Source organism: Homo sapiens, chromosome 1 (genome assembly GCF_000001405.40).
Source record: "Homo sapiens chromosome 1, GRCh38.p14 Primary Assembly".
Taxonomy (NCBI): Eukaryota; Metazoa; Chordata; class Mammalia; order Primates; family Hominidae; genus Homo; species Homo sapiens.
This window is the reverse complement of record NC_000001.11, coordinates 53,058,781-53,162,841: the sequence shown is the minus strand read 5'-3', so window position 1 is coordinate 53,162,841 and position 104,061 is coordinate 53,058,781. Positions and strand designations below refer to the sequence as shown.

Genomic DNA, 104,061 nt, shown 5'->3' with positions numbered 1-104,061 from the left:
ACAAACTTACCAACAGAATGTGTTGGGATTTTGCCAGTCTGTGAGGTGAAAAGTTGTAGCCTAGTGTACTTTGTTTTGTTTTGTTTTTGAGACAGGGTCTCGCTTTGTCACCAAGGCTGGAGTGCAGTGGTATGATCACTGCTCACTGCAGACTCGACTTTCCAGGCTCAAGAGATCCTTTCACCTTAGTCTCCCGAGTAGCTGGGACTACGAGCACAAATCACCGTGCCCAGTTAATTTTTTATTTTTTTGTGGAGATGAAGTCTCTCTATGTTACCCAGGCTGGTCTTGAACTGCTGGGTTAAAGCAATCCTAGCACTTTGGCATCCCAAAGTGCTGGGATTACAGGTGTGAGACACCTTGCCCAGCCACCTAGTGTAGTTTTAATCTATATTTATTGAATGAAGTTGCCCACCTTTGCATATGTTTAAAGCCATCTGTATTTCTTTGACCGTAAACTACCTTTTTGTGTCTTCTGCTCTTTTTTCTGTGAGATTGAGGTATTAGTTCATTCTCATGCTGCTAATAAAGACATACCTGAGACTGGGTAATTTATAAAGGAAAGAGGTTTAATTGACTCATAGTTCAGCATGGCTGGGGAAGCCTCAGGAAACTTACAATCGTGGCAGAAGAGGAAGCAAACATGTCCTTCTTCACAAGGTGGTAACAAGGAGAAGTGCCGAGCAAAAGGGGGAAAAGCCCCTTATAAAACCATCAGATCTCATGAGAACTCACTCACTGTCATGAGAATAGCATGACGTTGACCACCCCCATGATTAAATTACCTCCCACAATACATGGGGATTATGGGAACTATAATACAATTCAAGATGAGATTTGCGTGGGGACACAGCAAAACCACATCAATTAATAATCTTGTATTTCTTTATTTCTAGAAGCTTTTTATATATTAAGGGAATTAATCCTTGGTGATATGAGCTGCAAATAATTTTTCCCAGTTTGTCTCTTGTTTTTTGACTTATGCTTAAGTAGTTTTTGTTTTGTTTTTTGAGACGGAGTCTCACTCTGTTGCCCAGGCTGGAGTGCAGTGGCATGATCTTGGCTCACTGCAACCTCTGTCTCTCAGGTTCAAGCAATTCTCCTACCTGAGCCTCCCAAGTAGCTGAGATTACAGTAGCACGCCACCACACCCAGCTAATTTTTGTATTTTTAGTAGAGACGGGGTTTCACCATATTGGTCAGGCTGGTCTCAAACTCCTGACCTCGTGATCCACCCACCTTGGCCTCCCAAAGTGCCAGGATTACAGGCATGAGCCACCGTGCCTGGTCACTTAAGTAGTTTTTTAAATTTTGGTTTGACTTTTAATTTTTAATATTGTTTTCTACCTAAAATTTAGTTCTTGAAAATCAGAATTTAGTAACTCATTCAAAATTTATTACAGGGCTGATCAGGGCCTATCAGAAGCAAATGACCAGGCCCCTTCCCTCAAGGAAAAGGCACCCCTTTTTCCTTTCCCCTCCACTCCTCTCTGGGTGGGTACCTGCAACCAGGATGCCATGGTTCCCTGTGGACCAGCCACAGGGAATGGAAATAGTCAGGTGGCTGGGGGAGCACCAGGCTCTCCCCATACTGGCTTTGTGGCCTCAGCTATGTGACCCCTGCCCTGTGGAATCCGAGTGAGCATGTACACAACCCCACTGTGGGAACAGGGAGGGGCCTAGGGCTAGGGGCCTTCTTGCCTTCATAGGACAATACTCTGTGGCCCTGGACCTTTGGCCCAGGCCAGGCTTCCCACACCCCATGTGACTGGCAGCCACGATGCCTGGGCCCCTGCCCTGCTCAGAAGTCATTCAGATGTTCTCATTCTGGTTCAGGGTCCAGCAGACCTCTTTGGCCTCATCTCCAATCTCTGGCCTGAGCTCTCCTCTTGGACTTGAGGGAGGGAACCAGCTTCTCTGCCTGTGGCCCTCAACCACCTTTTCTTCCTATAATCCACCTTATGCATCAACTTTGAAAATTAAAGAAGGTAACAGATACCAAAAGAAAGTTAGTTTTATCTATAATATTTGTATACATATATTTATGTAGTATCCACTCTGTGTCAGGCACAAAGAAAGTAGTATTTTTTTTTGAGCTACATGTTTTCTCCTATGATTTTTCAATATAAATATTAATATATATCACTATACAGGTGGTTCCCAACATAGGTTGGCTTGACTTAACCATTCTTTGACTTCATGATGGATTTTCTGAGCCACAACCCCATCATAAGTAGCTGTAAATAATTATGTATAAAGGAAGAAATGTTTTTTCCATCAATGGGGCCAAGAATCCAATATACAGAAGAGTGTATAACTTTTTAATCCCCCAAAAGAATAAATTATTCTAATAACTAAACATGGATTTACAAGTGAAATTCTGGAAGGCAGGCCCATTTGCAGATTTGTAAGTAGGTTGATGGTACATTTTCTATCTGCTGCTCAACGCTAAGCTCTGAGAAGGCAGAGGCCAAGTCCCCACAGTGTTCACAAATTACTCCTGGGAACAACTTACTAATGAAGGAATCATGGAGAAGGTGACCTAATCAAACACTTTTTTTTTTTTGGAGACGGAGTCTCGCTCTGTCGCCCAGGTTGGAGTGCAGTGGCGCGATCTTGGCTCGCTGCAAGCACCACCTCCCGAGTTCACGCCATTCTCCCGCCTCAGCCTCCCGAGTAGCTGGGATTACAGGTGCCTGCCACCATGCTCGGCTAATTTTGTTTTTGTATTTTTAGTAGAGACGGGGTTTCACCGTGTTAGCCAGGATGGTCTCAAACTTCTAACCTCAGGTGATCCGCCCACCTCGGCCTCCCAAAGTGCTGGGATTACAGGCGTGAGCCACTGTGCCCGGCCTCAGAATGGTAGATTTTAACATGTTTCAATCAATTGATAGATCAAGTAGACCAAAAAAAAAAAAAAATGAGCACAGATACAGGAGATTTGAACGAATGGATTCTCAAGTTTAATCTAATGGATATGCATATAACACTGGACTCATCTGCAAAATACACAGTCTTTCCAAGCACATGTGGAGCATTTATGAAAACTGAGTATCATAAAGCACGTCTATTCAAAGGATTACTATCATATATTCTCATTTTCTGACCACAATAGGGTTATCAGAAATCAACAAGGTGTATTAGTCCATTTTGTGCTGCTATAAAGGAATACCTTAGACTAGGCAATTTATAAAGAAAAAAGGTTTAATTGGCTCATGGATCTGCAGGCTATAAAAGCATGGCTCCAGCATCCACCCAGCTTCTGATGAAGCCTCAGGCAGCTGTTACTCCAGGCAGAAGGTGAGGGGGAGCAGGTGTGTCACATGGCAAGAAAGAGCACAAAAGAATGAGAAAGAAGGGAGGCACCAGACTCTTTCAAAAACCAACCAGCTCTTGAGTGAACTAACAGAGCAAAAACTCACTCTACTGCGAGGATGGCACCAAGCCATTCATGAGCGGCCCATCCCCATGATCCAGACTGCTCCCACTAGGCCCACCTCTAACACTCAGGATCACATTTCAAACATGAGATTTGGAGGGGACAACTATCCAAACCATAACACAAGGTTTTCCAATAATGGTGCTGGAACAATTGGTTATCCTCATAAAAAAGATGAGCTGATTGATTGATTGCTTGAGATGAGGTTTCACTCTGTCACCCACGCTGGAATGCAAGCATGATCATAGCTCACTATGACCTTGAACTCTTGAACTCTCCTGCTTCAGCCTCCTGAGTAGTTAGGACTGCCAGCATGCACAACCACACCAGGCTAAATTTTGAAAATTTTTTTGTAGAGATGGGGGTCTTACTATGTTGGCCAGGCTGGTCTCAAACTCCTGACTTCAAACCATCTTCCTGCCTCAACTCCCAAAGTGCTAGGATTATAGGTGTGAGCCATCACACCCAACCACAAAGGTGAATTTGGATCCTTAACTTATACAACACACAAAAATTAATTCAAAATGGATTGTAGACCTAAACTTAAGTGATAAAACTATAAAGCTTTTAGAAGAAAGCATAGGAGAAACTCTTCGTGATCTCCAGTTAAGCAGAGTTCTCAGATACAACATTAAAAGCATAACTCATAAATGAAAAAAATCAATAAATTGGAGTTAATAAAAATTACACACTTTTATACTTTCAAAGTCACTATTAAGTAAATGAGAAAGATAAGCGACAGGCTGGGAGTAAATATTTGCAAATCATAATTCTGATAAAGGTTTTTTATTTTATTTTAGTTTAGTTTTTTGAGACGGAATCTTGCTCTGTTGCCCAGGCTGAAGTGCAGTGGCATGGTCTTCGCTCACTGCAGCTTCTGCCTCCCAGGTTCAAGTGATTCTCCTGCCCCAGCGTCCTGAGTAGCTGGGATTAGATGCGCCTGCCACCACACCTGGCTAATTTTTGCATTTTCAGTACAGACGGGGTTTCACCATGTTGGCCAGGCTGGTCTCAAACTTCTAACCTCAGGTGATCCGCTGGTCTCGGCCTGCCAAAGTGTGGGATTACAGATGTGAACCACTGCGCCTGGCCACTGATAAAGATTTTAGCCAAGCATGGTGGCATGCACCTGTAGTCCCAGTTACTTGGAAGGCTGAGGCAGGAGGATTGCTTGAGCCCAGGAACTAATTTGAGGCCTCAGTGAACTATGATCATATGACTGGCATTCCAGCCTGCGTGACAGAGTGAGACTCTGTCTCCAAAAAACAAAAACACAAAACAAACAACAACAAAAAGGCTTTCATATCCAGAATATATGGAACTCTTACAACGCAGTAAGAAGAAGACAACCCAATTTTTTTTTTTTTGAGATGGAGTCTCGCTCTATCACCCAGGCTGGAGTGCAGTGGCGCGATCCCGACTCACTGCAACCTCTGCCTCCCGGGTTCAAGCGATTCTCCTGCCTCAGCCTCCTGAGTAGCTGGGACTACAGCTGCGTGCCTCCATGCCCAGCTAATTTTTTGTATTTTTATTAAAAATGGGGTTTCACCATGTTAGCCAGGATGGTCTCGATCTCCTGACCTCGTGATCCACCCACCTCGGCCTCCCAAAATGTTGGGATTACAAGGCATGAGCCACCACGCCCAGCCCCTAATTTTTAAAATAGGGAAGAGATTTGAGTAAACACTTCACTGAAGAAGATATATAAATGATTAATAAGCACATGAAAAGATGCTCAACATTATTAGTCATTAGTAATATGCAAATTAAAACCAAAATGAGATACCACTTCATGGCCATTAGGACAGCTGTAATGAAGAACACAGACAATAATACCTGTGGGCAACACTGTGGAGACATCAGAATCCTCATACATTGGTGGCAGGAAGGTAAAATGGTGCGGAAACTTTGGAAAACAGCTTGGCAGTTTCTTAAAAAGGTAAACATAAATGTATCCAGCAACCTAGCAATGGGACTCATAGGTAGCTACTCAAGATAAATGAAACATGTCTACAGAAAAGCTTTTGCATGAAGGTTCATAGCAGCATTATTCATAAAAGCCAAAATGTGAGTACAAATGTCCATCAATCAGTGAGTAGAAAAAAAAATGGGGTACATCCATACAATGTAGTACCTACCATTCAATGGTAAGAGGGAGTAACTACTGATCCATGCTGCAAACATGGATGAGCCTAGAACATATGCAGAGTAAAATGAGAAAAAAAAGAACCCAGATTGTATGACTGCATTTTTATAAAATGTCCAGAAGAGGCAAATCTATGGAGATGGAAAGCATATTAGTGATTGCCTGGTGTTGGAGATGGGAATGGGGATTGGCTAAAAGTGGGCATGAGGGGCTCTTGGGGATGTGGAAGTGTTCTAAAATGGGACTGTCATGATGATTGCACAACTCAGTAAACCTACTAAAAACGATTGAAGTGTGCACTTTGGGTAAATTATACAGTATGTAAATCATACCTCAATAAAGCTTGTTTATAAAAGGAACAAAAAGATAATTAGGAAAGCCTATGTTGGGAAGTTACGAAACATACATAGTTATACATAATGCATAAAAATAAAAAATTGAGCGGTGGCAAGCAGACAACTACATGTACTGGGTTTCCTGGTGGCCCAGAGTTGTGGCTTACAGAAGAGATGAACTATGGTCTGAGGATAATATGAATTGGAAAGACTTCTAGGAGAATGAGAGCCTCCTCGATGTCCCCCCAGAGATGGCTACCGTATTAGCTGTTCTCTCACTGCTATGAAGAAATACCTGAGACTGGGTAATTTACAAGGAAAAGATGTTTAATTGGCTCACAGTTCTGCAGGCTGTACAGGGAGCATGGCAGCATCTGCTTCTGGGGAGGCCTCAGGATCCACCTGCCTCGGCCTCCCAAAGTGCTGGGATTACAGGTGTGAGCCACCGTGCCGGGCCTATTTTTTCTTTTGTTACTAGAGGTGGGCTCTCTAAAATATCTTAGTTGCAATTTTTTTCCCACATGTAGACCCTCCTAATCCATGTTCATCTTTTTTTCTTTCTAAAATTATTAGTGACGGCGAATCTGTACAGGTCTGTAGCAACCTCAATTCTTGCGTCCTCAGAGGAAAGAATTTGACCGAGGGGCACGAGGCAGAGGGAGAGACTGAGGCAAGTTTTAGAGCAGGAGTGAAGGTTTATTAAAAAGCTTTAGGGCAGGAATGAAAGGAAGTAAAGTACACTTGGGAAAGAGCCACCTGGGCAACTTGAGTGATCAAGTGTGCCATTTCACCTTTGACTTGGGGTTGTACATGTTGGCATGCCTTGCGTCCCTTCTCCCCTGATTCTTCCCTTGGGCTGTCCGTGTGCACAGTGACCTGCCAGCCCTTGGGAGGGGAGTGTGCACAGTGTGTTCACTGGAGTTGTATGCATGCTCACTTGAGGCATTCTTCCCTTACCAGCCGAATGTCCCTGGAAAGTCATGTATCAGTTAAACTCACCATTTTGCCTCTTAGTGAGCATGCTTGAGCCCAGTTGCCCAACTCCTGAGATTAAGCAGCTGACCACCTGTTTCAGGTGTTTCTATCTACTGGGAGACGGCCTTTCCCTGGCACCAGCTGCAACCAATTATTATTTTAAACAGACAGTTAACAACCACCTGACCATCACCTGATGGTTGCCTGACATTTGTGGTGAGGTATAGGGAGCCCTCTCCTGCCCTGCTCATGCTTGACTAGCTACCTACTGTACCAAAATGATGGGCCAATTAACTTTTCAAGCTTTGAGAATGCAGCCTTGGAGAGCAGCTTTCTGTACTTATGTTCTGTAGTCTTCCACAGTATGTAATCATTTGCTTGTTACAGGAGTGTAATTTACAGGTTAGAGATCATTCCACTTAAACATTTGTAGTCTTTGCATCTCATAGTGTTACGGGATCTTTGGGGTGTCACTTTTCTGGCCAGAAACTTCTGTGGGCAGTGGTGCCTTTGCCCGAGTTCTTGTCCTGCATCCAGGAAGAATAAGGTACTCAGACAATGAAGGGCGAGCAAGACGAAGAGAAGCTTTGTTGAGTGTTAGGACAGTTCAGAGGAGACCCTCAGCGGGCAGCTCCTCTCTGTAGGCAGGTTGTCTCATCCAGCGTTCAGCTCTCAGCAGACAGGAGGCCCTGGAGAGGGTGGCTGCTCTCTGAAGGCAGGTCCCGGTTGGCTTCCCAGCTTTCAGCAGGAGCTTTCAGCTCCTCTCTGCAGCTGATCATCCAGTCGCCAGTCATCTCTCTGTCCTCTCCATCCTCTGCCCTTCTCTGGCTGATCCCAGGGCTTTTATGGACCTCAGAGGGGAGGAAGTACATGCCAAATGGTCTATGGGCGGCCATGGGCAGACTGGAAGAGGCACCACAAGTCCCCACTCTGGTCTGCAGGACTGTCAGCCAGGCTTCCAGGCTTCAGGCCCTCCCTGTTAGAATTCACAGCAGTGATTCTCAAGACTTGCATGCTTTTTCTTAGACTTTGTAACTTTTAATAAGTTAAAGGGTACTATCCCAATAAGCTGAATACTCTAGCATCTTAGAGAATATTTGCTTTGAGAAAAATTCTCATTCAATGGTAAAATAGAGCACTTAAATCTCTGAAAGTCACCTCGGAATAAAATTTTTCTTTCCAAGTAAATGAACTCAATGTCTGCTATTAAAATAATCCTAATAATTCCTGACTCTCACCAATGTGTGAGTCTTAAACAATATTATTTACAAGACTAATGAAAGGGGGCAACTTGAGGGATATTTTAAAGTTGAGATTTCTCAAAAATTGCTCGGAAACAAGAGCTAGACTCAGTCTCAAAAAAAAAAAATAAAAAAAGGAAAAGGAAGAAAGGAAGCGAGGAGGCCAAAGCACTCCCTTCACAAGTGAGCCATCCAAATCATGGGTTAGTTAAGAATCTACCTGGGATGGTTAGGATATTGCACTCATTTCCTGGTCCCTTCCAGCAGCCCACTGACATTGAGCCAAAATACGCAATTTTGTGGCATTAGTTAACTAGTGAGAAAACCTTAAAAATCCTGTTTCTTATTACTACCCAATTTCTTTATCCTCCCATTTTCTTTCCATTTCTACTCTCTTCTCACTGGAATTCTGGCATTATTTTTAGTGGCCTCTACTGATAATATCAAAAAGAGCTTCCCCAGGTATATATAAATTATATTAAAAGTGAAAATATGCCACGTTGAGTAGTTGGGTTAAAAAGAAAAAAAAAAAGTGTAAATAGGCCAGGCAGAGTGGCTCACACCTGTAATCCCAGCACTGTGGGAAGCCAAGGCATGAGGATTGCTTGGGGCCAGGAGTTGGAGACCAGCCTGGGCAACATAGTGAGATTCAGCCTCTACCAAAAAAAAAAAAAAATTAGCTGGGCATGGTGGCATGTGCCTGTAGTCCTAGCTACTCTGAAGGCTGAGATGGGAGGATCGCTTCAGCCCAGGAATTTGATGTTGCAATGAGCTATGATCGTGCCACTGCACTTCAGCCTAGGCAGCAGAAGCAAGATCTCATCTCGAAAAAAAAAAGTGAAAATAGCAGTATGCATAATTTTAATTGGATCCTATAATGATGCTCAAAATATCTGCTATGTCATTCCACAAATTTAAAACATAATTGAGGATAATTAGTTTTTAACATTTCCTAAATGAGACCATCTTTAATTGTTCTATTTGCCATTTAGATGTTATACTTATCTAATTTTTTAAAAACATAAGTCAAACTAAACCCTACATATCAACTCTGGTATTCTTTTTTTTTTTTTTTTTTTTTTTAAGATGGAATCTCGCTATGTTGCCCAGGCTGGAGTGCAATGGCGTGATTTCGGCTCACTGCAAACTCTGCCTCTTGGGTTCAAGCAATTCTCTGCCTCAGCTTCCTGAGTAGCTGGGATTATTTGTTACCCATTTTAGCTATCTAAGAAAGTACTAATCTTATTTTTCCTCTTTCCCGCCTCAATGTTGTCCTCTTCCTTAAATATTCTAGTCCCAGGATTCCATTCCTTTAGTCAAGATGTCACAAGTTTAAAAATAAAATCCGAGAAACTACCAAAGGCAAAGAACTTGTTCACTTTGTTGAAATTCATTAAATTAGAGAAGTCTTACTAACAGATGCACTTAAATGTAGGTTCAGCAGATAATTTCTTCTTCTCCACTTCCCCCAAATTACATTCAACATTGAAAGCTGTTTATAGCTTGCTATCAGCTTTGTTCTGGTAGGCTAGTCAGTATTGAAATCTGTTTGAGATTTTTTTTAAAGCCTTTTAAAGTCTAATTTTAGGAGGGATGAATTCAGACGCATGCCAGAGTGTGTATTTTACGGAATGTTCTTGATTAAGGAGATTTGTTTGTTAATTTTTCATTGTTTTTTAGTATGCCCAATTGATGAAATAAAATTTTCATTGTCTTACCATAAAGCTTTGATGATTAAGTAGAGGAATGCAGATATTGTAAAGCTTTTTGTGAGTTTTAAAAGTGCAATATAAAGCAACCACGTTTAAATAAAAATAATGATAACAATAAGAAGAAGAAATCATGGCCAAGTTGTGTTTATTTCTGTTATACAAGATTGTTACAATGTTTCACAGTTATTTAATATAATTCACCACATTAATAAATTAAAAGAGAAAAATAATTTGACAAAAATTTAACATCTGGCAGGGCACGGTAGCTCATGCCTATAATCCCAGCACGTGAGGAGGCTGAGGTGGGTGGATCACTTGAGGCCAGGAGTGTGAGAGCAGCCTGGGCAACATAGTGAAACTCGTCTCTACAAAAATTAGCCAGGTGTGGTGGCGCATGCCTGTAGTCCCAGCTACTTGGGAGGGTGAGGTGGGAGGATAGTTGAGCTCAGGAGGTGGAGATTGCTGTGAGCTATGATCATGCCATTGTACTCCAGCCTGGGTGACAGAGCGAGACCCTGTCTCAAAAAATAAAAATAAATAAAATAAAATTCAACATCAAAAAACCAAAAAGCAAAACCCCTTTTTAACAAACTAGGAATAAAAGAGAACGTTCTTAATCTGATAAAGGGCATGGGCAAAAACCCCCTATAGCAATGGCAATACTAATGGTAAAATGTTGAAAGCATTCCTCTTAAGATCAAGACCAAGACCTGAGTGCCTCACATCATGATTTTTATTCAGTTTTGTGCTAGAGGGCTCAGCCAGGGCTGTAAGGTGAACAAACAAACAAGCAAGCAAGCAACAAATAAAAAATACATAACATATATACATATATAATATACATATATAAAATATGGTGTAAGGATTGAAATGGAAGAAGCAAAGCTATTATTGTTTGCTGATGATATGCTTATCTACATAGAAAACCCCAAAGATTAAGAGAATATAGTCAGTCAACAGAATACAAAATCAAGGTGCAGGCCAGGTGCGGTTGCTCACGCCTGTAATCTCAGCACTTTGGGAGGCCAAGGCAGGCAGATCCCAAGGTCAGGAGTTCAAGACCAGCCTGGCCAATATGGTGAAACCCCATCTCTACTAATAATACAAAAATTAGCAGGGCATGGTGGCGCATGCCTATAGTCCCAGCTACTCGGGAGGCTGAGGCAGAAGAATCCCTTGAACCCAGGAGGCGGAGTTTGCAGTGAGCCAAGATAGAGCCACTGCACTTCAGCCTGAGTAAAAGAGCAAGACTCTGTCTCAAAAAAAAAAAAGAAAAGAAAAGAAAAAAATCAAGGTGCAATAATCAATTTTATGTCTATAGCAAAAAACAGAAAATGCAATAAAACAGAACGCTATTTACAGTAGCATAAAAATAAGATATATGAGAATAGATCTTTAAAAAGTTATTCAACACTTTTATGGAGCAAAATAAAACTATAGAAACAAGATCTAAATAAATTGAAAGATATGTTCACAAATTGGAAGAGTTAATATCATAAAGATGTTCATTCTCTCAAATTGATTTAAAAGTTCCCATGCAATTACAATAAAAATCTCAATTTTTTTCTGGAACTTGACAAGTTTTCCTTTAAAACGTTTTATTGAAGACTAATACATTCCTTTTTTTTTTTTTTTTTTTGAGGCAGAGTTTTGCTCTTGTTGCCCAGGCTGGAGTGCAGTGCAGTGGCGCCATCTCGGCTCATTGCAACCTCCGCCTCCCAGGTTCAAGTGATTCTCCAGCCTCAGCCTTCCAAGTAGCTGGGATTACAGGCATGCGCCACCATGCCCTGCTAATTTTTGTATTTTTAGTAGAGACGGGGTTTCACCATGTTTGTCAGGCTGGTCTTGAATTCCTGACCCCAGGCAATCCACCCACCTCGGCCTCCCAAAGTGCTGGGATTACAGGTGTGAACCACCATGCCCAGTGAAAACTAATACATTCCTGAAGAAGACAAAGATAGGACTTGCCTTGCAAAGTATCAAAAATTATCATTAACTTATAGTGATCCAGACAAGAGTGGTATTGACAAAGATATAGACAAACCAACCAATGGGAACCCAGAAACAGACCCAGACATATACAGAACTTGATTTTATTTCAGAGCAGCCATTTTAGTTTCAGGTGGAAGGATAGATTTTTCAATATGTGATACTAGGACAATTAGTAGATCTTAAAGAAAACGGGATATTAGACTCTTACATCAGTCTTTAACCAGGTTAGTTAATTACCTGTATGAGAAAAGGAAAAGTAAACTACTCTTAGAAATTTACACAGAAGAATAACTTTACTGGAGTGGGAGGTTTTTAAAATAAGACAGAGACAAGTCATAACAAAAAAGAATGATAGATTCAGTTACATTAAAAGTTAGAACTTCTGTTTATCTAAAGACAGATAAGTCATAAACAGGAAAACACATATAAACAATAAAGAGTTAATATCCAGATTATATAAAGAATATTTATAATGTATGTGAAAAGACAAACAACCCAATTAAAAATAGGCAAATGAACAGCAATTTCACCAAAGAGGAGGCATGGATGACTCACAAACATAGGACAATATATTCAGTCTCACTAATCAGGGAAATGCAAATTTAAACCACTATGGAACACCATTTCACACCTACCAGATTGGCAAGAGTTAAAAATTAATCAATATCAAATGTCAGTAACCATGCGGAACAATGGGAACTTACAGACATTGTGGGTGAACATATTAGTTGGTAAAACTAATTTGGAAACAGTTATTACCTACTAACGTTGACCATCTGCATAATCTGTGACCTAGCAATTCTATTGCTACGTATATATCCTAGAGAAACTCTTGTACATGTACATTAGTATTCAAGAATGTTTCTAGCAGCGTTGTTAAAATGATGGTCAAAAACTGGAAAAAAAAACCACAAACGTTCATAAACAGTATCTTATATATAATATTCCATTCATATCATGGAATGCTATATCACAGAGAAGAAAATTAACATTTTTTCAACAACATTGATGAATCAACAACTCAACAACATTGGTGAATCCTGTGCACTCTGTGGGTGAGGCCCCAGGTGCCTGCTGCCATAAAGGGCCGAGGCAGACATCAGAGAAGAAGACAAGCAACAAGGAACCTCGAGCCACTGACCCTAAGTTCTAGAGCAGCCTCACTGGATATAAGATGTTAGGCATTTTACACAAGAAAGAACAGAAAACCAAGGTTTTACTAAGCAAGCCATGCCAAGAGCTGAGTGCCTGGGACAATGTACTAGATATTTTGCTGTGTCTGCCTCATGTATCCACTTTTCTAACTGCTACTACACACATCTACAGAGTTACCATAGAAGCAGCAACTGTAAATAATGTGACCCTGCTCCCTGCCCCTACTGGCTGCAGGAGATTGGTCTAAACTGGGCCAGTCAGAACCTTCCCTGAGAACTGTGGCACTGGAGTGAAACAGAGCTGCTGGTGGCCATGCTTCCTCCCTGTGGACCACAGTAGTAGTGGAGATGGGTTCATTAGAGAAAGAATAATGTAACATAAATGTCATCACCAAATGTAGGCTCTATAAAAGCAGGGATTGTTGTCTATTTCGGTTTATTACAGTATTCCAAGTGTCCGGAATATGTCTGGCACATAGTAATAATAGTAACATAGATATAGATAGATAGATAGATAGTGCTTACTATGATCAGACAACTGTCTTAAGCTTCATACATGTAATTCATTTGCTCCTTATAACAACCCTATAAGGTAGAATATTATTATCCCTACACTCAATATGAGAAAACTAAAACTGGAACACAGAGTAACTTGCCTACAGTTCCAAAAAGAGTAGGTGAAGGAGCTAAGATTCAAACACAAGTCATTTGGTTCCTGAGTTTGTGCTCTTAATCAATACCTTATGCCACCTCTCAACATATATATGTTGAATGAAGAATGAATGGACAAATCAGACATGTAGAAAGGAGAGCTGGTGTGAGAGATAATTCCATTAACAATCAAGTACCTGGTTCAGAGGGTCTTTGCAGTTCAGTTCTGCTCTTGTCCTTGGGTTCTGCAAAACCCATGCTCACCTGGTCTTATAAATGGGACCGGTTTCCTGGTTCTATGATCTGCGCAGTAGCACAGGGCCCCATGCTCAGAAGGGCCCCTGTGCTTGGTTTAATGCTCTGTTGTCACTGTCACTAAATTCTTAATAATTTTATCTTTGAACTTGTGTCTTATAAGCAAAGTCTGATGGGACAATAGAGTATACACACAAACAGAAAAAACACGTCCAATATACATGCCGCCACTGGTAGTTGCCACTCCATCCTCATACAGCGTGTGTAATGTCCCATGAGCACAGAGTTCTGGTAAACTGGCAACGCATGGGAGTTCAGCAAGACTCAAATAGGTGTCAGGTAAGTGTGTTATGTCCACAGCTAAGTAAGCAGAGGCACCAAGACTCACGAGAAGCCTCACTTTCCTCAAACCAGAACTTGTTTCGAACATAGGAAGAACAAAAAATTGCATTCTAAAAATGCAAACGACCAAGGAATTTTATCATATCCTTTCTTACTAGTGTTACTCACCTGCATTAGCCAACTACTTAAACACTGAAAGTGATAACATCAACAGCAAGGGAATGAGAGGACCACCAGAGTTCCTTTTCTTTCCAGTTCTTCCTTACTCATCAGTGAGTCAAAGGTAGAGAGGACAGATGGAATGGATATGCATTGAGAAGTGAAATAAAAACAGTTGGATTAGTTTTGTGCAGCATTTCCACCATCTGGCAAAAAATGAAATACACACGCATGTATGAGCTACTAAATACAAACTGTATAACTTTGGTGATTCTGCATGTGAGTTAAATGCTCTTATATTTGCATTTAAAACTGGCATTGCACAGTGAGTGTGAAGATGAAGGGCCGGACACGGTGGCTCATGCTTGTAATCACAGCACTTTGGGAGGCCAAGGTGGGCGGATCACTTGAGGTCAGGAGTTCGAGACCAGCCTGACCAACATGGTGAAACCCCATCTCTACTAAAAATACAAAAATTAGCCGGGCGTGGTGGTGTGCGCCTGTAATCCCAGCTACTCAGGAGTCTGAGGCAGGAGATTCTCTTTAACCCAGGAGGCAGAGGTTGCAGTGAGCTGAGATCAAGCCACAGAACTCCAGCCTGGGTGACAGAGTAAGACTCCAGCTCAAAAAAAAAAAAAAAAAAAAAAGGTGAATGATAAAGTTAATGCTACTAATTTAAAATTGTTATTTTTATTTACTTAAGAATGACAAAATCACAAATAAAAAACATCATGATAAGTTGAGAGAGAGAAACTGTGGAAGAAATAAAGCTATATATTTTAGTACCTTTGATGCACTTTTTTCCTGCTTTTGGAAAGAAGAGCCCCACGTGCTCATTTTGCAGTGGGCCTCACAAATTACACAGTCAGCCCTGCTTATAAATTCCCTTTTAACCAAAGCCAGCTTGATTTAGTTTCCTAGTATTTATTAACAAAAATCCTAACTAATTTGGAAACCTAATCTAAACTGGCTGGAGGGTTTAACTTTATACTTTGTCCTAACTTTTATATGCAAATGAGAGGAAGTATGATGCAATGGAAAGTGCATGGGCTTTTATAGGCACAGAAAAGAGGCTCTGAGAGGTTCGCTAACTTCGGCAAAGTCGCACACCTTCCAAGCCAAAGGCTGAGCTTTGAATTTGGTTCAGGGTGACTGTAGAGAGTTCAGTAGAACTTTCTGTGATCATGGAAACGTTCTCTAACTGTGCTGTCCAACATGGTAGCTACTGGCCACATACAGCTATTGAGCCCTTGAAATGTGGCTAGTGCAACGGAGGGACTGAATTCTAAACTATATAAATTTTTTTTTGAGACAGGATCCTACACTGTTGCCCAGCATAGAGTGCAGTTCCATCACGGCTCACTGCAACTTCAAATTCCCAGGCTTCAAATGATCCTTTCACTTCAGCCTGCGAAGTACCTGAGACCACAGGCACACACGACCATGCCCAGTGAATTTTTAAAATTATTTGTATAAGCAGGGTCTCCCCATGTTGCCCAGGCTGGTCTGAAACTCCCGGGCTCAAGCCATCTTCCCACCTCAGCCTCCCAAAGTGCTGGGATTACAGGCATGAACCTCTGGGCCTGGTCCTATTTAATTTTGATTAATTTCAATTTAAGTAGTGTAATGGATGCTATGTAATTGTACTGCACAGACTTAGAGCCCCCAGGCTTGACTGACCCAGTGAATGTGGAGGGGTCCCTGGCTCCCCCTGGTCAGGGCCCTTCTAGGTGAAGGTGTCAGAGTACCCAGCCAGAGCCTGGTACACAGTCGGTGCTCAACACAGAGCGGCTCAGGGGCTTATGGGCGCCCAGGCCTCATTTCCATTAAGTGACAGATTTAGACGGGGGACTGGAAGGGAAAAAGGAAGGCGTGTGTCTGAGTTGCCACCACAGAGTCACTTTCTCCCATCCTCTGAGGCAAATGTGGGAAAGGACTAGCCCTCAGCGAGGTCAGGACAGCCCCTCGGTGACTAAAGCTCGCAGGAATCCACACCCAGCTGGATCAGCTGCATTTGTTGCCCACAGAAAACCTTCCCGGAAGGGCCCAGCTTCCAGCGAGCTGGGAAGACGTGTCAGGGAGATTAAGGCGCCTCTGGTATGTCTCTGGAAAGCAGCCAACATACCCCGAGCTGTCGTCACGACAGACCCAGATGGGAGCTCACCCGGCCAGACCTAAACTCATTTTGACACATGGTGGAAGGTGTAAGGCCCCAGCCCCGATGGCCACTGCAGCCCACCGATGCACTGCTAGCCCTGGGAGGCCCTGCTGTCACGCCTCCGGCCTAAATCAGACTGTCGTCTCCCCTCTCCCTTGACCAGCACCCCCTTCCCTGGCTTATTGAGGCCTCTGCCTAAACCACGTCTCCTCTGGGAAGCCTTCCTATCCCCGCCTTCCCAGGCTGGGTTGGCCCTGCCTGTAGCCCTGGCGAATCATTAATCATTAATCATTAGCAAATAAGTCAACCCCTGCTGCTCTCCCCACAGCATAACCCAAGCAGAGGGCCCGGTGAAGAACAGCTCAACTGCACACCTGCTTCTGCAGGGTGAGGCAGCTGCACCTGTGACTTGGCGTTCATTTTCGCCAACACCATGTCTCTTCTTTGCCATAGCATCTCAGTCTGTCCAGCTCAAGCCTCCCCAGAAGCATCTCTGAGGCCGCCTGCTGCCCATTATACAACACCTTGCTCCTCAGGCTATCCCTAGCACCCCGCTGCCCCTGCCAATATACCCTCCAACTTTGAGGATTCTCCATTGAGGTGATTTCAAATGACATGGTAACAAACAGAGATTTGATTTTATTTTCATAGATTCTTATTTCCTTGTCAGAGCCACTTAAAAGGGAGCTAGGTGAATCCCCAGCTGGTGACTGTGAAGGGCCTGAGTTAGAGTGAGAAAAAGAGAAGGTATTGTATCTAGGGTAATCAGGGAAGGCTTCGAAGAAGAGGGGGATTTAACCTGTAACTTTCGTGACAAGGAAGGACATTCTAGGCCAAGGAAATAGCACAGGCAAAGGTGCAGAAGCCTGAGACAGGATGCAGCGTTCCAGGACCCTGCAGTGGTTTGGTGTCATAGGAGCTGGAGGGGTGACGGAAGGAGTAGGAGGTAATGCTGAAAGGGTGAGGAAAAGGGTGAAAGTGCCTTGCAGGGGAGCATAGACTCGATGCTGCAGACCGGGGTTTCCCAGGCGTGTTCTCCAAACACCAGGCCCAGGGAGTTCTCTGCTCCAGAGGAGGGGTGGGATTCTCTATTCTCCACTTGGTGACTTCCTCCGACACAGCCGCTACTGTAAAGACTTTCATAGTAACTACCTGGGGCTATCTGCAAGGCACTGGGCCACGCTCTAACCATGGCGCATGCAGCACTGTATGACCCACATCAAAACCCTATGATCTAGGTACTGTTGCATTATCCCCATTTTACAGGGAAGTTAAGAAATGTTCCCAAGGTCACACAGCTGGTTGAAGGTAGAGCTGAGGTTTTAACTCTAGCAGTCTGACTTTGAGCTGTCTCAGAGGAAATAACGTGCTTAACTTTTTGTTTCGTCCAGCATTTCCCAAACTTCCTTTTGATGTAATTATGGAAAAATTGTCTTGCACATCTAGTGACATTGTAAAAGGCAGTTGATTCTTTGTCAATGGTGAACTATTATAGGGTTCTGACCCAGGAGACTTGATTTGATTTGCAAATATTCTTAGTAAACTCATTATCAGTCACTTACACTTTAGTGTGAATTAGTCCGTTCTTGGGGTCTCTCCACTTTCTTATAAGCTTCCTGAAGGCAGGGCAGGTACTGTCTGATTCACTGTTGTGTTTCTAGTACCCAGGGGGTGTGGCACACTAAATGGTGCTATAAGAACATTTGCTAGAGTGAGTTGAAATTCTCCTGTTGAAGACCGTAGGAACAGTGGAAAGAATGGCTGTAGTCTGGTAGGCAGGTAGTGGTAGGCTCAGCCTGTGGGAGAGAGGAGTCAGTGGTGGCTATAGGGCACGTCCTGGGAATGGGAGTCATGGAGCTGTGGTAGAAAGCAAGACTCACCTATATCATGGCACAGCTAAAGGCCAGGTCTGGGCTGGGTGTGGTGGCTCATGCCTGCAGTCCCAACACGTTAGGAGGCCAAGATGGGAGGATTGTTTGAGCCCAGGAGTTGATCAAAACCCAAATCCAAATACCTACTTAGCATATTTTCTCTTCTGGGAAGTAACTAACCACCTGATTATTTGGAAAATGAGGCATTTGTTGGAGTTGAAGGTGTAGCAAGAAACTTTTGGTTTTAAGAGTCAAAGTCAGAGGAAAAAAAACTCTCAGACTTGTATTCACCCCCACCCCCCACCCCAAGCTACTGCAAAGAGCAGGGGCTTTGGAAGATTGGTTTGTTGAAATGAAGTTCCTTTGACAAAGGTACCTGGGCCCATTTCTCTCATTCTAAAAAGGACAAGACTGATACCCAGAGACGGCAAGGTCACAGAGCTGATTAAATTGGGATCAGAATCTTCTCAGTCAGGAGCTCTGTCCATGGCTTCAGAGCCTGTGCCCCAGTCCCCTCTCCCCACCTCTCCCCTATGCCCCACTTGGCCCGTCCTCTTCATCCTCTGCCCCTGTCTCCTATGTCAGGAGGAGGAAGCCCCTGTGTGCACCCCACCCTTTACCTCCCACCCTCACTGCAGACTGCACTTCCCATTCCCTGCTGCCTGCTGCCTGACTGCTCCTAATGAGATTACAGATCTCTGGTGAAATAGACGAGGGTTAATTCCCCCAGGCTTTACAGGGCAGGGCAGGCCAGGCCACAAGAAATAGCAAAAAGACACCTATTCTCCAAAGCACTAAGTGTGATAATGACCCTAAGAGTCCGTTCCCCTGTTCAGCACACCAGGGTTCACACTGCGTTTCCAAATACCCTCTGGGTGGAATTTTGTACCAGCCCTAACAAAGTAGATGCTGTTATCATCTCTATTTTACAGATGGAGAAACTGAGGCACAGTGAGATGAAATGCTTGTCTGAGGTCACACAGCTAGTAAGTGGCAGAGCTGGGACCCGAATGTGGGTCTCTTGGGCTCTGTCATCTTTAAAAAATAATAGGCCCAGAGAGCCTGCAGGGTGCCCAGCACCAGGCTTGAAACAGCCCTGAAGCATCTACGTCCCATTTCCCGGTGAGTGGCACAGCCCACCTTTGAACTCAGGTCCCCTGGACTCGAATCTACATTCCCCACAATACTGCCAAGCACCCTTGAACCTATCTGCCTGTTCATGTGGTGGAAACAGACTGGCCTAGCCCTGACTTCTGACCTCTGTGACCATGGCCAAGGGACTGGCTTCTGGGGTCTCAGCCTCCCTTTCTGAAAAATGAAGGTGGGAACCCTGGGATCTTTGGGACAATTCCCTATGATTGGCATAGCTAAGGCAGCCAGCACAGGCCTGGCCCGCAGCACATGCACCCACCCACCTCAGTTTCTTTATCTGTAAAATGGTGATATTAATAGTACTTATTTCTTGGGATTGGTGTTAGGATTAAATATGCCAGTACATGTAACACTCTTCTAGAATGGCACCTGGTGCATAGTAAATGCTTAATTAATGTTGAGGGAAACTGATATCTTACTGTCTTGTTTTTGATTCTTTCTGGAAGGAAGCAGGGGTAAAGATCAAACCAACCAAGCAAATGTTCCTCTTGTTCCTTCCAGTACCTGGTCCACTCAACTGTTTAAGAGGAACGCTTGGCTTTGAGGCCTGAACTCCTAGACCACGTGGTCTGCTCTAATTTCCCAGGCCCTAATCTGCTCCCAGCTCCTAATGATGCAGCTGGTAATAGGATTGTGGCTTCCCTCTAAGGCGGCCACACGGGCATGGCCGTGGGGCTGGCGACTGGTGTTTAGCAACTCCGACCACCTGCCTGCTGAGGGGCTAGAGCCCTCAGCCCAGACCCTGTGCCCCCGGCCGGGCTCTCATGCGTGGAATGGTGCTGTGCCCCTTGCCAGCAGGCCAGGCTCACCATGGTGCCGCATGCCATCTTGGCACGGGGGAGGGACGTGTGCAGGCGGAATGGACTCCTCATCCTGTCTGTGCTGTCTGTCATCGTGGGCTGCCTCCTCGGCTTCTTCTTGAGGACCCGGCGCCTCTCACCACAGGTCAGCCACCCAGAGCATCTCGGGACCCCTGTCCAGGAGGGGCGTGTGGGCCTGAGGGATCTGGGGTCCCGTTCTAGCATCACAGCTCCCTGGTGCCATGACAGTGTGTGAATCCCTCTGCCTCTCTGGGTCCTGGTTTTCTCATCTGTAACATGGGTGTGATAAACACTTTGCAGGACTAGAGGGAAGAACCAGTGATGTGGCTGGGGAGTGATTACAAACCCAGCACCATCAGGTGAGGAGAGGCGAGGGTGCCTCATGATGACAAACACAGGGCCAAGAGCTGTGGCGGGGAAAGAGGGGGGTCTTGTGTGAGTTCAAACAGGCACCAGAGAACACCTCCTAAAGGCTGCTCAAATGACAAGAGATCCAGGAAGCGTGCTCTAGGCAGAGGTGACAGCAGATGCCAGGTGCAGCGGCCGGAGCGCAGAGGCCAGCAGGCCCATAGGTCCCATCGCCACACGTGGGCTTGCGGCAACCATGAGATGCTTTTGGGCAGAAGAGCGACAGGCCAGTTTGGAGCTTGGGAGACCCCTCAGGTGCTGAGTGGAGAGGGGGTGATTCTGGGGCAGGCAGGGGGCCGAGAAGGGGCAGCCTGGGGGAGATGCGGCAGTGCAGACAAAAGGGACAGACGTGAGAACTGTTTTCAAAAGGGGGAGCTTCAGGATGTGGGGGCCGATTGGATGTGGGCTGGGGGACAGGAAGGGGAGCCAGGCCCCGGGTTTCCAGCCTGTGTAACTGCCATGAAGAAGCTGCGTTTCCTGGGAAAGAGCCCCTTTCCCTGTCAGCCCCCATCTCCTACAGGAGAGGGAGGGACATTCCCATGGTGTTAAGGACAAAATCATTCTGCCACTAGTTAAACTGGTAAGGAAGGCTCTATTCAGGACTATTGTGGTAGGGGGGTAGTTATCAAGACCTCCTGGGGAGAGAGATGGGACCCAACCACAAATACAACAAAGATGGCTGGAGATTTATAGCCAGCGAGCAGAGGGAGGGGGTCGGGGACAGAAAATGACTACAGGAGACATCAGGGTAGGGGGATTCTTGTTGAAGGCAGGCCAGGGTGATCAGACATTGATCTGGGATGAGGAATTTGATCCAGTATCAGGATGCTGGAGGGTGAGGGATCCTCACTAAACTGACTTGGCAGGACTTTTGCTACAGCTGGACTATGCAGGCTGAAGACAAGGCCCAAGGACAAAGCCCAGTGGAAAAGAGGGCTCAGAGGAGCCTGTCTAAAGTGTGGTCAAGGAGAGAGGCTTTGTCAATGGGCTCCTGGAAGAGTCCCTATTCCCAGAAAGTCCTCTTCCCGCAGCTCACTAATGTCTAATGCCATCTCTACAACTGGGGTCAGGCATTAGACTTTGTCTTCCATTAAAAGGAAAACACCCACTCCTGGAGAACTGAGCCACGACTATAGTGACCCTGTTAAGCCTCGAGCAGTTATTTAGGAAGAAGCATGGACTCTGGAGGCAGAGAAACCCTGAACTTTGACTCTGCTAGCAAATGGCTAGGCAATATCCTCTCTCCTCCCTGGGCCTCAGTTTCCTTGTCTGTAAAATGGGATGTGGGGCAGTATATGTCTACTAGAATTATTATGAGGAATAAACCAAGGATTCATCAATGCCCAGCATACAGTAGGTGCTTACTACGTGTTACTTCCCCCTCCCTCCCTTATGTACCTGTTAAAGTCCTATCTACATCAGGAACCATCTCATCATCCATAGCTGATGAAAGTAACTGTAACCCCGCTGCTGGCTGCCTGGCTTCAGAGCTGGTTATATGGGTGTCTCTTTCTCCCACCAAGCTGCATATTGCTGAACAACATATGGGTTTGTTTTTTTTTTTAACCAAAACGTGAGCCTAGCCCTGTGTCAGGCACAGAGAGAACGCTCAACTATCTGCTGCATTAAACTGGCAATGGAACAAAAAAATCTGCAATCTGTTCTCTTTAATTTTCCTCAGCAACAAAAATATATCTCCTGCAGGAAGATTATTTTGTGAAAACAAATTGGAATGCCTATTATTAAAAGCCAAACTCATCTGGGGCCTACTTTGCCAAAGCTGCCTTTCCCATCTGTTTGGAAATGCAAATGTATTCCAGTCTGGATTAACCTGCCAGATAAATTGAAGGAAGGATGTAGAGGCTTAGAACAATTATTTGGCAGAAACTGGCTTTCTCAGCATCTTACTTTGAAATCTGGGATTTCTCTGTTTGATCTCTTTGCCTGTGACTCAGAAACTAAACACTTCTTGTTTTGTAAGCTTATGCAACAGGCAAAAATCATAAACAATATGGAAAATGGTAGAATGTTCTATTTGTGAAAAAGAACTTTTATCCTTGATAAAATCACAGGATTTTATCTTGGTGTATGAGTGTCTCATTTAAAAATACTGAGCATTTTGAGACTTCCAGTTAAACCATGGTGAATCACAGGTGTATCCATTTTTTTCCCTCCTTCCTAGAATTCCACTAACATTTTAGTAATGGGATTTTTAAAAGGTAAAACCACCAAGAATAAAGAGAATATAAAAGGAGACAGTTGAGAAAAAGAAATAGAGAGGCTACAACAAATTAGATAATATGGAGGTGGGTGGAGCTGATGACCTCATTCACAGAAAGCTGGAATCTTAGTCTGTGGAAGTTGATACCAAGTCAGTTTGTCTTGCAGACTCCAGAACGTAACAGAGCAAGATGCTGCACTAGGCAGGGTGAGGCTGGGGTTGAAAGCCTGGGCATGGTTTGGAGTTTTGTAACCAGAGCAGTTAGACCCCTAGGGACCTTCCAATTCAGTTGGGGGACTCATCCACCCATCTCCACCCACTGCCTGCCCCAAGGAACCAGAGAAGCTGGACTTGAGGGTATTGGGCCACCCCTGTGTGTGTTGGGGAGAGGGCCATGCTGAGGCACCTACTTCAAACTAATTAACAGACATCCTTGTCTGAGTGGGGTCCCCAGCACGGTTTCAGATCGCTGTCAGCTGAGCTTAGGCACCATGTCATTCCTCAGCCAAAGGCAGGAAGAGACTTCTCTCACTGAGGCCTCAGAGAAAAGATCTCTAAATTCTGCTATAAAGGAGACTCCTCTACCATCCCACCCAGCCCCAGTGAAAAAGCCAGATCAGCACCTGTCACCCTGCCCTGAGGGCCGTCAGTTGACAAACCCTACTCATACATGCAGAAGTTTAGCGCTTCAAACTTACATACGAGCAGAAAGCCACGCCACCAGAAATGTGAGGAGGCTCCTAATGTGAAACAGAGTAAACGAAGAGAAAAGGGGGTCTCTAATGAGAGAAACAAAGAGAAAAGTGGGTCTCTAGTGAAGCAGAGACAAGGCGGGGAGGAGAAGGAAGCTTTGTAAATCTCCTCTTAAGCTTTCTGGAGCTGCGAGTGAAGATATAGTTACCGTACAACAGAGGGGATGTGAAAAGAAGGAACAATCAGAGAACAAGAAAGAATCTGGGGAAATTAAAAATAGAAGAACTAAGATAAAAATGTGAGTAGCTGCCCAACACATAGAAAGGATAAATACTCGAAGTGTTGGAGACCCTGAATACCCTGATTTGAACATTACACAGTGTATTTAACAATATACCAACTGTATCCCATAAATATGTACAAATATTATATATTAATATAAAAACTTTGGCTAGGCCTGGTGGCTCATGCCTGTAATCCTAGCACTTTGGGAGGCCAAGGCGGGTGGATTGCCTGACCCCAGGCATTCAGGGCCAGCCTGGGCAACATGGTGTGAGACCCCATCTCCAAAAAAAAAAAAAAAATTAATGTCAATAACTGGGATAAAGTTGTAGAAATCTCCCAGAAACTAGAACAAAAATAAATGAAAATAGAAAAAGAAAATATAAGAAAATTAGAATGTTCAATGTCCAGCTACCTAATGACACTTTTAGAGACAGCTAACAGAAGAAAAATAGAGGAGAAACAGTTTGCAGAGAATCTAAGCAGTTTCTCAGAAGTGAAAGGCAAGCATAGCACTGTCAATTTTGTTTACAAAAGAAAGAAAACCCCATACTATGGCCCATCACCATGAAATTACCAAAAAGTGGAGATAAACTGATGATCTTTGGATGGTTCTGGTGGAATAAAACCAACCTCATCTAAGGAACAGGAAATCAGAATGGCTTTGAACATCTTAAGCAAACTGGAAGCTAGAAGACAAGGGAGAAACACCTTCTAAACCTGAGGGGAAATTATTTCCAACGAAGTATCTCACACATGGCCAGGCTAATATCAGAGGTAAAGGTAGAATAAAGGCATTTTTACTCATGTAAGGACTCAGAAAAGTTTATCTCCCATCCACTCTTTCTCAGAAAGCTACCAAAGGAGATGTTTCAGCAAAACAAGGAAGTAAACCAAGAGGACAAAGGATCCCAGAAACAGGGGGCCCTCTAAAGGACAAGTCCCAGAATGACAACCAAGAAGGAAACCATGACAAGCACTGGGCCTAGAGAGCAGTCAGTCCAAACTGGAGCAGGAAGGTGGAAAGCTCACAGACCAAGGCCCCAGGCAGGATAAAAGAGAACTGATGTGCTTGAGAGAGCAGAAAATACTATTGTTAGGTAGTTTAGTAGACATGTTAAAATGTTTGGAAGAAATTAGTGGGTGATTCCCAGAAAACAAGACAAATAAAAATCAGTCAATTAACTTTAGGCTACAAGCAAGGAGACATGGTTGTAGTACATTACTTGGCTCAATGGTAAACACTGTTTGGCGATCAAAACATTGTAAATCTTGATTTACTAAAAAATTGATATAAATATAATGCTGAAATAGGTGGAGAGAAAGGGAGTAAGAACTAACTCCTCATCAATCATGGCAGGGAAATTGATAGATGTCAAAATGATGAATCAAGAAATAGCATTATGACCATATTATCTAGAAATAGTGATACTATGGGAAACAGCTAGAAGAACTGAGCATGTTCACTACTGGGAAGTTGCAAGATAGGGATAGAGAGAGGTGAGGCAAGAGCTGCCTTTTTATCAGTAGAGCACTTTTTTTTTTTTGGAGATAGCGTCTCCCTCTGTTGCCCAGGCTGGAGTGCAGTGGTGCGATCTTAGCTCACTGCAATCCCCGCCTCCTGGGTTCAAGCGAATCTTGTGCTTCAGCCTCCTGAGTAGCTGGGACTACAGGCATGCACCACCATGCCCAGCTAATTTTTGTATTTTTAGTAGAGATGGGGTTTTGCCATGTTGGCTGGGCTGGTCTCGAACTCTTAACCTCAAGTGATCCACCTACCTTGGCCTCCCAAAGTGCTGGGATTACAGGCATAAGCCACTGAGCCTGGCTATTAGAGCACTTTTAACTTAAAGAATATATACATGTGGGTGCCAGTGCAGTGGCTCACACCTATAATCCCAGCACTTTGGGAGGCCTAGCTGGGAGGACTGTTTGAGTCCAGGAGTTTGAGACTAGTCTGGGCAACATAGTGAGACACTGTCTCTACAAAAAATACAAAAATTAGCTGGGCTTGGTGGCATACATCTGTGGTCTCAGCTACTCGGGAGCCTGAGGTGTGAAGATTACTTGAGCCCAGGAGGTGGAGGTTGCAGTGAGCTGAAATCATGCCACTGCCCTCCTGCCTGGGTAACAGAATGAGACCTTGTCTCAAAAAAAAAAAAAAAAAATATATATATATATAATATATATATGTTTTTATATATTATATATGTTTATATATATTATATATGTTTATATATTATATATGTTTATATATTATATATGTTTATATATATGTTTATATATATTATATATATGTTTATATAAATATATGGACTAAAGTTAATTAAAAATATATTGTTGGCAGGGCATGGTGGCTCACGCCTGTAATCCAAGCACTTTGGGAGGCCGAGGCGGGCGGATCAACAAGGTCAGGAGATTAAGACCATCCTGGCAAACATGGTGAAACCCCATCTCTACTAAAATACACAAATTTAGCCGGGCATAGTGGCGCGCACCTGTAGTCCCAGCTACTTGGGAGGGTGAGGCAGGGGGATTGGTTGAACCTGGGAGGCGGAGGTTGCAGTGAGCCGAGATGGCACCACTGCACTGCACTCCAGCCTGGTGACAGAGCAAGACTCTGTCTAAAAAATATATATATATAATATATAATTATATATATTATTTTATATATATATATATAGAGAGAGAGAGAGTCATGATGGGCATATTTCTTTAAAAAGCAGATTTTCTGGTGCATTGGAAATGTTAGCAGTCCTGGTCCTGTGCTGCGGTTAACATTGGGTGGGTCTGTCACCTCCCTTTTGCGGTTCAGCTTCCTCATCTATCACATGAGTGGGCTGGGCTAGAAGATCTCAAGAGTCCCCTCATAGCACCAACATTTGATGATTTGGAGATTTTTAAAGCATCAGATCATCAACCGAGTATGTTTGGCTTTGGTTAAAAAAAAATAGTTGCAAGTACAACAATTCAACTTGGATGATGTTTGAAAGTCCATTTGCCTGCCTCGCCCACAACCTCACCCTCTGAAGAAAGTGGCCCCATGCCAGGGTTGCCAGAAGTAGCAGAACTGAATTAAGTTAAAAAATTTTATAAACAGCACACCCAGTTAAACTGGAGTTTCAGATAAACAGCATTTTTTTTTTTTAGTATAAGAATGAACTATATGTTGTTATCTGAAAGTCTGATTTAACTGGGCTTAGCAGCCCTTCTGCTTCAGTTGTCAGGTCCTGGTCACGTGACTGTTACTTGCGAGACAGCTTATTGGGCAAGGAGTTGGCGCCTTAGTCAGAGATCCGTGGACAGGCTGGAGCCAGCGGCCTAGGAAGGGGTCAGGCGTAAGAACTCTGCCAAAGGGGGCTGTTTCTACCGCGTGGTGTTGCACCCATTCAATCTGATCCTCTCTCTCTCAGCATTTTCGAGGAGAAGCACTAGAGAATGGACCCAAAACAGATGGAGAAACTGACTCGCAAGGCGGCCATGGTCTGCTTAGGAGTGGGTCTCCTCACCAGCTAGGCTGGGAACTTCTCAGGACAGGAACCCTGCCTAGTTCATGTTGGGGTACCCACTGTGATGCGTGGCACGATGCGGGTTGAATGAATGCATGAACAGTACTCGGCTCTGTCCTCTGGTCACCTGCCATCTGCTACACGAGAGAGATTTTATTCCATGGCTAGGCAGATGCGTGGTGCAGATGGAGGAGAGCTGTTATTTTCAGGATTACCAAACATTGGCTGTCATCCAGGCGCTGTGCTAAGTGCTTGCGTGCATTCTCCCGTTTAAGCCCCCCAATGACCCTGTGAGGCAGAGCAGTCCCCCCTTATCCGCCATTTCGCTTTCTGTGATTTCAGTTACCGATGGTCTGAAAAATGGGTGAGAACAGTACTGGAAGATATTTTAAGAGAGACCACATTCACATAACTTTTATTACAGTATATTCTAATCGCTCCATTTGATTATTAGTTACTGTTAATCTCTTACTGTGTCTAATTTATGAATTACATTTTATCGTAGGTATGTACATATAGGAAAAAAACAACGTCCACAGGGTTCAGTCTCTGTGGTTTCAGGCATCCACTGGCGGTCTCGGAACCTGTCCGCTGAGAATAAGTAGGGACTACTGTAGTTATTACCCTCATGTTACAGATGAGAAAAATACAAAACTCAGAGTGGTCACAGAAGATGCTTAAGGCCACACAGCTTGTGGGGGATTGGTGGAGGCGGGGTGTTTACCAGGATTGGAACCCAGTTCTGTGGCTCCAAAGCCAGTTCTTTCTCCATGGTCTCTGCTGCCATGTGCTAGACAGGGGAGTCAGATGGGATAGTGCTTCAAAGACTGTGAAGAACGGAACCACTGTGCAGTCTGCATCTCTTGCTATAACCCCAGTTCTTACTGTGTTTTCAGGAAATTAGTTACTTCCAGTTCCCTGGAGAGCTCCTGATGAGGATGCTGAAGATGATGATCCTGCCACTGGTGGTCTCCAGGTGAGAGCGGGGGTTTGACCAGGTGGTCCGGAACCAGGAGGGTAGAGGATGGCTTCTGTTGCTGCCCTGCTCCTGCTGTGGGTGGCTGGAGAGCAACCACAGGCCCTGGGATGAGTGTGACCGTGGGGCCTTTATGGGCAGTGCCGTGGGCTGCCGGCTTCTGAGTCATTCAGTGGCCCCAGTTGTTGGTTCCATCCAGTAGAATTTTTAGTGGATAGAACAGGTGATTTGGAATCAACGGATATGACCCGACTCCAAGATAGCTCAAGGCCAGGGAGTTGAGGGTTGGCTTCCCAGAGGAGGGGCTGTTCATGGTAATGCAGCAAGGCCTGGGGAAAAGAGAACTAACTCTGAGGATACTCCAGTGATCACAGCCTGGCTTGGCTGTGTAACCTTGGACATATTACCTCACCTCTCTACGCCTCAGTTTCCTCATCTGTAAAATGGGAATAACAACACCTACTTCGAAGGGTTGTCATGAAGACTATATGTTGTGTATGCTGAGCACTCAGGAGGTTGGGACTTGGGGACAAGGGCGGGATGGTGCGAGATGAATTTGGACGGTGAGCTCTTGCCCAATCATGAACGACCTTGAACACCAGGCTGAAGAATTCAGACCTTACCCAGTAGGGTGCGGGCCATGGAAATCATGGGAGATCACTTGGTCCCTTTCACTGATGTGCTAGGTGAACTTGAGCAACCCTATCCCTGTCCAGGTCTTGAGTATTCCAGATGTATAATGAGTGGCTGCTCCAGGTGGTGTCTAAGAGCCTTTTGCTCTGAGGCCATGAGAAATCTTCATCTTCCAGGACTCCTCTGCAGAGAGGAAAGAGGATGAGCCTCTGCATGCGTTCTGCCTCCCAGCCTCCCTGCTGCTGAGCAGTGAGCCAGCTCCTTGGACCTCCCCCCTTTGTGAAGTGGAGATAATCCCCAGGCCAAGGGCGCTTTGTATTTTCTGCACAGAGGCCTTTGCAAGCAGCATTTAAATTTCTCAGGACTCAGCCTTCAAGGCTCTGCTGAAATGCTACCTCCCTCAGGAAGCCTTCCCTGACTCCTCAACTCACTCTAGTGACTGTCTCCTCTTTCTGCATCTTTGGAGTCATTCACTGAGCCTGTGAATCTGTCAGGGTCAGCAGTCCTCTGTGTTGCTGAATCTGTACGACACGTCCAGTTCTTCCACACGGCCTCTCCACAGCCATGGGTGCAGCTGATTACTCTTGCCCTCATGAAATGCCCTTCCCTATGGACTCACACTCTTCTAACTTTTTGCCTGCTTTCTGCCCCTCCATCTTGGTCTCTCTCCTTCTACTCAACCTCCAAATGTTCAGCTTCTCCAGCCTTTTCTCATCTAATTTCATAGCTTTAACATACCACCTACAAGCCCAATGCCCCCAGATGGAGATCTCCCCAGACCTCTCCTGTGAGCTCCATACTTCATTAACCAACTGCCTATTTGACATCTCCACTTGGATGTTTCACAAACGTTTCAAGTTTTGTTTTGTTTGAGATAGGATCTTGCCCTGTCGCCCAGGCTAGAGTGCAGTGGCACAATCTCAGCTCACTGCAGCCTCGGCTTCCTGGGTTCAAGTGATCCTCCTACCTCAGCCCCCCAAGTAGCTGGGACCACAGGCACACACCACCACACCTAATTATTTTTTGTATTTTTTGTAGAGGCGGGGTCTCACCATGTTGCCCAGGCTGGTCTCAAACTCCTGAGCTCCAGCAATCCACCTGCCTCAGCCTCCCAAAGTGCGGGAATTATAGGCATGAGCCACCGTGCCCAGCCACACTTCAAGTTTAATGTCACCAACTTGAAGTTCCACCCAGAAAACTGCCTCCTTTTCCTGTTTTCTTCTTGTCTGCAAATGGCAGCTCCATCACCCAGGTCTTCCATCGGGCCTGTCATTGGCTATCCTCTTTCTCTCAACCCCACAGCCCCATCCACAGTTCCAGTGGATTCTGCCTACTCAGTCGAAGAATGGAGCTTCCTCCCAACCCTACAGGCCCGGGCACTCTCTTCTCACGTCCAGACTCCACCGCCACCTCACTGGTCTCCTCGCCTCACTTCTTGTCCCCGTCCCATCTATTCCACCCAGTGGCCAGAAGGATCTTGAGAAAAGCAGATTGGGCCCTGCCCCTCATTTACCTTCAACAGCTTCCATGACATGTAGAATCAACCTGCAGACCATTAACCTGGTCTAGGAGGCCCTGCATGATCTGCCTCGCCCACCCCACCTCATCCCATGTCACATACTCCAGTCCCACCAGCCTCAAGTTCCCTAAGCAGACCAAGCCCTTACCATCTCAGGGCCTCCACACGTGCTGTTCCTTCCTCTGGAACATGCTTCCCCAACATCTTACATCTCTTCTTCTTCCTCTTTTTTTCCATCTCAACTTGCACATCATCTTCTTAGGAAGGCCCTCCCCACCAACCCCTTCATGCCACCCTGGCTCTCCCTTACTGTACCCTGTTCCCTCCCGGCCACAGCACATATCATATGTTGTCATTCTATATGCATTCACTTGTTAACTGGTTTCTTTATCCACTGGGCTGTAAGCTTTGCAAAGTTAACGAGGCTACTCTGCCTAGATTCAACTCTGTGTTGTCAGCACCTAGCCAAGTGCCAGGCACATAGTAGGTGCTCATTAATACTGGTCAAGTGAATTAATTAATGGATCCTGCAATCATGCATTGTGCTTTCTGGACACTTGGCCCTGTGCTGGGTGCTGCAGACACAGAGATGATGGAGAGACTGTCCTGTGGTGTTCACAGACTGCTGGGGAGACTGACAGGAAAATAGACAATCACAGAACAGCTAAATAAGTGCACTGGTGGAGGAAGCCAGGACCCTTGGCAGGCAGTTCTGTCTGCCCTTTCCTGCTGACTGTCCTAACTGCCTGGGCATTGCCCCTCTCTCAGAACAGAGGCACCTTAGAGGCCATTGTATGGACCCTGGTGTCACACAGCCTGGCCTTGCTATGTATTAGCTGTGTGGCCTTGGACAAGTCACTCAAAACAAAAAAATCCTGTTCAGAAGTCAGAGGCCAGGGTCCTCGACCTGCCTCCACCACAAGCGATCATGTGATCTGAGGTGAGGCCCCCAACCCTGGGCTTCTTTACCCAGCAACGAAGGCCCGTCCAGCTCTCCACCTTCTGGCTCTCAAATGCCTGGTCTCCCTCCACCAGACTCAGTGTTCTCTTGGCTGGAAATGCATGTGATATTAAGTTGAGAAAAGCCAGGACGTGTTCATACATTTCATTTGTTTATTATAGAGTTTGGACTGGTGCAGAGCAACCGTGTCACTAAGAAATGGAACCGCTTTAACATTTTCCTATGAAGGGAAAATTAAACCTTCAGGGGGGAGATATGACGCATTTCTGAGTCCTAAAACCCCTCGTTCCTGAACTCTCCCTCCTTTGGCCTCAAACTGGCCTATTATCCATCCTGGCCAGGAGTCCATCCACACTGTCCCCTGAGCTCTTGCTCCTGGCCAGCCCAGGGCTGGGTGTCCCTGCCTTTGAGGAACAGCCACTCTGGTGTGAGGTTGTTACTCAGGGCAGAGCAAAATCACCAGAGCTGCTTTGAAAAATTCAGATGTCAGGCCTGACCCTGAGCTGACTGAGCTAGAACCCCAAAGGGTCCAAGCAGAGGTTTGCTTTCAGAGCTCCGAAAGTATTCTGAGGATTTTAAATCTCTTGATTGTCCTGGGGTCAGACCTTCTGGCTCCACAGCTTAGGAGCCCAGCAGGAGGCTGTGGTGCTCCCATCCCCAGGGGCTCCAAGCTGTGACCCAGGAAGGCAAGGGTTTTCTGCAGTGTGTCCTGGCTACAGGGCAGTAGCGGGGGAGTGGGGGGATGGGGGCAGGGGGTTACATTTGGGCTCACCAGCTTCCAGTTCCAACCATCTGCAGGTCTGGGCCTCGAAGCCTGGCTCCCATGACATCTGTTCCCACCTCCTCTCCAGGACAAACAGCCACCCTTTCCCCATGCCAAGCCCTGGAACCAGGCTGGTCACCCACTAGTCCCACAGCATGCCACAAGGGTCTATCTCCACACTCCTGCTCCTGCCCAGCCCCTGCCATGCACGCCCTCTTTTAATTCTTTTAATTTAAAGTCTCACTCTGTATTCAAGACCTAGCTCAAGGTTCTGTGTGGGAAGTCCTTCCACCTCCCCATTTGTTGGTAAAATGGATGATGATCTGTCTCCAATGCTGACGCTGTGTGTGACCTGCATGAGCTGAGTGTCGTTAGCTCAGTGACCTCACGGTCGCAGCTGGCATGCCACACAATGGGGGACAGGCATCTTTTAGTCCAGTAGTGACATCTATGTGAGCAAACCAACTAGTATCCCTATTCGGAAGAGCCACTCATCTCACTGAACAAGAAAGCCACTGTCAAGGGGTCGGGCCAGCGGCATGGCCCCCTCCGTGGGCAGGGTCGTGTGCATCTTTGTTTTTTTCTGAGATCCCAGGAGGGGATCAGGTCATTGACCCCCTTGTCTTTCACACTGACCTCTGCCTGGTACTCAGCGTGACAGATTCGTTCAGAAGTTGGAGATCTAAACAACAAGCAAAGGGAGGTGGTGAGGTGTAAAGAAGTGTGGGTGACTGCAAGGGTGGACGTGAGGGCTGAAAGGCCCCTGGGCTGCCATGGAGGGGTCACAGGCACACCTTGCTCTGGAGAAAGGAGGCCCAGTGGGAGGGCAGTGGGGCCAGCGGGGTTGGAGCTGAGTTCAGTCACTCTTCCCATAATCTGGCATCTTCCAGCTGTGGGCTCTTTTTTTTCTAGAATTTCTCCAACCCAGCCCCTGGCCCAAGTCCCTCCTCAGACATGTGTGCTTCAGTCCAACTGAGTGCAGCCCACGCTTGACCAGTGGTGGCTTCATCTGTCACAATGTGGCGGGGGAGCAGGAAGCATGGGCGGGGGTGGTTGAAATCTGCAAAGGCTACAGGGCAGGAACAGGGCTTTGGAGTCACCCTCTAGATGTGCAAATGTAAACAAGCCTTTTAGCATCTGAGCCTCAGTGTCCTTATCTATAAAGTGGGAAGAATACCTCCTTCACGAGGTTATTACGAAAAGTAAGTAAGAGAATGTACGTGAAGACCCAGCATGGCTCCTGGTACGTTATGGATGTCCCATGTTTTTCTTTTTTCTTTTTTTTTTTCTTTTTTGAGACATAGTCTCACTCTGTCACCCAGGCTGGAGTGCAGTGGCATGATCTCAGCTCACTGCAATCTCCACCTCCCGGGTTCAAGCAATTCTCCTGCCTCAGCCTCCCAAGTAGCTGGGATTACAGGCACCCGCCACCATGACCAGCAAATTTTTGAATTCTTAGTAGAGACGGGGTTTCACCATGTTGGCCAGGCTGGTCTCGAACTCCTGACCTCAGGTGATCCGCCCACCTTGGCCTCCCAAAGTGCTAGGATTACATGCGTGAGCCACCATGCCTGGCAGATGTCCCATGTTTTTCTAACTTATTAAAGCATCACCAGGCTCCTCAGATGTGTCATGAATGCTCCCCCAGCCCGTGGCCACCTCTGTCACTGCTCTCAGCAGGAAGCCCCTTGGATGGCTTCTTCCATCTTCATGGTTCTAATTAGCACCTGCAGCTCACCTGTCCCCTGCCCTGGAAAGCCACCCTTGACTGAGGCACACCCGGGTGCTCCCTCAACACTGGTACAGACCATGCAGCATGCCCTGCTTCACCTGAGTCGTGCACACCTGCACATCCACAGGGCCTCCGCAGGGGCCCTGGCCAGGTCCTGCCCACTTCTCCATGATGCACTCACCTGGCACCCAGAGCCATTCCTTGCGCCATGACAGTCAGAGCCTCCTTATCTGTCATGAATTCCTATTCTTTTTTGTTTTTAATTGAGACAGGGTCTTACTCTGTCCCTCAGGCTGGAGTGCAGTGGCATGACCACAGCTCACTGTAACTTTCAACTCCAGGGCTCAATCGATCCTCCCGACTTAGCCTCCCAATTAGCTGGGACTACAGGCACACGCCACCATGCCCAGCTAATTTTTTAAATTTTGGGTAGACATGGGGCTCTCACTATGTTGCCAAGGCTGGCCTTGAATTCCTGGGCTCGAGGCATCCTCCTGCCTTGGCCTCTCAAAGTGCTGGGATTACAGGTGTGAGTCACCGCACCCTGCCCAATTCCTATTCTTACTGCCTCTTGCTTTTCTATGCCCTTCACTCCTACAACCAAGCAGCCTTCATCAGCTTCCCATTCACACCAGCATTCCTTGCTTCAAGTAGTGCCTTCAGTTATCTCCTGGTTCTCTGTGTGTGTGTCTGTGTGTATTCGTTATCATTGCCGTGTAACAAATTATCACAAACTTAGTGACATAAACACACTTCATGGTTGCCTCAGTCCCTGGGCCAGCAGTCTGGGCGGGCTTGGCTGAGTCCTCTGCTCAGAGTCTTAGGCTGCAATCCAGGTGTCCGCTGGGCTCTGTTCTCATCCGGAGGCCCAACCAGGGAGAATCCGCCTCCATGCTCCCTCAGGCATGGACAGAAGTGATTCCCCATGGCTGCTGCCTGAGGGCCCAGCATTGACAGCTGTGCAGTGGAGCCACTCAGGTTCTAGAGGCTGCCTGCAGCTCCCCACCCAGCTGTCTCCACAGGCAGCTCACAGCATAGCACTGTAGGTCATCAAGGCCAGCAGGAAGCCCGGTCCTCACCAGTCTTCTGAGTCAAAGTCTTCTACCACATAACCACAGGGAGACATCCCACCACCTTGTTGTGTTCTCATAGAAGTCACAGGCACTGCCACACTGCGGGAGGAGGATATACCAGGGCTTGGGTCATCGGGGTGGCCTGAGGGCCTGTCCACCTCCTTCTCTCTCCTGGAACCTTCCTTCTCTCTTCCTCTGTCCCCAGAGCAGCTGGATGTCTTTCAGAAGTCACTTCTGCTCACCTCTCTCCCTGGAGCCGGCTTGGGTTGAGTGGAGCCACTGCTCAGCTTCTGTCCAAGTAGTTCATCAAGAACTTTCTTCTGAATAAGGACTGCTCCCTTACTGTAAAAATAATTCTGAAGAATATAACTCTCCCCCTTTCATCTGATTTCTCACTGCCCCATACAGGGCCTGCTACTGCCTGTGCCTGATCAATACATTTTCAATGAATAAGAAGCAGCAGAGGGCAGCGGCAGCAGAGTTCAGGGAAAGTCTCACCATCAGCATTTGTATGGGCCCTGGAGGACAGTTAGGAGCTGAACTTTAAAGATGTTTTCATATTTTAAAAAATTAGATAAAGCCCTGGCAACATAGTGAGACCCCATCTCTACAAAAAAAAAAAAAAAAAAACTTTTAAAATTAGCCAGGCATGATGGTGGGCACCTGTAGTCCTGGCTACTTGGGAGGCTGAGGTGGGAGGATCGCTTGAGCCCAGAAGGTTGAGCCTGCAGTGAGCCATGTTCATGCCATTGCACTCCAGCCTGGGCAACAAAGCAAGACCTTATCTCATAAAAAAAAAAAATTAGATAAGCAAATTACAAACATTTTGGATAACAGAGAAGAAACCATCCTCTCACTCCACATTGCTAATTCTGCCACTGTGATTTCTTCTCTACAAGGTTTGTTCTTATTCTTACTGGTGAATTCACCAGATGTGAGGTGAGGTCCTTGGCTGATGGGATCAGAAGCCCAACTGTCTGGGCCCCAGAGCTGGTTGGGCCTGTCCCCCGATGCTAGCAAGGGGCAATCAAATATGCCACATACTGATTTATTCATTCCCAGAGATCAAGACACTTGCCAGCAAGGACAGTCATATGCAGGCTCTGGCCAGAGCCTCTCTGTGGGCTTACCATGCAGGGAACCCACTGGTGAAATCTGCTTGCTGGTGGGTACATTTAGTTATTTAACTGTATAACCCGGCGTAACTCCAGGTTTGCGGTTTTCAGTTTATTTCAGCCCTCCCACCACCCCCGCCTTATAGTGGAGTCCCATCATATGTGCATTTAACTTAAGTGAATTCAATTACATGTGCTCTGAAAAAGGGAGAAAATCATTTAAATGAGACAGGAGACTCCTCCTTCCAAGGGCTCTTCCCCAGGTGAGGGCCACGAGAGAGGAGGGCCTGAATTGCCTCCACCAGCCGCTGTGCCCAGGCACCTCCTGAACAGTGAGCACCTCCCTGAAGCCAGAGAGTTTCTAGGGCCTGCAGAGGGGTGGGTGTTTTAGATCACGGCCTCTGAGTGTATGCTGATGCTCTCATCTGGTGTTTGCTTAAAGAAACAGCAACCCACTCCAAGGCTGGAAGGGAAACTGTCTTGAATGAACTTACACAAAACTATACCTCCTGGACTCTATGGGCAACTTAAGAGATTTTCAAAGGCAAAATTAATTACACTTTGTTTTTGCTTTACTGACTTGAAACTGAATACACTGAATATGGTCCTACTCCCCTGTACTAGCAGGAAGCCCAGTGTGTCCCTCTGGAGGCCTCCACCCCGTGGCCACAGTCAGCTTATTTCATTCAGTGGAAGCTTCTGGTGTAAACAGAGCTGGAACATGGGGTCCTGCCACCAGCCCTGCTGCTCTGGTTCCCTCCACGGGGTGGCCCTGTGGAACGCAGGTCCCGCACGCTCTGGTGGAAGTCTGCACACTGCCCCTTGCAGGTGCACAACGCTGCTCAGGCCACAGGGATGCCTCCAGACCCCTAGGTCCCCCCGAAGTGCTCAATAATTGTTCCTAAAGCAGCCTCAGTCATGTCCTGAGATCAGCTCCCCGGGAGTTGAGCCCCAATTCCCTTTTCCCTCCTACTGGGTTCATTTTGGAGGCCTTGAATGCCAGGCCATCTCGGCTGGGGGACTCTAGCGTACCCTGGTGCTAACTTCAAATCACAGGGAACTGGGGCTCAGGTCTTAGTCTTTTTCCTCTCAGAAGGCCCTGATCCTCTGGTGCAAATGGGCACAGTTTTCCATAACTCTGCAGATCTCAAGTTCTCAAGGAGGAGGCATTCATCAAGCCACAACAGCTCCTCCCTTCCCCTGACAGTGCTGCCTTCTCATCCGACATTTGCTGCTCAAAAGATTCTTTGCAAAATAAAATTGCCTGCAGGGGAACTTGCTCTGTCCACCCAGGAACAGAGACGCCTTGGACAAAAATTAGAAAATTCTGCCTCACATTACATTAGTATAGGAACGAATCATCTGGACGGGACCTGCATTGGGGCCCCCCTCCCATGGTTTTGCCCTCCTCAGCCGTCTTCCGTGTGCTGCCACAGTTCACTAACGCCATGCCAATTATATCTTTATTTAGAAAAGTCAAGCCTTCAGGGCCTGGGAGCCTTACTTTCCCATTCTTCCCCGAGCAGGCCACTTGTCACTACCCCAATCCTTTTTGCTTTCAACTTACAGTATAACCCAAAAAGTATCTTCCACAAAAATAAATCTGTAGCCTGCTTGCTTTGGTTTTCCCCCAATGTGATGTCATAAGAATTTCCACGCTGCACCTTCACCTTGGTGATCCTGTTTTACTCACCCACTCGGGAGGCACAGAGTTTGCAAAGTCTTTTGCCTGTCACAAGGCACTTGGGAGGCTGCTAGACTCTTGAGGGAGCTGCCCTGCCTCGGGACTGTGGTCTCACCTCGAGTTCACCCTCTTAGCCTCAGCCATAAAATAGGCACAATGCTGTCTGCTAATTTACAAAGCAGGTCCCGGCAGGTGCTCTGTGTGTGTGTTTGTGTGCCCATGTGTGTTTGTGTGTGTGGCCCATTATGGCCCCATTCCACTGAGGCTAGACTTTGCACCTCACCTTGGGAGGTCAACTGAGCCTTGTTTTCACACATCCCCAGACAAGCTTGACACAAGGAATTAGGGGTAAGTCAGACCAGCATCTGGATCCAGCTAGAGCCTCCAATTCTCCACTTGCTTTTTGCCAAACCCTTCTCTCCCCTCATTCTTCAGTTTCTTAAACCAGGCGTCCTTCAGGGGAAACTGAATCCATGTGTTTGTGATTCACTAGGGCTGTGCATGATAGAGTGTTCTGTGAGCTCCACAACATAGCAAAGACAGCCAAGCGTGGGTGTGGGTTTGTCTGTGAAGCTGTGTTGTGTGTGTGTGTGTGTGTGTGTGTGTGTGTGTGTGTGTGTTGTGTATGTATTGTTTTCCTTCCTATTTCTTGTAAGGACTTTAAACTGATTTTTCTTAGAATCAGGAAATCATGTTTGGCCAGAGAAACTCAACACTCCCTTCTCCCCTTCCTGAGGAACTCTAGTGTGGCAGAAAATTCCCAAACACCCACATTCTAACTTATTGGAAATGGGCCTGGGCCAAGCAGCCGTCAAAGTCTGGTTTGGGAGCCAGTGTGCAGGGGGCTGCCCAGACTCCCCAGGACAGGCCGTGAGCAGGAGGAGGCAGAGGAGCGGGTGGCCAGAGGGCCAAACCGGTACAGCCTGTGCTTCGGATGCTGCCCTCCGAGTCAGGGGGTAGCCACAGTTTGGCGAGCTCCACTGAACCTTCTGGTGTGAGCCCTGGGACCTGCCTTTGGCCCTTCTGCCCAGTCAGATGATTTGCCTTACTCATCAAGAGGGGAAACGTGGCCCGCTGTGGGCTGCGGGTGGGGTCAGACCTCCAGCCTGGTGACTCCGAAAAGCTCCCAGGCTTTATCCTGCACCACAGACTTCCATGCTCTCGCTCCCTTCCAGTTAGAGAATTCCTACTTGGCCTTCGAGGCTCCATCCAGCTGTGCCCTCCTCTGGGAGGCCCAGCCCGATGCCCGGAGGGCTGGCCCTGCTCTGGCGCTCAGTCACAGCTACCCCCACCCCCGGGTTGGTGTTGCTCTGCTGCTGGTCTCCCCACCCGCTGGCCAGAGCACCAGGAAGAACACAGACCCACCTCATTCCCTTCTGAGCCCCACAGCACCCAGTGCAAATGTTCAACACCGGGCAGGGTGGGCACATATCTCAGAGCCTGGGAAGGTGGGTGAGGTTTTGAAAACTGTGCTGCCGCCCTTCTCTGTGGAGAACCGCTGCACTGGAGAGAGGCCCACAGGATGGCCCCGCCTGAGCCCTGTGCGGGGCAGACTCCAGGGGCCCTGCTGGTGCAGGGAGGGGAGGCAGGAGACCTGAGTTCCCCTGACTCCTCATGATCTTTGCCACATGGGCAAGGAAGGGGTGGGGGATTCAGTTCACGTGGAGTTGGAAACTGGACCTGGCCCTGACTGCCTTAGGGAATGCAGCCTTCTTGGTGGAGAATGGTTGAGAATGGCCGGCAGTCTGACAGTGAGCTCTGAGGGCTGCAGCTGTGGCTCCTCCAGCTTCTGCTTTTGATCCAGTTCAAGCTTATCATTCTCACAGGTCCCAGTGGAGCGCCCTCTTGGCACCCAGGCCTGGGAAGGAGGGACCTTCAGAGGGCAGCAGGGCATGCCAGGGTAGCAGCACCCACCGCCCACACTCTGAGCCCCACACTCTCTCCCACCTTCCCTCCATGGAAATCAAGGTGGAGGCCAAGAGGTTTGGTCCATGTGGCTCCAGAGGGCTGGCTGGGCCCAGTGTGGCCCAATGCTCTTCCCCGGAGGCGGATTTCATTGTGACACCAGGAAGGACTTCCTAATAAGCATCACGAGCTCTTAGTGGAGGGGCTGACTCAGAAGGTAGTGAGTGCTCTGTCCTCTGAGATATGCAAGCAGAGGTGGTGGAGGAATTTCTGCCCTTGGGAGGGTGTGCTGAGACGAGATGGCCCAGACTTTAGCTGAGTGGGAGTCTGGGCATGCTGCCTTAGGCCTCAGGAGGAGTCGGCTTGAGTGTGGGGCTTTGGCAGAGCCGTCTGGGAAGCATGACTTGGAGCTGGCGCTAATGGGCATGGCACTGGCTGTCAGCTGTTGGGCCTGCCTTCTGCTCAGGGGAAAAGAAGAGTAAGCCATGATGCTCAGATGGACTGAAGGGACCCCTCTTGCCCGCAGACCCCCGAAGCCTCCTTCCTGCGGCCTGTCTGGTAGACTTCCTGCAGCTGCATCCCAGGGCCAGCTGGGGAGAGCCTCTGTGGCTAGGTCAGCCAAGGCCAGAGCCCAAGGACTTGGCTGCAGGGCTTGGGGCTCCTCACTGTCCCTCAGGTCCTCCCACTGCCAGGAGGTTGTGACTGGATGCTGTCATGCCAGCAGACTAGGGCTTGAACCCACTTATTGTGTGACTTTAGCAAGTTGCTTGCACACCTCCAGTGACTGGGAGGTCACCACTTCTCAAGGTAGTTCCTGCCAGAGCAGGACAGCTCTGCCAGAAAGTTATTCCTGGTGCTGAGCTGAGAGCCCTAGGGCTTTTCCCATCATCCCCAGCATTCCCAGGTCTGCTCCGCTCCGGACCACACAGCACCTGCCCCCCAGCCCCCCAGCTGCTCCCCGCAACCAGGCACGTGCCTCTATCACCTGCTGCCTACCCAGCTGCCCTCTACAGGACACACACACCCCGCCCCGTCCCTTTCTCAATGAGTCAAAGCAGGTCTGCAGCAGCCTCCACCAGCCCCCGGGCTTCTGAAGCCACAGGCAGGGGGCCCACCAGCCCTTTGGCAGCCCCGCGTCCCAGGTGACTCACCAGCTGGCAGCAAACAAAGCCCAAAGTCCCCTCCCCACGTGTGCAGCCACGGCTCAGCCTCCCCCTCCCACCCCGGTGTTTGTGCACTCCAAGCTGTGGAAGCCAAGTGCGGCCCAACACATGTCTGTGTTCAGGCTCATTGTGTCAGAATTGACTGCTGGGGTCTGCTTGGATTCCCAACTCCCTCATCCAGCACATTAGCTATTCCTCCCAGCTTCCTGTCCTCTACAAATCTGCTCCACATGCTGTCGGGGGCCTTGGCCAAGCCATTGATTAAAATGACCAGAAAGGAGAGGGCCGAAAGCAGAGTCCTGAAGCTGATCTCTAGACACCCTCTCTACTGCCCAGGACATTCAGCTCCTTGTCCCTTCACCAAGCCCCCATCTCTTCCCAGATTTCTGGTGCCAACTGTCTCGATGTCACACAGACACACAACACCGTGGGCATTCCCCTAAGCCCATCCGGGGACCAAGGCTGGTACTGGTGATCTGTTCTCAGGAAACCTTCAATGGCTGCTCAGTCACCTGGGCACACAAGTCGTCCTTTTCACGTCTGATCTAGAATGTCACCCTGGTTCAGCATCACACACATCAGCAACCCTGCACCCAGGCCTGTGCCAGACCTTGGGTTTTAAGGACCTAGAGCCAAACTAGACTTAGCCTTGCCTTGGAGGAGTTCCAGTCTGCTGGGACAGGTGGTCACAGACAGACAGTGAAGACAGAGGAAATTATAACAATTGAAATGCAGTGCGTACTTATCACATGCCATGTACCACTCCAACCCAAGATTTGGCCTCACAGCAAACCGGCATCATCCGCACTCATCCTCAGTGGAAACTGAGGCACACCCAGGCCCAGTCACATGCCCAAGGGCTCGCAGTGAGTGAGGGATGCTTACGGGAGCTTCCTCGCCTTGCCTAGGGCCAGGGCAGCCTTCAGAGGGCGGTGGTGCCTGAGTGGAGACTTCAGAGCTGAGCAGCATCCACAGGACAGGAAAGGAGAAGAAGGCGGGGACTGGGCTCCCGGCACTCCGTGCCAGCCCGTCCTGTGCCAGGTGCTGGGTCAGGCCCTGGGGATTCGGGTTGAGCCCACTAGCAGGGTGCTCCGTAACAAACTGGGAAGCACAGGGTGCCCTGGGGAAGTGGGTGAGATGGCTGCAGTCAGGGAAGGCTTCCCAGAGGCAGTGATGTCTAAGCTGACCCAGGGTTGGGGACATTGGGCCAGGGTTGGGGAAGGGATGGTGGATGGAGAGTTCCAGGCGGGAGGAACATCCAGTGCAAAGGTACTTCCAGGAGCAGAGTGGACGAGGAGGAGAGCGGCCCAGCCCCAGGGGACGCAGGGCAGGGAAGGAGCTGGGATGGTTGCGGAGGGCAATGGGGAGTCACCCCAAACTGGGGGAGGGGCATCCGGCAGCTGGGCAGCCTGCAGGCTCTCTTGGCTCTCTCTGTAGGGAGGTGCGACTACAACTTCGACTTCGTGGGGGCGTGGTTTCTAATCCCTCACCTTTGTAACCAGCGCTTGGCAAATGGCAGAGCTGCCCTGCACCTCCCAGTGTGAGATGGGGTCAGGAGTCCCACCTCAGGGGTTGGTGCGAGAACCAGGGGAGGGTCAGTCAGCAGCCTTTTTCTCCTTCCACCGGGAGCCTGGCAGTCTTTGCCTCCCTTCCCCCACCCCTGCAAGTGGAGCAATTACCAGATTGAGACAGGCTGGGCCTTCCCACTGCCTCTGCGGGTTAATGTCTCTAATCACTGCAATCTCTTGATCCACAATCCCTGGGCTCTGAGTGGTGGCCAGATGGCTTAGGAGGGAGTTCCAGCCTCCAGACTCCCAGAGGCTCTTCCCTGGGGCCCTCAAACACCGCAGGTGCTCCCAGGAGCACCCAGCCAAGCGTGGTGTGGGAGAGAGGTGGTTGCCTATTCTCCCCTCACCATAAATCACAGAGCCAGAAGGAATGTTTGAAGTCATCCTCATGGAACCTCCCACTCTATCTGGAAGCCTCCATCTAGCATCTCAACAGGTGGCCATCCAGGATCCACCTGGATGCCTCCAACAATGGGAAGCTCACCACCACAAATCTGAGGCTCATTACCAAGGGCAGGCTGTGAACTCCGAGATTGAACTAAAATGGCTTTACATGGGCTGGATCACATTAAAATCATAGTCAGCTGGGCTGGGTGGCTCACACCTGTAATCCCAGCACTTTGGGAGGTGAAGACAGGAGGATCATTTGGGCTCAGGAGTTCCAGACCAGATTGGGCATCATCAAGATACCCCCATCTCTACTAAAAATTTTTAAAAATTAGCCAGGCATGGTGTCGAGTGCCTGTAGTCCCAGCTACTTGGGAGGCTGATGTGAGAGAATCATTTGAGCCTAGGAGGTCAAGGCTGCAGTGAGCCATGATCGTGCCACTGAGCCCCAGCCTGGGCAACAGAGTGAAACCCTGTTTCAAAGAATTAATAAAAAATAAAATCATAGCCCAAACCAGATCTTTTCCCCCACCACCAGAGTTAAACCAGGTTTGTGCCACAGACAGGCACTGTGGGAGTGGGAACCCCACAAGGTTCTGAATCAGAAATCCCTGTTCCAATCTTGACATTATGGTTCACCAACTGGAGGGCCTGGCCAGTTGCCTCCATCTCCCTGTGCTCCATTTTCCCCATCTGTAACTCAGAACTATTGTATTGGGCTGTCCAATACAACAGCCACGAGTCAGAGGAGGCCTCTGAGACCCAAAAGCAGGCAGTGCAACTGAGGAACTGAACTTTTATTTAATTTAATTTAAAATTTAAAACCTGAAGCAATATAAATTTTTTTTTGAAACGGAGTTTCACTCTTGTTGCTCAGGATGGAGTGCAATGGCGTGGCCTCAGCTCACTGCAACCTCTGCCTCCCAGGTTCAAGCGATTCTCCTGCCTCAGCCTCCCAAGAAGCTAGGATTACAGGCATGCGCCACCACACCTGGCTAATTTTGTATTTTTAGTAGAGATGGGGCTTCACCGTGTTGGTCAGGCTGGTCTCGAACTCCTGACCTCAGGTGATCCACCTGTCTCAGCCTCCCAAAGTGCTGGGATTATAGGCATGAGCCACCGTGCCTGGCCTAAAAATTTTTATATTGATGACATATTGAAATGATAATATTTGGGATAAACTAGGTTAAATAAAGTATTAAACTTAATTTCACCAAAAAACTAATTTCACCTGTTTCTTTTTACTTTTTAATGTGACCACTAGAAAATTCTAAATTACAAATGTGGCTCGCAGTGGAACTCCACAGTGCTTCACTCAGAAGGTTAAGGATCCACTGGGCTGGGTGTTCAGGTGTCTGGGGAACAGTAAAGTCCCAGAGAGATGATGGCTTCTGAGGCTGCTGGGTCCTCCAGGAGGTGTCATCTCCATCACACAAGAAGACGGGCTCAATCTAGAAAGAATAGAGAATGTGAAGGACTATTCGAAACAAAACAAAAATTACTTATAACACCCAAAGATAATAATTACATTTCCTATAGAGTTTGCTTGTTTCCGTGCCCGTCCACGCGACCTGGTCTCCCACCACCACTGGGCACCAGCTGCAAGTTCTCAGAAAAGTCACCTTTAACAGCTTGACCTTGAAGCCTGGGACCTTGAGGAGCCTCAGCAGGGAGGAATCCCTCAAAAAGCCAAAGGGCAGGGCCTTACACCTCCTTTCTGTGCCTGTGAGCTCTGAGTGGAAGCCACGACCTCTGCATGCCCAGCTCCCATTCTTCTTGGCCTCCGCCCTCACCTGCGGTGGCCCTGGCACTCCGGGGGAGGCTGGCCTGTGCTGCCAGCTGTCACCAGCAGTTCCCGCGGCTGCTCACCTCTCCCTTCCGCCATTTGTGGGAAGGGAGGGAGGCTCCAGCACAGAACGACTTGGGTCCCAGGATTCTCTCCATTTCGTCCATGGGTGCTCTCCTGTCCAGAGCTGATGGGGGCCCCAGGGTGGGGTCAGGGATCCCTCTTGCTCTGTCTAAAACCTACACTCCCTCCCACATCTCAATCTGTCCCTGAGTTGGCGCCACCCCCGTGTTAGGCCTCTTCGTCCCCGGTGGGGGGCCTTCTGAGGGGCCTTTATCCTTTCCTGAAATCCAGTCCTCACCTGCACCCCACTCCACACAATCCCTCAGACACATCTATGTGCCTAGACTGCAAATCTGGAGGGAGTCCACCATCCCAGGAGGTTCCAGGGCTCACTGCAGAGATGCAAACAATCTGGTAACTTGCTTTTCCACTTAGCATTGATTTAGGAACACCCTTCCAGGGACACGATCACTCCGGATGGCTGCTATACCGTCCCTTCCTATCTAATCTGCATTGGTGAGTTCTTAGGTCAGGTTTTTGATCTTACAAGTACTACTTCAGTGACCCTCCCAGTACACCATGTGTACTTTGATCTTCTCAAATGGAAGGAATTTTTCGTTCTCCCTTCTAGACATCCAGCAAATTCTGCTGCCTGAGTTGTGCTGAAGTGCCACAAGGCCACCCTACTCCTGAGCTCAGCCTATCTTCTCTATCCCTTCTATCACCAATCTGTCACTAACCCTCAGATATTACCTGAGCTCGGGCCACATCGAACAGCACGGTGTCTCACACTTTCCAGCCTCCCTTCTGCCTTCCACTGTCTCACTGCTGCGCATGTCTGCCCCATCTCCAAATCCTCTCCCATTTCCAAGAGCCAGGTCAAATGCCACCTCCTCCAGGGAGCCCTTCCTGACTTTCCTAGCTCGAAGTGATTCCCCCTTCTCTGAACAAAGACAGCATTTCCTTGTCCCCGCTTCCCTTGCGGTTCTGATGCTCCCACATAGTCCAGGGGCCATTTGAGTGCACTTGTGGCCCAGTGTCCTTTCCTTCTCCCTCCCCATTCCCTGGCAGATTAGGAACTCCTTGAGGTCAGGGACAGGTTCTGATTTCTTCCTGTGGGCACAGGGCATGGCACGGAGTGGGCATGTGCGAAAGGTTTGAATGCACGTGAATGAAGGAGGACAGGCCTGGGTCTGGCCCTGAGTTCTGGCCCAGCCGGGCACTGCTGTCCTGTGTGACCTCAGGCAGGGCCTGCTCTCGGGTACATGGCTTCCCTGTGGCCTGAGGCGGCTGGACCCCACTGCGGGGGGTTCTGTCATGGTGGGAGGACTGTTTGGCCCTGGGTTGACGCACCGGCCCTGCGTGGGATAATCTCTCTTTGATGATGATTGCAGGGCAGCCCCCCATTTCCTCTGGCTGCACAATCCCATTATGAGCCCTTCAGGATTTATGTCTAAGACCCACCCTAAGCCCATCACTAACATATGGCATCCTGGCAGATGAGGATGAGCAGAGATTGTAAACACTCATTCATTCATTCACTCACTCCTTCACTCAGCAGTCTGCTACCAAACTGCGGACCCAGCATTCAATCAGAACCTGGCCCAACCCTGGAGGTGCTTCCAGTAAAGAGTCCGCAGTCCAGTGAGGTGGGGGCAGGGACAGTGGGAGGCACAGGGACTGTGGAGCCAGAGAAGGAGGCTTCACTCAGCCTGGTGGTCAGAGACGGCTTCCTGCAAGAGGGGATGCTCAAAGTGTGTCTTACCAGAAGAGTAAGCCATTGCGCCAGCGAGCAGGCAGGGCAGGGCCCTCACAGGCGGTGGCTCCCGCTGGGGGAGGGGGCCGGTGTTCACGCTCAGCCTGGGGCTGGATGCTGCTGCATGGAATCTAATGATAAGAGGAGCGTGGCTGGGGATTATCTGCTCTTGTTTACATGATTAAAACCAGACAAATACTTCTTTATCTGAAAGAATGAAAGGGCTTTGGGGAAAAATCCTTTTGTCAACAAAGCAAAGCACAAGCATTTCCTTAATTAATCTCACTTCACCCCACACCCCCCACCGTCCCACACCCCCCACAATGGCTGCAAGAAGCGTTGCTCTAGGGCTCCAGGGCTCCAGGGCTCCAGGACGCCAGTACTCTGGGGCTGACCTGCACTGGTAGGCAGAAAGCCCAGGCCAGGGTGGCTAGGGGTGGGGAGGAGCCGAGAGGAGAGAGACCCACAGCCCTCTCAACACAGCCCCCTGTGACAAGGAGCCTGGGCCCAGGCACAAACCCAAGATGTCCCCATTTTACAGATGGAGATCCTGAGGCCCAAAGATGGGGAAGTGACTTGCTTGCCTGAGGCCACACAGCCAGTTGGCAGAGCTGGGACTAGGACCTGGGTCACCAGCCCCCAGCCCAGCGCTCTCACTCACTCCTCATTAGCTCGTCCAGGAGCCCGCAGGAACCGCCTGCGGTGCCGTCCTCTCGGGACCCACAGGGAAGTCAGACTCATCCCTCCTCTCACAAACAGACAGGCAGCGTCCTGATGGAGCAGCCAGGGGCTGTGGGGGTCCTAGAATGGGCTCCTCACTCTGGGGGAGAGGCAGGTAGATCTCAGAGGTAGACCAAGCTTGGTCCTGCCTGGCTGGGCAGGGGTCAGGAGAGTGAAGGAAGCTTCTGAGAGGACACCAAGCATGGGAAACTTGAGGCAACAAAGTAAAGCACACGCATTTCCTTAATTAATCTCTCACTCCCCCAACAGTGTCCCCACCATCCCACAGCCACCCTGGCCTGGGCTCTCTGCCTAGCAGTGCAGAGGTCTCAAGGCACAGATGTGTGTGGCCTGCGCCCCGGGGCGTGGGGGAGAGGGCAGAGCAGAAAGAGAGGCTGGAAGGAGCACAGGACTGGATTGTTGGAAGAATGGGGTTCCCTGGAGCACTGTGAGGCAGCTGGACATGGCCAGGAGGGGCTGAGTGAGCGCTGAGTGCCAGCCAGGCCCTGGCCTCCCCACCACAGCCCCTGACCCCCTCGCCCTCCCAGCTTGATGTCCGGACTTGCCTCCCTGGATGCCAAGACCTCTAGCCGCCTGGGCGTCCTCACCGTGGCGTACTACCTGTGGACCACCTTCATGGCTGTCATCGTGGGCATCTTCATGGTCTCCATCATCCACCCAGGCAGCGCGGCCCAGAAGGAGACCACGGAGCAGAGTGGGAAGCCCATCATGAGCTCAGCCGATGCCCTGTTGGACCTCATCCGGTAACTATTGCCACCCACACCCCGCTTGGGAACGCCAGGCCCGAGCCTGCCCTGCCAGGTCCCCCAGAGGCCAGGACGGGGTGTGGAGATGGGGGTGATCACGGAGTCCATGATCACCCTGGTGGGTTGAGCTCTGGGCTGCCCGCTGGGCTCATGCTGCATCGTCTGCCCCACCAGGCTAGAAGCACCTTGCAGCCTGGACGGGGTCTGCCCCTCTCTGCCTGTGGATGGGCGCAGAGCAGACATCTGTGAGCATTTGCTGATGCCCAGCCTGTAGGGTGGGAGGCTGGCTGTTATTGGCCCCTCCCTTTGTTTATTGGTCCTCTTTTTACAGATGAGGAAATGGGGCTCAAAAAGGTGCCGTGACTTTTCCAGAGTCACCGGTAGGTAGGTAGTGGAGACAGGATTCAACCTAGTCCTGTCTGACTCCAAGGACAATGCCCTTTGCCCTGTGGTGCCACCCCCTAGCAATGGCAGTGCCACATCCTAGCCACAGCAGTGCAGCTAACCTTGCTTCTCAGACCTAGGCTCCCTCTCCAGGGAAGCACTGCAGACCCAGCGGCACAGCCACCTTCCACTCCCTTTCCCCGGGTCCCCTGCAGGTCACCCCTGCTCCTGTCCTTCGTGCATTCGCTCCCTCACCAGTGCCAGTTCTGTGCCAGGCCCTGGACCAGGGGACTCAGAGCCAGCCCTTGCCCTGGAGGAGTGGTCAGACCCACGAGCAGACAGGGACAACATGGGGGCCTGGGGCTGCAATGGGGAAGCTGGGGCTGCCGGTGAGAGCAGGAAGCCACTGCCCTTCTAAGGGAGGGGAAGATGGGGAGGCAGGGAGGGCAGGCCTGGGGGCGATAGCTGTGCGAAGGTCCTGAGCTGCAGGGAACCGTCTGCGGGGAGAAGGCATAGCACCATCAGTGTGACACAGCAGAAGGGGTGAGAGGCAGGCAGAAACCCCTGCTGGAGAATTCAGGTGGGGACCGGCCTCAAAGTGCACCGTGAACCAGGCCAAAAGCTAAGTTGCATCCTAAAGGCCACAGAAAATGAGTTTTATACAGAGAAGCGGCATGATCCAATTCAGAAGGTTCAATCTGACCAGGGATCAGAGTTGCAGGGGAGGTAGGAGGGGAAGGCAGAGCCAGGGACAGGGCCAAGTGGTGGCCCTGGGGATGGGGAAGGGGGCAGATGGCAGGGCTGCTCAGGAGGGATCCTTAGCAGGAGGTGGGTGAGTAGGAGGTGAGGTGTGCTGATCACCCAGCATGAAGATTTCTGGCCCACGCATCCAAGTGGATGGTGGTGTGGTCACCAAGCGATGGATGGTCTGGAGCAGGTGCAGGCATCCTGGGGTAGGTGTCAACTGATGGTTGGCCAGTGGATGAGAATCTCATGGGGGAGTCTAAGCTGGAGACGGAGGTTTGGAAATCGCCAGGGAGAGGTGTTAGGTGCTACCCTAGTGGCAGAGGGGCTCTTGCAGGACAGGTGGTGAGAGAGCAGGGATTGGGATGGAGCCTGGGAAGCCCCACCCAGGAATGGTGTGCTGGGCTCCACAGGCTACCCCACTAAGCCCGCTCAGGGAACACCTTCTAGTACCTCTCACTTCCTGGTCAATTTCAGATCTAAGAAGTCTAGGCCTAACATTAAAACTCCAAACTCCTGCAGTTTAAACTAAGCCTGTCTTAGCCTTTTGGATCTGACTCAGACTGGGAAAGCTGCAGTGGGAAGAGGGTCGTGGTGAGTTTGTTTCTCTTTCCTGCTCTGCCTGCTCCCTGGTGAGAGGTGAGGGAGTGGGCTAGGAAGGGCTGCCCAGACTGGGAGAGGGGTGAGCTGGAGCAGGTGCTCCCTCGTTGTGTCTCTCCAGGACTACTTCTATGGGTTCTCTGGAGCCCCTCTTCTCTCTCGCATCTCTCACCTGCTGTCCCCTGGACTCAGGCAATTTATTCCATCTGGCTACTTACAACATCCCCTAGACCAGGGCTCTGGTTGACTCCTCTGCTGGGGTCACCTCACCCCTCTGGGTGACCCTGTTGGGTCATGTCTGGCCCATGGGAAGCATACATATCCCTATTGGAAGTGCTGGCCTTTCCCAGGGCCTTTGGACATGAGTCAGGCACCAGCCCCTACATTCCTCAAATTCTAAGAGACTCAAGCCAAGGTCTCTGAATAGTTCTCTTGGCTTAAGGTTGTGGAGAAGCATTCCTTTCCTCCCCCGTGGGGATAGATGCCCATACACAGGCTCCCACCCACTGTCTAAAGAAACTCTCGTTCCCTGTATCAGCTAGTTACTGCTGCATAACAAACCAACCCAACATTTATCAGCTTAAAACAACAGCCACAAGTCTATAGGTCAGCTGGAAAGTTCTGCTGGTTTGGACTGAGCTCACTCACATGTCTGCAGGCAGCTGGTGGCTCAACTGGGGAACAGTTGGTCTAGGGGAGTCTGGCTGAGATGATTCAGCTATACTCTGTGATCTTTGTACTCCAGCAGGCCAGCCTAGATTTGTTTCATGGTGGCGACAGGATTCCAGGAGAGAGCTAGCCCAGGCATTTTTTTTAATAACAAAGGTAGAGGAGCAAGAGAGGAAATCAAAACATGCAAATGTTTCTCAAGCCTCTGCTTTCAGCAAGTCCACTAATACCCTCTTGGCCAAAGCAAGTCAGGTGGCCAAGCCCAGACTCAGGGTGGGAAGGGACCACAATGTTACAAGGGAAATGGAGTCTACAAACCGAGGCCATCGATGCAATCAGTCTACCACTCCCTTCATTTCTCCAGGAAGATCTTCAGCTTCTCTTTTACCCTTTAGAGTGTGTGATGAACTAAGGATCATCAAATATTTGCCATGCTGTTCCTATCGCGTGGCTGTCACCTATAGGGTCTGGAGCCAGAAAGAGATCCAGGCAGGGTCTGTTCTGTGTTTGCTTACTTGGCTGGCAAGACTTCATCCAATACCAGGGCTTTGAACACCTTCTGGACTCTGGCACTTCCGAATTTAGTCTCCAGCCTGGAAAACTCTCACCTGAGTTCCAGATTCTCACATAAAGTGTCTAGAGGTATCTCAAAATTAACAGGCCCAAGCTCAACTCTTGATTTCTCCATAAATCTGCCCTTTTCTCGCCCTGCCCATCTTGGTCTGACATCTCTCATTCTCTCATACCCTGCAGCCAGTTCCTCAGCAAATTCTGTGAGCTCTACCTTGAAAACCAAATCCCAAGCCATGGCCCTTCCACCTCCCCTGCCACTCCCGCCATTGCCGCCCACTCCAGTGTCTGGCCTGGCCTCCGCTTCCTCTCTGCTTCCTGTCCTCTGTTCTCAGCACTGCAGCCAGAGGCATCCTTTTCAAAACCTGCTCTCAACCCAGCACATGGCAACAAAGTCGTAGCCTGCACCGCAGCTTACAGGCACTTGCTGACACACATCAGACTCTGACCTCCGCCCCAACTCTCCCTTTCCCTGCCCTGGCTCCAGCCCCACCCGCCTCGTTGTCCTTCCTGTCTGGGTGTCATTGCCTCCTCTCTGGGTGGCCCTCCCTGCAGAAAGCATGCAGCTCCTTCCCTCACTCCATTTACATCTCTCCTGGGTGTCGCCTCTCCTGAGACCTCCCAGGCTCTGCCTCTCTGTTGTCTTCTCTTGAGTCACTTCTCCTCATAGCCTTTCTTACTACCCAACATGATCATATCTACGTGTTTCTTTTCCTCCCACATCCACTGGAATGTAATATGCCCTGTGAAGCCTGGCTCTTTAACCTCCGTTCCCTGCTGTATCCTGGAGCCTAGGACAGCACCTGGCACCGAGTGGGTGCGCAGAGTTTGCTGAATGCACACGTGGGGTTTAAGGTCATCAGTGGCATTGGGGTCTGATCCCCAGGAGGAACTGGAATGGTCCAGGGAGAATGTGCCCAGCAAGCAGGTGCAGAGGCCTAGGACGGGCCTTGGCTCACGGCCGCACTGTGGGCTTTGCACAGCAAACAGAGCAGGGGCAAGCAGAGAGGCAGGAGGAGAACTAGGAGAGTGAACATCCTAAAGACGAGGAAAGAGGAACTTCAAGAAACCTCATTTGTAAGATCTGTTATTTCTAGGATCTGGTAACTGTGATTCATGGTTTCTTGGGTCTTATGATTCAGAACGGCTTCTCCACATGGTGGAAGGAGGTATCGGTGCTGCCTCCTTCACCACTGCCTGCCCTTACTCAGGGGCTGCGGGGCTCCAGATCAGAAACACGTGCCACAGTCAAATGTTCCAGAGTGTTTCCTGCTCTTGGGTTGCTTTTCACGTGGTGAAAACTGATCCTGCTGCTTAGAGCCGCACCCCCCACGCCCCAGCCCTACCCCACCCGCTCTCAACCCAGAGGCAAGTTGTTCTGCAAAGCTGGGTGTTGGGCCTCGCTCTCACCGTTTCTTGGTCAGAGAGCGGGGCTACAGGGAGAGAACACAGGCGTCCTGGGACAGGAAACCAGAACCTAGGAGACCTGTGGCCTCATCTCCACTCTGATAATAATAAGTTACTGTGTGGCCCTGGGCAGGCCAGTTCCCCTCTCCAGGCCTCAGTTTCCCCAGTGATTTTCAAGATCCCGTCTAGCTCTGTGGTTCTGAAACACAAAGGCCTATGAGCCAGTGAGGAGGCTGCAGGGCATGAACCAAAGCTTCTGGAGGTGGGTTCTGGGAGATGAGGTTGGGAGGGCTGGGCAGAGCCCAACCTTGAAGACAGGAGGCCCAGGTTGAGGGGCTGGCTGTTAGGCTTTGGGAATGGGAAGCTGGTGGGTTTGGGAAGGATGGATTAGAGCAGGGTGGAGTGGACAGAAGGTGAGCAGAGGCATGGATGGGGTGCCCTGGGAGGAGCACAGTCACTTCCTTTCCATTCAGCTCCGCTGTATTCAGCTGCTGCTCTGGGTGAAGACATTGTGCTGGGAGCTGGGAAGCAAGTACAAATGCCCCTCACGCCCCCACCCCAGGGCTGCCCACCATCTTAGGACAGACGGACAAGTGGGTGCACTGACAGCCACTCCTGATGCTCTGAGAGGCTGTGAAGGAGATGGGGACACTGGCAGTGAGGGACCAGGGGCCTCCTGACCCTTGCCCTGGCCCAGAACAGGTGCCTACCAGGTGCTGAAGACTGAACAAAAACACTGATGACCAGGAAGAGAACTGAGAACCAGGGCAAGTGGGACAAATGGAAAGTGGGAGCCCACTGCGTGGGGACATAAGGCACACCACAGGGGCAAAGATCTGCATCCTTGTCTCAAAGATGACTCCAGAGGAACACAACAGGCCATGTCCCTGGATGACCCTCCAAGACAGGAATTCATTTTCCAGGGCTCCGGGGGGCCGCTCCAGAAGGCTGGCGCCTGCTCACAGTGCAGCACGCAAAACAGAAACCCAAGCAGAGCACTAATCAGGTCTGGCCCCTTCTCTTTTTTTTCGAATCTTATTAAAACACCACAGAGATTAAGTAATGACTGGGCTCTATTTATAGCTCCCAACTACCCTCTCAGGGATTGGAGGAAGCTTCCAGGAGCTGTGCTTGGGAAGGAACAATTCCCACCTTTAGGGCTTGGTTTGGGGACATGTTATTAGGGGTGGGTTTGGAAGCATCTCGGTGAGAATTTGCAAGTAGCAGGTGAAGAGGGGAGCTGAGAGGTGGACTCTGGCTCTGCCTAGAAAACGTGCAGGGAGGCACAGGGCAGAGTGTGTGGGTATTTGATAGGCATGGCTATTAACGTCCCCAGGCACGTTCTGTGTTTTATGTAGCTGCCACCAGGAGCACGGACCTCATGGGACAAGCAGAAAAGTCTTCCCGTGAAGGCTCAAAGCCAAAAGAAAATGTACATTTCCCCATTTAATAATCAAAGGTATAATTCTTGATTAAAATCTGCAGGATAAATTCATTGGTTATTAGTATGAGCACACACGAGTCAGGACTTGCTTTTGGCTGCCAGATCAGCAGAGGCTTAAGTAAGGTAAGGTTTGCATTTGTTCCTGAAGAACAGTCCAGAAGTGGGAGGTGGGCAGCTGGCAGTCACCAGGGTCCCAGGCCCTGCCCTCCTGTGTGCCGTGCCATGCTTAGCACCTGGCTTTCATCTGAGTCTCATGGTCCATGAAGGTTGCTCAAGCTCTAGCTATTATCCCCATGTTCCAGGCAGAAAGAAGAAAGTTGGAGGAACGGACCAAAGGGTCCTGGCTGAATGGGCACCTCCTTAAGAGTTTTCCAGGAATCACCACCCAACGACTTCCACTCACCTCTCGATGGCCACCCCATTAGCAAGAGAATCAGAGCTTGATGGCAGGTCCCATTTGGTCCCCACAACATAATAGGACTTCTGTTAAGGAAGGACGGGAGAATGGAGACTGCATAGGCAACTAGCTGTCCCTGCCAAGGCCCACATTTAAAATGATTGTAATTGTAAAGGAAGTTGTAAAGAAATGTCTATATAGGTATAAGTTCCATTTGGCTTCTTACGAGCTTCCAAATGTTCTCCGTGTGTGTAAACTGAGTCTTGAAAGAGGGGAAGAGGGTTACCGAGGACAAGAGTGAGTGGGAGGCGACCCAGGTGGAGGCAGTGTGAGTGTGGGGCGGCAGGTTGGAGGAAGAGCAGGCATGCAACGGAAGCCTCTTACCAGATGCTCACCTCAGAGTTGGCATTTCTCACAAGACACACTCCTAGAAGGGGACTGTGAAGACAAAGATACAAATGCTTTTAGAGAAAGGTTGCTGCCAGGACCATGTGAGGGTGCCCATCTCACCAAACCTCCCACATTGTGCACTGTCATTTGAAAAATACTTTGTCAGTTTGACAGGTGGAAATATCTTGAATTTGTTGATGAAACTAAACATTTTAAAAAGCATTTTTGGCCACTGACTTTTCTTCTTTTGTAACACGAATTGCCTGGTAGTATCTTTCCATCGTTTTCCTGTCGGGTTTTTGTGGTCTATTGGTTTACGCAGCAAATATTTACTGAGTGCTTGGTATGTGCCGGGAACTCTTCCCGGGGCTGGAGACACAACAGTGAACAAACACAGAGCTTCCGCCCTCCAGGGAGCTGATATTCTGATGAGAGGAGATAGTGAAGGTAGAAACCAGGCCAAGATTTGTAAAAGCTCTTAGTAGATTTAGGATGGTAGTGCTTGGTCACGCAGTCTCTCCAGCTCGTCACTTGCTTTGTGGTTTTATTTGTATTGCAATCTGTCTTAGCTTCTCAAGCATTCAGCTTTCCATTTTAGCATAGTTTTAGGTTTACGGAAAAGTTGTAGACAGTACAGAGAGATCCCACACACCCTTCACCTGGCCTCCCCTGATGTTAGCGGTTTACATAACTAGGGTACGTTAGTCAAAACTGAGAAATTAAATTGGTACAACACTATTAACTAAGTTACGGATCTCGTTTGGATTCCATCAGTTTTTCCACGAATGTCCTTTTTCTCTGTTGCAGGATCCAATCCAGGATGCTATGTTGCGCTTAGGGATTTCTTTATTTTCATGTAGTAAAATCTATTGATTTATTGCTCATTTTGTTCTTAGAGAGTCATTTCCTATACTGAGACATGATAAGATCTCAACCTATATTTCTTCTAGCTTTTTATGGTTTCTTTGCCTTTTTTTTTTTTTTTTTTTTTTTTTTAGTCAGAGTCTCACTCTGTCCCCAGGCTGGAGTGCAGTGGTGCGATCTCAGCTCCCTGCAACCTCCGCCTCCCGGGTTCAAGCAATTCTGCAGCCTCAGCCTCCTGAGTAGCTGGGACTACAGGCGAGCACCACCACACTCAGCTAATTTTTGTATTTTTTAGTAGAGACGGGGTTTCGCCATGTTGGCCAGGCTGGTCTCAAACTCCTGACCTCAGGTGATGTGCCCACCTTGGCCTCCCAAAGTGCTGGGATTACAGGCATGAACTACTGTGCCCAGCTGGTTTCATTTTTCAAAGACTTATTTATTTCTTTAAACCTTTTGGAATTTATTTTGGTGTAAGCATCTAACATCTATTTTTTCCAAACCGTTGGTCAGCTGCACAGCATTCTATAATGAATCCTTCGTTTCCTCACTGATTTGTGAAACAACTTTTATCAAGTACGAAACACTTAGAGGTGCTAGTTTCTGTTTCTAGGCTACAGCTTACATGGACTTTTCCATCGACTGCTGTGTCAGTATCACAGTTTGACAGTTACTTTTTTTTTTTTTTTGAGACGGTGTCTTGCTCTGCCGCCCAGGCTGGGGTGCAGTGGCGCGATCTCGGCTCACTGCAAGCTCCGCCGGGTTCACGCCATTCTCCTGCCTCAGCCTCCTGAGTAGCTGGGACTACAGGCACCCGCCACCGTGCCCAGCTAATTTTTTGTATTTTTAGTAGAGACGGGGTTTCACCGTGGACTCGATCTCCGACCTCGTGATCCGCCCGCCTTGGCCTCCCAAAGTGCTGGGATTACAGGCGTGAGCCACCGTTTTTTATCTAGTAGGAAAGACTCCTCCACCTTTAGCTTTATAATAAAATATGTTACTAAGAATAATGAGCCCACCTATGTGCGAGGTCCCGTGTTAGGCCCCACAGATAGGACATGAACAACCAAGTCCCACCTGCAAGGCGGCCACTATATGGGGGAGGCAGACAGGTGAGCCAGTGACCGCACGGTGGTGTGGCGGAGCAGCAGCGACCTACACACAGAAGGGCCGCAGGGTCTCGTGGGGCAGTCAGGGAGGGCTGGACAGAGGAAGAGGTGCTTGATCTGTGGTAGATTTGAGTAGTTCACCAGACCAAGAGGCAGGCAGGGCATTCCGGGCAGAGGGAACAGTGTAGACAAATGCCTGGCTCTGGAAAGTATGTGGCACAGTCTGGGGGCGGCAGGTGCTGGCGCTGTGGAGTGTCCATGATGTAGTGGGTGAGACTGCAGAGGAGGCTGGCCTGAGGAAGGCCCGACCACCAAAGGAGATGTCCAGATGACCCCAAGGCCACAACCCCCAGGGCCCTCCTGTCCTGGGCTCTGGAATTTTTCAATTGCTGATTCTCTTCCTAGGAACATGTTCCCAGCCAACCTAGTAGAAGCCACATTCAAACAGGTGAGTGAGTCTCTGGGCAGTGGAGGGGAGGGAAGGGGCAGCAGGCAGGAGGGCAGGCAGCAGGGCTAGTGGCATGGCTGGGAAGTGACAGGTGTGCTGGCCAGTCACGCTGTCTGCTGGAGGTGGGATGCTAGAGGGGAGGGTACGCTGGGGAACCTAGATCCTTAGAGACCCCCATGGCCACATCCCTGTCCTGGGTTCCAGTTTTCATGATGAAAAAGTGTGGGGGTGGAGAGAAGCCTTCACTGAGTGCCTGCTCTGCTTCCACATACACCATCTCGCCCATCCACACAGTAACTCGGCACTGAGGTAGGATGAGCCCCACTTCCTGAAGAGGAAACTGAGGCTCCGAGGAGTCAATGATTTGCCCAAGGTTATACCACTAGTAAATGACAAAGCCAGTAGGTAAACCCAGGCCTATCTTCTTAGCCTGTTTTCTCTTTCTTTTTAAAGTAATCATTTTTCCCCTAACAAGAATAATAATGATGTTCACTGTAGAAAATTAGGAAAATACCAAACAATATAAAGTAGAAAACAAAAATCATCTCTAGTTCTAGTACATAGTCCCTGGTAGCAGAGGATATATTTCTGGTCTTTTTTCTTCTGCTTATTTTTAAATAATATTATAATCATAGTGCATATACAGTTTTCATCTTGCTTTTTTTCACTTCCATTATATCCTGAGCATTTTCCCCGGTTATGAAATATTTCTTAAAAGTACAATGTTTAGTGGTACTACAATGGCCTGTGATAAGGCTGCGCTGTAATTTATTTCCCACTCCCCCTTTCAGTGTTCCCTTAGGTTGTTTTCAAAGTTTTTCCTTCGTCGAAATTGTGGTGAATGTCCTTGTGCTCAGTCTTTGCCTGCCCTTTGAATAATTTCCAATTCTTTTTCCCTTTCTAAACTGTCAGCTGGTTGGTTGACTTAATCCAGCAAGGGTTTCCTGAACCCCTTTCCTGGGCTGGGCCCTGTGTTGAGCCTGGGGACACAAAGGAAGTGGCTGAGGTATAGAGAGGAGGCTTCTGAATAGGGAGCTGTGAAAGCTTTGGCATATCGCCGCGTCTCTCCTGACATCCATGAAATAAGCCAGATTGTGAAGGGGACTGAATGCTAGGCTAGGGAGTTTCTATTGTAATTGGGAATCATTGAGGGTGTGAGAGATAAAGAGAAAGAATGTTGCTCTACTCTGTAACTCTCTGGAATGCCCTTTCTCTTTTGGCAAACTCCTACCCATCCTTCAGGACTCAAGTCAAATGTCCCCTTCTTTGTGAAGCTAACTCTTTCAGCCAATTAGTCACTCCCTCCGCAAGGCAGAAATCATGTCAGGTTCATTTGTGTATCTCCAGCAACCAGCACAGAGTGTTCAACGTGATGATGACGATGATGGTAGCAGTAATGCTTCCATGGGGCTTAACATGTACCAGGAACTGTTGTAAGCACTTTATATACATCGTCTCATTTCATTTCATGCAGTAGATGCTATCACGGTCCCATTTTACAGAGGAGGAAAAGGAAGCAGAGACTTCAGGTCTCATATGTTTCCTGAGTGGTTGGCCTTATCGATGCAGTGATGTTTGAGGGGAGAGGAGGCTCCCTTTTTGGGCTCCCAGTACCTGAGGGATGATGGGGTGAGACCCATGAATGCTCTGGGGGCAGAGAGGGAAAGGTACGTGGCTCAGGAAGGTCATTTTCTTGTGCATGGGCTTCATCTCATTAACAAGGCTTGGGGCAGGCTATGCTTCTTCAAAAAGAAGGTCCAAGTTTCCACCTGGTGGGCAGCAGGGCCAGCAGGCCACCAGGTGGATGGATACTGGATGATTGGGAGGGGACAGATGGGTGGATAAAGGGTTACTTGGGTGGATAAGGGGCTGGGCAGGCAGTTAAGAGGGACCCAGATGGGGTGATGAGGTATAGAAGTAAGAAGAGGAATGAAGGCAGGAGGCAGCGTGGCTGGGTGGTGTGGTGGTAGAGGAAGGAGTTGCAGCTTTCTTTGGGTAAAATATTGATAGCAATCCCTGCTCTGCCTGCCTCACAGGGTTACTGTCAATCAAATAGGATAGGAATGGATACAAATGTGCCTTCAAGATGCTATTATTGTTGTCGTTAATATTAGTAACAACCCTTGGCCCTGACTTCTCTCTGGGTGGGGTGTCACCCACCAGTACCGCACCAAGACCACCCCAGTTGTCAAGTCCCCCAAGGTGGCACCAGAGGAGGCCCCTCCTCGGCGGATCCTCATCTACGGGGTCCAGGAGGAGAATGGCTCCCATGTGCAGAACTTCGCCCTGGACCTGACCCCGCCGCCCGAGGTCGTTTACAAGTCAGAGCCGGGCACCAGCGATGGCATGAATGTGCTGGGCATCGTCTTCTTCTCTGCCACCATGGGTATGTGCTGCCCACCTGCCCAGCAGTGCCGTGGAGCCGGGCCCCCAGCCCCTCCCAGCAGCCTGCTCCTCCACCTCTTACTGAGGTCTGGGGAGAATGCTGGAGAGGTTTACTGTGAAAAACTGGAAATATTCACCACACCTGTTTATTTAAATCCTTCGCCTCCCCACCCCACCCCAGGGGCTTCCCCCTGGCACCTCCCCCTCAGGCCCGTCTGGGCCATTTCTTAGGCCCGCAGCTGGCATCCCTGCCACACCCTTCCCTTTGCTGCCCTCCTCTGGGATGCCAGGCCCCTCACCTATGCAAGCCCCTTGGAGGCCCGCACCTTGGTTTTTAAATTTTGTGTTATTTTTCTTAAAGATGGGTCCCAAATTATACAAGCTTCAGACCCCACAAAGCCTGTGGAAATGTCCTGCCTGCCATCCCCGACTCCTCCACTGGGTTTTCTTGTCAAGGAAAAGACCTCACCAACCTCGTTCATGCAAAAACTCTAGGGGTGACTTTCTACCTCGTCCTCTGCCTTGGCCCCCACCTTTGCATCCGGTCGGGTCTGCCCCCAAAGTCCCCTCCAAGCCGTGCGTTTCCTTCTACCCCGCGTCACTGCCCGGGTCAAGGCCGTGTGGTCTCTCGCCTGGTTCCTGTGAAAGCTGCCTAGAAAACTTCCACGGCTGTCCCTGCTGGTGTGTCCAGCTCAGGAGGTCACAAGTCTGACCGTGCTCTGCCCATTGCCCCTGGAAAGGGGCCGAACCCCTAGTGCCGGCTGAAAAGCCCCGTGAGACTGGCCCGTGTGCTCCTCTCCGCACAACCCTCAGCCCGGCTGCTCTTGCCACTCCCCCTCCACGTTTGTCATCTTCAGGGTGCTCCCCACAAGTGCCATGCCCTCAGGAGAGTCCTCCGCAGACTAGGCCGAGTGCCCCGAGCTACACTGCCTGGTTACTCTGTGAGCACTAGACTCGATTGCAAGGATATCATTGCTTGCTGTCTGCACAGCCATGACCAGCCCCATACAGGCTGACGGGCTTGTCTCCATCCACCCCAGAGCCCACCGCTGCCGTGGCTACAGCAGGCACTCAGCAGACCTGGTAGGGAGATGGGTGGACGGCTGGGTGACAATGGGTAATGGAGCTCTTCTCATCTGGGCCAAAACGCCAGGTGTGCAGAGGGGCCGGGGCCTCGGTGACCCAAGTGTGTGAAACGAAAATGTCTGAAAGTGCCTCTCGGCACATCTGACAAGCAGTCCCCAAACTCAGCCTTTCTCAGGGCTGGGAACATAAGAGAAGGGCATCTACTGGCAGAACAAAAGAACCGGAGACCCTTGGACTCAACTCGCTGAGCGTTCGCTGCGCATGTGTAACTGTCCGTGCATCTGTGAACATTTGTGTGAGTGTACTGAGGCAGGTCGTATGAGGGTACCGAGGCAGGGCGTGTGAGTGTACTGAGGTGGGACATGTGAGTGTACCAAGACAAAGAGTGTGAGTGTACCGAGGCGGGCGTGTGAGTGTACTGAGTGTGCGTGTGAGTGTACCGAGGCGGTGTGTAAGTGTACCAAGGTAGGGTGTGTGAGTGTACCGAGGCAGGGTGTGTGAGTGTACTGAGGCAGGGTGTATGAGTGTACTGACACTGTGTGAGTGTACCAAGCTGGTGTGAGTGTACCGAGACATGGTTTGTGAGTGTACCAAGATGAGGAGTGTGAGTGTACCGAGGCAAGGTGTGTGAGTGTACTGAGGTGGGGTGTGTGAGTGTACTGAGGCGGGTTGTGTGAGTGTACCGAGTAGGCATGGGTGTACCGAGGCAGGGTGAGTGAGTGTGACGAGTCAGGGTGAGTGTACTGAGGCAGGGTGTGTGAGTGTACCGAGGTGGTGTGTGTGGGTGTTTCGAGGTGGTGTGAGTGTACCGTTGTGAGATGTGTGAGTGTCCTGAGGCAGTGTGAGTGTAACAAGGCAGTGTGTGTGAGTGTAATGGGGCAGTGTGTGTGAGTGTACCAAAGCGGGGTGTGCGAGTGTACCGAGGAGGGGTGTGTGAGTGTACCGAGGTGGGGTGTGCGAGTGTACCGAGGTGGGGTGTGCGAGTGTACCGAGGTGGGGTGTGTGAGTGTACCGAGGCAGTGCGTGTGGGTATGTGAGTGTACCAAGGCAGTGTGAGAGTACCAAGACGATTTGTGTGAGTGTTCCGAGGCAGGGTGTGTAAGTGTACTGAGGCGGGGTGTGTGAGTGTACTGCGGCAGTGTGTGTGAGTGTAACGAGGTGGTGTGTGTGAGTGTACCAAGGTGGTGTGTGTGAGTGTACCGAGGCGGGTTTTGTGAATGTACCAAGGTGGGGTGTGTGAGTGGACAAAGGCAGGGTATCTGAGTGGACTGAGGTGGTGTGTGTGAGTGGACCAAGGTGCGGTGTGGGAGTGTACCGGTGCAGGGTGTGTGAGTGGACTGAGGTGGGGTGTGTGAATGTATTGAGGCAGTCTGAGTGTACCAAGGCAAAGTGTGTGAGTGTACTGAGGCGGGGTATGGCAGTGTACCGAGGTGATGTGAGTGTACTGAGGCGGGTGTGTGAGCGTACTGAAGCAAAGTGTGTGAGTATACCAAGGCAGTGTGTGAGTGTACCAAGGCAATGTGTGTGAGTGTACCGAGGTGGTATGTATGAGTGTACACAGGCAAGGCATGTGAGTGTACCGAGGCAAGTCGTGTGAGTGTACCGAGGAAAGGTGTGTGAGTGTACCGAGACGGGTTGTGTGAGTGTACCGAGGCAGGTTGTGTGAGTGTACTGAGGTGGTATGTGTATGTGTATTGAGGCAGTGTGTGTGAGTATACCAAGGTTGGGTGTGCGAGTGTACCGAGGTGGTGTGTGTGAATGTACCGAGGCAGCGTTTGTGAGTGCACCAAGGCAGTGTGTATGAGTGGACCGAGGTGGGACGTGTGAGTGTACTGAAACAAGACGTGTGAGTGTACTGAGGCGGGGTGTGTGAGTGTACCGAGGTGGGGCGTGTGAGTGTACTGAGTTGGGTTGTGTGAGTGTACTGAGGCGGGGTGTGTATGTGTACTGAGGCGGTGTGTGTGAGTGTACCAAGGTTGGGTGTGCAAGTGTACCGAGGCGGTGCGTGTGAGTGTAGCGAGGCAGGTTGTATGAGTGTACCAAGGTGGGGTGTGTGAGTATACCAAGGTGGGGTGTGTGAATGTACTGAGGTGGTGTGTGTGGGTGTATGTGGATGTGTGAGTGTTCTGAGGCGGGGTGTATGAGTGTGTCGAGGTGGTGTATGTGAAGGTATCAAGGTGGGGGTGTGTGAGTGTACAGAGAGGCAAGGTGTGTGTGTACCAAGGTGGTGTGAGTGTACCAAGACAAGGTGTGTGAGTGTACTCAGATGGAGTGTGTGAGTGTACTGAGATGGTGTGAGTATAACGAGGTGGTGTGGTGTGTGAATGTACAGAGGCATGGTTTCTGAGTGTACTGAGTTGGGGTGTGTGAATGTACCAAGGCAATGCGAGTGTACCAAGGTGGTATGTGTGAGTGTACTGAGGCAGGGTGTGTGAGTGTACCAAGGTGGGGTGTGTAAGTGTACCGAGATGGTGTGTGTGTGTACTGAGACAGGGTGTGTGCCAAGGTAAGGTGTGTGTGTAACAAGGAGGGGTGTGAGTGTACCGAGGTGGTGTGTGTGAGTGTACCGAGGCAGTGTGAGTGTACTGAGGCAAGGTGTGTGAGTGTACTCAGACGGGGTGTGTGAGTGTACCAAGGTGGTGTGAGTATACTGAGGCAATGGGTATGAGTGTACTGAGGTGGTATGTGTCAGTGTACCGAGGCAAAGTGAGGGTATTGTGGTGGGGTGTGTGAGTGTACCAAGGTGGTGTGAGTGAGTGTACTGAGGCGGTTGAGTGTACTGAGGCGAGGTGTGTGAGTGTACCGAGGCAGGTTGTGTGAGTATACCGAGGCGGGCTGTGTGAGCGTACTGAGGTGGTGTGTGTCAGTCTATCAAGGCAGGGTATGTGTGTGTACCGAGGCGGTATGTGAGGTACTGAGGCAGTGTGAGCGTACCGAGGTGGTGTGTGTCAGTCTATCAAGGCGGGGTATGTGTGTGTACCGAGACGGTATGTGAGGTACTGAGGCAGTGTGAGTGTACCGAGGCGGTGTGTGAGTGTACTGAGGCGGTGTGTATGAGTGTACCAAGGCAGGTTATGTGAGTGTACCAAGACTCTGTGAGTGTACCGAGGCAGCGTGTGTCTGTACCGAGATGGTATGTGTGAGCCTACCGAGGCGGTATGTGTGCATGTACCGAGGCGGGGTGTGTGAGTGTACAGAGGTGGGTTGTGAGTGTACAGAGGCAGGGTGTGAGTGTTTTGAGGCAGTATAAGTGTAATGAGAGGTGGTGTGTGAGTGCGAGGCAGGATGAGTGTACTGAGGCAGGGTATGTGAGTGTACCAAGGCAGTGTGAGTGTAATGAGGTGGAATGAGTGTACTACGGTGGTGTGGGTGTACCGAGGCAGTGTGAGTGTAATGAGGCAGAGTGTGTAAGTGTACCAAGGCGGTGTGAGTGTACCAAGGCAGGGTGTGTGAGTGTACTGAAGCAGGTTGTGTGACTGTACCGAAGAAAGTTGTGTGAGTGTACTGAGGCAATGTGAGTGTATCGAGGCGGTATGTGTGAGTGTACCGAGGCCAGTTATGTGAGTGTACTGAGGTGGTATGAGTGTACTCAGGCAGAGTGAGTGTACCGAGGTGGTGTGTGTGAACGTACTGAGGTGGTATGTGTGAGTGTACTGAGGCGGTGTGTATGTGTGTACCGAGGCAGGGTGTGTGAGTATGCTGAGGTGGATGGTGTGAGTGTACTGAGGCAGGGCATATGAGTGTTCTGAGGCAGTTTGAGTGTAACAAGGGTGATGTGTGAATGCATTGAGGCAGGGTGAGTGTACCAAGGCAGGGTGTGTGAGTGTACTGAGGCGGTGTGAGTGTAACAAGGTGGAGTGTGTGAGTGTACCAAGGTGGTGTGACCGTATGTGTGTACCAAGGTGGGGTGTGTGAGTGTAGCAAGGCGGGTTTTGGTACGAGTGGAGTGTGTGTGTGTACCGAGACAGGGTGTGTGAGCCTACCAAGGCAGTGTGAGTGTACCGAGGCAGGGTGAGTATACTGAGGCGGGGCATGTGAGTGTACCAAGGTGGGGCATGTTTGTGTATTGAGGCAGTGCATGTGAGTGTACAGAGGCGGGGTGTGTGAGTTTACCAAGACGTGGTGTGTGTACTGAGGTGTGAGTGTACCGAGGCAAAGTGAGTGTACCAAGGTAGGGTGTGTGAGTGTACCAAGGCAAAATGTGTGAGTGTACGGAGGCAGGGTATGTGAGTGTACCGAGGCAGGGTTTGTGAGTGTACCGAGGTGGTGTGAGTGTACCGAGTTGTGGTGTGTGAGTGTACCGAGGCATGGTGTGTGAGTGTACCGAGGTGGGGTGAGTATACCAAGGTGGGGGTGTGTGAGTGTATTGAAGCAAGGGTGTGTGAGTGTACCGATGCAGTATTTGTGATAGTACCAAGGTGGGTTGTGTGAATGTACTGAGGCGGAGTGTGTGAGTGTACTGAGGCGGTGTGTGTGAGTGTACTGAGGTGCTGTGTGTGAGTGTACCAAGGCACTGTGTGTGACTGTACCAAGGCAGGTGGTGTGGGTGTACTGTGGTGGGTTGTATGAGTGTACTGAGGCAGAGCGAGTGTACTGAGGTGGGATGTGTGAGTGCTTGGAGGCAGGGTTTGTGAGTGTACCGAGGCGAGGTGTTTGAGTGTACCGAGGCAGTATGTGTGAGTGTGCCAAGGTGGTGTGTGTGATTGTACCAAGGCGGGTTTTGTGATTGTACCAAGGCAGGGTGTGTGAGTGTACCGAGGTGGGGTGTGTGAGTGTACTGAGGCAGGTTCTGAGTGTGCCAAGGCACTGTGTGTGAGTGTACCGAGGTGGTGTGTGTGATTGTACCAAGGTGGGTTGTGTGAGTGTTCCGAGGCAGTGTGTGTGAGTGTACCGAGGGGGTGTGTGTGAGTACACGGAGGCAGGTTGTGTGAGTGCACCAAGGCAGTGTGTGAGGGTACCGAGGTGGGTTGTGTGAGTGTACCAAGGCGGGGTGTGTGAGTGTACCGAGAAAAAATGAGTGTACCGAGGCAGGGTGCGTGAGTGTACTGAGGCAGGGTGTGTGAATGTTCTGAGGTGGTATCTGTGAGTGTACTGAGGTGGGGCATGTGAGTCTACCAAGGCGGGGCGTGTAGGTGTACTGAGGCGGGTTCTGTGAGTGTGCCGAGGCAGTGTGTGTGAGCGTACTGAGGCAGTGCGTGTGATTGTACCGAGGCAGGTTGAGTGCACCAAGACAGTGTGTGTGAGGGTACCAAGGTGGGTTGTGTGAGTGTACTGAGGCGGGGTGTGTGAGTGTACCGAGGCAGGTTATGTGAGTGTACCGAGGTGGTGTATGTGAGTGTACTGAGGGGGTGTGTGTGAGTGTACCGAGGCAGGTCGTGTGAGTGTATCGAGGCAAAGTGAGCGTACTGAGGCAGGGTGTGTGAGTGTTCTGAGGTGGTATCTGTGAGTGTATTGAGGCAGGGTGTGTCAATGTTCTGAGGCAGTATCTGTGAGTGTACCAAGGCTGGGTGTGTGAATGTATCAAGGCGGGGTATGTGAGTGTACCAAGGCACTGTGTGTGAGTGTATTGAGGCGGTGTGTGTGTGTACTGAGGCAGTGTGTGTGGATGTGTGAGTGTACCGAAGTGGTATGTGTACTGAAGTGGTGTGTAAGTTTACCAAGGCAGGGTGTGTGAGTGTATCGAAGTGGAGTGTGTGAGTGTACTGAGGCATGGGGTGTGAGTGTACTGAGCTGGGGTTTATGTGCGTGTGAGTGTACCGAGGTGGAGTGTGTGAGTGTGCTAAGGTGGGGTGTGTAATTGTAATGAAGCAAGGTGTGTGAGTGTACCGAGGCAGGGTGTGTGAGTGTACCGAGGCGAGGCGTGTGAGTGTACCTAGGCGGGATGTGTGAGTGTACCAAGGTGGTGTGAGTGTACTGAGACAGGGTGTGTGAGTGTACCAAGATGGGGTGAGTTTACCGAGACAGTGTGAGTGTACCGAGTCGGTGTGTGTGAGTGTACAGATGCATGGTTTGAGTGTACCAAGGCAGGGTGTGTGAGTGTATCGAGGCTAGGCGCGTGAAAGTAACAACGTGGGGCATGTGGGTGTACCGAGGTGGTGTGTGTGAGTGTACCAAGGCGGGGTGAATGTACTGAGGTGGGGTGTGTGAGTGTAATGAGGTGGGGGGGTGTGAGCATACCAAGGCAGTGTGAGTGTACTGAGGCAGTTGAGTGTACCGAGGCGAGTTGTGTGAGTGTACTGAGGTGGAGTGAGTGTACTGAGGCGGGGTGTGTGTGTACCAAGGTGGTGTGTGTGAATGCACCGAGGTGGTGTGACTGTACCAAGGCAGTTTGTGTGAGTGTACCGAGGCGGGTTGTGTGAGTGTACCGAGGCGATGTGAATGTACCAAGGTGGTGTGAGTGTACTGAGGTGGTGTGTGTGAGTGTACCGAGGCAGTGTGTGTGAGTGTACCAAGTCGGGGTGAATGTACCGAGGTGGGGTGTGTGAGTGTAACAAGGTGGAGTGAGTGTACCGAGGCAGTTGAGTGTACCGAGGCAAGTTGTGTGTGTGTACCGAGGCAGGGTGTGTGAGTGTATTGAGCTGGGGTGTGTGAGTGTACCTAGGCAGGTTGTGTGAGTGTACTGAGGCGGGTTTAAGTGTACCAAGGCAGTGTGTGTGTAACGAGGCGGGGTGTGTGAGTGTATCGAGGCAGGGTGAGTGTACCAAGGCGAGTTGAGTGTACCGAGGCGGTGTGAGTGTAACGAGGCAGAGTGTGTGAGTGTACCGAGGCGGTGTGAATGTACTGAGGCAAGGTGTGTGAGTGTACCAAGGCGGGGTGTGTGAGTGTACCAAGGCAGGGTGTGTGAGTGTACCAAGGCAGGGTGTGGCTTACTGTGTATGCTCATGCCTTTATGTGCCCACATCTGCCAGTGCCTGTGTCTGTGTGCACGTGCATCTCTGTGTCCCTGCATCAGTGTGTGCCTGGCCTCTCCGTGCCTGTGTCTGTGTGCACCTGTGTCCCTGTGTTCCCCCATCAGCATGCGCCTGGCTTACCTGTGCCTGTGTCTATGTGCACCTGCGTCTGTGTGTGCTCATGCCTGCGTGTGCCCACATCTGCCTGTGCTCATGTCTGGGTGCAGCTGCATTCCTGTGTCCCCGCATCAGCGTGTGCCTGGTCTTTCCGTGCCTGTGTCTGTGTGCACCTGCTTCTGTGTGTGCCTGTGCCTGTCAGTGTCCACATCTGCCGGTGCCTGTGCCTGTTGGTGCAGATACCAGTGTCTGCCCGCGTGTGTGAGTGAGCACACTAGCACAGCGGCTCCGAGCAGGGCTTTCTTTGGTTCCCTCAACCCAGCCTCCTTTCCCCACCCCATCCCTGGGATGTGGCTGGTGCTAAGGTCCTGCTGGCCCTGCCGTGAGGGAGCCCCCGTGCCACACTAGGGTTCCATGCACACTGGCTCCCAGCAGCCAGTCCTCGGATGCCCCTGGGAAAATCCAAATGGGCCTGAGGAGGGGCAGGAAGCCCGTGCGTGGTGGTGGTGGAGCCCGGGGAGGGCGGAGCCGGCAGGGGAGTCTGGGTCTGCATCAGCCAGGCGGCAGGAAGACAGGCGGGCGGGGTAGGCCCAGGGTCACCTCCAACTCCAGCCTCTCCTACCCACCCTGGCAGGGCCCTCACCTCACTCCGTCACCACGGGGTAGCTGCTCCATGGACTGTGTGGCTCAGGCTTCTCAGGACAGGGAAAGAGCCCTTCTCTGGTGTCCCACAGGCCAGGGTTTGAATCCCACCCTGCCTCCCTAGCTGAGCCCCAGCACCATGACAGTGGGCCTCATGAGGGCAGCTGTAGAGAGTGCTCTGCTCCCCACGTCGGTCTCACCAGGAGGTAGGGCAGCCACTCAGTCCCTGTTTCAGGACTGGCCTGACAGAGCTCACCCCACGGAGCCGTTCCCACACCACCCTTTCCTGGTGTGTGCGAGCTGGGGAGGAAGGCCTAGAATGCCGGGGGAGGCGCCAGGAGCATCAGGAAAGGCCCTAGTCCTCACTCACCATTGACCACTGTGCGTCTAACATGCTCCAGCTAAGGAGATGCAGTTCTTGCTCTCGCTGAGCTAACCTCGCAGAGGAGACGGGAAAAAACCCAGACAGTTATGTTGTAATAGGCCCTAAGAGGTGAGATATTGAAGAATAAATGGGAGTTTGCAAAGGGGATCGGGGATGGCTTCCAAGCTGTTTGGAGAGCGGGCAGCCAGTGCCTGGGGCACTGTGTAAACGGCTTGCGCAAAGGCCCTGAGGCAGTGAAGAGCTGGACTCCCTCCTTCCAGAAACTTAAAGAAGGCCAGTGGTGCCAGGGCACAGTGAGATGGGCAGGAGCAGGAGGGAGAGGCAGGCAGGGCCCACTCGAGTGGGGCTGAGGCATCGAGCTGGGTGAGGCAGCGGGGAGCTTGTCATGGCCTAAGCGCACAGCGAAGCCAGGGGTGCACTTGGCAGGGAGCACTTTTATCCTGAGGAGGTGACATTGGCTGCTGCGTGGAGGAAGGTGAGAGAGGAGGACGTGAGAGCACTGTGGGATCGGTAGTAGAGTGGAGGAGGAGAGAGGGAGAGAGAGAGTGGGGGGAGTGGGGGGAGTGCTGGAGCATCAAGGCTGCTGGGAAGCCAGCCATGCTGAGACCCATGTGGGCCTGTGGGTCTGTCCCTGCTTTACCACAGCACTGTGTCCCTGACCCGCAGGCATCATGCTGGGCCGCATGGGTGACAGCGGGGCCCCCCTGGTCAGCTTCTGCCAGTGCCTCAATGAGTCGGTCATGAAGATCGTGGCGGTGGCTGTGTGGTAAGCCTCCTCATTTACCCACCTCACCCCGGCCAGCCCTGGGTGGATGGAGGGAAGACAAGACCCCACCCTCTTCTCCCGTAAAGTGAGCAGAAAGCTGTGCCCAGGCTCAGCCCTGGGCCGGGGCCTCCGGAGCTACATGTGTTTCCATGGGTCCCCCAGCCCCAGCCAGGCCTGGCTCCGGCCCTGGGCCTGCCCCTTCCAGCCTGGTCTAAGAGCTCTGCCCGGCTCTGCTGCTCTCCTGGGCTCAGTTTCTCCATCACATGGAGCCTTATCAGCTCAGCTTTTGGAGAAAGGAAAGCTGGCGGTAAGGACTAGCCCACAGTTCAGAGTCCTCGGCCCACAGTTCAGAGTCCAGGAGCTCAGTGGGGAACGCAGAGGGAGGGCTGCCCAGGCGCACTGTGTAGACTCTGGCGTTGTTGGGCCTGAAATGGGGGCCTCCTGAAGGCAGGGCGGGGGAAGGAGTGGCAGAGGTTGTCTGGAGCTGGGGCGGTGGAAGTAACGGTATGAAGGACGCCATGTGCTGAGCCTGGGCCGGGCACCTTGGCAGTCTCGCTCTGTCCTCGCAGGAGCCCCAGGAAGCTCAGGGGGAAGGCCGCGCAGCGATGCGGGGCTGGGGCCGGGGTGTGTCTGCCTGCCTGGTTCCTGAGCCTGGCTGCCCCGCCGCCCCCAGGTATTTCCCCTTCGGCATTGTGTTCCTCATTGCGGGTAAGATCCTGGAGATGGACGACCCCAGGGCCGTCGGCAAGAAGCTGGGCTTCTACTCAGTCACCGTGGTGTGCGGGCTGGTGCTCCACGGGCTCTTTATCCTGCCCCTGCTCTACTTCTTCATCACCAAGAAGAATCCCATCGTCTTCATCCGTGGCATCCTGCAGGCTCTGCTCATCGCGCTGGCCACCTCCTCCAGGTAGCCCCGGGGACGGGCAGGACGGTGGGGAGCTGGGAGGGGCTGAGCCCTGTCCGTCTGTCCAGCCATCATTGGTTCATAGCCACAGAACCACCAAAACGCCAGTGTGGCCCACCTCACAAATGCGGGGACGGCTGGTGCTGGGGTAACAAGACTGACGTGGGGGACTTTTGGCCTTTGTCGAGGCCTCTCCTTCCCCCACGGCCCCAGTCCTCAAGCTCACTGAGTCCGCATGGGGGCGGCCTCGACGCGCCAGGGCAGACAGCACAGTAGAGTCAGTGGGAAATCACATTGGCAACGCACTGCTGCTGCCTTTTGCCCCACAAGGTGCTTCTCCTGGAGTCGGGCCCTGTGTTGCTCTAGGAGCTCGGCCTGTCCACTGCCGCTGGGATGTCCTGGCTGGGTGCCCTGTCACAACCTTGGCAGTGTCCCTAGACCTCAGGGACTTGAGCCATGGCTCTGTCACTCACTCGCTGTGCCTGGGCATTGCTTTCCTCATGCACAGACTGGGGGAGACTCCAGCTTCCAGCTCACAGGGTTGCAGTGGAGGTCGAGCCCCTCCTTGCCAGGCTGGGCCAGGTGAACCAGCACTTGGCCTTAAGGATCCCAAACCTCAGCCCAGTGCAGAGACCTCAGGAATTTAGAGTTGTGCAAACCATGTCGTTGGTGGAGGGGGCAGGAAGGAAGTGGTCCCTTATGGAGCATCTAGTGCTGTGAAGGCAGTTTGGCTCTCCCCATGGCAAGTGTCTGAGCTCCACATTAAGGGAGTCGCAGGAACTTAAGCCACATCTTTCTGGCACTGAAGGCCTCACTCTTCCCTCTAGCCCTCACTTGGGTCTCAGTTTTTCCATCTGTAAAATGCCCTGCAGGCCTCTGTACCCAGCAGTCATATGACACCCACCCCTGGCAGCAGATGCACCTCCTGCAGGATTCAGGAGCAGACCCCAGTGAAGAAAAGCCCAGGAGCCATTGCCAGGAACACCCTCCCGCAGATAGGGGGTCAGAGGGCAGGACAAAGCCCCAAACATGCCAGCTCCCATGCCAGGGGCCAAGCCAGCCAGAGCCAGCAGCCCCCTGGCCATCTCCTGCCAGCAGGAACCGCAGCCTCAAGCCCAGCAGGTCTGGAGCTCCTGAGAGGCTCTGGCGAGTAGAACCGGCCTTCCAGGCAGAGGCCCGGGGGAGAGGAAGACACAGGGGCCACACCGGCCTGTTTTAGTCCCAGCACTGCCACTGGGAACTCTCATGACAAACATAGTAATAATAATAGTCATGGTCACCATTGACTGAGTGGGTACAATGGGCCAGGTGCTGTCCAAGCCCGTAGTCGTTTAATCCTCCTAGTAGCTCTGTGACCCAGGTCTTTTTGGGACAAAGATGCTGAGGCACAGGGTTCAGGAACTTGCCAGGACCACTTGACAGGAGGCTGGAATCTAAGCCCAGACAGCCTGGCCCAGGGCCCTGCTGCTCAGACCTCCATATCCCTCGGCACAGCAGTGTGACATGGGTCAGCCCCGCCCTCTGGGCGTCAGCTTCCTCATCTGTAAAATGCACCCAAACACCTCCCTCATAGGAAGAACCAAGTGAGAGCACTGCAGTGCCCGCGGTCCTTACCTCCTGCCGGAGCAGCGCTGCAGAGGCACAAACACTCCTGGCGGGGTGGCTGCCTGGGGAGGGGTGAGCTTCCCGACAGAGGCCCCAGCCATCCTGGAGGAGGGTGCTGGGCAGACACCGGCCCCTCTAACCGTAGCTCAGCCACACTGCCCATCACCTTCAAGTGCCTGCTGGAGAACAACCACATCGACCGGCGCATCGCTCGCTTCGTGCTGCCCGTGGGTGCCACCATCAACATGGACGGCACTGCGCTCTACGAGGCTGTGGCCGCCATCTTCATCGCCCAGGTCAACAACTACGAGCTGGACTTTGGCCAGATCATCACCATCAGGTGCACCCTGACACTGCACCTGGGTGGATGGGGCGGGGGCTGGGGGCCTTGGGGATTCCCAGGCTCCCAGACTTGAGGGGTATCTGAAGCGAGCGAGCCTGGGCTCGGAGCACAGCAGGCAGAGGGCCAGGGCTGGGAGCTCCGAGCCTGGAGGACAGCCCGGGAGGGAGGGCATTGCTGGTGGCCACAGGGCGAGCGGAGGCCAGGGACAGGACTCAGGACCTTGGAGAGGCCGCCCGTGTGGCAGGAGCCAACGAAGGGGTGCTGGGATGCGGCTGAGGCTGACGGAGGCCTCACAGCCCAGCCAAGCACACAGGTCTGACCCTGGAGGCCAGGCCCCAGAGGCAGGCAGGCAGAGCCATGTGGTGGTCAGTCAGAGTCCCTGGGCAGCCCCATAGCAATATAGCTTCCTGGAACCCACAGAGGCACAGCTCCAGACACAGGTGTTTGCACAGTTCCCAGGGATTCTCCTGAGGCCAGGAATGGGGGTCCATGGGGCTTCAGGACTGTGAGGAGGGACTTGACCCCGAGAGCTCCCTGGTGTGGCATTCCTACCCACCCCCCGCACCAAATGGCTGTCCCAGAGGCCCTGACACTCAACCTCTTCCTTGGAGCCAGACCCTGACAATGCACCCTGCCCCTCCTGCTGCTCCTCTTCCCCTTCCCACCCCCTGCAGTATCACAGCCACTGCAGCCAGCATTGGGGCAGCTGGCATCCCCCAGGCCGGCCTCGTCACCATGGTCATCGTGCTCACCTCCGTGGGACTGCCCACCGATGACATCACCCTCATCATTGCCGTTGACTGGGCTCTGTGAGTGGACTTTGCCTCTAGCTCTAGCCCTCTGGGAGGGGCTGACTTCAGGGTCAGCAGGGATCAGGGTGAGCGGCTGAGTCCCTTCCCCAGGGTAGAAGGCTGGGGACTGCCCCGCTTGGCACTGTGGGAGTGCCCTACTCATTAGCACAGGCCTGGCTGCATAATTTGTGGGGTCCAGTGTTCAAAAATGAAAATGTGGAACCCAGTCCAAAAACTGTAAAGGCCAGGCATGATGACTCACGCCTATATGTCCCAGAACTTTGAGAGGCCATGGCAGGAGCATTCCTTGAGCCCAGGAATTCCAGAGCCCAGCCTGGGCAACACAGTAAAATCCCCATCTCTACTAAAAATTAGAAAAGAAAAAATTAGCTGGGACTGGTGACATGTGCCTGTAATCCCAGCTATTCAGGTGGCTGAGGCACGAGAATTACCTGAACCTGGGAGATGGAGGTTTCAGTAAGCCGAGATGGCGCCACTGCACTCCAGCCTGAGTGACAGAGCAAGACTCTGTCTCAAAAAACAAACAAACAAACAAACAAAAAACAAACCTATAAAGAATTTCAAGACAGAAACAGCAGAGGATTAAACCAAACCTAACCCTTCTAAGCATGGGGACCTGTGGAACCCACAGCTGCATGCCAAGAAGCTGCTTCAATGATGCCAAAGGGTGGGCTTGGGAGGAGCCAGGAAGCCATCTGGCTGCAGGCTTTGCATGACAGCTGGTCACCGGCCGTGCTGTACTGTGCTGGGTTGAGCACTGCCCTCTTCCAGCTCCCCTTCAAGTGCCCACCACTCACCCCCAACCTTGGCTCACCAGGGACCGTTTCCGCACCATGATTAACGTGCTGGGTGATGCGCTGGCAGCGGGGATCATGGCCCATATATGTCGGAAGGATTTTGCCCGGGACACAGGCACCGAGGTGAGAGCAGTGAGATCCAGAGGCTGCCAGGAGGGTGGAGCCACGCAGGGTGGGCAGGGCACCAGATCTTCCACCAACCAGCTCGGCAGCCTCCAGCCAATCCCTCCCTCCATGCCTCTGGGCCTCGGTCTCCTCATCCGTTACAGAATGACTGATTCCTCTAACATCTATTTATTGAGCACCCGCTGTGGCTGGCGCTGATATAGACACAGGAGGAACAGTAGAACAAGATATGATAAAATTCCCCGCCCTCGTGTCGGGATGGTCTGTCCAGTTTAGCCAACATGTGAGCATTTGTAGGTCTGTGCAGGCTGTGTGGGCTTCAGGCTCCTTCTACAGGCAAATGGAGAAGGCTGTCCCCACATCATGGGGAAGAAGCTGAGGTCAGGCAGGGGATCCACCAATTCCCCAGATGGACCCTGTGGATTAAGTCCCCTCCTCTACTAAGCCAGCTCCAGTGGGAGGCAGGACGCTTGGGAACAGGAGCCCAGGGAGGCCGTGACCTGCCGAGGTCACACAGCGTGTCTGCAGGAAAATCCATCTTGTGGTTCCTAGCCCTGAGCTCATTCTGCCCCACTGGCCCTCAGTCCTCCCTCGTATCTAACCTTGGTCCCTCCTGCTGCTACAAAGACCTGTTTCCCTTCACCAGAAACTGCTGCCCTGCGAGACCAAGCCAGTGAGCCTCCAGGAGATCGTGGCAGCCCAGCAGAATGGCTGTGTGAAGAGTGTAGCCGAGGCCTCCGAGCTCACCCTGGGCCCCACCTGCCCCCACCACGTCCCCGTTCAAGTGGAGCAGGATGAGGAGCTGCCCGCTGCGAGTCTGAACCACTGCACCATCCAGATCAGTGAGCTGGAGACCAATGTCTGAGCCTGCGGAGCTGCAGGGGCAGGCGAGGCCTCCAGGGGCAGGGTCCTGAGGCAGGAACTCGACTCTCCAACCCTCCTGAGCAGCCGGCAGGGGCCAGGATCACACATTCTTCTCACCCTTGAGAGGCTGGAATTAACCCCGCTTGACGGAAAATGTATCTCAGAGAAGGGAAAGGCTGCATGGGGGAGCCCCATCTAGGGAGTGATGGGCCCGGCATTGCCTGAGGCCCCGCTGTGACAGTTTCCCCGGTGTGAGCCCGGTGAGGGCGGCAGGCAGGGGTTATCCGGCCCCACTTTCTGGATGACAGACTTGAGGCTCTGAGAGCTGAAAACACTTGTCCAAGGTCTCACGTTAAGGTCAAGACACTAACTCAAATCTTTCAAGCCCCGCCTCTCCTCTTGGAGGACAGGGCAGCCTGCAGCTGTGTCCAGGCCCAGGCCCCACCCCATAACAGGTGGCCTCAGCCACACAGTTCTCCCCAAGGGGAGCAGCCCAGGGCCAAGCCCCGCTGCCTTCCCCAGGCCACAGTGCGTCCAGTCTCCTGTCCTGCCACGTGTCTTTTGCAAAGCTCCTTGGATGTGGAGACAGATGTCTTTACTAGAGCTGAAAGGCCCCCTTGACACATCCAGGCCAACCTCCCATGGAATAGGTAGGCAAGCCAGGACTCCGGGAAGGAGGTGCAGCCAGGATGCTCTGGTGGAGCTGCCGATGGGGCCCTGGTGTCAGAACTCCCCAAAGGCCTGTGCGTCCAAGTGGAGTCAGGTTTTCTATTCCTTTCTGTGTTTGCAAATTCAGTGTTAACTAAATAAAGGTATTTTGTTTTTCACTTCTTGTGGGCTTCAACACCTTATGCTAGCCAGCAAATATGATATTAGCTACTGGGCTAATTAATACAGGCGGCCAGAGTGCAGACGGGCCTGTCTGGGCAGCCAGGATATGGGCGGGCCTATGCAGGTGGCCAGAATCTAACAGGCTTGTCCATTTGGCTGGAGTGTAGACAGGTCTGTCTAGGCTGCCAGTGTGTGGACAGGCCTGTATGGGCAGCCAGAGTGCAGAGAAGCCTGTCCTGGTGGCTGCAGTAAGGACAGTCCTATCTGAGCTGTCACATGCAGAAGACAGAGTATAAGCTAGCCTACCCAGGAGCCTGTCTCAATAACCACAGGGCAGCTGGGCATCGTCCAGTGTGGACAGACCTCTCTGCCATGGTCTAGGCTCTGCTCTGCAGGCAGGGCCTTGAGATCAGTCCCCAAAGAAGAAACAGATTTCCTTCCCAGTCTGGCTCCCCGTGGTGAATGCTTTGCTTTAGACAGGGGCGTGCCCAGGGACATTTCCAGATGGTCTCCCTCATTCTCACACCCCAGGCTGCCTCCAGGAGGCCTGCAGGGCACACAGAAGGGCCCTGGCAACACAGCCTGTTCCAGATATGCCTTGGGGAGAAGATACAGCTCTGGGGTCTGGAGGGGCTTGCACCATGATGCCCTTGAAGACACTAAGGCCCAGGGAGGGGACAGGCCTCCCCCAGGTCACTCAGCGTCAAGAGGGCACCTGCTCCCACTGCCCCATTCCTGAACTCCTTCCACCCTCCTCCCAGGGGTGGAGTGTGAGGAGTCTGGGAAGAGCACGACCCCAGGACACCTCCTCCCACTGCAGGGCTGGGGGCTGCAGGCCTCCACGAGAGCATCCTTCCTTCCCTGAGGCCTCCTCACCTGGGAGAGGTCAGATGTCATGCAATCGGTCATCCCACCTTCATGCAGACAAGCTTAGCAGCCCCTTCTAGGTGTCACATCTCTAAGACCCCTTGAGCAATCGAGTCTGTCCCAGCACAAGGCAGGAGTCTGCTCTTTAGTGGACTTGGCAGGAGCATCCTTACACACCTCCAGCAGCAGGGAGGTCACCACTTCCCGAGCATCTCAACCCACAGTGGGGCAGCTCTGCCCATCAGAGGCTCTTCTTAGCTCAGAGCTGGGTACCACCTCCCGGTGGCAGCTCTCCCACTGGGGTGGGAAGCACACTGGGTGCATCTGTTAGCTCTTTCCTGGAAAGGTCTGCGGAGACCTGGGCCCCCAAGTCGGCTCTGCTCCAGCTCCCAGGCCTGCCTCCAGTCCCCTGCTCTCCTCTAGAACCCACTAGTAACACCCTGTCAGTGCAAAGGTGACCCATGACCCTCCAGGTGAGCCCTTAACAGGCCCAAAGCCCATGAGGTCCTTTGCTTGGATGCTCCACCTCTGGGAATGCACAGCAAGCTCACAGGCCGCGTGTGCTGGTTCAGGCCTCACCTACTATTCCCGAGTGGGCCATCTGCACACACCTCAGGCCCCCTCGCCTGAGGCTATGCCCTGTTCTCCCAGGATGCCTGCCTGTGCAGCTACTCTGCGGGCCCCGAGAACTGGACTTTCCACTGATGTCTGCTGTTCTGGCCAGGGCGCTGAGGGGCTTGTATCCTGCCCCCTCCACCCGGCACCAGGCCAGCACCTGGCAGGAAGCAAGCACAGACATAGCCACAGGCTGCAGGGATAGGGATAATGCTTTTATATTAGTTTTTCTATAACAAGAAAAATCAGCTTTGAGATTTTTATCATTTTTTTCCTTAGAAAAGAATAAAAAATAAAGGCACCCGGAACTTCCCCCACAGGCCTGAAGAACAAAGGTGTCTCCTAGGTGCAGCTGGGTCCTTCCTCCCTGGCTCAGCCCAGCCCCATCACCTCTGCTTCACTCCTGCCCCAAGGCCCCAGCAGCACCCAGGGGGCTCTCCCATCCTGCCTCCACTGGGCTTGCCCATTGGAAAAGTGCCTGTGTCCTGCCAGGGCGTGGCAGGGAGGGACTCTTAGCAGAGTGACTGCCCAGCACCTGGAGGAGCAGGGTGGGCCAGGCCAGGCCAGCAGTCCTGAAGGCTCCTGTCCCCATAGGATGGGAAAGGAATAAAAGCCAGCTTTTGTGAGTTCCAGAGGGTGGCAGGCACCTGGCCACAGAGCATGGATACCCTTGTGTCTTCTCCAGGGAACGGACGGACAGATGGACAGGGCAGACGGCGAGCTGCTATGGCTGATTCTGGCTGGGGCAAGAGCTGTCTGTGGCATAGGCTTTGGAGGGCTGTTCGCACATGACTTGTGCATGTGTGTGTGTGTGGTGTGTATGCATACGCATACACATGTCAGCAGGGGGAGGGAATGGGTGCCTGTGTGTGCCAGGGCAGGGGCAGACCCTTCCCTGCATGATTCAGAGGGCGTGGCAGCGGTAGTGGGGGTGTGACAGAGACTGTGGTGGTTTGGAGGGTAGTTGTGTGTGGCTGAGCTGGGTGTTTGAGGGTGTGATGTGTGTGCATGTGTCTGGCCGTGGGACACGCCGTGGGAAGGGGTGGGGATATGAGACTGTGTCAGCCCGTGTCATGTGGGATGCCTCATGTGTGCAGCTGGGTGTGTCTGTGTGAGCACGGCAGAGTGGGGGGCTCACAGCACACAGGCGTGTGCTGCAGAAAAGAGTCCGGCGGTCCATCGTCCTGTGGAACATGTAAGAGAGTCAGGGGCCAGCTCAGGGCAGACCCACCAGCCCAAGCAGCCTGAGGGGACCTGCTGTGGGGAGCCCTGCTGGAGGGGGCTCTGGAAAGGCCAGGCTACTATGAGTAGGGAGGGAGCGTTGGCCCTGGGAGCCCAGAGCCAGCGGGGTGCCAGAAGGCCTTTGGGTCCCACCAGCCACTCCCCAGGGCTTCTCCCAGAGCCCCACTCAACTGACCTGAGATGGGGCAGATTCTCACCCACCCCAGGACTCCACAGCCCCTCATGAGGGCTGTGGTGTCCCCACTGGATGGCCAGTCACCCTGTCACCCACCCCAACTCTGTGTGAGGACAACACCTCAGAGAACCAGCTCTACCTTCATACTCCCGGGCCCTGGGAGCTGGGGAAGGTGACCCCCAAGCTCAGCCTCTTGCCAGCCCCTCCACACTTGCGGATACCCAACTCTGTGCACACTCTTCTCTCACCATCAACTTGCGCCCTTCTCCCAGCTCCCTCTGTCACCCACCCAAGTGGCCCTCAACAGCCCCCTCTGGTTCCTCTTCGTCCCAGGCCCTACTTCAGTCAACACTCAACAGTGGCCCGGCAGCCCCTCCCACGGCTACGTCCTGGCCCTGTGACCCCCAGCCTGGCTCACTCCTCACCAGCTCTCCTCTCTCCTCCGACCACACAGCCGCTCCTGGCTCCTCTCCAATGTCTTTCTCTGAGTCCCTGCCCACCAGCCCTCCTATCTGCACCTCCTTCCCTACCCAACCTGACCCCAGGACCCATGCCTGCAGCCAGCCTCCGGCCAACACACTCCCTTGTTCCTTGCCCTCCTGTCCTGAACTCTTGGCTGAAAAACTCAGCTGTGGGTGGATCCACCTGTCCATTTTCTCCATACCTTTGGTCTGCGGAGAACCTCCCTGCTGCACAGAGAAAACGGAAGACTGGAGGGATCCGGCTGACATGGCTTCACATCTGGCCACCAAGCCACCAATCTGCCTGTGACAGCAGCCACCCTGCCCTTTGTTCCTCCTGCTAAAGCCAGCAACTTCTACCATTCCCACAGGGGCCCTCAAAGCCAGCTCTTTCCTACATCGGTGACTCCCCCTCCAGGCCAGCCTCTTCCCACCAGCACCCAAGCCAGCCCCCTCCTTTAAGAGGGTGCGTGTGGAAGATGCATGTGTGTGTCGGGGCATCTTGCCAGAGCCCCTCACACAGGGCTCCCCTCGAGAGGCCTTTGCTTCCTGTGAGGCTCAGAAAATGAGCGTTTCCTGAACTTCACACTCCATTCCCACCTCTGCCCTCTCTCATCTCTCACAGCCAAACTTCTCAAAAGGCTGGTCTGCAGTGCCTGGACCCACTTCCTTTCCAGCTGCTCTTCTCATCCCAGCTTCCCCTGCTGCTACAAAGTCACAGACAGCCTCCAGGTGGAAAAATCCAGTGGGCGCTCCGCAGTGGTCAGCTCCCTCAGTGCTCAGTTCCCTCAGCCCCTCAGCAGCACTGACACAGCCAAGTCCCCACTTCTAGACAGGCCTGTGCATGCACGCATCATGTGTACATGTGTGCATGCAGGTGTGCATGTAAGGGCCCGTATACGTGGGTACGCATGGGTGTTTTGTGTGCATGTACTCACATGCATGTACACACGTGTGTGCACGTATGTACATAGTCTAGGCATGCAAATGTGTCATGGGGTACAAGCATGTATGTGTGTCTGTGTGCATGTGTGTGGTGTGTGTGTTCTGCCTGTGCATGGTTTGTGGATGTGTGTACATGTTGAGACGTGTGTGCACATGAATGTATGTGTGTTGGTGCATCCGTGTGCATTTGTGTGCATGTGCACATGTAGGTGCCTGTGTTACATACATGTGCAAATGCCCTCTGCCCACGGCAGTCTGGGGTTTTCCTACCTCCTTTCCTAACTGCTCTGTCTCAGTCACCTGCCCCCCTCACTCACTCTCCCATGGCAAGCTTCCCCAGCCCCCTGCAGCTTGAGTGATTGTTTCAAGGCTAACAATGCCTGGATCCCTCTCTCCAGACCAGACCTCACTCCTGAGCCCCGACCCACATGTCCAGTGCCCCCCGGTCACTCCCGTGACAGCACCCTCATGCTGGGTGAGAATCTTCTGGAAGGTGTGGGCCTCCCGTAGGCTTCAACCTTTCACCCACGGCCTGGTACATCCCAAGTGCTCTTATAAATTTGCTAAATGGGTGGATGAAGCAGAGGCGAGAGGGTGAAGAATGGACAGAAAGACCCTCTACCAGGGTCAGGAAGGGGAAAATGCAGGGAGCAGAAGTGAGTGCTGCCCCATACAGGCCACATACCTAGGTCACATCTGCATCACCTTGTCACTATCTTGTTTCCTCTTCCTCCTCCTCCTCCTCTTCCTCCTCCTCCTTTTCCTTCCCCAAGCGGCCACGGTCCTTGGAAATGTCACCAAACTCTAAGTTGCCTTCAATGTCCAAGACCTGCAGGTGCTTCAGCCTCCGGAAGGCACTGTCCACCACGGAGCCCACAGCCAGCTTGTTAAACCTGTGTGAGCATCGAGGCAGTCAATGCCAGGAGCCCAACCCCCAAGGAACCCTCCCTTCCCCCGACTGGCCTCTCCAGAAGGTAACAGGGGAGGGAATGGCCCTCCCGGAAAGTGGTGCAGCAGGCGGGAAAGGCCAGGGGCTGAGAGCGCAGTACATGATGGAAGGTACAGGCCGGTCAGGGCAGCTGCAGCTTGTGGTGGGGCTGGCTCTGGGCCAGTCTCTGCAAAGTGAGGGGTCTCTCTCTGCGCACACTCTCACTGCTATTTTGGAAGCCACAACTTTGGGAGCTGTCTCTATGCCATCCCTGGCATTAACCCCAAGGCCTGAGGCTCCTGGGCTGCGGTAGCCAGGGGTCACCGCAGTGCCTGATGTGGAGTGGCACAAAGGCAAGGCCAGCGCTGAGCCAGGCCAGGGCCACACTCAGGGGTGGAAAGGTGGAGGCTGTGGCTCTGATCTCAGGCCCCTCACTCTCTGTGCTTCAGCTACCCTGCAGATGCCTGAGGCACATGTCAAGCCACCCTGATATCATCGAGCCCAGGGCTTTCTGGGCAACCGAGCTCCTGGGAGCACACTCATCTCTGCCTTGTCTCCTTCTCTCTGATTTGGGGGCAGGGATTGTGGGAAGTGCTGGGAAGAACCACCCTGGCTCTGCTGCATGGAAGCCCCTCATATCCTCAGGGAGCTGCATCCCCCGAATCACTCCAAATCCCCATCTCTTAGCCCCAGAAGCCAGGGAGGGCCTGAACATCTATTCCTGAGTGTGAGGCCCGGACCCAGCCTGGATGGCTGCAGACACAGCAGTCACCTGTGCTCTCAGGGCCTCAGCTCTCTCAGCTGCAAACCAGGAAGATGCTGTCCAGCATCCTTTCTGCCACAGTAACATTCACAACGCCCATGCGCACTGGCTTCTAACGTTTCCAAAGCCCTTTTACAAACCTAGGAACCATATCGGGCCTGGCCAGGACTGTCCCCACCCTTGAGATCTGAGCCGTGGTTACACAGGCAGCAGTGGAGCCAAGCTGTTCCCACGTGCATCAACTGTCCCGTTGGAGCCAGGGTGGGCCCCACGGGGGTGTGTACAGGGCCGCGAGTGGGCTCCTACCTGAGAAAGATCCCCTTGAGGTTGGGCGTGGAGTCGAAGGCATTGGCGGGCACCGCACTAATCTTGTTGTTCTGCAGGTACAGGTACTCAAGTGACTCGGGGAGCCCCTCGGGGATCTCTGTGAGCTGATTCCCGGCGATGTCCAGCAGCTGCAGGGGTGACCAAGGGAGTCAGGGACTCCCACCTGTGCAAAGCACTTAACAGCTTACAAAACTCCCACCAAGCCCCCAGCCTATCTAAATCTAACAATAACCCTGTGTGGAGGAGGGGGGGTGTCTATAATTATCCCCACTTCCCAGATTGGGAAATAGAGGCTCAGAGAGGTTAAGTGATCTTTCCAAGGTCACATAACCTATAAAAGGCTGTAGCCGGGTGTGCCTGACTCCAAACCCTTATTCTAATTGATGAACGTCCTACCCAGCTTCTTGTGCCTTCCCACATAAACCCACAGCCAAGATGTTTGGGTGTCACAGTCCTATCTCCTGACACACTTGTCATTCCCATTAGACTTGGTCATTCCCAAAGATCTCAAATGGGCAGAGCCCAGGGATCCCCCAGACTCTGAATCTCACCCCACTGGCCCTGGATGGGTGCAGTGGGAGCTGCTTGAGTGGGACTGCTCACTTATGGACCTCAGGGGCCACACGTGCAGAGGTCAGGAGCAACGGTGTGAGACCCACAGTGACCCCAGCACAACAGCCAGGCCCCAGGCCATTCTGTCTCAGATCATCACATGCCTGGCATCCAGGGGAGGGCAGTCAGGAAAGTGGGTTCCCACAGGGAGCCGCTGAAGCCACTGGGCAGTGCCTAAACTGGCAGCACCCCACCCTCCCTCCCAGGTTCTCTGATGAGTTTCCTTTTTTTTTTTTTTTTTTTTAATTTGAGACAGCGTCTCACTCTGTCGTCCAGGATTGAGTGCTGTAGCGTGATCATAGCTCACTGCCAGCTCTATCTTCCTTAGGCTCAAGTGATCCTCCCACCTCAGCCCCCCAGGGTGAGATGCATGCCACTGCACGGGGCTAAATTTTTTTAAGTTTATTTTTTTGTAGAGATGAGGTCTCATTATGTTGCCCGGGCAAGCCTCAAACTCCTGGGCTCAAGTGATCCTCCTGCCTCAGCCTCTCTAACTGCTGAGATTCAGGCATGAGCCAGCGTATAGAGTGGATTTCTCTTTCACCCACACTGGTTGAGTTGGGGGTTTTGTTACCAAAGTGAACTATGTGCCCAGGCATCCCTGCCTAATTCTGACCATGTGGTCACAGCAGCCACATCGACTGGCCAGCCTCAGAAAGCATGAGTAGATCCCCACCTCCAGCCCTCTGCAGACTGGTGAGGTGGGCCCACAGCTCAGGCTGTCCCCTCTGCCTCCCATCCCAAAGCCCAGCCTTCTCCACATACCTACTCCTGTGCCTGCAAAGGGGTGAGCTTGACTCTCCCATACATACCACCCGAACTGGCCCCCGGTCCTCCTGAGCCTAGGGCCCCTACCTGCAGCCATGACCTTCCTTACCTCCACAGCCCTTCTCAAACCTGTATCTGCAGGTGATGAGCTCAGCTCGGTCATACCACCTGTACTCTGCCCCTCACTCTTGTACCTGCAGGTGGGCTGGGCTCACCCTGGCATGCCAGCCACACCCTCTGCCTGACCCACCTCCTGCCTCCCCTAAGGCCTAGCTTCGCCTTAGCCAGCATCTCCAGCAGATACCTGAAGGTGAATGAGCTCAGCCTGGCCATACCAGAGGAACCTCCCTCACCACCCAGCCCTTCTCCTCACCCTTCAGACAGGTGGGCTCAGGGCAGCCATGCCAGTACCCCCCTCCATGGGCATGGCTCAGCCCCCTCCCTTCCGCTTACCTGCAGATGGGCGAGGTCCACCCAGGCACGGGGGCCCAGGGCTCGGCTGCGCAGTCGGTTGCTGGTGAGGTACAGCTCACGCAGCTGAGCCATGCCCACCAGCGCCCCTCGTGCCAAGGCAGCCAGCTCATTGCGCTTGACCTTCAGCACATGGACATTTCGAGGCAGCCCAGGTGGCAGCGTGTGCAGCCGGTTGCCCGACAGGTCCAGCGAGCGCAGCAGGCGCAGCTTGCGGAAGGCGTCGCGGTGCACCTGCGGGCTGGTGATGCGGTTGTAGCTGAGGTTGAGCTCCTCCAGGAAGTAGGTGGTGGCAAAGTCTTCGCGGCCAATGCCTGTGATCTGGTTGTGCAGGATCATGAGGGTGCGCACGCGGCGAGGCAGGCCACTGGGCACGCGCTCCAGCGCGTTGTTGTACAGGTGCACCGTGTGCAACCGCTTGAGGCCCTGGAAGGCCAGTGGGTGGATGCCCTGCTCCCGCAGCTGGTTGCTGTGCAGCAGCAGGTACTCCAGGCTGCGGATGGGGGTCAGCACATTCGCGTCCACGCTCCGGATGGCGTTCTTCTCCAAGTGCAGCAGCACCAGGCTGCGCGGCAGCCCAGCTGGGACCCGAGACAGGTTGTTGCTGGACAGATCCAGGTACTCCAGGCTGGAGAGCTTCCTGGGGCAGGGAGGGAATTAGGACGGTTGGCAAGAGCCCACATTGTGCTCGTTTCCACCATGATTCCCAAGAGATGTGGCTGGGGAATTGCCACTAGCTCCTCCCAGCTCTGCTGCTCACTGACTGTGGGCCCTCAGTCCTTGCTCCTTGGGTTGACTCAATGATATTCTGGTGTAGGAAGGATCCGGCATTTTCTGACACACAGGAGTTTACTTGAAGACCACTATTTAACCTTTTGATAGCCTTTTATGGCTACCCTGGTCCCTTAGAAAAATGAAAATGCATTTGCCTTCAGCAAGAATGCCCGAGTCTGTATTTCGCACCAAGAAGCCAGCCTCCACCAACGCTTCTTTGCCTCACTGGAATCTTGGAAGGCCTTACTTCTACATAGTCCTTGTTCCCAGGGACAGAAATGTCAACAGAGGCACAAGGCTTAAAGTTCCTTCTCCAGGGAAGGTGGGCAGGGGACGTGCGTGAGGGGCTGGGCTGGGCTGGATGGTTGGCCCTGAAGGAGCTTCCCGGGCCCCGTGGTCACGCCAAGGACCTGGTGAGACAAGGACTCACCAGAAGGTCTCGTTGTCCAGGCCCTCGTCAGTCAGGTAGTTGTTCTGCAGGTATAGCTCGCGCAGGCTGCTCAGCTCGCTGAAGGCCCCCGGGGGGATCTTCTCCAGCTTGTTGTTCTGGGGGATGGAAGGGAAGGGAGGAGATTGTGAGGGAGGGCCGAGGGCAAGGTCAGGGCCTCGGGATGAGGTGTGGAGAGGAGTCTGGGAAGCCACCAGGAAGGCACCCAGACCTGAAGCAACCCAGGTGTGGGGCCACCAACGCCACACACAACCCACTGGCCAGGTGCCCGGGTTTCTGCCCACTTCTCCACAGTAGACTCCTTGCTGTCAGCCCCGGGGCCCCACTTGGGCAGCACCTGTGGCCATGTGGGCCTGAGCTCTTCCCCTGCAGGCCCCTGCCCCAGTGCCCTGGCTGTGGGGTCTGCTGTGCCCCTCCTTACCCCTCCCCTGCCCACCTTGAGGTGCAGCTTGTACAGGGCAGGCGGCAGGTGCTTGGGCACGTGGCGCAGGAAGTTGCTGGACAGGATGAGGACCTCGACGTTGCTGGAGCCGTTGAACATGTTGTCCGGCAGCCCGGCGTCTGCCAGCTTGTTGTTGTGCAGGTACACAGACCTGGGGGTCAAGGCACAGGTCCTCACCCACCTGGGCTCCCCAGGCCCTGCGCCAGCTCAACTGGTGAGCCTCTAAACCCTTGCCCAGGCTGCTCTCCTTCCATCCAAACTCAAGGGTACAGAGTTAGAAGCACCTCAGATGTTGCCTACACAGCTGACAGAACCAAGGACCAGAAGGGGCCGTGCCCCACCACAGGTGGTCCCATAAGCTAGCGGGAGAAATAGGATTTCCTGACCCCTGGCAGAGGCCCCTCCACGCCTTTCAAGGTCTCAGTTGACCCCTGACCCTTTCAGCCCTGGAGTCCTTGCCTGACTCGCGGCCCCTTCATCCCTGCCTGTCAACCCCACGCAGCCTGGCTCTGAGTTCCTAGGACTTCCTAAACACAGGGCCTATCTCTGCCTGCCTCTTTGGCCCTAGTGCCAGCACAGGGCCTGTCTCAGAGGAGGTGGCCCTCATCCATTCAGCAAATATATAGTTAATATATTATGTAATATAATATATTAAATAGAGATATATGCATATATATATAAAAGGTGTATAAATAAATATATATATGAGATGCCAGAGCTGTTCTAGACTGAGGGCATAACAGTGGACATGACCAATGAGACAGACCCTGCCCTCGTGGACCCAACATACTAGAAGGAGGGAAGACAAGGAACAAGGGTCATCTGTGACAGACACAGCTCAGTTTTGCTGTGTGGCCCGTCTTGAGCCTCTGTCTGTGGGATGGGGCCGTGTACAGTGGTCCTGGGTCCTCAGACAGATGGAGAGAGTCACTGAGATGGCAGACGCAGGGATGGAAGGGCACTGGGGTTGTCCAGCCCCCAAACTGTCCTGGAGGCGGCTCCCCGGCAGCCCCCCACCCCGCCTGCACCACACTGCTCTCTCGCACACCTATGCTGGGGGGCGGTTGCTCCTCCCAATGCAGCTCAGCGAAGGGCAGTTCTGCCTGTTGAAAGATGCTCCCCTTCCCCAGGGGCTGGGAAAGTGGGGACATCCTCACTGGTTCACCACAATTCCTGTAGACAACACTCTCTGTCCTCACCTCCTGGCCCGAGTTGTCCTCCTCTGTTAGGGCCCCTGGGTGTCCCTCCACCACAGCCCTGAGTGCAGGGCCTCCTTCGGGACCTGTCTCTGCCTCACACAGGATGGCAGCCTCCACCTCAGCCCCTCCCCTTGCCCCAGCCCGAGCCCTGACCACCCCCGACCTCTGACCTCAAGTTTGGCTTCTGGCCAAAGGTGAGCCCATAGATCTTGGTGAGATAGTTGGCAGCAAAGTCCACACTGATCAGGGCGTTTGGCAGGAAGCGGGGTGCCAAGGTCAGCTGGGAAGGGAAGAGTTGGGGCCGAAAGAGCAATGGAGGAGCAGAGGCCAGCTGTGGGTCCCACTGCCTGCTGCCCACCGGGGCCCCTTCACTGTGTCTCCCTGCAACCAGGCCATCTTTCTCAAATTGAAACTTGTCCCACCCCCTCTGCAAAAACAAAAACAAAACCTCTCTGGCTGTCCTCAGCACTCAGCTTGGCATTCAAGGCCCTCAGGACTTGTCCCCTGCCCTGCCCGTCCTCCTGGGTTCATCCCGCGTGGATAAGGGGCAGAGGTGGGTGTGGCTTTTACACCTGATCTTAGCCAAAAGACCAAGAAGCGATGGGTGTGACTTCAAGGTTGCTCTGGCTTCTCCAAGAATGGGGGGCAAGTGAGGAGGCAAGCGTCCAGGTGAGGGATGGGGGCCAGTGCGGTAAGAGCTGAGGACCTCAATGGGACTGGACATGGTGAGGAAGCTCAGGGCCCAGAGGCACCATTTGTGGCTTGGACCAGTGGGGCTGTAGGTGGCTGGAGATGCCCCCTTGCAGAGCTGGGATGACAGAGGAGGACTGGGTCTGGGTGCTGTGGGCGGGAAGCTGTAGCTTCCTTCCACTGGATGTCTAGGGGAAATGTCAAGGAGGCAGGCAGACCTTTGAGTCTCAAGTCCAAGGAGCAGAAAGAGTTGGAGACAACCACTGGACATGGCCATGATGCAGATGGGAGACAGAGTCTGGGAGGGCACAGGTCACCTCCAGAGAGTTCAGAGAGAGAAGGGGCTGGGACAGAGCTCTGGAGCACACCAAATATTTTGAACATGAGTACCCTTGTGCCTTCACTCATGACATTCCTTCTACTGCAGTGCCCCCCACCCTGGGGCCCCTGCCTAGAATCCTATTACCCTCCATGCCCCTGCTCAAATACCATCTCCTCCAGGAAGCCCTCCAGGTATGCCTTCCCCAGTGGGGACAAGCTCTTCCCCCTCTACACTCCTGTGGGCCTTGGCTTCTGTCTTCATGACCTGACACACTCTGATGCCCTGAGTTATAGGCATGGGGTCCGTGTCTCCCCCACCCCCGACCCAGGGCCATGTCTGAGCAGCAACAAGGACCCAGCAGGGAGTCCAGAAAGGCCCTGGTGAAAGTTCATGGAACTCAGGGAAGACAATGCCTAGAGGACAGGGCAGCAACCCCCCACCCTGCCTCAAGCCCCTCACCTTGTTATTGGCCAAGTACAGGTAATTGAGGTTGGTCAGATGCTCAAACGCCTTCTCTGGGAGCCCTTCAAAGGACAGGCATCGGTCAGAGCCCTGGATGGAGGAGACGCCACAGGGAAGCACAGCAAGCGCCCACCCTCCTCCCCCACCCGCCTGCCAGGACTAGGGAGGCAGAGGCAGCTCAGATCCCCTCCCAAGCAGTTGGGGGGCCTGCCCAGCCCTGTTCTTTCTCCTTGCTCACATAAGCCCAGGCTCAGAGGAGCAGGCAGTTATTGTCTACTGAGAGACTAACTCCTCGCTCTGAGTGGGGATGACCCCTGAGAGGTCAGGCCAGCAGCAGAGCATCCAGCCTGACCCTGTCCTGCCAGAAAGAAGTCCTCCCCTCCAGGAGAGCCCCAGAAGGTCACAGCCCCATCCACAGGCAGGGGGGCCGGGCCAGGAATGGCTCCACACAGGGTGGGGCTGCGGCTCTGGGCCTCCTCACCACCTGGCTCACCCCTGCTCCATCTGGCAGATGTGTCAGGACTCGGCTGCTACCGGGAGCCCTGCCAGGCTGGCCTCTGACTCTCGTTTCTGGGCTCCAAGACCCCCAGATGCTGGACCTCACCCACATATCTAACAAGAGGGAACAGTTATATAAACTGGCATGTCTCTCCATGGAACACCCTGCTGCCACTATGTAAGATGATGGTCAATGAGAGGCTTTAGCAACACGAGAGAGGCGGCTGAGCCGACGGCTAAGAGAAACAAAGCAGGCTGTGATATCATAGCATGTGTTCAGCCACGAGTTTAAAACACAAAGGAAAAAAGACCACTGGACTGTGGTGCTGGCTGCACCGCTGACTAAAACTCAGCCAATTATACCTTCAAATTGGGTAAATCCTACGGTACATAAATGATACTTCAAGAAAGCTGCTTTTTTAAAAATGGAAACAAATTTACCAAAATGTCAATAGTAGTTAATTCCGAGTGGCAAAATTATGAGAAATTTTCTCTTTCCATTTTATGTTACAAAGTTTCTATCCCAGTCAGATGTTATTTTCGTCATCAGGAAAAAAAAATCTTTTTAAAATGTGAGGACTCTACAACTCTTGGGTTCTAAAGGCCCTCGGAACCGAAGATCCTGTGACAAGGTTCTGGAAGCTCAGCTTCTCTGAAGCCTCTCTCCTGCGCATCCCCCAGGTCTTAGAAACACCCGCCTGGGGTGCACGGGAGGGATCAGAAGCTGGTTGGCGTGTAAGAGGTTTTCTCACTCTAGGGAGATTCTTCAACCAATCACTATGTCAATAGACACAGAGGTTTCCCATTTTTCACATGATGAAGATCAGGGATCCAAACTTCTTCAGAAAGCTAAAGAGGCACCATTTGTCCCATTGGAATGGCAGGCTTTGCAGCCATTGTTGCATAGGGATTACACAAATTGAAGAGCATGGGAAACACGACAATGTCCCTTCATCTGATCCACATGCATGTGGCAGTTCAAGGCTTTGTTATAGGAGCCATGACTGTTGGTATGGGCTAGTCCAGGTATCAGGAATTCTGGGCAAATCCTAAGCCTTAGAAGGAGAGATGCTGTCTTGGTCTTGTTGGAGGAGCTTGCTTTAGTTAGACAGCTTTTTTCACTCTTATTGCCCAGACTGGAGTGCAATGGTGTGATCTCAGCTCACTGCAACCTCCGCCTCCCGGGTTCATGTGATTCTTCTGCCTCAGCCTCCTGAGTAGCTCGGATTACAGGTGCCTGTCAGAACACCGGGATAATTTTTTGTATTTTTAGTAGAGACGGGGTTTTGCCATGTGGGCCAGGCTGGTCTCGAACTCCTGACCTCAGGTGATCCACCTGCCTTGGCCTCCCAAAGTGCTGGGATTACAGGCGTGAACCACCGCGCCCGGCCTAGTTAGACATCTTGAAACATGTCACCTGAATGCGCTTGATGGTGTTGAAATGTCCACCTTCTTAAACTGTTCAGATGAAATTAGTTATAAAGAAGACAGGGACGTCTAGGGAAAATGTCAAGGAGGCAGGCAGACCTTTGAGTCTCAAGTCCAAGGAGTAGAAAGGGTTGGAGACACAAGGATGGGAGGGCACCGGGGTTGTCCAGGCCAACCCTGACGTACTCCCAGTTGCTGCAGAATCTCACATGTTGGATGTTATATAAGGGTCCTATTTGCCCCAGTTAATTTAACTTTTTTCTGCCTGTCTTGTGGACTGGTTGGCTCTTTTAGAACTCTGTCCAAAAGTGCATGGAATATAACTTGTACAGCCTCCCACAACTGATACTATCTACGTGTGTGTTTAAACCAAATTTAGAAAGCTTAAGACAGAGTTGCATAGTAATAGTATTTATTAAAGAATCACAAGTGTAAACATGAAAATAACTTATGGATTCTAGTTTAGTTCTTTCGTAATTGCAGAATTATATTTTTGCTGCTGTTAGAATCATTTTTAAATGTCATCTTGAAATAGAATCCTGTATTTTAACTCATGCAAAGGTAAGTGAATGCTTTAAAACTGTGTGCATTGCTTATTTTTATTTTTTATTTATTTTATTTTATTTTTATTTTATTTTATATTATTTTATTTTTTATTTATTTTATTTTATTTTGCTTATAAACATTCAACTAAACAAATGACCTGTAATGGAATTGATGAATGACTTATGAGCATATGCTGGTTTGGCCAGACAGTATACACAAACTTATATACTACAGAATGTTATTACACTTGTGAAATTCTCTTGTCTAACCTGAATTTACATTCCATGGTGATAACATGGTATATGTATTGTTATTAAAGTAAGTGACTATGTCAAAAAAAAAAAGAAAGAAATATCCGTGTAGTGTTCAGGCAACAATAGGGAGCCCCCTTGCCCGTGTGGAGCTGGTTCTCATGCAGCCCCACTGCTAGCCTGGCCCGGGCCTGCTCTCTTCCATCCACACCCCAAGATCCGCAGGGCCAAGCTCTCCCCCTGGGCACCCAGCATCGTTCAGGCCCCCAAGGCCCCACTTGGTGTCCCTGACCCTGGGCTCTGGGTGGCCCCTCACCTCGGGAAGTCAGGCGGTTGTTTTGCAGGTTCAGCGTCTCCAGCCGGTGCAGCCGGGAGAGCTCCTCAGGGTAGATCTTTTCCAGCTGGTTGTTCTAGGGGGGTAGGGGGCCGCAAGGAAGCAGCATCAGCCTAGTGGGGTGTGCCCTGGACTCCATTCCCTACCCATAGCTCCAGTCCTAGAATCCAGTCCACCTGCTGGGCACCTCCCTTGGAATTCTCCCCCATGGCAGCAGACCCCCGGTGCCAGCTCTGGGCCAGGTCTGCATATGGGCTCTGGGGCACAGCAGTGATCACAACAGGAGTGTGGGTCCTGCCTTCAGGGAGCCCACACATGGACATCTACGGGCAGTTCAAACTCGACATGCTATCTCCTCCAGGCGTGCTCCTGGAGCGTTCCCACCTCGTGACAGGCAACCACAGCTGCTCCCCAAGTCAGAAACCACTTTTCCTTCCCCTCCTTGGCCCTGCAGTCCCCTCTCCACTTAGAATGAATGGAAAGCTGGGGCAGGTACCACCTCCTCCAGAAGCCTTCCTGGGTTGGGCTGGAGCTGAATTAGGAGGTTACTCTGGGCCCCACACACAGTCCTTCCATTTCCATCTGGTGCCTCTGTTTAAGAAGTCTCTGCCTCGCCACTGACTGTAAGCACAGGGCAGGGAACGCCGGGCCCTGCCTCCATGCCCAGCCCCTACACAGGACCAGAGGCCCAGTGCAGGCGCCTGAGAGAGTTGATGTGTGGATGAAAGAGCAAAGGAACCAACAGTAAGAGCTGCCCTCAATGTGGCCCTTTCTCTCAGTGGCTGCCCTGGCCTTGGGCTCCCACAGCCGCCAGCTCAGACCCACCAGTGTGGATGCCAGTAGGCAAGTCACTCTCCCGCACCAGGCCTGATCGCCTCTGGGAACGGGTGCCGCAGCCCCTCCGTCTCCCTAGGGCTGTTGGGCCGCACAAGGCGAGGATGGGTGCATCTGCACTCCAGGGTGCTCCTAGTCTGGACACTGTGTCCCACCTCTCAAGGTTCCAAATTCTAGCCTGCCCCTTGGCTGGAGACAGCACTCCATCCTCCAAGGCTCCAGAGTATTCTGTCAGGTCTACTTTGCTCTGGTTTTCCTGACCGTGTAATGGTGGCTGTGCATTCAGAGGGTCAGCTGCTGGGCAGGTCTGTGTCCATTTTCAGACAGAGCCTGGCTCGACTTACTGGGCCCAGCCTGGACTCTAAGTGAGCAAAGTGGGTTTTATTGTACTATCACAGTGCTCCGTGACTGGGACATCAGGAGAGTGTCACCTGGTGCGGCCAGGGCCCCAGAAATCTGACCTGCCCCAGCACCCTGTGGTTGGGAGTGGAGAGCCGCACATATTGGAGGTTCTGGGTGAACAGTTTGCTTGGAGTGTCAGGGTTCTGGGATGGGAACCAAGGGTGTGTGGGACAGCCCCCGTGACCACAGGTGCAACGCCGACCTCACCTGCAGAGATAGGTGGTTGGTGTGCTCAGGCAGGTCCCCCGGGAACTCACGCAGGTCAATACCGCCACAGTCCACGACGCCCTCCTGGGAACAGGCACAGTCTCGGGGGCAGCTGACCGCGGCTGGGCCAGGCCCGGGCTCCTCAGGGCTCAGTACCAGCACCGGCTCCTCCTCCGCAAATTCGTTCTCTTCGGGGCTCAGGCTGTGGCCGCCACTTCGGCCAAATCCTGGGGCCCTCACGGCAAGCACAGGTCCCAGGTGCAGCTGTGGCGGCAGCAGCAGCAGGAGCAGCAGCACCCGGCTCTGGGCCATGGTGCCTGCAGGGGGTGCCGAGTCAGATGCGCCTGGGCGCCAGGGCTGACGGAACCTGTGAGGTACAGTGGACACAGCTGGGGCCCTCGAAAGTCATGACGGGGCCCTCCCGAGCACAAAGCAGGGCCCACTCTGGACTGTCCTCAGAGCCCAGCCGATGACTGACTGCTGCCCTCCGCACCTGCCCAACCCCCACCAGGCTGCCCTCCAGAGGCGGGGGACGAGGTAAAGCCCTGTCCTCTGGCAGGTCTGCAAAACCTTCTGCAGCCTTCATTCAGCAGGCTTGGCCCTAAGGAGTCTGTACCCCTATTTCCTAGAAGGGGAAGCTGAGACACGACCTGGACTGTGCTGAACCCTTGCTATCCTGGCACTGGCGGTGTGGGAAGACCCCCTGCCTCCTCCAGCAGCCACAGGCCATGGTGAGCCAGCACTGGCAGGGTGCGTCCCGGCTCTCCAGCTCGCCATTCTCAGGCCTTCCTGACTTGGTCCTGACTCTCTTCCAACTGTCCCCTCAACTGCCCCCAGTTCTACAGGACTATTGAATAGCTCCTCCCTCCAGGCCTTTGCACATGCTGTTCCTTCTGCCTAGAGTGCCCTTCCTCTGTCTTGTGCAATCAGCATTTTCTTTTCTGGGAACCAATTCCAGTGCTATGAACATGGGAAGAGGGGGAGCAGCGGGACACTGAGATGCCCCAGGGCTCCCCATGACTGTGTTCACCCAGAGCTTAGCATTAGTTGGGTTGGGTTTTGAATAGCAAAGGTATCTTCTTCCCACAGAGAGCTGTGAGCAACTCTCTGTGTCTGGGTATAGGTCAAGCCCAGAGCCCAGCACAGAGAAAGGATCAGCGACTACAGCTGCTGCTGCCCTCATGGCCTCCCATTCCTGATGTGTATCCCCTCAGCTGCCCTCACCAGGGCCTGATGTGCTCAGTGACCACTGCCACCTGCCAGAGACCACTCCCTGGCATGGCCCCGGGTCCAGCAAGGATGGGGTACAGGGGATGATCTCAGGCCCATAGAGGAAGATGCTGAAAGATGCCATTGTCCCAGCAGTCCCGTGGCGTAGGCTTGGCTCTTGGTGGGTTCCTGGTTTCTGTTTACAGGGACTCAGACATCTCTGGGCTCTGATAAGACATGCTGGTAGCTCAGGTTCACTGACTCTCAGGTCCCACAAATCCCAGTTTGAGTCCCACCTCTGACCTTGCTGAGCCTCAGTTTCGTTGTCTGTACAATGCAGATAATACATCTAAACACACAGCTTCTGTGGAGTAAGATAAGATGCAAAGCACCTGGCTTTTAGGTGATGAGGTGATAAGGTGATGCAATTAGGTGATGAGCTGCTGTCACCACTGCAGCAATGACACACAGCAACATGCTGCACTAAGTGAGCAGCAGGGACAGCGGCAAGGACCTGCTGTGGATGCCTCCAGCACGGGGGACATTCACTCCTGAGCTGAGTGGCCACAAGCACTGGCTCAGGCTGAGCCTCTCTCCCCATCACCAGATCAGAAACCATGACCATAAAGCAGCTAGAAGGGTCTGGCAAGACCCTGGTCCTAGGAGGGTTTTGTAAACTGGGGAGCTTGACAATGATGTTAATGACTGGAGCTAGCGGCCTGAGCTGCAACCTTGGCTCTGGCCTCAGCTCTGGCTCTTATGTGACTACAATCATCTAAACCTCAGCTTTCTCCCCCATCCTTGGGGATGATAACAGCACTGTCCTTATGGGAAGACTGAGAGGGGTCAGTGAAATGCATGTACTGCACATAGTAAGTGCTCAGTAAACGTTAGCTTTTCCTGCCACTAATTGTCTGTTCCATGGGCATGGTCTGCACCCCTGCCACACCACTGCTCACTCCAGAATCCTCTGCTGCTGCTCCTTTTCCTTCCCTTGTCTAGATCTTGTAGATCTTGCTGGGCTTTTTTTTTTTTTTTTTTTTAAGACAAGGCCTCACTCTGTCACCCAGGCTGGAGTGCAGTGGTGCAATCATAGCTCACTGTAACCTTGAGCTCCGGGGCTGAAGTGATCCTCCAGCCTCAGCCTCTCAAGCAACTGGGACTATAGGGGGTCACAACCGTGCCAGCCAAATTTTTAAATTTTGTGTAAAGATGGGGTCTCTCTATGTTGCCCGGGTGGTCTCAAACTCCTGACCTCAAGTGATCCTCACATCTTTGCCTCCCAAAGTGCTGAGATTACAGGCATGAGTCACTTGGCCTGGACCTTCGTTTGGGCTTTCTGACCCAATCCCAGGCCCACCTCCTCCCAGAAGATGTTGCAGACATCGTAGCCGCCTCTGAGTTCCTGCTGCCCTGTGGTGGCTGTGGGAGTTCAGATACCACTTTGTCTCACTTGGTGGTTCACCCAGTTCTCTGAAGTAAGGGCCTATTTGTGCCTGGGCCTGTACTGGGCACTGGGGACACAGGTGAGGTGGAAAAGATCCCTGTCCTCCATCTGGAGGGGACAACAGACCCCGGTACCAATAACCACTGCCCACCCAGACTGGGGGTGAGGGGGCAGCGTAAAAGGGGTCCCAAGGAGTAGGAGGCCCTAGAGGAGACAGGAGGGGTGGCAGCCAGGCTTGCTTGACCCTACAGATCCACATGGTTGATGGAGACTCAGGTCTCAGCCACTGGCCCGGCAGAGAAACAGGGAGCCCGGCACACCTGCAGCTTCCAGGCTCCAGGGATCAGTCGGCAGCAGCAACTGGCTCCCACAGCAGCCCAGCCCTACGCTCACTCCACCACACCCCTGCTGCCCCTGCCCCTGACCCAACATCAGTCTACAGACCATCATTCCCATAGCACATCATAAACTCCACGGCCAGCTCAACAGCCATTAGCCACTTGCCCATCTGACCCCACTGTAGTCCGGGGTTCTAAGAGCGAGAGTGTGGGCACAGGCCCAGGTCCCAAATTCAATCAGGGCAGAAGGCCAAGGAGAAGAATCCAGGGGAAGGAGCTCTGGTCTCACATATCCTGTGCACATACCAGGCAGGCTGTTCTGCCTCCTCGCCTTCCATTTGGTATCTGTAAAAATCTGTAAACTGCATCAATAAAAATATTGAATTTATATTAACATTCTGCACCGTACTGAAAATGTTATCATCACCACTTTACAACTCAGGGAGCTGAGCCCAATGGGGTCAGCCAGTGAACAGCTGTTAAGTGGCAAAGCTGAGCTCCCAGCCCACGTCATATCAACAATGCTACGCTGCTCTCCCCTAGGCCAAGCATGACAGGAAGCAGGGGACCCAGACAGAAGACTCAGCGTGGCTTCTGCCCTTCAGAGGCCCACAGCTGCACCGTTCACTCCATTAGCCACTGGCCACATGTGGCTACTGGGCACTTGAAATGTGGCTGGTCCACATGGAGATGTAAGTGTAAAATGTAGTGTCCATAGATCTCAAAGATGTCGTACAAAAAAATAATGTAGGATACCTTATTAATATTAATATTAATGACATCAAATCCCATTTATTGTTATATTGATTACATGATAATATTTTGAACAGGTTAAATAAATGTTACCAGTTTCATTTTACTTTTTAAAATGTGGCTTCTGACTAGACAAGGTGGCTCATGCCTGTAAATCCCAGTGTGGGAGGCTGAGACAGGTAGATCACTTGAGCCCAGGAGTTTGAGACCAGCCTGGGCAAGATGGCGAAACTTCGTCTCTCTAAAAAATACAAAAAATTAGCCAGGTGAGATAGCATGCACCTGTAGTCTCAGCTACTCAGGAGGCTGAAGTGGGAGGATCACCTGAGCCCAGGAGGTTGAGGCTGCTGTGAGCCGTGATCGCACCCCTACACTCTAGCCTGGGTAACAGAGTGAGACCGTCTCAAAAAAAAAAAAAAAAAAAAGACCTCTAGAAAATTTTGCATTGCATATGTGGCTTGCATTTGTGGCTCACGTTACATTTCTATTGGACAGTGCTGGTCTGCAGCATTATGTATAAGCTGAGTATTATAATCCCATTCTAAGGGATGACTACCAGGCAAAAGGGAAAGGGTCATACAAGCAAGGGGGTCAATGTGTGCAAAGGCCCAGAGGCAAGACAGTTCACACTCACAAGACTGTCAGGTGGGGGATAGGGACTAGGAGTGATACAAAAAGGCACAGTCGCCACAAGCCCAGGCCACAAAGGAGAGACATGAAGGGCAGGTTAGGGAGTGTGGTCCTTATCACTGGAAGACGAGGACCACTGAAAGGCAGGAGCGTGACACAGGCAGGTTTGTGGGTGGACACGAGGGTGCGCAATTGGGACAGGTGAGGGCTAAGGGGCCTGCCCCTGGCAGAGAGAGAGGTGCTGGACTGCAGGAATGGAGGAAGAGGTAAGAAGGACAGACAGGGCTTGGAGAGTGGTCCCTCCAGCTTCGCCAGCCACTCTCAGGGCTGTGAGGCACTGGGAAGGTCCAGCCCTACTACCTGGTTTGCCGTGTGACCTTGGCCATACCACTGACCCATCTGAGTCTAAATTTTCCAACTTTCTTTTTTTTTTTTGAGACAGGGTCTCCCTCTGTTACCCAGGCTGGACTGCAGTAGCACAATCATGGCTCACTGCAGCCTTGGGCTCCTGGGCTCAGGTGATCCTCCCACCTCAGCCTCCCGAGTAGCTGAAACTACAGGCATGTGCCTCCACACCTGGCATCTGGCTAATTTTTTATTTTTAGAAATGGGGTCTCACTATGTTGCCCAGGCTGTTCTTGAACTTCTGGCCTTCTGCCTCGGCCTCCCAAAGTGCTGGGATTACAGGCATGAGCCACTGTACCCAGCCTTGCTCTTCTAAGAATGGAGCAAGATAAGCCCCCCAAGGCCCCTTCTGTGTACCCAGCCATGTGGGAGGTGTGTGGGGAAGAACAGGGGAGCTCCCTGGTCTCCAGGAGTTTCAAGTCCACCTGGTGAGGAACATCTCAAACCCCTGGACAGCGGGGAAGCTCAGCCAGCAGTGAGTGTTTCTCATATGGAGAGCTTTAGAGACAGAAGGGCATGGGTTCCAATTCTGACTGCTGTGTAAGCCTGGATGAGCCACTTTACTGCTCCGAGCCTCTGTTAACTAGTCTAAGAAATGGAGTTGGGAGCTACTTGTGAGAATTAAATGAAATAGCAGTCTCAGCCTGTCACCGCTGGCATCAAATAGGTGTGACATACCAGGGGTTACTGTTACTGAGAAAGTAAGTGGGACCCACTGTCTCCCCTGACCACTACCAGGGAACCAAACCTCAAGGCCCAAAGTGTGAGGTTAAGGTAGGACTAGAAGAAGGAAGGGAAAGGGAGCCCCAAATCAAGAGGCGGATCCTCAGCCCTCAGCACTACCTTCCTTCTCCACTCAAAGTCAGTACAAATCAACTGACCACCTGCTCTGTGCTGGGCCCCAAACAGCTGCATCTTATTGACTCTAATAGAAATCCTGGGACTACATGTTCGTCTTTCTATTCTGCAGATTTGGAGCTCAAGCACAAAGGGCTGGCATTGCTGCCCATCCCTAGAAAGCTCCTGCTGAAATGCCCCTGCTCAGGGAAGCCTCTCCTGCCCCCTTGGCTGGGTTAGGGTGTTTCTGGGTGCTTCCACAGCAACCTTGGCTGGCTTTATCCTTCAAGTCTCAGCTGGGCCTCCCCTGTCTCCCCAAGCATGGAGTGGGGGTGCTGGGGAAATGTTTGCTGAATGAACGACTTTGTGAAAGGCAGAGTTGGAAAAGATCTAAAGATCTGCAGTATGATCTGCTCTGACTCCCCCAGTTTGCAAATTAGTGTGTTAAAGCCAAGGCCAAGAGTAAAATGTGGGTCTTCTGACTCCTGCCCAGAGCCTTGAGTTGGCCTTGAAGACTGAGCGGGAGTTCTCCAAGTGGACGGAGTGGGAGAAACAGCCCTCCAGGCAGAGGTAGAGTGTGATCAAAAGGTAGGGGTGGGGCTAGAGGAGAGGGACGTGTGTTTAAGGAAGGGTCAACAGGGCGGGAGGCCTGGGTGGCCAAGGGCCTCCACCGCCATGCTAGTGTTGGTGATAGGGACTCATTAAGGGTTCCAAGCAGGACACGGCCAGCACTCGCATGTATGACTACACCAAGCCTAAAAGTGCCACCATTAGTAATCCCCTATCCTAGACTCAGACAGAAGGGATAAAGTGTGCTCCCACAGATGACATGAAAACAGTCGTGTGACTCTGACATTTCTTAACTTGCACTCTAGGCTAGAGTAGACTGGGTCTTGGGCCCTAAGAGTGGACATGAGGGAGCAGAACCCCCAGAGCAGTCCCCCCTGGTCTTTCCCAGGGCAGTCCACGGGCTCTTCTGAGTGACCTACCTCGGAATGCTGTGCGCCTGCAGATCAGCCGGCCTCCTTGCTCACCATGAGCCCTCCTGCCTCGCCGCTGCCTTCCCAGTGTGGAAGGTTTCTATATAAAGGAGGGATAGGGGACGGGACCACCCAGGGGCTCTCCCGGTTCACACCAGTGGCGCCTCGTGGAGCAGGGCAGACCACAGCTTCCCCTTCCCTGGCCAGCCGGTAATCGAAGGGCAGACAGGTCAGTAATTCACTCCAAGCGCTGGGTGAGCATCCTCCGCGCCTCCCGGACCAGCTCAGTCAGTGCCGCGCGCACCGGGGCCGGGGTGCTCGCCCCTTGCTGCCGCGCCTGCTCCTCTCCAAAAGGCTGCGGCTGCCTCTCCTAGCCCCAGCCCCCGAGGCTGCCAGGAGCCTCGCAGCCCCGCCACCACCTCCTCTTCCACCTGACGGAGCGTCAGGTATTCCAACGCCAAGATCTCGTCCCCCGCCCCAGGCCGGGCTGTGGCTCGGGGACCTGGAACCTGGGGCTTCTGCCTCATTCGCAGGAAGGCGCGGATCTCGCTCCTCGCGCTTCGCGGACCCCCACCCCTTCCTCCCTCCAGCTGTCCCGGCTGGGAAGCAGCCGCGTAGACAGATAGACGGACTCCAGACCGCCAGCTGAGACCTTTAGCTCAACTAGTGGTTGGCACTAAGCTGGGGCGGCACAGTGGCCGGGGAAGCCGAGCCCCGGAGGGGACCCACCCGGCGTCCGACGCGCCCTGGGGCCAGACCTCTGCCCCTCTCTGGGCCTCAGTTTCTCTATCTATAAAGAGGTGGAGGTTGGAGTCGCTAGGGGGCCTGATGAGTTGACGTGGAAAGACGCGGGGATACTTCGGGCCCAGGCTCTCATGACAGGGGTCCCCGCCCCTACGCAGTTCCACCTGCCCCCCACATTCCCTGTCGCCCGCCGGCGTCCTCCCACTCCAGCCCCCGCCCCCAACCGCCCTCAGATTCTTTCCAGATGTGCGCAGCGGGAGGGGCCTGGGGACGGGGACCAGCCTCTGCTCAGAGAGGAGAAGGCCCCTGCCTGGGTCCTGACTGCGCAGGGGTCGCACTCCAGAGGAGGAGATCTCCGGCCGTGCCCTGGGTGCAGGGTCCTACAGAGGGGGTGAGATGCGGCGGGCCCGCCCCAGGCAGCTGCTGGAGCCATCCGGAGAGGCGGGGACGTCTGAGTGCGCTGCCCGGGCTCAGCCCCCGGCCCCTCGGCCCACCCCGGCTGCCAGCGCCCTGTACCTGCTGCGCCCCGGCGCCGAGCGGCGCCCCACAGGCCGAACGCGCTCCCCCAGTCTCAGCTGCGCTCCGCGGGCTCGGGCTCCTTCCATTCAAGTCAAGCTGGGCGCTCTCCGCGACGCAAGTTTTGTTGTGGGTTTTCTCCTCCCCGCCTCTCTCCCGCCCCCTTCCCCCACTCCCCACCCGCCCCGGGAGCATCTGCTGGACGCCGGCCTCCTTCGGACACAGGCGTAGGGTCCCCCCAGGCGCGGGCAGGAGAAAGCCTGCCCCTCCCCGCTCGGGACTTGGCCGGTTCCCACTTCCCGGGGAGGCAGAGCCGCCGCACCGACCCCTCTCAGCCCCGGCCGCCGCACCACGCCCCCCGAACCCCCACCCGGGAGACCGGGAAGGCGGGCTGTCTGGTCCGCGACGCTTCCTAGTTCCCAGCCTTCCGCACTGGAACTGGACCCCCTTTAGGCCCCGACACCTGAAAGGAGGGCTGGGGAGAGGGGTCCTTCGACCCAGTGCCTCTGAGCTGTATCTTCCTCATTACAGAGGATGTTGCAACCGCTCCAGGCACGAGTACCTTTCCGTTCACTCTCCCACCCTGGGGTCCTGGGCCGTGGCTAATGGGGCCGCCAGCCAAGACCCTGCTGGGCCTCTTCCCGGAAAAGTTCCCCACGCTCCACCCCACCCTCCACTCCCATCCCTGTTGGCCCTGGGCCCACAGCCTGGTGAGCCTTGAAGAATGGTAAATTGGGCCGGAGTCGGGGACATGCAGATCCCAGTCACAGAGAAACAGGGCGGGTGAACAGTGAGACCTCACACCACCATATTGCTCCCAGGAACTGAAAATGTTTCCAAGTAAAGGAGTATTAACTACTACCAGCTGAAGCAACACTGTTTGGCGCCAGGGGCTTCGGCGGTGGAACAGGCAATGCGGCTGGGCTTAGGTGGTACTTGGCACCTCCACTGTGTAGCAAGCCTCCTCCCCTTACCTGCTCTGGCCTGTGGGCAGGGCATCCACAGCTGCCTCACCTGGCTGTCCTCCCACTGAAGAGGGAGAAGGATGCATAAGTCACACGTGGGACCCCTTGCTCAACCTTAACCTGAATGAATGAATGAATGAATGGCCCCTGTAAAGCAGCTCCAGACTTTTCACTGGCTGCCGCCCCCGTGAGGTTATACCATATGCATTATGCTCTGCTTCACAACTCCGCAAAGGAAGAACTGCTGCTGCCCCACTTTATAGAAAAGAGATGGCCTCAGAAAGGATACTTGACTGAGTAAAATGCCCATTCACTGGCAGAGCTGGGGTTTTGACCCCAGGTTTACCCTTCTCCACAGCCCAAGTTCTTCCCATGATGGAAACAGGCAGGTAACTTGAGCAGGCAAATGTAGAGTCTAGATTTGAACCCAGGACTGTCTGTTTCCATTACACCAACAACCCAAGAACTTAGCAAGAATGGGGAGGGAAAATATTTTGCCTTCTTTGGCCTCAAATTCCAGTCCTTTTGGAGCTCAAACTCACAAGAGTTGGTGTGATTCACAGCATTGGACCTGGACCAACAGAGATGCATCTCGTGTCTTCTCCTGAACATTGAGCCTAGATTCAAGTAGAGCTAAAAGGACAGGATTCTACTAGCTTGAATACTCATGGACTAAAAATCTTTTAGGACAATGAGAGCCAGCACATATTGAGTGCCTAATAAATGACAGGCACCATCCTAAATCCTTAAAATATCTTAATCATCCTAGCCCTGTGGGGAAGATATTCTCTATACTTATAACTGCTAAGGCCAAGGTGTTTCAGGGGCCCGCTACACGGCACACCACACACCCAGTACCCACCACCTCCCAGAGAAATAGGCTTTTCTATGGAATGCTGAGCAAATGCCCATGTGTGCTTTGTGGTTGGCTGCTACTATAGATACAAGCTGCAGGAGGAATCACTTTGAGTGTCTCTGGTGGAAAAATGGAGGCAACCTTGGTGCTCTAGAAGCAAATCCTCTTTCAGAAGGATTGTAAAGGCAGAGTTTGAAATTGAGGTTTCCTGAATCTACTTGTGCTGCTTCAATTCCTTCATGCTGCCCCTCAATTTCAGCTCCTGTTTGATATTACTGAAGTACATAGTGTCAAGTACAAGCTTTAAGCTTGGAGCTGGGTTCAAATCCTAGCTAGGTTCAAATGAATATAAAAATAGTACCTACACTTCACAGTATGTCTAAATTGGAGAATGCAAGTACAGAACTTTACATAGTACCTGTCACATGGTAAGTGCTCAGTAAATGGTAGCTATTACTGCAAAACTATCACCCAGACCTGACCAAATAGCCAGGAAACATTATTAAAATAGAAATGACAAGTGGCAAGAATTAAACAGTAACCTCTGTACTGCCCAGGGAAAGTGCCTTCTAATTCAAAACAATAAGAAACAAGAACACTCCAAAGAGGAGGGAGGAAAGACATACATTGATACGGTAGAGAGAGCTAGGAGTAAAGAACAAGAAGGCTCTCAGTGGGGTTTGATGATGAGAAACAGGAGATGAGGAACAATGAGCTCTTGTTATGCCTCATCATCAAAGAAGAAAATAATTCCTCCTACTTTGAGCTGAGGGCTGAGATCTTATTAAGCAGTAGAGTCCCAAATAGCTATGGCAGCAGCTTGATTTTCTGGACATTTAAGGAATCAAATCACATGGTGGTGTTTGGGGTATATGAATTCCATCTGAAGGACCTTGATGAAGGCAAGACTCTCCAGGGAACAAGAAGAGAATAATGAAAAATCTTCAGTCCAAGTCAAGTACACAAGGAGTCTCCTGGGCTGCTATAACATCTCATACAGACTCTTTATTATTGGAACTTTCTTGCTGTTTTTCCTCTTTCTCCCACTGGATTGTGAGTCCTCCAGGGCAAGAATCTCATGTTCTGCAAGCTCTCCTCTCTCACCCTAAAATACCACTGTGATAGGCAGAATACCCCCCAACCCCGCCCCAAAGATATCCACACCTTAATCCCTAAAACCTTTGGATATGTTACATGATGAAAGTGACTTTGCAGATGTAACTAAGGTTACGGACTTCAAAATAGGGAGCATATTCTGGATTACCCTGGTGGGCCTAATCACATGAGCCCTAAAAAACAGAGAACTTTCTCTAGCTGGAGAGAGAGAAGATGAAGCAGAAGAGGAGGTCAGAGAGATTTGAAACATCAGAAGGACTTGACTAGCTTTAAAGATGAAGAGGGTCATAAGCTAGGGAATAAGGCAGCCTCTAGAAAGTGAAACACCCGTAGGCTGCCAGGAATGGTACAGGGACTTCAGTCCTACAGCGGCATGAAACAGAATTCTGCCAGCATCTGAATGAATGTGGGAGCAGAGCCACCTTCTCCCCTGGAGCCTCTAGATAGGAGCCCAGGGCAGCAATACTTTGACTTCAGCCTTGTGAGACCCAGAGCAAAGAAACCAGTCAAACTCAACCAGACTTCTAGGCTACAGAACCGTTAGATAATAAATTTATGATCACTACTTTGTGATCATTTGTTTCATCAACA

At 51.8% G+C, this 104,061-nt stretch overlaps 2 protein-coding genes, 1 long non-coding RNA gene and 1 pseudogene across 15 annotated transcripts, besides 13 other annotated features; 2 read left to right on the top strand and 2 right to left on the bottom strand.

The window, feature by feature from the left end:
* Nucleotides 1–20,203: 20,203 nt before the first annotated feature.
* On the top strand, nt 20,204–75,659 carry SLC1A7 (solute carrier family 1 member 7). 7 transcript variants are annotated; one of them, NR_109858.2, is made up of 11 exons: nt 20,204–20,527; nt 28,413–28,492; nt 47,869–48,084; nt 57,068–57,110; nt 59,274–59,496; nt 69,282–69,381; nt 70,055–70,288; nt 72,064–72,230; nt 72,908–73,042; nt 73,863–73,965; nt 74,615–75,659. NR_109858.2 is itself a non-coding variant. In NM_006671.6 (11 exons), exons 1-11 carry the CDS (start codon nt 20,393–20,395, stop codon nt 74,831–74,833), a joined length of 1,683 nt encoding a protein of 560 aa, NP_006662.3. In that variant the 5' UTR covers nt 20,204–20,392; the 3' UTR covers nt 74,834–75,659. The 7 variants fall into 7 exon arrangements, 6 of the variants coding, with proteins under 6 accessions (NP_006662.3, NP_001274524.1, NP_001274526.1 ...); NM_006671.6 differs by having other exon boundaries at nt 72,036–72,230; NM_001287595.2 differs by having other exon boundaries at nt 71,859–72,230.
* Nucleotides 37,459–42,236: an enhancer, noted in NCBI's record as "VISTA enhancer hs2585". NCBI's record gives its function as "enhancer in: neural tube[5/6] | limb[5/6]" and the evidence as "EXISTENCE:transgenic organism evidence [ECO:0001131][PMID:17130149]".
* Nucleotides 40,123–40,922: an enhancer, noted in NCBI's record as "H3K4me1 hESC enhancer chr1:53587592-53588391 (GRCh37/hg19 assembly coordinates)". NCBI's record gives its function as "activates a minimal SCP1, AML or CMV promoter by ChIP-STARR-seq in primed H9 embryonic stem cells {active_cell/tissue: H9 hESC(primed)}" and the evidence as "EXISTENCE:reporter gene assay evidence [ECO:0000049][PMID:30033119]".
* On the bottom strand, nt 44,221–48,013 carry LOC105379783 (uncharacterized). Of its 2 annotated transcripts, XR_007066089.1 has the most exons (4): nt 47,929–48,013; nt 47,262–47,530; nt 46,610–46,731; nt 44,221–44,446 (listed from the first exon to the last, which is right to left on the bottom strand). It is a non-coding gene; the product is annotated as an uncharacterized LOC105379783 (long non-coding RNA). The 2 variants fall into 2 exon arrangements; XR_007066088.1 differs by lacking the exon at nt 47,929–48,013 and having other exon boundaries at nt 47,262–47,790.
* Nucleotides 46,680–47,662: an enhancer, noted in NCBI's record as "H3K4me1 hESC enhancer chr1:53580852-53581834 (GRCh37/hg19 assembly coordinates)". NCBI's record gives its function as "activates a minimal SCP1, AML or CMV promoter by ChIP-STARR-seq in naive and primed H9 embryonic stem cells {active_cell/tissue: H9 hESC(naive and primed)}" and the evidence as "EXISTENCE:reporter gene assay evidence [ECO:0000049][PMID:30033119]".
* Nucleotides 50,999–51,723: an enhancer, noted in NCBI's record as "H3K4me1 hESC enhancer chr1:53576791-53577515 (GRCh37/hg19 assembly coordinates)". NCBI's record gives its function as "activates a minimal SCP1, AML or CMV promoter by ChIP-STARR-seq in primed H9 embryonic stem cells {active_cell/tissue: H9 hESC(primed)}" and the evidence as "EXISTENCE:reporter gene assay evidence [ECO:0000049][PMID:30033119]".
* Nucleotides 52,091–52,385: a silencer, noted in NCBI's record as "tiled region #13647; K562 Repressive DNase matched - State 20:ReprD". NCBI's record gives its function as "represses a minimal TATA promoter and a strong SV40 promoter by Sharpr-MPRA in K562 cells {active_cell/tissue: K562}" and the evidence as "EXISTENCE:reporter gene assay evidence [ECO:0000049][PMID:27701403]".
* Nucleotides 56,394–56,893: an enhancer, noted in NCBI's record as "H3K4me1 hESC enhancer chr1:53571621-53572120 (GRCh37/hg19 assembly coordinates)". NCBI's record gives its function as "activates a minimal SCP1, AML or CMV promoter by ChIP-STARR-seq in naive H9 embryonic stem cells {active_cell/tissue: H9 hESC(naive)}" and the evidence as "EXISTENCE:reporter gene assay evidence [ECO:0000049][PMID:30033119]".
* Nucleotides 56,394–57,395: a biological region, named in NCBI's record as "H3K4me1 hESC enhancers GRCh37_chr1:53571119-53571620 and GRCh37_chr1:53571621-53572120".
* Nucleotides 56,791–56,998: a silencer, noted in NCBI's record as "fragment chr1:53571516-53571723 (GRCh37/hg19 assembly coordinates)". NCBI's record gives its function as "represses an EF-1alpha promoter that drives an FKBP-Casp9 reporter gene in an ReSE screen in K562 erythroleukemia cells {active_cell/tissue: K562}" and the evidence as "EXISTENCE:reporter gene assay evidence [ECO:0000049][PMID:32094911]".
* Nucleotides 56,894–57,395: an enhancer, noted in NCBI's record as "H3K4me1 hESC enhancer chr1:53571119-53571620 (GRCh37/hg19 assembly coordinates)". NCBI's record gives its function as "activates a minimal SCP1, AML or CMV promoter by ChIP-STARR-seq in naive H9 embryonic stem cells {active_cell/tissue: H9 hESC(naive)}" and the evidence as "EXISTENCE:reporter gene assay evidence [ECO:0000049][PMID:30033119]".
* Nucleotides 67,419–67,956: an enhancer, noted in NCBI's record as "H3K4me1 hESC enhancer chr1:53560558-53561095 (GRCh37/hg19 assembly coordinates)". NCBI's record gives its function as "activates a minimal SCP1, AML or CMV promoter by ChIP-STARR-seq in naive and primed H9 embryonic stem cells {active_cell/tissue: H9 hESC(naive and primed)}" and the evidence as "EXISTENCE:reporter gene assay evidence [ECO:0000049][PMID:30033119]".
* On the bottom strand, nt 77,348–100,629 carry PODN (podocan). 6 transcript variants are annotated; one of them, NM_001199080.4, is made up of 13 exons: nt 100,534–100,629; nt 99,283–99,472; nt 95,975–96,030; nt 92,675–93,041; nt 91,214–91,307; nt 88,172–88,236; nt 86,871–86,980; nt 85,496–85,652; nt 85,042–85,157; nt 83,820–84,477; nt 81,966–82,114; nt 80,654–80,861; nt 77,349–78,329 (listed from the first exon to the last, which is right to left on the bottom strand). In NM_001199080.4, the coding sequence occupies exons 4-12, from the start codon at nt 92,984–92,986 to the stop codon at nt 80,681–80,683; spliced, it is 1,842 nt and encodes a 613-aa protein (NP_001186009.2). In that variant the 5' UTR covers nt 92,987–93,041; nt 95,975–96,030; nt 99,283–99,472; nt 100,534–100,629; the 3' UTR covers nt 77,349–78,329; nt 80,654–80,680. The 6 variants fall into 6 exon arrangements, 5 of the variants coding, with proteins under 5 accessions (XP_005270514.1, NP_001186010.2, NP_714914.3 ...); XM_005270457.4 differs by lacking the exon at nt 95,975–96,030 and having other exon boundaries at nt 77,348–78,329; NM_001199081.3 differs by lacking the exon at nt 99,283–99,472 and having other exon boundaries at nt 77,348–78,329.
* Nucleotides 80,582–81,132: an enhancer, noted in NCBI's record as "H3K4me1 hESC enhancer chr1:53547382-53547932 (GRCh37/hg19 assembly coordinates)". NCBI's record gives its function as "activates a minimal SCP1, AML or CMV promoter by ChIP-STARR-seq in naive H9 embryonic stem cells {active_cell/tissue: H9 hESC(naive)}" and the evidence as "EXISTENCE:reporter gene assay evidence [ECO:0000049][PMID:30033119]".
* Nucleotides 81,133–81,684: an enhancer, noted in NCBI's record as "H3K4me1 hESC enhancer chr1:53546830-53547381 (GRCh37/hg19 assembly coordinates)". NCBI's record gives its function as "activates a minimal SCP1, AML or CMV promoter by ChIP-STARR-seq in naive H9 embryonic stem cells {active_cell/tissue: H9 hESC(naive)}" and the evidence as "EXISTENCE:reporter gene assay evidence [ECO:0000049][PMID:30033119]".
* On the top strand, nt 89,385–89,790 carry HIGD1AP11 (HIG1 hypoxia inducible domain family member 1A pseudogene 11; annotated as a pseudogene).
* Nucleotides 100,464–100,651: a silencer, noted in NCBI's record as "fragment chr1:53527863-53528050 (GRCh37/hg19 assembly coordinates)". NCBI's record gives its function as "represses an EF-1alpha promoter that drives an FKBP-Casp9 reporter gene in an ReSE screen in K562 erythroleukemia cells {active_cell/tissue: K562}" and the evidence as "EXISTENCE:reporter gene assay evidence [ECO:0000049][PMID:32094911]".

Bases quoted from the DNA above. Each gene is read 5' to 3' on its own strand.
- PODN (XM_005270457.4), bottom strand. From the start codon at position 92,986: ATGGCCCAGAGCCGGGTGCTGCTGCTCCTGCTGCTGCTGCCGCCACAG. The intron at 85,653-86,870 runs GTCAGAGGTCGG...CTTGACCCCCAG, and splicing joins GGCCAGAAGCCAAACTTGAG to GTCTGTGTACCTGCACAACA. The intron at 80,862-81,965 runs GTAGGAGCCCAC...ATGCTCACACAG, and splicing joins CTCAAGGGGATCTTTCTCAG to GTTTAACAAGCTGGCTGTGG.
- SLC1A7 (NM_001287595.2), top strand. From the start codon at position 20,393: ATGGTGCCGCATGCCATCTTGGCACGGGGGAGGGACGTGTGCAGGCGG. The intron at 73,043-73,862 runs GTGAGTGGACTT...TTGGCTCACCAG, and splicing joins ATTGCCGTTGACTGGGCTCT to GGACCGTTTCCGCACCATGA. The intron at 73,966-74,614 runs GTGAGAGCAGTG...TCCCTTCACCAG, and splicing joins CCCGGGACACAGGCACCGAG to AAACTGCTGCCCTGCGAGAC.